The 144179-nt window shown below is 36.5% G+C and overlaps 1 protein-coding gene across 1 annotated transcript; it reads left to right on the top strand.

Annotated features, from left to right (window-relative positions):
• Positions 1-4447: 4447 nt before the first annotated feature.
• On the top strand, positions 4448-105108 carry LOC149799787 (multidrug and toxin extrusion protein 1-like). Its single transcript, XM_089959171.1, has 19 exons — positions 4448-4551; positions 8443-8562; positions 11034-11135; positions 13042-13110; positions 14594-14642; positions 21508-21607; positions 35218-35260; positions 39466-39510; positions 41911-42008; positions 50911-51008; positions 55477-55590; positions 60815-60882; positions 68144-68252; positions 73534-73609; positions 80128-80197; positions 85327-85459; positions 97593-97687; positions 98562-98610; positions 101191-105108. The coding sequence occupies exons 2-19, from the start codon at positions 8449-8451 to the stop codon at positions 101694-101696; spliced, it is 1938 nt and encodes a 645-aa protein (XP_089815297.1). The 5' UTR covers positions 4448-4551; positions 8443-8448; the 3' UTR covers positions 101697-105108.
• The last annotated feature ends 39071 nt before the right edge of the window (positions 105109-144179 follow it).

A 144179-nucleotide genomic window follows, 5' to 3' on the forward strand; every position in this document is an offset into this window, starting at 1 on the left:
GTTGTGCCCCTATTGGCGCTGAAGTCACATTGACTCTCTGGAGCATGTTCTTCTGCAATGGTGGGCACCAGTCTATTTAGCAACACTCTAGCAAGGATTTTGCATGCAATGGAGAGCAGAGTTATCCCACGGTAGTTTGAGCAGTCAGACTTTCCCCTCTTTTACAAGGTGATGATGACTGCATCTCGAAGTTGTTGTGGAAGTTTCCCTCGCTCCCAGCAGCAAACGAAGAACTCATGGAGTTTGGTGTGCAATGCTAGGCCTCCTCTCTTCCATATCTCTGGTGGGATACCATCTTTTTCTGCGGTCTTTATTGTCTTCAGGTGTTCTATGGCTTTTACAGTCTCTTGCAGTGTGGATGCCTCATCAAATTCCATCTTAGGTGGCTGTTGTGGGGTGGGATCAATAGCTGCCTCCTCGACTGTACGGCTAGTGCTGAAGAGGGTGTGGAAGTGCTCTTACCAGCGGTTCAGGATAGATTCCCTGTCAGTGAGTAGCTCTTGGCCATCTGCACTCCGTTGGTGGCTCTGTATTTGGAAGGAAGGACCATACAATGATTTCAGCGCTTCATAGAACCCTTTGTAGTCACCAGTGTCAGCGTACAGGTGGGTTCTTTCTGCAAGCTTTGTCCACCATTCATTTTTTATGTCAAATGACTGCACTGGATGGAGCTGCAGATAAGGCGGAAGGCTGGTTTCTTCTGTGGACAGGATGGTTGTGCGAGATGGGCTTGGTACGCTGATTTCTTTTTGGCAAGCAGTTCTTGGATTTCTTGGTTATTTTCATCAAACCAGTCTTTGTTTTTCTCACTGGTGTTTGCAACGATTTCTTCTGAGGTTTGTAGAATTTCAGCCTTGATGTGATTCAACATCTCTTCCGGATGTAGATCTGGCGGACAATTAAGTTCTTCAAGTCTAGACTGCAGACTCTCTTGAAAATCTGCCTTGACGTCTTCAGACAACGGTTTTTTTTTTATCTGGAGCTTCCTTTTCGCTGTACCTCCTTGTTGTTTGAAGTGGAAGTCGAGCTTGATTCGGACAAGACGATGGTCTGTGTGGAACTGTGCACTGGGCATCACTCTGGTATTAAGGACATCTTTTAAGTCCCTCTGGCGTACTATGATGTAATTGATTAGGTGCCCTGTTTTGATCTAGGATGCATCCAGGTTGTTTTCAGACTGTCTTTCTGCTGAAATACGGTGTTTATGATGGTGATCTGTAATTCTGTGCAAAATTCAAGAAGCAGGCGCCCATTGTCATTGCAGCCACCAACACCATGTTTCCCAAGGAAGGCTTTCCAGGCTTCTGAGTCTCGGCCCACTCTGTCATTGAAACCTTTGAAGATGATTATTTTGTCGCTCTCTGGGACGCTCTTCATAAGTCTTCTCAGGTCAGCGTAGGATTTATCCTTTTCAGAAGGATCTGCTTGGAGTGTTGGAGCACATACACTGAAAGTGTGGCGTGTTGTTGGTTCCTTAACGGGAGACGCATGGACATGATGCGGTCGTTGTGACCAGTGGGAAGGTTTGTTAACTTGGTGGCGATTGTGTCCTTGATCATGAAACCGACTCCTCAAAGTCGTTTTTCAGTTTTTGGTTTTCCTGACCAGTTCAGGGTGTATTCAGCGCCGAGTTCTCTCAAACTTGCCTCCTCTGAAAGGCGGACTTCGCTAAGTTCAGCAATGTCAACAGCAAGGCGAGAGAGTTCGTTTGCGATTAAGGCAGAGCGTCGTTCTGGTCTGTTGCTGTCGGTTGAGTCTAGCATTGTTCTGATGTTCCAGCCAGTTTTCGTCTTTTGCCACGATGTGAATCAGGTGGGGCATGCCTTGTTTTTTTTCTGTTAGAAGATGCCCGTTGGCTGCGGCAGGCCAGCTGGGGGTGGGGGGGGGTAAGGAGATGAGCTTTGGTTAAGCCACCTTTTCTATGCCCCTCTTCATGCGGAGCAAGCAGTGCTGTCCCTAGAAATGGCTGCTTGGTTACTCAACACCAGACGGTCAATGGCCTGAGTGGCCTGCAGGATTGGGACTGTGGATTCAGTGACATCTTTCACCTGCCGTTTTCGCCCCTTTCCCATCGTTGCAGGGCTTGATAGAGTCTAACGTAAACAGTAGACAGTAGACAGTTGCTTCATGCCTGCGCAATGGAGCATTTAGGTGGAGTGCAGTCTGCGCAAACTGTCCCCACCCTTTAAACCTGGGGTTCGTCTGCCATGGCTCAGCAAGCCAGGACGGTGACAGCGAGATGCGCAGGCTGTAGATTTTATATCGGAGTTTCCCTCTGCTAGGCAGATGGCCAACTATGACTGAAGAGATCTGCCTTCCCTGCTATTTCGATCCATAGCTGGTCGGCCACAGCCGCAATCCACTAATACATATGATGCGCCTTGGTCCCGAACACTTGACCGTTGATCTGTAGAGACCTTCCGCCCTAGCCGATGACTTTCCTTTAGAAGTTCATACGCCTAGTGATGCACTGTTAACATCACCCCCTCAACGTCGTTTGGAGGCAGACGTGAGAGATTTGGGAGATGGATGAGGATCAGTGTGTCCGTCCACTCAGAGAATTCAGCTGCCAGACAACAAAGGTACTACCTCTATCTAGAGCCCCCTATACCCCATTGACACTACTGTAATGCCATATATTACGGAGGGACCACATCGCGTTGTCCATATCCATCCCGTGCATCAAAAATTGAACTTTAGCTCATTTGCAAAGAACCACTTGATTGCATTCAAATTAGGTATGAGTTTATAGCAAGGAAGGCTAGGTAAAGTTTGATTTTAAGACTTAATGTGAAAATGTGGGTAAAAATAGCTTTTTGACTTAAAAGATTATCTTTACATCCAAAAATTTGCTTTCGTACAACATTTTTGTATGTTTATTGGCTTACAAAATCTATGTCAAGTTAATACTTCATCTTTTGTTTCCTTGAAAATTCATGATTATGGTCCACGGATGACCTTAGAATTTAACATTGCATCTTTAATTCTGTTTCTTAAGTTTACCATATTGGCATCGGCATGTTTGTTCTTTGTACATATTCCAAGTTTGCTTGTTTTGTTTTGTTTCTATAATTAAAAAAAAAAGAACTTCCAAGTGTCTCAAACATTCCATGATCTTTATTTGATAATGTCAGTAAATACAATTTATTGTACTTCTGTAAGTTTCAGATCTGCATCTTACATGATAATGTATTCTAAGCTAGATGTATATATATGAATTAAAGACTATGGGTGATAGAACCATAAATAGTGATACATACAAAGGTATGAAACATGTTATGGTTAATAAGATCTTCAGATTCAGCTTGATTTCATTATGCCTTTTTTTTTTTTTACAGTTATGTCAATTATTTGCAATAATTTTAAACTTTGTCTATTTTCCAGAGTATCCTCAGTGAACGCATATTTAGTACATTAGTCCCAATCTATTAGCCATTTGCTCCATCTTTAAACACTAACATAACTTTTAGAAGCAATTACTGCCATTTGGCTTCAATGGTTACCATTATATTCTTACATATAATGCAATATATGTTGAAAGTGTCACTCATTTTGATACATTAGAATAAAGTTTAATTGTGATCATCAGCATAGATGGAGGTCGGATCAAATTTTGGAACTCAGAGCCAACTGTCATATTTCTTATACTTTAAATTAATATTCACCTTAATCTTGAGGATGTATATGTACGTGTACATGAACCAAAGAATCCCGTTCAGGTCCTTGCTGACTTAGACGCAGTTTAATTAATTGCTAGCTTTTTGGTAATGGTAAAGGTGAGTATCGGAGAAAATTTCTCGCTGCATTGTTTATCTTTAATCCCTTATTTCTTGGAAAATAGTAGAAGTGCAGGCAAATGGTCACGTGGTTAAAAAGATAGATACAATTATTATATTTTGATTAATGTATTTTGTTTTTATGGGAATAGATGAGAATTTGCTTAAAGATATATTCTGGTCTTTAAATTAACGTATTTATGTATCTGCCAAATGGAAATTTTGATTGTTAGTGTAATCACATAGTAGTAAGCAGTCACTGCCTAATGTTTTGTATGACTTAATTGAGCATATACAGAAAATGTATACATAATCTTTAAGGTTTCAAGGAATACATAGTAACCAACGAAATAATTATTGGTCATAGACATTTTGTAGCTCTGTTTATCCCGCTATGCTACCAAGTTGAAATAAAGTAATATTCCCTATTTACGCATTATTAAATGTGTGACTCTTTCTGATGAGATAAGGAGAGTCATTGTTTGCGATGATTCACTATAATGTTGGGTACAATTATTTTTTAATAAATCGAATTCCTCGTTGAAAAGTTGTACGCGTTTCAGTCACTGCCACTGGTCAAGCTGATTCGCTGCATTTGACTGGCTAGTCATATGGTCGTTGGTAATCGGAACTCATCGTAATTTTCCTCCGTGTTCATATTGGTTCCGGACGAGAACAGGTTCTGGTAGGGCCTGTTTCTCATCGAGGGTATCGGTTACCGGATCCGTAATGATAAATAAATAAGGCGGAAGGTACACATACCGCTCAAGCAAAGGTAAGTATATTTGTGCTAGCAAGTGTAACATGCAAGTTTCAATTGATTTAAAAAAACTGGAGGCTTTGATTATTCTGTAGTTTTTACCAGTTCACACTCGGTTACAGTTCAATCCATGTCTTCAGTACATGTATTTCTTTTTGTCTTTTTAAATAGTAAATTCCATAACCAATCATCCGTAAAGGACACGGATAACCGGACCGGTTCTGGAATTGACTAAATCATAAAGTAAATTGTACAGGTCAGACCAAACACAACTGGTTTTAAAATTAGGCCATGCGTTTTTTTTTATATATAAAAAACCCAACCTTTTTTAAAATTATCTTTAAACAATTATATTGACTATGATTTTGTCTCTGTGTGTGTGTGTGTGTGTGCTAGGGACGGCAATGAGAAACATGGACGGTCGGCCGACGGGGAACATTTTTTGTTTAGCCTGATGTATGAGCATTTATTAATCTTACAATACATAATTATTTTAACAAAATTCTATTCAGTCATGATTATGATTGCTCTCCATCTTAATTGATATCAAGAAACTTTGGGTCCTATTATAATATTGCTGGAAACAATGATTTTTAAAAAATTTGATAGATAATCAAACTTTGCACACATTGTAATGCTGTTAGGAAGAAGCATACAAATGTTTATTTTACTAAAATGTGTCTGAAGTTGTATTTTTATGATATTTTTTGTTGTCTAGCAATGTCTGCTTAACAGTTTATTAATAATTTATTTTTGTGTCAAAAATTGGTACCGTGTTATTTTATTTGCATAGACATCTTAATAACCAATATTGGCCCATTGATAAAGATTATGTAGCTGTTGATAAAATGTTTTATTATTAAATTTGAGAAAAATATACTTTCTTGACTTTTTTATATATTACAATTGTAGCAGTTGTTTAACATTTTTTTACAGTTTGGGACAAATTAGCTAGAGACATGAAATTGTGATATGGAGAAATAATAACATGAATACACAGACTTTTACTGAAGAAACATTATAACTTACTGGGGCCTGTAATCAAACATTGTGAAAATTATGACAACAATATTTGAACTTAAATTGTTTCAAAATGCACACTATTAGTACTTAAAAATGCACTTAAAAAAAGCAAGGGAATGGTGTTAAAAATAGAGGGGCTCATATCTTTGCTTCTACATTGTACTATATATTATTATTATTATGTTGTATATGTAGGACACATTGTCAGCATGGACACCATTTACAGTATTTTTCTCATTTACACTGTTTGTATCTCATGTCATACTAAACATGTCTGAATCTTCAAAGATCTGGAATATACACAAGTCAGGTTAGATAATCCATGCTGGACTGATTACAAATATCATAGGAAAATTATCTGATACTAAAGTAAACAAGTTTGCTATTGCTATTGTATGTCAGAAACATGAATGATGGATGACAAAATGACTTAAATTAGCTGTCATTCTTGGCAAATACTATTTAAACTAGTGTAATAGTGTTTGCAAACAAATTATGACTAGTATTATCTAATAAAATTTACAATTTGAATCTAAATTTGAAAGTGACAAGGGTATACAGTACTTTAAATAGAACTACATACTATGGTACAGTGTATGTCTAGTATTTCTTACAAATATAATGGCTGCAAAAGTATGTCACTGTGTGTCATTTAGTCATTGATTTACATATTTTGAATTTTGATCAGTACTGTTGAATGAACTGTTCACTGCAGTGTGTGTACTCACTGGACATTTTGACGTAATATTCTGTAGATACAGTTAAAATGGTTTCCTTTCCAATGTGAATTGTCCTTTAAACCAGTGGCAGGATATGGTCACTTTTGTTTGGTATGGTCAGTTTTGGTTTTGTCAGTTTTGTTCCACTAAACAAAGACTTTCTTTATTCATTGTTAGGCATTTTTTATGCATGGTATTAACCAGCAGTGACCTGCTTTACAATAGCCTTAACTTTTTGGACAGTTATTTTGCTAAGATCATAAAATATGTTGAAATTAAATATAAGCACATAAGCAACTGTTTACATTCATTAGAAACATAAGTTGCATTTTGCAGTTTGAAAAAATGGCAAGTTGCATGGTTAATAGGCCTGACGCTATGTAATGAATGGCTTGGTATAATAAATAAAAAAACAGCATGGTGTGCAAGAAAATAGCATAAGATTGGAAAACAAAAGCATGGTATGGTGCTATTGTAAAATGACCTTGGGGAAACACTATTAAAATTAGATTGCTTTTAAAATCAGCTGATACTGTTCAGAGAGAAAGAGAGAGAGAGAGAGAGGGAGGATAATGAACTATATATAAACCATGAGCAGTTGATGAGTGTCTAACATCCAATAACCCAGGGTTCTCACAGACCCTGAAAGTTTGTGAAAGTTTGCGAAATTTAATGTAGCCATTTCATGGTTATTAAAGTTCATGCATAGGACATTTTTTTGAAGGGTTTATAAAAGTGTGAATTTTGAGGGTAATGGGAGTTCATTTTTTGTCATGGTTTATTTTTATTCCATTAAAATATTGAAAAGTATTGATTTAAAATATCTGAGATTGTCAACCTGTATGATATAACCCACCATTGGTTAGCAAAGGGAAGTAACTCATGAACCAGACATTTGTAGGCTCACAATGCGTTCAGTTCATTGTCAAACACGTTTTTCTGCAACTATTTTGGCACTTTCACCAATCTTGTTGGAATGTTTTAAATCTTGTGGACTTAATCACTCAAGCAATGCCTGGAATGTGCTCTTACAGGCTAAATGGCTTGAGAAGTACAGGTAAGACATAAAACTCTGGTTTCACAAAAAGATCATTGTTGAAATGAACATGAAGCATAGTGCTCTGTTTGTAAGAAAAACTTTGAAGTAACTGTAGTTAGTTATATTTATTTCACAAGTAATTATCTGGGATTATATGACTAATGAATGTGATAATGATAGTATAGTATTTTCTTCAGTTTTGAGTGTTTTGGAATTGTGTAATTGATGTACATTATGGTGTTGTTTATGACTTCCTTCATCTGAAGTCTAAATTTATAATTTGAAAAGCATTTAGTTTTAATTTTTTAATCAGTTTGCCAAGGATCCACTTATTTCTACATGCATGACTAATAGTGGGGAGAAAGGCTTGCAGAACATCTGAAACAGCAATTATGACATTTAAATAAATTTTGATAATGACTGTAGGAAAGTACAATTATTATCCACCTTTACTACATACAGGTATGTTCACCTGTAATAATTATTATGCTTTCTATTGACTTGCAATGAATGAAAGTCAAAAGTTTGTAAAAATGGTCTGTGAAAATTAATTAATTTTGTTTCTGAAAATATGAATGAACCCTGTCTCAGAAAAATGTATCCTGTAAAAATGTGACGTTAAAGGTAGTATATAGATAGGTGGCTGGAATTAGGTCCTCGTCCCTGTGGATCAACATTTGCAACATGATGTAGTTATCATTTTGTAAAAACTATTAGCAGTGAATTTTATTGTAATATACAATCACTGAGAAAGAACCAGTCTTCACGTTGTTAAATGAGACTGCCAGATTTTGGTACTAAGTCCTTAATGTCATGTCTACTGTCCTGGTAATTGAACTGAAAATTGCGCTGCAAAACTAAGAAATGTGAGTATTGTCTCTGTGATAGACATTCTTTCTAACTAGAGTCCAATTATGCCAGACTTACATCCCTTTATCATGTGAAAGATTTTTAAAATTTTATTAAAATATATTTTTGTTACCGTGAAGAGTCTTTAAAAATGAATATGGCAGTTTTTATTAATTTTATACATGGAAGTTATTAATAGTGCAAATGAATGAATTTGTTTTAAAATTAAACAATGCAATATTTTTCATGATGTCTCTTATATTTTAACTGATTTAGGTAAGGATGGATAATGCTGCAACTGACTCCAAAAATAAGTGCTATTCGTTCTTGAAACGAATTTTTCCAGCTGGATCCTGGGATGAATTCAAGGAGATATTAAAGATGTCATGGCCAATTGTAAGTTTGCTCAGAATACAATAATTTTACCAGTTATCTCCCCTTACATGAATTACCTCCCTGCTGATCAATGAGACTTCAAATTTGGATTATAAAACATTGCCTCCAGAAATTGATAAAGACTAGAAATCTTCCTAAAACATACAAACTGTTTTCTTATTAATCATATATTTTTGTTTTTAGGTCGAGTCCAACTACAAACTGCAGCGATCGTGATAATATTTTAGTGTTTTTGTTGATTTGTATCTACCTAAGCTTGACTTCATAAGGATAAGTGTAGACCCATATTTGACATTGCCTATTGTGATGAACTATCTGGTTGGAGTGGGGTGCTCCCAATATTTTATTTAAACTATTATTGAAGTCCCACCCAGGCTCTATTTTGTCAGAGGTTAAATTTAATGAAAGATAGACATAAAGCTCCAAGCCCCTAGTCAGCAATGCCGACAGTTTGATGGTTAAATATACAAAAAAGTTTGAAATTCAATGAATAACAATTTAAGAACAATTCAATAATCAAATGGCTCAAATTTCCAATTACACTCCTTCCTCTTGACACTTTAAGCCTATTGCATCACTTGATTAGCATTGTGAGATTGATTTCCACATGTCCTTCTATTTCTGCTCATCTGTTCTCTTCCTCCCTGACCTTTCTCCACATTCCTTCTCCTCATCGACTTTCTCTAGACTCCTTCTCCTCCTTTTCCTGTTTCTCCCCCACGACTACACTTCTGTTGACTTCAACTGTCTTGTCTACAGTCTCAGTTCTGTCTCCAATTCTTGAAGACTTGGGACCCAATTGAAGTAGAAGTTCTCTGTCCCCTAAAAAGCTCTCTTTTCAAAGCTTGTCTTTCCTTAAGAATCTACCTCTAAGTTTTGCTGCCAGATTACGAGTGGCTTCTTTCTTGGAGTAAACCCTATTGATCTGCAATCCTTACAGGCAAATTCTAAATTACTCTTCCGCTTTCAGAAGGTATCATTCGGGTCTGAATTGCAATCATGCCCTCTGTGTCAATTTTGATTAGATATCTCTATGGACCGATCCAATCAAACATAGCAGACAATGTCTCTCTCGCTGTCTGTCAATAGGGGATGGATAAGAACATGCCTGGTTCACCCCGTGGACTTTCCTTTTGATCCTTGAACTAACGTTTAACATATAGGTGTAATAACAGCAAGACTTCGTTAAGTGATGCAACCAGTCACCTTTGCCGAGTCAAGTTTCCAGTCTCTGGCTGGTCATGGTAACCTTGCATAACAGTTCAACACTAACCCCATGGCAGTCATTAGAGATCAAACACAAGGCTGTGGTAATATTCCCAAGACGGGTAGATTATAGCTTCTACATGACTTCATAGCTCGGGCTTAGCAAACATGACACCTATGGTGCTAACAGTTCAGGATCTGCTTGGATTCATAAATATAATGAATGTGAATGCTGAGCTACTGTCACATGTTCTGCTAGGCTAGATGAGATGTTGTTAGTTTGGATTCATAAATAGAACAAGAGTAGACCCTGATCTACACTTGCATCTTATGCCAGAAGATAAAAAACTACACCGTTAGCTTGAATAAGTAAGTACAAGCTGATTAGTATCTACACTTAGATTGTAAGCTTGGCTTCATAAGTGAGTGTAAACCCAAATCTACCATTTATGCAAGGTCAAGGTCATTAATAAATGTTGTATACTCCTGCTGTGCACTTTAAATGCTTTTTAAGATAGGGCAGTGAAACATGTCTACTTCCATTGTCTGCCCATAACTTTACAATTCTAACTTAAAAGGTCTTCGATTTCGTGATTGAACTTTTACAACCTCACCATTAATGTGGGTGAGTGGGACTAAAATGCACTGAATTACTACACCTCATTTTCATACATGTATGAATTAGCTTTCACAAGCTTACTCATCTCAGTAATCAAGGTGAGTGATATCAGGTCAACATGGGCCTCATGTTGTAATTTTACCATACATGCAGAGAATGGAGATTACTAAAGCATTGCAAATAAACTACTTTAAAATAGAAAACTGTTTTTCTTTTTTAAGTTGCATGAAATTATGACAAAATTTGGAAGCAATTATATCAGTAGATACTAACATTTTTATGGTATTTATTTTTTGCAGTATCCATCTAATACTTAAATTGCTAAAATTTCTAAACCACTAGCATAACACATTGCAAGGTATTTGCATACCTATCCTAATTCTTCCCTTTTTTTTCATCCTATTTCTTTGATGCTAAATGAAGGATATTTTCAGAAACGTTCTTTTCAGTCTGACAAAACTTAAAACCATGGCTTTATATTAAGTAGTTATATTGGTATACACTTTACTATGGGCAAGGACATATGCAAATTAGCATGTGCAATCTTCATAAAGTTAGTAGATCAGCGTATTTGTACAATCTTGAAAAAGTTATTAGATGAGTGTATTATATGCTAAGTTTTTATCCAGATTTCTGTATCTTATAGGTGAGCGCTTTGATTCTGAGTGAGAGCATTCTGATGGTCAGCCTGGCATTTTGTGGACATCTTGGAAAAGAAATACTGGACAGTGCTGCGTTGGCTGTCACTGTAAATATATGTATTTATTGTGCACATCTCCCTTAATAATCTGCATAAATCATTGTGCACATTTCCCTTAATAATCTGCATAAATCATTGTGCACATTTCCCTTAATAATCTGCATAACTCACTAGCCTGCATACAATGCACTTGTTTTATAATTCAAAAATAGCATTTAGTTTCCAGAAATTTAAATTTAGCATGATCATGAAATTACACAAGTTTTAATAAGAAATCACATATTTTGTTGGATTTCCTTCAAGAGCTATGTTCTCAGTACACTGTAAAAACCATATATGATGAAATAGCAATCAATGATAAATGGTGTTAAATGCTAACAGGTGGCAAAACTGAAAGAAATAAACAGCAATTAAAGATGTTTTGTTAGGTAAGTTTGTGTTTCAATCTTTTGTTTCAAAGTAATTTAGTAAAATATTGGTATGTTCTATTCAAACATGAAAAGAGTCAGTTGACATAACAGTTGCTTAATAGTTGGATTGTTTTATAACACTGTTTTGACCTTCACTTTGATACCCACAAACACTTTTGTCAGAACCTGTTTAGGTGCCAGCTGTGATTTTATGTACAACTTTGAGAGGTGTTTGTTGCATTATAACAGTCAATTAAAACTGACCTGCATTGTTTTATCACCATAATTATATCTTTAAAATAAAAAAGTTTAAGGGCATTACATCCTACCAGTAAAAGCTTGTGTGGCCACTTGTGAGTCAAAATCAATCAGTGTTTAATATATATATATATATATATATATATACACCACTCCCTCGATAACTCACGCCCTGATAACTCACAAACCCACTTATAACGTGGTGTCAGGCATGGATCCCGTTTTTTAAAACCGAAAATACCACAAATATGTATCCCTATTTGTTGAACTTGAAGAAAATCGTGATAAAAATTGGTGATGGAAACTTTGATGTATCACTCGTTTTATCTTTGAAAATGGTAGATATGACCTGGAAATTTTAATCAACACTATGAAATATCAAATTTAAAAATAGCTCATAGAATTTTTTACAATTTCTTTCCAAATGACATTCCAAGTACACTGCAAATAACAATACTTAAGGAAATTTCATATATATATGGATTTGACACATCAAATGTTAAGCAAACTTCTGGTAGAAAGTGCAGATTTTCCATGAAACAAAGACAGCAATATTTCATTAGGGAGGAACACTAATGAGCCCTGTATCAGTACTTGGATATGTGATTGGAATTTTCAGTTGAATGTTGGAATTTTTTACTCACTATTTGATGGTGGGATAGTGAATTGTCAGCACCTTAAAATATATTGGAGTTATACAGCCACATATCAATTGAATTTTTTTTAAAGCAATTACAAGTTGATAAACACACCTTTTATACACAGTTTTGCTTAAGATTTGAAACTGAAGGCTCATTGACTCTTGGAATGAAATTTCCATGATGAAAAATATTTAACCCATTAAATCCAAGTGCCATGTTTATGCATTGTGAGGTTGTACCCTACTTCCAAGCTCTGTAGCTTCAGTATCATTTATGAAACACCAGTGTGGGTGTTATTAAGGAAGAGTAGTGTGGTCCTTGACATAATAGTTATGGATCCCATTGTAGGGGTGTATTTTATTTTGTAATACTCGTTATAACACAGCATTGTTTACAATGCATCCCAGTATAAGGCAGTTTTGCCTATAACAGTCTTCATTAATGGCTCCGCTAATCATGCATTATAATGAGGGTCTACTGTATATTATATAAAGTAAATTAGGAAATTGCAATGATAAAATGTTATTAGTCAGTTAATGTCTCTTTTATTTATGACTTCCAGATTCATTGGATTTCTTTATTTCTAACATCAATGATAATCACAATTATTCCAGTTTCTTTAATGTTTTTAATTCTTGCTTACAGGTGATAAATATGAGTGGAATCGGAGTGATGAATGGCTTGGTATTGGCCTGTGATACTCTTTTTCCTCAGGTAACACAATGGATCATGTTGTTGGAAACATAAAGGTGGTGCATCTTATGCAGAATGGAACACAGGTGTGATGCTGTTGCCAATGAAATTCCAAGAACACACAATTCTCAGCAGAAGAGTGTACTCCAAAACTGAATATGCTGTCATCTTAAATATTTTGGGCTGTAAAAAGAAAAGAAAAGTAAAATTTGGGGGAGGTATAAAGAAGATGCTTTTGTTGAAAGAGTTTTGTTTAATTGGATTTGATGATATAGAACATTGAGAACAGTTTCAGTTTCTGAGTACCATGACACGACATGCTCTTGGCATTTTATTGGCATCTTGATGATGCAGATGTTACACCAGTTTTGTTTAATTGGATTTGATGATATAGAACATTGAGAACAGTTTCAGTTTCTGAGTACCATGACACGACATGCTCTTGGCATTTTATTGGCAACTTGATGATGCAGATGTTACACCAGTTCTAAGCTTGACCGATAAATCTATATGGATAAAGATTTTTCAAAACTCTGATGGTCAATATTGACATGAACTGTCAGATTTCAAAACAGACAACACATTATTCAAACATATTATTCAGTCTTTAAAGTTTGAATGTTGACAAGTTCAAACTGCCATCAACTTTGTAATATTATTTTGCCTGTAAAAAAAAAAAATTAAACGTGGATCAAGGAACCTCCCAATCATCCTGCTCCCCTCTTTTTTGTCATCATTCAGTGGTGTTACAACTCTATGGTCATAAACTAAGTAACAGAAAGAAACAAAACCAAGTTTTGTAAAACTTAACAAATAATTTAATTATCAAAGTTATAAATGAATCCAAAATAATCATGATAAAGTTCTATGAAAATCCAAATGAATGAAAAGTTTCGTATAAATTAAAAGACTGGAAATGTACTCTTACAGATGTTACTAATCAATTTATTTCAAAACTACCTATTCATGTGACCTAGCTGAACCAATGAGAAATTACTTCTTTCTTCTAGAACTGTCCAAACCCCATCAGCCAATGAGAAAGTAGCCCAAAATTATCAAGTCTTATTATTAAGATTATTACTAATTGTCAACACATACATAAGCATCTTTTTATAGATCTTATTTAATAGTTTTAGTTGCCCAGCAAAATTTAAAGTTTTTTTCCAGGCAGCTGGACAGTGGGGTTTTACAGCACTGCTTTGTTCACATGTGACTGGAAGGGTCTTTGAGAACTATCGATTATAGCTGATATCATTGATTTTGATGATAATGCCATATTTTTTTCAATAAGGCACTGATAACAGCTATATTTCTGCAGGAGTTTGAAACTGCAACTGCAGTAGCAAATGCAGCCTATTTTTAACTGTTGCTCACAACTACTAGGTCACAACATTTACATTTTGTTGGTGGGAGGGGAATGTAATATTTTTGTCTCTGGTGGTGCAACACACAGTCTGCACATTTTATAGTTGTTTACTTAATGAATTTTCTTTCTCCTTTTCAGACATATGGCAGTGTGAATAAGACAAAAGTCGGTGTCATTTTTCAGAGAAGTGAGCTATATATTTGTGGTGTAACTTTTGATTAGTATTCTATGACATACGTTCCACATAGTTATCACTTTTGCATCAATGTTTGTTTCCATATGACAGTCTATACCTAGATTAGGGTCAACATTAAGGTTTTTGTATGCCCGTCTGAAAATGGAAAAACATTATGGTGCTGTCCATCTATTACTTTTTCTTGTCCAGATTATTTGTGAGGGTTTGAGAGATTTTATGAAACTTGACCCAAATATGTGTCATGACTGATAGTGTATGGTATAACACAGACAGGCCCTCTGCCTCAGTGTCAAGGTCATGGTGAGAAAATTTGTACTGCTTGTAGTCTTGTTCTGAGTGTAACTTTTCAACTACTGATGATGTTTGAATGAAACTTGACTCAAGTATTCTTGGGGGCCCAGAGTGCCTGAATGGTCTAGTCTAAAGTGCTCACCATTCCGGATCACTGCTGTCTGCATGGGTTTGAGTCTCAGGCTCGGCTAACGTTGGTATTTGAGAAAGCTTGCCTGTCTAGTAGCTTCTCATGGGTCAGTGGTTCTTCCTCCACCGTTTATACTGGCTGCCATGTATCTTGTGCTGAAAAATGACATTAAACCCCACAACAACAACAACTCAAGCATTATCATGACTAGACAGTGTCTAATTATAAAAGAAAATTCCCAACCTCAAGGCCACAACAGGGGAACAATGTAAATATGTGACTTGTATTTTTGTTTGGACTTAAACATTTGAATGACTGAAGATATTTTAATGAAATTGGACCACACACAACACAAACACAAACATTGACTAATTGACTAAATTGTGTATCCTGTTGCATAGCAATGCTCCCTGTCTCAAGGGACAGTGTAATGCTGTGACTTGCATCCTTGACCTAAGTTTAACTTTGGAATCTCTGAAGATATTTTAGCCTTGTCTAGAGTCTAAGCCATGCCTCCTGTCTCAAGGTCAAGTTCGTGGCAAGGAAGAATATAAATCAGTTACCTCTTTCCATATATGGGTATAACTTTGAAACAAATGAAACCATTTTTGTTAAACTGCAGACAGTTAGATATCTTGACTTGACAGTTTCTCACATTTACAGACATACCCCAGTCCTCAGTCAAGATTAGAACAAATGATAATGTGAACCAGTAGCTTGTTTTCTTATGCAGCCTCTTGGTTTTTAATTCCTCAGATATTTTACCTAGGTCTACACCTTATCATACCATATTCATGTCCCAGTGTAATAAGTTGAGGTATTGTGTATGGATATATTAAGCTATGATTCAGGCATATCAAGGTCATGTAGGATGTATAAACCCATGATTCAGGCATGTCAAGGTCAGTGCTATCAATAAAGATATGATTCAGGTGTATTGTGTGTTAATTGTGGCATCCCTGTTTAGATTAAACTCATTACTCAATTTTGTTTTGATGGAGTCTCCTTTTGAAATATATACTGCCTTGATTGTTAAAATCAAGTGACCAAGTTGGCCTTGTACTAGTTGTTTCAAAGAACTCACAGTTTCTCTCTGAAACAGGGATAGTGTTGCCATAAGGAATACATTAGCAGTGAAGATACTTTGAAACCATGGACAGATATTAAGTATTTCATACAGGTTTAAATAGAAACCTTTGAATGGCAGAGGTGGTAATACTACTACTACTACTAATAATAATAATAATGCTTTATTTATAAAGGTGTGACTCATTAGTCAAGGACTATTCTCCCTTGAGGCCCTCTGAGGAGAGCATAACAATGTACATTATATGAAGATAGCAATAATTACTGTTTATTTCAACATGTTTAGTATTAAAATACTAAATTCCATTATCTATTAAAAGCACAATTACATGCTCATGATATCTCTTCTTAAATATGCTAATATTTTCAACAGATTTTACATGTAGTGGAAGCTTGTTCCACATAACTGTACCAGAGTATTGGAAGCTCTTTTTAACTTGTTCTGTTCTTGGTTTGGGTACTAGAAGGTTTCCACGTGATATTGATTTTAACTGGTGTCATGTTGAAAAGGGCCTAAATAAGTTCTGAAGATAATCTGGTGCAGTTCCGTGTAGACATTTATATAAAAGAACTGCCTTGTGAAAATCTATCCTGTCATATATTGCGAACCCTTTGAGTTCTGTAAATAATGCTTTTGAGGGATGATCAATAGATGCATCTAAAATTACGCATGCTGCTCGTTTCTGAAGTTTATAAATTCTGTCAACCTCAGATTTAGCACAGTTTCCCCATACATTTGAACAATAATGCATTGTTGGAAGAATATATGACTTGTGTAGATTTCGAATTTATCGTAGGTAAAAATTTCTTGATTCTGCTGAGTAGGGCAATTTTGGATGACAGTGTTTTACAAAACTTATCAATATGGTCATTCCATAATAAATTATTGTCTACGATCACACCTTTCATGTTTGACATTTTCTAATGGATGATTATTTATTGCAAGAGATAGTTCTGGATTCCCTGATTTGTGTAGCTTTTGTGACGTTCCTGAAATCATACTTTTTATTTTACCTTCATTAATTACCATCCTATTTTGTTGTGCCCAGTTTTGGATTCTAATAAGGTCTGAGTTTAATCTCATTTGGATAACTTAAGTATCAGAATTAGATCGATACAAGGTTGCATCATCTGCAAACAAATTTATATTTATGGATTCATTACTTAATGGTAGATCATTGATATAGATAAGGAAGAGGAGAGGGCCCAAAACTGAGCCTTGAGGGATCCCTGAATGAATTGTGCGAGTTTGAGAGCTATTATTGCCAATGCTTACTTGTTGAGACCTTTGGTTTTGGTATGATCTAAACCTGTTTAAAGAAGGATTGTCGAACCTGTAACAGTTCAACTTTTGCAGCAGAATTTCATGATCAACAAGATCAAAGGCTTTCTTGAAGTCAAGGAAAACAATCCCAGTCATATGTCCAATTTATCCATTTTCTTCAGCCAAAGTGGTAAATGTTAAACTTTGTTTTGCAGAGGAACATAAATCTTCAAAGTGATTGAAGTTGTGAGAATTTCTCAGAGTTTAAAATAGAAATGCTTGAGCAGCAAAGGTTGTAATTATGCACATGAACACAATACACCACTCCCTCGATAACTCACGCACATCGGGGTCCAGAAACATCGACCGCACTATAAGTGAGGCGCGAGTTATCGAGGGACCTATAAAATAAGCCCAAAACCAATAAAGTGATTGACGACACAACGGAGAAATAATGGGGGGGGGGGGAAGGCAGATTATACTGTTGAATACTCACTTTATAATCGTTCTGAGATTAATTGTTAATAAATATCTCTTCATAACGGTGTACTTTATTATTTCCTCATAGGACAACATTAATTTCAGGATAAATTACAGTATATTGAGGCGATCATCAAAAATATTATTCCACGTGGTTTCCGTTTGCTTAACATGTGTACCACTTCACCCATTGTGTACTACGTCACCAATTTTTATGTTGAATTGGATACATTCTAGTTTTATTGTTTGATCCAAATTAGACGTTTTTTCATATACAAAAGATCAACTCTTTTCGAGAAACAGTGTCGATCGAACGATAGATAGATAAATAGAGTTGAATGTGATAGAAGTAAAATGGAAAAAAACAAAAAAACAAGGGTTAATCAGTACTAACATATTTAATTGGTCTACAAATTTAAAACAACGTAAATTAGAACAAGTTAATACTTGCCGTTTGTGCCACGCTTGACAAATATCAATTCACTTTTTGAAAAAATCAAATATTTGTGTGTGTGTGTGTTACTCTTGGTTTCTCTGCCGCCGAGCAAAATCCCTCAGATTTCTCAACTGCATGAGCTTTACGTAGTCAACATTTTGGGTCTCCAGCCACCTTATGGCAATATCAAAATATTTGATTGCTTCCTGTGCAGAGGGGTGGGGGTGCAACATCTGCGTCTGCATCACTTTCAACACTTGTGTTACTCCAGTTAGAATCGTCTTCTGCAGCAAATTTGTTCGCTATAGAAATAATTATAGTTTCATCTGACATGTATTCGGCTGTGGGGCAATCCTTGTCAGCACAAATCCACTCCTCCATATCATCAAGAGAAACGCACATCTCAGGACCATAAGTCTGTACGAATTTCTCCCAAACAGTCTCGGCATTAATGACATTAGTTTCACTGAAACATTCGAAGTCACTATCATCGTCGTTGTCTCTGTTACTGTTTTGCTTTACGTCAAAGGCAGCTCCAAGACCCTTAATCCAGCACCCGAGGTCTCTTGTAATCGATTTTTTTTTAAAATGCAACAAACACTTCCCCAAGTTGTTGATCAAAACAAAGCCGGCATGTACATGTAATTAGGTTCTCACAGAAGTACTCACGGGTTTCGATGTGACGGTCGATTGACTCTTTTCATGTTTTCAATGAACAGAATATGTTGTGATTATAATGTTTACACTGAAACCGAATTAAAGGATTAGAACGTGACTTTCACACAGGAAGACGTTTAATTGGTGTTTATTTCATTCTCTGTTGCCACCTGTTAGCATTTACCAGAAGTTTTCATTGATTGCTATTTCACCAGACTGTTTATTTACAGTATACTGACAACTATTTATCATAAAAACTTACATAATATATGATATCTTTAAACAGAGGTCTTGCTAAGATTTTAAAACTGGGTCTTTCTGCCTCTGAATTCAATCACTAATCATCAGTACATTTTCTCACTCGGCTGCTAGTCAAAGCCTTTGAACTAGCCGCCTAACTGTTGCATCATGTTTTTTTTTTTTTTTTTAATGTACTCTTATAAAATGGCAACAGTACATCAAAGAGTCTTTCAGTCACTGAATTCTGTCATTGTAAATATCAGCACAATTAACTGATCAACACATTTTCCCACAAAGCAGGTGGCTAAAACAGGACCGGCAAATCTTTGAATTTTCCCGTGCACCTATTACATGCGTACGGAGGACTCCCGCCTCAGTGATTTTCTGCGTCCCAGATCAAAAATTGGCGTTCAAATACGCGTAATTAAGCGTTTTCGAGATCTCTGAAATTAATTCTTCTTTAGAACTTGCAAATTTCAAAATATGGATTATAATTTTACGGGCATTAATCACCATTTTCGATGATAAAACGAGCAATGTATCAAGGTTTAATTTATCAATTCTTATCGTAATTTTTTCATGTTCAGCATATTTTAAAGATATTTTAAATACATTTTCTCTGGAAAAAATCGGGAGCCAAGACAGACACCGCGTTATAAGCAGGATTGCGAGTTATCCGGGCGCAAGTTATCGAGGGAGCTGTGTATACTGAAGTTATTGTAAGCGGCTGTTTGTATTAAATGGAGTGCTGCACCAAACATAAATCACCATAAATTCATAAGTTTACATTTAATTGGACATTTGAGGCATGTTTGATTAGACTGACATGTGTTTCTCTTCTACCTTTCAGTACCTTGGCAAACTAAAATTGTTTTCTAAAGTTGAAGAGTAGCATCGTTATTCTGAGTTTAGTGCCTATTTCAGATTATTTCAGGTCTTGGGGTGCTGTATCAAGTATGTTTTACAAATGTTTCAGTTATGGGAGAATTATCAACAAATACATAACCGCCAAGCATTATGAATTTTGTGTTACCATTTCAATTTTCATAATGAATTACACCTTAGCTTTATTATATTTTTAGTTAAATTGATTATCAAAATGAAGTCAAATAAAGTAATTAAAGATGTGTTCGTTGTTTCTTTTTAACTAGTATCATAAACCCAAAACATGATTTGTTTGAGAAAATTGTTTTAAAGAAGGTAGCAGCTTAGTTCTTGCATATTTGAAAGAGCACATATCATACATGGACATTGCTTACACCCTTGCATAGTATTCTATTTATAGCATTTGTATGTGATGAATTTCCAAGTAAACAGACTGGGACCTTATTTTGCATACACTTTATTGTAATTATGACATGTAACACTTCGAGTACACTTTTCATACTAAGATTACTCTCTTGTTTCCAACTAATTGCACTAATGTACCTTTCTACTGCTCACTAAGATCCATCCTGTACCTGTCTAGTGGTTGGCAGATATGCAAGTACTGTACACTTAGATTCTATTTGTACCTCTCTTGAAGTTGGCAGGTATGCAGATATGATTTTTGTGCTGGAAGAAATTATTTCATTCTCTGCTGGTCGTTGAATGTTATGGTGATGAACATATTTATTAAAGTTAACATAGGTGATTCAAGATAATTTTTGTCAGTATTATAATTTAATCAAGCAGATGTGTTTTGTAATGTGTTGTACAAGCGATGCCCATAAACTTTGACTATTTCCTACAAATGGCACATTTAATATGAAAATCAGCCATACTTTAAATAACGGAGAAAGTAAAAGGTAATGCAATATCTTTAAGGCAGTTTTCAAATTAGATTATGTATGGTATCTATTTGCAAAAAGGGTTATTGCAGGGTTATTATCATTAAGTGTTTTGCATTTGAAATATCAGTTGGATTAGTTCTGCTTTTAATTTGAGTATTTAAGTTTAAAAATGTTTTACAAACAAACCAAGCTCACAAGAGGGCCTACTCTAATTCAATTGATTTCTACTTACTGTGTTCATAAATGTATGCTTGCATAATCAGACCTTTTGTATTTGAAATAGCTTGAGTCAAGAAAATTGGGGTAATTTTTTTGTAAAACAAATTGACACTTTACAATCTCGGTATTAGAATAGCAGATAATCTACTTAGCAGATAATCTGTCTGATTCATTTAGAATAACTCAACCATTTTAGCTATACATTTTGGATTAGATTTTTGATTGCCTTTTGTGCCAATTAGCATTGAAATATATCGGTTTGTGATTTAATTTTTTTGCAGGTGTGTTGATCCTCTTAATGTGTTGTTTTCCTTGTTTTGCTGTTTTCCTGAATACAGAGCACCTGCTGAAGTTGATAGGTCAGGACCCCATGATTGCCAAGTAAGTGAATTTCCCTTATCTTACATCCAATAAGTATTATGTAACAGTGGACCTTGTAATTTGGATTGCCAAGGACCATTACAATATGTAGCTTATTAAGAAATCATTGTCACATAAACCTGTCAAATTAATACTTTGAGCAAAACAGTTTGCCAAAAGTGAACATAGGTTATACTCACTGAGCATAATACTGACGTGATTTAATAGAAATGTGTTTCTGTAAGATACCTGTGATGCCATGTTTACCTGTTTTTTTTTAATGCATAATACCTATCAGAGTCTTTCCATATATGTATGTATTGGTGACTTATGGATGATAAACTGTGTAAGGTTATGGAGCTGAACTGTAGAGTGATATTGAGATCAAGATATGAGTGGAAAAATTTACTTTGGTGTATTTGTAATGTAGTGCAGTGAGAAAACTGTACTACGAAAAGAGAGCTGAATAACAGAATTTTAATTAGTTTCTATTAATCCTGGTAGTGCGGAAGCCATATATTTATGGATAACATCACCAGGTTGTGTATACGGGAAGCAAACGTCACCTAGCTCAGTGTGCAGATACAATATAATTATATGGTACAGGACAGTGATGACTATGGATGTCCAATCTAGGTCAGTCATTAATCGTGTGCTAATAATAACAGGGAGATAGCAAATGTAATTGTCTAAAAGATCACAGCTCTGCATCACTGAAACAGAACATATGTGAAACAAATATTCAGATAGACTTATTTGCCCAGGAAAGTCAGTGTTAACAGTGGACAGTGATGCAAACAATATGGTGGCTTTGAAGCAGTTGCAGTCTCACAGATGTCCCATACTGAGTTGGCACTGATAGTATATATGTATGGGATAGTCCAAATTAGAATAAAGTTTTTTAGGGCTTTGTGTGGAGGAATAAATAGCAATATGCAGAGTTTTCCAAATTTTGAGAATTTTCTGCAGGAATATACTGCGTGTTGATAGGAAAGTGCTCTGACACTATCGTGTGTTGATATATAATTGCTATGACATGGCCATCCCATTCAGTAACAACTTGAAAGTTAAATACACTAAATTGAACTTAAACTAGTAGCCCAGTTTATCAATGAGTCTGTCATGTGTAGAGCCTTTTCTTATATTGGGTGATACATTGTATCATCAAGAGTGAGAACTGTATGAGCTTGAAAGGGACCAAAAACTGTTACCATTCATTTTACGACGGGGAAGGGGGTGTTGAATGTCGACTCCGGCATATTCCTTCCTTGCCTATCATTTTTAAAAATAAAAATCACAATGTTTCTACTGCATTATAAAGTTCATTTTGCTGTGCTTCTCTATCTCTCTCTCTTTCTCTCTCAACAATCAAGTTGAAAAAGAAATGGACGACAGAGAGATTCACTTCTTAATTTAACCACTCTTATGACAGCAGTGTGAAATGTATGTGACTTTTGGAATCTAATAATCAAGACCTTCATCCAATATCTGAACTTTTGACCCAGTAGAAATCTTTTTTTTCCCTAGTCAGTTTGTTTTGTTTTGTTTTAACAGAGCTTGTTTCTGAGGTAGGCCAATGATCTTAAAAAGCTTGATCTTTGTTTTTCTTCCTCAAATGTTTGTAGAAGTTATGATATGTTAAGATTGTTGCTGAGAAATTTTATTTCAAATAGTTTTGGCAAGTTGCAATTATTAATTATCATTGAAAACTCACAACTCTTGCTCTATAATTTATAATCAATAAGTATTTGTTATTTTTTTGGTAATAATGACTTTGAGGCATCTCAAATGTACAGCTCCACTCAAAAGAATACCTGAGAACCAGTATCACTATAATACATGTGTACTGGACACAAGAGCTCCCCAGTGTTTCAAACCAAAGAAACTTGGTAGCACACTGGCATTTTTTGGCTGTTTCATTACCATATATAACTGAAAATTGGTATGGGTACAACTACAGTTAGGAAGGTGGGCCAAACACTGTTGGTCCCAAAAACAAACAAACAAACAAAACCTAGCTGAACATTATAAGATGTATTAAAAATTAGAATTTAAAACAACTGGAGTTGTAAAGAAAGTTTTTCAAAAACTATGCTGTCGTACATTAAAGAATGCATTAATTATAAAAGCTATTAAAGAAATCAAATTCAGTCTGCATGTTAATAGATAGTAAAGGAAAGTTATGATGTACATAAGATTTAGTAATGAAGCTGGCAAAAAGACAAGTTTATGTAGTCTGAGTCTAGAAATAACCCTAAATGTTGTTAGTTCCACGTGTGAAATCCTAACTTTTTAACTATTTTTTATTTTGAAAGAAAAAATTTCGATTTGTTTCATTTATATTTGATGTGATGAAATAAGAGTCCACTGCAGTTGATAACAAACTTGCAGATGGATTTTGTGTCAGTTACTACATTTGTCACATGTACAGAGAGATACTTGTATTCATTGCATAAACAGTATTATCTTCACCTTAAAACATGACAGATATAATTGTTCTACATTATGATAATTATTATTTTACTTTCATAATTAAAACAACTTGATAATATTGAGTTCTTTGAACAATTAATGCTGTATTTAACTGGATAAAAGATTCTGCCAACATTATTATTTTAAACAGTCTTTTAAACCTTTCAAACACTAACATTACTTTTTGGTTGCTATGGCAACCAAAGTAAGTTGATAACTTTATCATTTTCAGTATGATTAGTATTTGTTCCTTATCAATGAACTATAATAATGAATAAAATTATGTTTTATATGGAGAAAATTTGTGAATAATATCTACATAAATATTGCACCATCTAAATATTGTACCATAATGAAATGTAGAGACATGTTGGAAAGTAAAGTTTTAATTATCTGGCATAGGCCTAAAAGTAATGAACTGAGGATCTGTGATATGTAGAAAGAAATGAACTTTCCATGTACACATTCAGAATGACTATATTTGATGGAAAAGTATACACTATATTTGATTTTTTGTGTCAGAGATTACTTTTCCACCCATTTTCTCTATTTGGTTGCTATGGTAACCATGAAAACATCAATTTCACTGACATTTTTAGTGTCTAATCTTCAAGCATATATGCATCAGTTTTGACAATTTCACAGCAATCTGATTATAAATACTAGTTTTGTAGTTGTTATATGAATTTGGCCTAAAAAGTCTGTATTGTTCTGAAACATTTCAGCATACACAGAGAGGGCAGTTAGGACCAAATCAGCACTGGGTTTCAAGGTCATCCCAAAACAACACAGCACTACCAGAGTTAATCTTATTTCATTTCTCATTTTGTTATCATCACAAGAGATAGTGTTATTGAAAATGTATGAGTGTGTGCAGTATTAGTGTTATATGACAAAAAATGTAATATTATTTGTGTATTTTCCAGTTTGTCTTCATTCTTTGAGTGGTTATCACATGTCCCAAGTATTCAACCTCACCTGTTTTAAGTATTTGACTAAGTGTAGAGGAGATCATGACAATTATAACATTTCTGGAAAGAAAGTGCCTGTTTTAAGGGCCATGCTTCGATGTATGGGAGCCCTAAAGCAATTACTCTTTCCATCCAGTCATCTGTCAGTCCAACAGTATATGTATGGGAGCCCTAAAGTAATCACTCTTTCCATCCAGTCATCTGTCAGACCATCTGTTTATTCACACTTCTTTAAACCAGCATAGCTTTGCAACTCTTCCACATAATTGGATGCCATTTGATGAGTGGATTGCCTATTACATATAGATATCCTGTTTTAAGGTTTCATCTTTTAAGATCCAATTTGAATGGTGTTGGCTCTTTTTCTTTCATTATTGCCTCTTCACTACAATAGATCCCTGTAACCAGCATGGCTCAAAACTATTCAACATATTTTGATGTAATTATTGTCTCCTACCTGCAGATTTGCTTTTATTTTGGAATAAAGTTATAGTCCCTGACATACAGACACACCATTTAAAGGTTTTAACATTTAAGATACAGTTTTGATGGAGTTATGTTCGTTCTTGTCTACATATTACATCTTCACTATCACTGTACTCAGTATTGTTCAGAACCATTCAGCATCTGTGATGTAATTATTGTATCATGGGTTTTGTCATATCATCTCCTTTTTGGATAGAGTTATTGCCCCTTACAATTTATGTTGTCTCTTAACATGGAGAATACTTTGTAACTGGCTTAGGTCTGTAACCCCTATGCATAATTGGATGCCTTTTGGGAGGTGCATTGACTTTTACATGGAGATGTACTTTTCAGTGGACGCTCACCAGTTATTATGTACTTTTAAGAGAGTGATGTATGTAAGGTGAAGTTGTTTGCATTTAAAACATGCACAATGGAGAAAATGTTGGCATACCTCTATGCTACATTAATGTAATGTGGATAATATTTCTTTGGATATTGTACTTTTGGAAATTGTATATGATCTAAGCACACTGCTACCTAAAATCACTGATCTCTTGTGCTAAAAAATCACAATTAGTCTAAAGTACACTATGCATAGCAGCTATTAAAATAGGGAAAATGAATTTTGCCAGACTAGACAATACCAGCTTCTGAAAGTGCAATGAATGAATTACCAAATATATAAAATGTAAAAAAAGTAATTGGCTCTTTTTTTCAATACAATTTACCTCTGAATTTCAATAAGTGAAAATGGCCAAGTGGAGCTAGTACTTTTTTGAAAGGTGCACATCTGGAGTAAGGCCAAGCTGTATACTCTATAACCCATATTACACCCATCAATCATACACCAAAATAAAGGGAATTAAAGGTTCTTTGACTTACACCTAAGATGTACAAGGTCTTTTTTAAAGAGCCAGTATAACCAGTGAGGAAAGCTGGGGAAATTCTTTTTCTTTAAAATTCTAGCACCACCTCATTGGTTTCATCTTCAGGTGAAGTTTTGATGGGGTTATTGCCCTTTTTTTAAATTCAGTATTGAATCTTGAACACAACATATCCTTGCACCAGCATAACTCAGGAGCCATTCAGTCTAGTGTTTACACTACCTCATGACCTTATTAAGGCTGGAATGGGTTTGGTCCCTTTTGAAAAGAGTTATGGCCCTTGACAGTCAACTTTATATCTTCACTTGTGATGTAGCTTGTAACCAACAGAGCTTAAGAACCATTCCACATATTTTGACCACTGTATTGTACAATGCATGATCTCCAGCATTCAGTCAAGGATTTAAGGATATGTGACCAATGGCCCTCGTGATATTTTCTAAACGGGCCATAGAGATTTTAGGGGATGGTATTAAACAAGGTGGCTGTTTTTTAAAGCAGAGAAGTATGGTTTTGGTTTTTTATTTTGTATACCCTCTGCAGTTTCATATACGGAATGATCATGTAAATTAACTGAGCAAAACAATGTAAATTAACTGAGCAAAACAAATCCTTATATCATTTGATTTAAATCCATATGTGATCTTTCTAATGTGATGATTCATTGCATTTTCTTTACCCTGAGACAGTCAGAGATACAAAGTTTGATTTTCATGATGTTCTTGCCATAGATGTGAGCAAGCCATGATGCTTAATGTTGAATATTACTTGTTACTAGCTTGTGCAAGCTTGTTACTAGCTTGTTGCAAGCTTGTGCAAGCTTGTTACTAGCTTGTTGCAAGCTTGCAGAGATTTCTTGCTACAAGCATCTGGGCTTTCAAAAATCAGACATGATTGTGTTTACCCCCTTCCAAAAAAACCCCTGAAAATGTGAAGGGGGCGTCTGGGAGTCCGAAGGCCCCTGTCCAAAAATGCATTTTAGACTCAACAGCTCCTGGTGGACCATATTATCATAATATATTGCAAAGTTTTACTTCATTCCAATGAAGTAATCTGCATATTTAATGATTAAATAATGTAATCTTATAGTTGCAATGCAGTGGAAAACAAATCTGTTCCGCCAAAACATCAAGTTTAATTCCATTGTTCAAGTTTATTCATTCACTGCAAGCTTACCCAAGGCTGCAGAAGCTTTATGTGTTCCCCTAGCTGCAAGTGTCACGCCCCTATGAAATGATCATGAATAATGAATGAACTGGCATGAACTGTTCATGAACTTGGTTCAAGAACCATTCATGAAAGTTCATCAAAAGGTTCATGAATTATTCTAGAATGTGCGTGAACTGAAAACAGTCCACAAATTGGATCATCATCATTCATGAACAAGTGCATGAACATATTCATGAACTATGATGAACAAAGTTTCTCAGTGATTCATGACTTCATGAACAGTGCCTATAAAACAAAATATGATTACCTGACAAGTCACAAATGCCTATTTCATCCTGAATCATACAATAACCTTAGATGGGGGATGGGGTTAATACAGTATAAAATGCAACATATTATCTTAAAAACTGTATTTGATTTCAGATAAATTTAAACTGACAAGTGATATTCTTTTTTTTTTTTTACCCTTAGCAACACTTTTTGTATGTTCTGTAATTTTTCTTTGAAAAATGTTCAAGAGATATTGGGGCAGTTGCCTGCAATCTACTGTTGAAGCATATTTCATCGTCATGGGGCTGTCTTTCAGCTGGGGTTTCTCCTGACCAATCTTCTTCCAGAGATTGACCTGTCTGATAACTCTTTTGTGAAGATGTTCAGGGTCTATAATTTAATCAAATCCTGTCCATTGTCACTACTGAATGTCTCCTTCTGCAACTTAAGCTGTTCCATCCGATTACTGTTTGGATCTTTAACATTGTTGCAGCAGTCACAATTTAATGTCTCTTCCATCTTGAATCCTCCAGTTTTCAAATTTTCCTCCTTAACCTACAAACTTCATCCTCTAACAATTTTACTTTTCTGCTGTCTGGTCTGAAAAAAAGGTAGCACATTATCATTGTACCCCACTTTACTTATTGGAATAATATGATCCAACTCAAAAATGATTTAAACCTTACATATAATACTGAGCATTTATATTATTGCAGAATTTTGTCACTGTTATATTAATTGAATCTGTCTAGCCATAGGTATAGTCACAGGAGACGGATGTTTTATTCAGTAAAATATGACAATTTTTTTGACAACGTCGTTACACTAAATAACCGTATATATTACAGCTAACGGTTATTTCATGCTTTCAAATATGTTCGCCATTTTTTATTGATAAAACACCAGACTTGTGTGGTATAGGCCCTTAGTATGTCACTAATGCATCCACTCCGACTCCGCATGTTGCGTATAGCTGCTTCCGGTTTCATCACGTTGTTATTTGCACTTTTATTGTGAACAGTTTCACGCATTAACTATTTTCTTAAGGTTTTTTTTTTTAAAATTACCAAATTACATCAGATTATAGAAATAGTGATGTCATGTAAAAGAAAACGATCTCGAACATCTCAACTCCTATCGATATCGTACCACGTATGGTATCGAGAACTGGGGGGTGGGGGTGATAATGTTTAGTGATTTTCAAAACTTCGATGAGCAAGTTTAAATTAGGTCTGAACAAAATCGTATCATGAGCTTGGTTATAAATAATATGATGACATATATAAACCAATAAAATATCCATATAACTTCTACTGAAATAATCGCGAATGACCAAGAAAAAGATACTCACCGTAATTTTGGTCATCCAGGCTTGGTACGCTTTTCCACCTAATTTTGCTCTCACCAAATCATTTCCTTCATATTCTTCAAAATCGCTTCTCTGCACTTCTACTTACTTAAAAAAAATGATATTGAAAATATTCTCATCTGTCCATTCCATGGAGTCCACGGTTTTTGTTCGAGGTTTTTGCCTAACCATCTGCATGATCTTTGGTTTCTGAGGAAGCTTAACTGTTGAAATCGCGCGCGTATATTAACCAATCATATCGCATCTTTTTTCATAGTCATCCAATCAGGATAATCGTTGTTAACATATTTCGGTTTTTACTGCAAATTGGCAACCAGTGACTAAGTTAGTAGAATATGCAGTTTATAACAGTAATGGAGAGAAGAAAAAAAACGTTAGAACAAAGTCATTGAAAGCTTTTTAAAGCTAATACATTTTGTTGATGCTGGCCAGAAAATATTTTCCCATATTAATTCAGAAATACTCAGGTTAAGTACACAAGTATTGAATTAAAGATCTGTATGAACATTTGTACAGTATATCATTTTAAAAAAAGAAGAAAAAATTCACCTTTATTTAAATTTCACTAATATTGTGAGAAGTTTGTATGATACATTTTCATGAACATTTTATGAATATAATGATATAGATATTTAATATACATTTTTTTAAGAAATACCATGGTATTGCATCAAAGTACTTGATTTGTTCATGAACCATTAGTTCATGACATTTCAGGAACTTCAAAGATATTATAATAGTTCATAAAAATTCATCAGTGTGTTCATGAACTTCAAGTACATGATTCATCAAAATTCTTGAAGTTCATGAACTTAGTTGAGGAACTTTCATGAACACTTCGTGATTGTTCATCAAGTCATGAATTTGTTTTCATAGGGGCGTGACAGTGATGGTGTCTGCTACTTGGATACGTGGTCTCAAACTTTCACAAGCAATGGATATATATATATATATATATATATATATATATATATATATATATATATATATGAAGAAACTTGTTGCAAGCTAGTTTAAATTTACTTTCTGAAACATACAAGAAAGCTTGCGCAAGCTAGTTTTACTTTCTGAAGAAACAAGCTTGCGCAAGCTAATTTTACTTTCTGAAGAAAACAAGTAAGCTTGCGCAAGCTAGTTTTACTTTATGAAACAAACAAGAAAGCTTGTGCAAGCTAGTTTTAATTTCTGAAGCAAACAAGAAAGCTTGTACAAGCTTGTGCAAGCTTGCGGTTATATCCAGCTATCTTGCCTAAGCCTGCACTAACTTGTACAAGCTTGCGCAAGCATCCATGTTAGCTTATAAACATCAAACTAGCTTATCGCAAGCTTACCGCAAGCTTGCCACAAGCTTTCAGCAAGGATGCATTTTGGTTTGGGTCCATTTGTATATCTGTGTATCCACCTATCTGAGAAGTTGAATAGCAATGTTATGCAAAAATCACTTAAGGTTGAGAAATTAAATTTGACAGACATATTTGTATGCAGATTTAATTGCCCTCATTAAATTTACAGGCCAGCAAATTTTCGCTATTTTATGACTAATTGGGACTTGGATTTTCTATCATTAAACTTGTTATGAAAATGAAGTGAAAATCACTTGAGATGACAAATATAATTTGGTGTTGCAGAATTGTATGAGTATGTAGATACTGTTTAGATTTTCATGATAGTAAATTTTTTATTTTGTTTTTATGCTCCTTGAACTTCTCTGCAGTACTTCACAAACACAAATCCATATTTAGTACCATTGGTGTATAGGATGAAGAGACAGAAGTTCTTTTTAATGATTTGACAGGGTATTAGCACTTTCATTTATTTTGTTTTGGTGATTTTCCACAAAAGGTCATCAACATGTTTGCTAATCAGGTCTTGTGAAGACATGTTTCCAAGTGCTACACTGGCTAACATTTAATGTTGGATTTAATATGAAGTACATGTAACAGGCAAAATGGACTGCGTTGTCTAAGCAATGCATATCACAGAATGAAGTGTAACCAGTCTAACTAAATGATCAGTCAGTGTCATCTAAGTGATACTCATCACAAAATACAGTGTAACCAGTCTAACTGACTGATCAGTCTGTTCATCTAAATAATGCACATTCATACCTGCCATAACACAAGATGTCATGATCAAAACAGTTGTTTACTTTCAAGCACCCTGATATAGTCTTGTTTTCAAAAACATGATTTTCTGTAATCTATGAAGCAAAAATGCATGAAGAAAATATCTCATATGCCTGTAATATATAGCATGCATAAATTGTAAACATTCCTTCCTAGAGGTCATTTAAATCATCCTTGGGGCAGTTTATACAGTAGCTTTTCATAAAAGCAATTTAAAGGCAAGGAGGTCAGGCATAAACAACCACCCGTTCACTTATTAAGTTATTGGCTGACAATAACTAGGATGATGTTTTAAGTCCTTTGAAGACTGCTGTGGGAGAGCCCATCATGCTAATTTGCATAGGTAAAGTTCACAAAGTTTAACAACTAAATTCATTTTAAGTTATAGGTAATTCTAAGAGATGCTAGATTCATGTTTGAAAGCAAAAGTTATTACACATCATTTTATTCAGTAAGAAGGTTTAAATAATCTATGTTCTGAACAGTTGCAATGTTTCTTTGATGTCCAATTTTTCTCCATATATAAAATGCAAAGAATGATTATTTAATTCGTCTGAATAGTGTTCAGGTGTGATTTACTTTTTACGGTGATTCAGGGTACAAAAGGCTATCAGCAAAGCAATCAGAGCCCAGCGAAAATAAATTTCAGGAGTCATGGTTGATACAGTTTAACTCTGTCAAGCACAGCAGCAAGGGTTAGCAATTTTTGTGCACATAGTACAAACTAACATATAGACATAAATCATTATTGGGTGTATGATGTCCATCAAAATTGAAATAACAGCAACACCAGTATGTAACATATTTGACACACTGAACTGAACATTCAGATTAATCTTTATTATTATTATTATTATTATTATTGCTATTATTTTTATTATTAGTAGTAGTAGTAGTAGTAGTAGTATTATTATTATTCATTATCTTCATCTTGCTAAAATACTAACTGTAAATTGACCATTGCTTTAGAGGATGATTTTAGCCATGATGTTGTTTGATTGAAATACAATAATAAGCACATGCTTTTGTTGCACAGTTGATTTGTGTTGATAAAGCATTATCCCCCATACTGGACAGAGGTATTTATTATTGCTGTATTACCTGTAAAACCCCATTAAAAACTTTAAAATATTATGTTGTCCACTCCCTTCCCTCAGTTGTCAGTCAGTGTGATGTATAATTATCTTTCTATAAAGACAGTCCTATCTCATGGTCAACCTATTATCAGATATAGTTCTGACAATACAATATGTCATCCACTCCCTTCCCTCAGTTGACATTATCTTTCTATAAAGACAATCCTGTCTCATAGTCAAACTGTATCAGATACGTGATGTAATGTGATTTGGATTTTTTACGTAGCTTTAACAATTTTTCAGTCATATTGCTAAGATGTCTACAGTGTGGCAGTTTATAGTGATGTGTAGCACTGGTGCATCATGCTGCAGACATGTAGCATGATGTCCCACCCAGTCACATTATTCTGACACCAGGCCAACTAGTCCTAACACTAACCTCTTAATGCTGAGTGCCAAGTGAGGCAGCTGTTAGTGCCATTTTTGTAAGTCTTTGGTATGACTCGGTCGGGGATTGAACCCATGACCTGCCGCATCCGAGGCAGATGCTCTAACCACTAGCCCAATGGAGTGGTGTGTATCAGATACAGTTCTGACAATACAAACTTATAAAATCTAACTGCTTGTGATTGTTTTATTTGAGTCCTATGATTGTTTGCCATAATTTAAATTTATATAAAAATGGTTATTTCATTAGAGAGTGAAGTTTGACAATAATGGTTGCCTGTTAGCTCAAGGCAACTGGAACTTAAGCCAGGGCAAGCGAAAGCTGTAAAGGTTTGTCTTAATGTGATTTTCAAGTTTTACTGCTATACATGAGAAGAAATGTTTATAGAAACTATAACTCAAATGATAAGATAAAGTAAATTTTTTTTTCACAGCATATTCCTCTTGTATTCTTCAGGGTAATTTTCAAAATTACAAGACTTTTGTGGAAATATTTCATTCTTTTGTAATCCATGCTGCCACAAGTTGGTTTTGGTATTTCCAGTCTCATGGATGCTTGCATGTCATATTTGTAATTGTAAGTTGTCTAATATACTTACAACATTGCCATATTTAAACTGCAATTTAATTTAAGATATGTAAATCCAAACTACAAGATTTTGCAGTATTAGTGTGGAAATCCCATAATTATGCTAAACCTGACCTCAATTATAATACAAGTCACACGGGTCATGTAGGCATTCAACACCATTTCAGTAATGTGTGTCATTTTTTAGAATTTCATTCCACATACCATTAAGTGGCAAGCATTCACTTGATTTGGATTTGTATACATCCATATTTCTTTGGAAGGTCATTATTTAGATGCCCTGAGAGGTGCATATGGCAAAATCAATGGTAAAATATGTCACAATGAAAGCTAAATTGATAAACAAATTCTTATTACCCTAGACTGTGACAATTCCACTCAACATGCTCTTATTTTGACCCAAGTTTAGTACATGGCCTTGTAAAAACCCATAATGATAGATAATTTTCATCTGGAAGTTTCTTGGTGACAGTTAAGGTGCAGAGCATTCAATAATCAGATTGAATAGACTTTGGTTAAAGAAAATTAGTGTTAAATTTTAAAAGAACAATTTATATTTAATTTAAAATGAGTACCGGTAAATGAGTGTACATGAACCATGTGACTTGTACTATAATCTTATTTTATGTCATTCAGACAGACTGATGAATGAGACTGTTTACATGTGTTAAGCACATGAATGAAATGTTGGATGTGGGTTTTTTTTATGGCTTTTTATCATTCAAAGAGAGGGAAGATAGATGATAAGAATAAAAAGATAAGGTAGAAAATATACAAATGTAGAATATGAAACGTACAAGCATTACAAAAAACATTCCGCCAGAATGGAAAGAGTGGATATAGGTGGTACGATAATGAGCAGTATTCCTGTTTCTATTTTTATACTGAACGGCTATACAGATTTTATGATTTATTTCTTTGAGTAACTTTTCTCTTTGTGTTTGCTAGGTTTATACAAATACTTTTGGTTCAGCTTTTTTTAAAACTACAATCATCCATTTTGTTGTGGGGGGGGGGGATTCTGTTATTTTTAATCATAAACCATTTTATTTCTATGTTGAAGTTTATGTCAATTTTTAGAAAAGAATGTTTCTGGTATGACCAATGAGTTTTTTGTAATCACATTTGACTAACTTTGCATTACAATATGGCTATTATTAATTCAATAATAGATTAGCACATTTTACTACTTTTTTGTTCCTTCTCATTTTGACCAAGAAATTGTCTGTTTGGATAATGCATTGGTCTTTTGGTCAGAGCATGTATTTTCAAGGAGAACTATTTGTCATACTGCATAAGTGGTCTCCAAAAAGCCTTGGATTGAAAAAAATAAACAATAGTCAAAACAAATTCTGATAACCTTTTTATTTGATGAAATTCATAAAATCTGAATGAAATGATACCTTAAAAACACTAATCAGTGACAGATTAATTAATTAAAACACTAAGCAGTGACAGATTAATTAATTAAAACACTAAGCACTGACAGATTAATTATTTAAAACACTAAGCAGTGACAGATTAATTAATTAAAACACTACGCAGTGACAGATTAATTTATTAAAACACTAAGCACTGACAGATTAATTATTTAAAACACTAAGCAGTGACAGATTAATTAATTAAAACACTAAGCTCTGACAGATTAATTTAAATTAAAATGTTTATCAGTGACAGATTAATTAATTTGTCCTTATGAATCAATCAGATCAATATTGAAAATTGTCTTGAATTTCTCAAAATTTAACAAGTTATCCTAGACTAATACTTCTTACATTTTATCTTTCAGAAATTCTGGTCTCTGTACCAAAGTTTTTATATCCGGTCTTCCTGTAAGTTTGATTATGTTCATCATTTTTACTTTAGATAATTACTTTACCAAGGTGTAATCAATGTTGTGCCTTGAACTCTATACACCTTGAGCCAAATGTATTACCGCATAATATTCTATTCTGTATAAACATGGCATTACGATTAACAGTATTATTTGAACCTATGCTGGGACTCGTGTGTAGAGTACTATGTTATTCTGGGGTTTGCACTGAGACAAGGAAGTCTGAGTCAAATGGGGAGACAAATAATGTGATCCTATGATGGTGATTTCCTTGCCTCAGCACGAACACCAACATAGGTTATTTATCTCATCCAATTTTCCTCATTCAAATTGAAATAACTCTGAACTTGTACAAAATATTTAGCAGATTCAATGCATAGGGTATTCATCAGGTACTGTTATTGCCTTCTACAAATTAGCAAATACAAGATGACTTACAATTTGCCTCCCCTCTCACTAACTAAAGGCTGACTATTTTATCACATCAGTATACTCAGTGACTGATAACACATATCAATGTAAAGAAGACATTCCAGATTTCTTCCCCATGCATGAAATCAGTAATTTACTGATCATTTAATTACCACTTGAGTGGAAAGTTTTACTATTTCTTGACAACTTGTCTGCTTGTATTGAATATGAGGGCAACATTTCAATTATGTCATGAAATATGTTACATTTAATTCTGATTGGTTATTCAAGTCCATAGTAAAAATAACCACCAATCAGAACTAATTATAGCTTATTCACTGTGTGATACACCATAAGTATTTCCATCTAATCATTCATTAGGAAGAAGGTTTGAGTGTCTCTTTGTACCTTGAGACATGTAATCATCAACTGAATGGGCTACAAACATTAGTACAGAAGTGGCAAGAAGGCAGATTCCAAACTATATGAATAATTGTCACTTTGTTAATTTGTAGAAGGAGAGTGGCTGTTTTTAATAATTTCCTTTTTCACCCACAGAAACAAGTGTTTGTCTGTGGCAGTTGTTTCTCATTGTGCTTCCAGTGTAAAAGATTTGGTTGTTATTCACCTCCCATACTTGGTCTTGTTCTAGAAAAATTTTCTTTGCATAAGGAAATTTATGTTTTTAATATAACACCATAATGCCATCAAGGTCAAAGCAAAGACATGAAACTGGTAATGCAATGTTTAAAGCATTCATGCAGTGTATAACAGAAGGTTTCCTGACCAAATTGAGCTGCCTGGAAGGCCTAAAATTAATAAAAATCACTGACACCCAACATTAGTCTATTTTAAAGTACTTTTTTATCTTCTCAAGAATGAGAATGGCATATGAACAGATGACAAGTCTATCTTTGTATGTAATCTGCATGTTAGAAATAAAACTGATATGTCAGTATATATAGACTGGAACTTCCTTACTATTTGAAAAAATAAGATTACATGCATTTAAGTTCAGAATTTTATTTTTTCCCAAGGGAAATTATATTGTCTACCTGATTTTTGGCATGTTTTTAAATTATAAATTAGTTATGAGTTGAAGGTGTAGTCTAAGAATGTTCTGTAATTGAATGCTTGAGCCACATAATGGTCATTTATTGTGTCTAAGAATGTTTTGGAATTGAATGCTTGAGCCACATAATGGTCATTTATTGTGTCTAAGAATGTTTTGGAATTGAATGCTTGAGCCACATAATGGTCATTTATTGTGTCTTAGAATGTTCTGGAATTGAATGCTTGAGCCACATAATGGTCATTTATTGTGTCTAAGAATGTTTTGGAATTGAATGCTTGAGCCACATAATGGTCATTTATTGTGTCTTAGAATGTTCTGGAATTGAATGCTTGAGCCACATAATGGTCATTTATTGTGTCTAAGAATGTTTTGGAATTGAATGCTTGAGCCACATAATGGTCATTTATTGTGTCTAAGAATGTTTTGGAATTGAATGCTTGAGCCACATAATGGTCATTTATTGTGTCTTAGAATGTTCTGGAATTGAATGCTTGGGCCACATAATGGTCATTTATTGTGTCTAAGAATGTTTTGGAATTGAATGCTTGAGCCACATAATGGTCATTTATTGTGTCTAAGAATGTTTTGGAATTGAATGCTTGAGCCACATAATGGTCATTTATTGTGTCTTAGAATGTTCTGGAATTGAATGCTTGAGCCACATAATGGTCATTTATTGTGTCTAAGAATGTTTTGGAATTGAATGCTTGAGCCACATAATGGTCATTTATTGTGTCTAAGAATGTTTTGGAATTGAATGCTTGAGCCACATAATGGTCATTTATTGTGTCTTAGAATGTTCTGGAATTGAATGCTTGGGCCACATAATGGTCATTTATTGTGTCTAAGAATGTTTTGGAATTGAATGCTTGAGCCACATAATGGTCATTTATTGTGTCTAAGAATGTTTTGGAATTGAATGCTTGAGCCACATAATGGTCATTTATTGTGTCTAAGAATGTTCTGGAATTGAATGCTTGAGCCACATAATGGTCATTTATTGTGTCTAAGAATGTTTTGGAATTGAATGCTTGAGCCACATAATGGTCATTTATTGTGTCTAAGAATGTTCTGGAATTGAATGCTTGAGCCACATAATGGTCATTTATTGTGTCTTAGGTTTTTTGCATAAGTTTCTAATAAACAAAATTATTCATTCCTAGTTTAATGTCAGCCTAGTGTAATTACTTTTAGCTGTATTCAGATATAATTTGAGAGGAATTTAAATTGTTCATTGGAATTACAAAGTGCTCATTGACTTCAGACTAAAACACTTCTTTGCAATTATTGAAGAATAATGTGAGTCAAGCTGATGTTTTTGATATGCTCAGTTTGTTGAGTATCAATAAAACATCTGGTTTGGATGGTATTGGTCCATGAATTCTTAAAATTGCTGCATCAGTAAATAATAAAGCATAATGAATGGTACTTTTTAAGATATCTTGAAATGTGCAAAGGTTACACCTGTCTTTAAGAAAGGAGAAAAGGAGGATCCAGGGAATTACAGACCAATATCCTCTACCTGAATTATCAAAATTGTTTGAAAAGCAAGTAGCTTTGCAGGACTATGAAATTTTTTACTGGTACAGTTCTGTAGAACAAGTTTCCACCTCATTCATGTAAAATCTGCTGAAAATATTACCAAGATATAACAAGAAATATCATGAGTCTGTATGTGTTAATAAATAGATCATTGAAGTTAGAATTTTATTACTAAACATGTTAAAATAAACAGTAATCACTCTTATCTTTCATATAATGCACATTGTTTTACTCTTCTTAAGAGAGCCTATTTGAGAATAGTCCTTTACTAAATCAGTCACCATCTATAAATAAAGTATTATTATTATTATTATTATTATTATTCAAGGACATTTTGAATTATTTCATTGCGATTCATCAAGACTGTTGGTACATCAAACTATTTAAGACTGTTAGTACATCAGCACATTCTAGATTGGTATTCATTGGGAAAACTCAATACTTTTGGACTTATGATAGAACAGTTAGGATTATTTGGGATTTAATTCACAAGTTGCTTTTAAATTTTCACTTTGAAACTTAGAGAAATAAATTATTTTTTGATTTTACTAAATTGTTTGGTTTTTGCTTTTTCTATCACTTAGTTTAAGACCATAGAGTCATAAAAATACCCTGATATAAGTTCAGTTCTTAAAAGCAGTATGCTAATTATTGATACAGTATATCTCTTATTTATTGGAACATACTATAGGAAAAGGGTGAGTTGCATATAAAAAGGTGTGGTTTTATTTGTACAACATATCCAAAAATGCTTGGAACATGCCCCAGTGTAAGGTGAACTCGCATATAAGGCAGTGTCACTTCCATTGATTCAACTGTCCCATAATACTTCAAACATACTGCAGTACAATCCAGTACACTGCTATTGATATAACATATCCCATGTGTTAAGTGGAATCACATAAAGCTGTACAATACTATTGATATAACATATCCGATGTGTGACATGGAATCAGATGAAGCTGTACAATACTATTGATATAACATATCTCATGTGTAATGTGGAATCACTTAAAGCTGTACAATACTATTGATATAACATATCACATGTGTCAGGTGGAATCACATAAAGTAGTACGCTTTAATATAGTCCATGAGCAACTCTATAATTTGGAAGCAAATTAGTTAGATTCAGTGATGCTATGAAGTCTGTAATCATGCTTGTCTTTTTTCAGGCATTTGTTCTCTCTGAGGTGTTGACAAGGTATCTTCAGTGTCAGGTAATTGAAGTTTCATTATTAGTTAGTGACTTTTCATTTTTCCAATGTCTTTAGCTAAACATTGCAAAAAATGAATTTCCTTATTTTAGGTTTATGTTCTGATATGTGTTGAGATTGTCTGCTGTTGTATGGCTTATAACAGCAATAATGGTAAATCTGGGTCTATGCATTTGGACTGGACCTGTATATGAATATATACAGTATAAATAATTACATTTTCTTCATTGGAAGGATTTGTTTATGCATGTTCAGTTTAGACATTTTTACAGCATCATTGACCAACATTTTTATTAGATTAAAATAGACTATTTTACACATGGGTTCTAATTGTTCATCAGTCATTATTACCTGGCATTCAGAGTATTTATAAGATGATAGTGAACATTCCAGGAATTCAGAAGACAAAAAGTTTCCCACATTTGCAACAATTGCATTTTTAATGAAAAATCTGCAGAATACCTTCAGCCATTTAAAGTCAATGGTTAATTGGTACTGATGAAGTGATAATCTTCAAATTTGAACTGATACCCCATTCTTGTTATGAAATGAATCTCAGACAGAGGTGAGATGTGAAAGAGATCTGTAAAGGCACTCACCATAGACCACTCTTGGATACTAGGTCTTTAGGCTAGGCTAGTGGTGGTCTCAAAAGGGTTAATTTAGTCTTGGATACTAGCTCTTTAGCCCAGGCAAGTGATGATCCCAAAAGGGTTCAGTTTAAGTCTTGGATACTAGCTTTTTAGGCCAGGCTAGTGATGGAATTACAAAGGTTCAGTTAATCTTCGAAAGTTCTTTAGAACTTGCTAGGAATGGTCTTACAAGGGTATATTTAGTCTTGGATACCATCTCCTTAGGCCAGGTTAGAGACAGTCTCACAAGGGTATATTTAATATTGGATACTAGCTCTTTAGGGCAGGCTAAGGCCAATCTCACAAGAATGAGTCCTGGATACCAGCTCTTTAGGGCAGGCTAAGGCCAGTCTTGCAAGTGTATAGTTAGTCCTGGATACTAGCACTTTAGGTCAGGATAGAAAAAGTCTCACAACATGGGTATAGTTAGTCTTGGATACTAGTTCTTTAGGCCAGGCTAGGGATGATCTCACAAGGATATAATTAATTTTTGATACTAGCTGCCTAGGGCAGGCTAGTGATTTTCTTACAAGGATATGGTTAGTCTTGGATACTAGCTCCCTAGGGCAGGCTAGGGACAGTGTTTCAAGGGTATATTTAGTCTTGGATCTGCTTTCATTTCACTTTTGCATGTTAAGGTAGCCCAGGGCTGGCCTAGTTTAGGGCACATTTTGGATTTGAAACATAGTCAGTACAGAGTCCTATGATTGTCTAGAGTAGGCATGACTTGAAAATATTAAAAACTTATGATGTACCCTTGAAAAGTTAGGGAAGTGAAAATAAATTGTGCACGTGTTTTATGTTATATTTAAAAATATTTATGTTTATGAAGGTTACTATGACCAAAGGGATTGTAGTGTGAGAACAAGTTCAAAATGTGTAAGGTGAAATAGGCAGAATGAATTGAAATGACAGAATCAACAGTTACCATTATGAGGTTTCAAATTTGCGACAGGTGAGGAGGAGGAATTTGGAAATATGTCAACATCAGGGACAGTTGAAAAGATGAGGTTGTGGGAGTCAGGAAATCAATGACAGATCTGGGTAATTGGGTCATATTCTTCTTAAATGCTGGGTCATTTTGTTACTCTGTGGTCTGCAGAGCCTGTCCATCATTTAGTAAGGGTTAGCCAATCATATTCTGTATGTGTTGGAAGTGGGTGTTGGTATATGTTATAGTATATATACTATACAGATCATATATATATATACAATAAAGGTTGAAATAAAAGAAACTTTGTAGAGTGGAGAGATATATCAGGAAACCATGTAGCTTAAATGCTAAAACTCTAGTACTGAAAAATTGCAGAGGTTGATAGAACATTTGGTATGTGTATATATATATATATATATATATATATATATATATATATATATATATATATATATATATATATAAAGTAAATATCCAAAATGACTGAGAAATTTACATGCCACAGTTTCATGTCCCCTCCCTTCCCGCCCAAACCCAAAGGGTTTTTTGGACAAGAAGAGGTCTTCGGTCAGAGTTACTAGGATAGCTAGGTTGATGGTAGAAAAAAGTAACCTTAGACAAATTTTAGTTAAATGATTAAGGCAGCCTGAGGATTCCAAATTTACAAGTGTCATGGTATCTTTGGAGTGCCGCAGTTGAAGGCACCCAGAGAAGGACAGCATTGGAATATGTGCAAATTTGAAAAGAGTTTAAAGAATTATTGTAAGGTATGGTAGACTAGTTAAAAATGTGTGACAGTATAACATTAATGCTATTGTAGTTTTAATTTCCTCACAGAGTATTGTGTTACCAAGCCTCATTATAGGTCTGCTTGCCAATATTGTGAATGTTGTTGCCCATGCCATACTCATTATTGGAATGAATCTTGGAATCATGTGAGTAATTTTAGCTTGTTGTAAGTAGTTTCTGCCTGCTATGTTGCCATGCATTGTAGTACTATCCTTAGCTGCTAACAGACTGTCCAGAACAGATTTCCTGATTCTGTACATCTCACATCATACTGCTATCCATGCTTACTAGCATTCACATATATGAAAATTTGGGCAAAATATTATTTTCTACACTTGCGTTGTGGCGTTGTGTTGGGTAAGGACAGCTACATTGAGGAATTAGTGGGTAGAGCAAACAAACAACGCTTTGGCTACATATTTAATGGCTCCTTTTTCCTACACCAGATTCAAATTCTTAAAGCTCCCTCTAACCATTTCTGCCTTTAAATATATATATATATATATATATATATATATATATATATATATATATATATATATATATATACTCACTTTCACCCCTGCCTCAAAATATAAAATGTTAAATAAATGTACTTTAGGTGTAAGGGCTGTCAAAGATTGTCAGAGTTCAAGTATTAAATATCTGTTTCCTTTAAAACTATGTACAAGGTACTGAGCTAGTTGGAGCCACTTACTCTACTACCTTGTCTCTAATATCATTATCATTTATAAAATCTAAAACTAATTACAAGTCCTTTAAATAATTATTTAATTAATTTAAATAAACACAAGCGTCTGTTGTTCTCACTACAAAGACCATAGATCTAGACTTGTTAAAACAAATGATTAATGTCCATAAGTTCCAGGGGTGAGTGTGCTCAAAGATTCTGCTTGTATTTTTATATCGCAGAAGCAGAACATTTTCTTGAAATGTGGATTCATCATGACTATGTACAAGACTTGAAACAGTTAAATTATATCAGCTGTCCCAACTACACTAGTTTCCTTTGTTATAATGACAACTGGTTACTAAATTTACGTGCTTAAGACTCCGGTTCAACAGCGAAGAACATAGACTCCAATCTGTCAAGTAATGCACTGCCAGATTAGGTTGTATGTTATTTGTTTTACTGTTTACTTCTAACAAAAATTTGAAAGACCCAGATCTGCTAGCATATTATGTGATAGCACATCTAGGTCTATGCTGTTTGCAGTTGGTTCTGTCATTTGGGTGAGTATATACCTTATTTTAACACATATACCCTGCCAACTTGTATATCCTGCCCATGCATATACCTATGGAAATTCACTAATCATGTAACAAATATTTAGTATACACTGTCCGTGCATATACCCAACAGAACCCCTAACATAATCTCACATGAAGTGACCACATGTGCCTAGAGGTACATCACAATGCACCACTCTCTGGTATAAAGCATAGACATGGTACTGTAATGACAAAGTTTTTTAATGAAATAAAATTCTTTTGTTCAGAATTTTAATTGGTGTTATTTTTAATTATGTGAAAACACTGAGCTATAGAAGCTCATGCATTGATTTATTCCTTTTAAATATTATTTCAGTTTGTTCGTGTTTCAATAGAAGTTGCTAGAATTAACTTTCTGGCATCCATAGTTTTATGTCTGTTTTCATTCTGTTTAACATAAACTATTAAAACTCATTATGACAGAAAAAAATAATGTAATATCTATAAATTTAAAAATAAACAGATCACTACTGTTTGTGTGAACACTGATATAGCCTGCCTCTCGAGATACCCTGCATTTTTCATACATGGTATGTAAAATCCTATATAACCCACAGGAAATATGTATGAAAATGTGGTTGTATGTTACATACAAATACCCACCCATCTTGTAATCTTTAATTCCAGGAAGTGTTATTTCTGGCTTTCGTACTATTGGAGACCTAGGCATGAAAATATCATTGACTTCTGGGGAAAAAATGAAAAAGGTGTTTTATTCTGATATAGAAGTTAAAGTGCCTATTAGCAGATTGGTTTCTTATTAAACTTACGTTTCTTGTCTGTAAAGAAGAAATTCTTTAAACATGCAATTAACAGCCAATTTTGGCAATAATATACTAATATATCTTATATACAGTTTTAGTTGTTTTGCATTTGGCCTAAGGTTAATAGAAATTGAAAGTGCAATAACTTGGCAATCATCAAGAACAAATTAAAATGGGATTGTATATTATTGCAAAGATTTTATTTTATATTTTAATGACCAGTAAGAAAAGATCTTATCACATTGCCAGCTCATTTATACCACCTGTTTTGTCAGTAATTAATTTCATTGTAATGCCCTTTTGTTGGTAACTCCTTACACTGCAAACCTCATTAGAATTCCTTTTTGCCAGTAACAAGTGAAGACCGTGAAGACTGTACTCATTTATTTGGGTGTCCATTTATCAGATGTCATTGATATGGTGTTTATAAGCACATACATACATACATACATACATACATACATACATACATACATAAATACATACATATACACACACATACATACATGCACACACACACATTCATACATACATACATACATACACACACACACACCTACCTACCTACATACCTACATACATACATACATACAACATACATACACACACACACACACATACATACATACATACATACATACATATATACATACATACATACATACATATACACACATACATACATACACACATGCACACACACACACATTCATACATACATACACACACACATACATACATACATACATACATACACACACAGACAACATACATACATACACACACACATACATACATACATACATACATACATACATACATACATACATACATACATACATACATACTATATACATACATACATACACATGCACATACATACATACATACATACATACATACATACATGGGGCCCCGAGTGGCCGAGTGGTCTAAAAAGCTCTCCGTTACGGATCACTGCCATCTCACCTCTGCCTGCGTGGGTTCGAGTCTCGGATTCAGTCGATGTTGGTATGTGAGAAAGCTTGCCAGTAGCTTCTCGTGGGTCGGTGGTTCTTTCCGGGTTTTCCCGGGTTCTTCCTCCACCATTAATATAGGCCGCCATGTATAGCCTATCGTGTGCTGAAAAATGGCGTTAAACACTACAACAACAACAACAACAACAACAACATACATACATACATACATACCATTTGAAATGATCACAATGTTATTATTATATTTATAACATGATGAATAATACAGCATTTATTTACTAATATTGCAGAGTAGTGAAATAACTTGATTTGATTTGTATGCCTTGGATATTGTACTTAAGTGTTACAAGATGTCATCTGTGATGTAATGAGGTGTTATCATATGTCAGTAATGTAGATAATTTATGGGTACATCAGCTTATATAACTAACTAGTCATATGATAATTTTGCAATGATTGCTAGGTTATAAAACAGTCTCATTGTTCATTCAAGGCATATATCATATTCCATGAAGTTATTGTGGCATATGCCATTGGCAGACAATTCATCATTTAGCATCAAAATAAGGGCACTATCATAATGGCAGTACTGGCAATGGCCAGAAAAACCAAAGGCAATACAAACTTTAAGATGGCAATTTAATCTTCATAAAAGCATTCTGGTGCAGTTTGTTGTACACATTGTCTCAAAATCTTAATTAGCCCTTTGTGGGATTTGTAAAGTCTATTCATTCGGGGATACAGTTGTGGCACTTGACAATTAACTACATTAGCTTCACATGGGATGCTGCTTGTAACATGCATAGCACTGTTTTTACATGTTTCTATGCAATTTGACATTAAATTGTCTCATGGATTTAGATGTATCTTTCATGGGTTTGTATCTCATCAACTTCAGTTTCAAGAGAGTTATGGCCTTTGTCAGTAACTATGTATGTTTAAATGCAGTGTTGATTATATTGACGAATTCTAGAAGGGTTCAAGTATAAGCATGCTTTATCATCATTTGGGGGAATCATGGACCCTGAATACCCGTCTTCTTCTGACTTTGGTTTTCCCCAAATTTCCTCTGTTAAAGGCTCTGTTTGAGCAAATTGTAGTAAGTACACCAGCACATTAGGGTCTAACTTGTTTGATCATTTGATTACTCACAACAAACTGCATAGAGCCAGGTCTGCTGGTGCATAATGTAATGGCAGATTTGGGTCTGTGCATTTTGCAGTTGGACTGGACTTGTAAATGTACAGACTGTTCAGATGTGTTACTGCCCACTAATAATTGTTGGTGCTCAAAGTTTTATTTAAATTTAAGGTAAGAACAGATGCAATGAGGAATAGATGAACAGACAAGCAGACAGACATGCAAAAAAATGTGATGCCCAAGTATGAATTCTTCTAAACAGAATACCTCTGTTTTATTGTCAGTAGTCTAAGTCTCTGATGTTGCCCTTATTATGACATTTTTGACTTAACTGTCATGTGAACCAATTGAATTTCATCACCCTTGCATACACATGTGAAGTTGCTGTACAGTGTTGACAGTGACAGTGACAGCTAATGGAAATTTGGCCAAGCAGAACACAGCAAAATGAGAAGTCATGGCATGAAATGTTTTTATGTTTGTAAGAAATTAAAAAAATAGCTTTATTAGCCTATATAGCCAAGTAAGGGGCTTCTGACTTGCACTTATGACTTTTCAGGAAAAAAAATCACTTGACTTATTTCAACTAAGCATTCTAGCATCAAACCTTTAAAGTTTATATAAATGATAAAAAAGTTTGAAATGTGGCCCAATTTACTTACAAAGTAGAATGGAACGAATGGATAGCCAATAGTGGTTACAGAGTATGGGGGAAGGTGTGCTCAGTTCTTTGTACTCTAATGATAATCCAAGCAGCAGTGTTTTGAACTTTCTGAAATTTCTGTAGTAGATACCGAGACAAACCAGATAGATGTGAATGGTGTTGATGTGTCTCAGCTGCATGTTTGTAGCCTTGGTTATGTTCATAAGATACTGGTGTAATGAGAGAGTACTGTCAAGTGTGACATCTTGATTTCATACTGACTGTGTGAATTTAATGTCAGTATTGCTTATACTTTTCGTTTTCAGTAAAGGATATGAATGAGAAAGTCATTGTGCAGTGATCATGATGGCTTCAGTTTTTATCATTTTTAATTTTTTAGCTTGTTACCTGTCATCCATAACTTCACATAGGAAATGCACATCTCTATGCCTTGGATATTAGCTTCACCTTCAGTTGGGCAGCTAGATTTGTCTGTTTGAGTGTTGTCAGCACACATTTGGTGAGACACCAGATGTCGATTTATGACAATTGAGAGTGGATGATTCAGTATAGAATGAAGAGAACAAGGCTGAGAACAACCTTGTTTAACACCAAAACATAGATCAACTGGGCTGGAATGTTTTCCATTTATCGACACAAATTGCGTCCTGCTGACTAAGTAGGACTTGAACCATAGTAAGGTTGTATTGTGAATATGATATACATGCTGGAGACTGAAGTAATATAACATGGTCTGTTGTGTCAAATGCTGTAGACAAGGTGGGTGGGTGAAGACTAATCTTTCCAATATATAAAGCAGAGAAAGGTCATTAAATTCTCTCAAAGGGATAGTTTCAGTACTGTGGTCAAGGCAATATGCAGACTGTACATTACTAAAAAGACTATTAGATAAAAGATGAGATACAAGCTGGGATATAACAAATCCATATAGATAGGTTTAATGCTGTTAAAGGTTGCCATTCATATAAAACTGTCAATGGAAGAGTTTTGGTGTATATAGGTTTCCAGGACAAAGTGAAAGTTGAAATCTGAAAGAATAATCAGGTTTTCACCTATCAAATTTCCATCCTCCAGGAGGTTAGGAAACTGCACTAAAAAGATAGATTCAATTAGCTTGCTTTTTTAGGAGGGAGATACAGGCAGAAAAAATGGAGAAACCTTTTTCCATTGTGACTGTGGTTTGGACCAGATCAGACATTGTGTGCATTCTGGCACCTGTATCTTAACATTTCTACAAATGAAGTAACTGGTGTCAGGACAGATCATCCTTAGATATTTCATCCACAATACTTAATCATTTAATGCAATTTGTCCTCATTTATAATTTTCACAAATTCGGGCATAATTTTGTATATACTGTTTATGATGTTTGTGTGTGTGTCTGTGTGTGTATGTGTATCTTTGTGTGCATATTTGTGACACTTGTAAGGTGATTTGTTAGTTGAATACTTCATGTTTTAGGTCTGCAAAAAGCTAAAGTTTCTTTGACCCTCCTGTATATCAGGGTGTGCTATGCTAATCAAATCTGTCTGGAAGGGGATCCAGACTTCATCTTTGATCAAGTCCATAGAATACTGGTTGATATTATGAATCATTTTATATGAGGAATACTAGAAAAATTTTCATGAAATGTCTGTTGCTATCCTCAGTAGCTGTCATGCACCATTTTCTCCATAACAAGAAATTCATATTCTGTCACACAGTTATGTCTGTTTGCAAAGTCTATAACATGAAAATGGAATGCTCTATTACAAGCATTCTGTTTTTTGTCTCAATAATTGTACAACTTTAGAAGTTTATTGGTTTTTGAAGTACAGTTTCTAAGATGACAAGGTAACAGAAAATTGATTATACTTGGGCAGGATTTATGTGGAGAGTGAAAATGGACTTCACTAAGGGCTACTTCAATTGTGCAGCTTGTGAAATTTCATTAAAGGATGGCTGCAACTGAACAGGTTTCAAATTTGCAGCATGATAATAGGGAGTTGTCATTTGCACTAAACCAGCACCCACAGTTGACAGAATATTGGACTTGGGCACTGAACATGTATCAGATTTATGGCTTGATCAAATGAGTTTTCAGCTGGGAAAATAAAGTGGGTACTGCCTTTACACATTATGGCTTTAAGTCAAACATGCACTGGCAGATCACTTGTGAATTATCACTTAAAAGGTAGATCTTGCTAATGAAAGTTTATAAAAATCAAATCAGAACTTAAGTTGCCAAAGGAACCAGTGTTTACAGCAGACACAAAATATATATTAATACAAATACAGGTTGTTCAGACTTGCACCAATTTGGAAGCAATTAGGTATGCATATTCTTTATAATCCTGTTGTCACCCATCAGCTACAATTCAGAAATATCTCCATTAGTAAACAACATTAATAAACACATATTTGCAATGTATATTATTTAAGTTTGTATTTAGAATTATTAAAATCTAAATTTAGATACATTTATTGTAGAATGAATACTGGATTAACAAAAGTCCATACCATATGTGCATTTCTGGATTTGTCTTATAAATTCCAGCATGAATTTAATTTTTTCAGTAAAAAAATGTCAAATTGTATATTATATGTATGTATTGGATTCTACGTATGTATGTATGTAGGTAGGTAGGTAGGTAGGTATGCATATATGTAGGTACATATGTTTGTAGGTATGTACATAGGTATGTATGTAGGTATTTAGGTAGGTAGGTAGGTTCTGGATGACATATTAAGAATAACTGACTCTCTTAAGAGGAAAATATATTGCAGTATGCATTTTCCATAGTTTATTTAAACATGAGATTGTAAAGTATTTTAATATTGATGATCTTGATATGCAGTGTAGTAATTTGTTGAAATGGGGATGAATTTTCCATGGAGAAGATTGTTGTGGATGAATTGTCCTACAACTGAATCTGCCATCAAATATAATATACAATTACTAAAAGTAGCAAAATCTTAAACTGACCTTTTTGAAAACTGCTGAGCAGAATTCAACCAAATTCTGCATATTTGTGGTATTAATACCTTTCTAACTGCATAATGTATGTTAATGTGCTGTCAATTATGGCTGCCATTGTTAATAATGGAACCATTCTTAACTTGTTTTGTTTTTCTCAAACAAAAATCACTGCTGAATTTGTCTCAGTAAAACAGATTCATATTGACAGGGCTTGTCAGATTTATACACTTGATTTTTGTTCTGTCATTAAATATGGCTACTGCTTGTAACTTAGAATAGAAAACCTTGAAATGATTTCTCTAAACTGTTAACTTTATAATGGGATATGATGAAATCTGCCAGAATGTATTCACTATTAGTTGTTTCTAAATTTTGTACAAATAATGCCAATTCATCATAAAATCAGGCTAATGTTACTGAATATAGTGAAACTTTTAAACAACTTCTAAAAAACCACTCAGCAGAAGTAAGGTAAATTGATCATGGGCCTGACAAGCCCAGGCTTTGTACTTCAATAGCACCAATAAAAGGCTTATGCCCACCATGTCGTCAGGTATGATTGAAGGTAAAATAGATCAAGTTTTGATGCATTAGTTATCTCCCTTCATGCTATAATCAGGATATGGCATGAAGTGAATATACCCAAAGATTGATGTGCACTGAGATGAACTTAATTTGAAGTCACACATGGATATTTGAGCTACTAGATAATCATGCAGATAGCTCTATTACAACAAAAAAAAATATGTAAGGATGTGGATTGGTGTGTGATTAAAATTTTGGTTTTTCTAATCAATCATTCTTTTTGCTTAAATATGACAGTTACAAAAAGATTTTGAAAAAGGGTAAATTGATATAGAGTCAATACAGTTATACATTGAATTTCGTTACGAGTCAGAATGTTTTGTTTAAATAATAAGGAAAGGTAACTCCATCACTGTTAAACAAAAAACGTTTTGATCAAGATCACAATTCCTGAATATTTAAAGGTAATACATGCTGCAGAGGGCATAAAAGGGATACAGAAAATGTGAATTTTGATCATCTTTGACATCTGTTAAAGTCATATTGTTACAACTGATGATTCATTATCATATTTGGCTGCCAATACTAATAAATGAAGAAAAATCTTAAAGAGACTTTTCACTAAAACAAAATATGTTGTCCTTCCAACCCATTTTATAGACCATTGCATTTTGACTAGTTGGCCAAAGAAAACCAGATGAACTATGTTGTTCCCATTTAACATTTTATATATTTTTACTTGGACAGGGGTGCTTCAGTAGCTGTCTGCATATCTGTGTGGAGTGTGGTGATTTTCCACGTAATCTACATAATTGGGTGGAAGGTATACAAATTCACTTGGACCGGTGAGTAGCTTGAAATACTGTAAACCATTTATTCAGATGCCATTTATTTTAATAAAGTCACTAATTGATTCTAACCTTGGTAGCTCATTTGGTCACATGTTCGATATCCAAACAGGTCAGCCCAAGTCAGCTGCCTTGGTGTGTCTTTGGGAGAGACACTTCGCTCTCATTTTCTCAGCTTAATGTAGCCAATAAAGGTAATGTTAAAGCCAACAATAACAATATTGTCTGCAAAATTTAATAACATGAATAATTCATTTTCTTATTATACAAAAGATATTTGTGAAATTAAACTATGTCAGAACATAAGGAATTTGTAGCATGAATCAAAGTAAACTGACGGTATTTTGCCATAAATTCCACCACCATCATTTATGATGTGTTTATTGAATTACTTGGTTTTCACCCTTTAGGTCATTTGACCCTAATGACAATGGGATCCTTCAAAAGTAGCATTTTAATAGTATGAATACATTATCTGTCACTATTGTCTTGCTTACTTTACCATGAGGGAATTATCCACATGCAAATTAGAAAATGCCATACTGTCTTCCTTTAGATGGGAAGCTCTGGAAGACTAGACCAGAAACAAATCACACACTCAATCTGACTCCTACATTATTGACTCATGTGCAGCAATTGTCCTCTTTTTTATTTTCTTTCTTGGATGCCATTGTTCACATTGGATATGTGCAATTTCACTTGTGGAAAACTTGCCTTTAATTTATGGCATTCAGATCTGTTGTTCGTATTATTTTAGTGATTGTAAATTGAGTGTTTTTAGGAGCTACATTGTTAGATTTGTGATTGCTCTTATGCTGTTGTATTTTGCGGGGCTTGAAACATTTTATGCCTATCCCCTTTTTAGGTGAATGGGTACGTAATTGCTGTTCATAATAGCATCAGAATTATATTGCCCCATATTATCAATATAAATTACTTTGCATGTTTCTGGAATTTTAGGTAAGTATTGTATTCACCTTCATGTTTGGAATTCTTGTGGCCTCCTATCATCATATTTGTATTGAATTATCTAATATGATGATACACTGAATCATATGGTTGACCTATAAGATTATCTTGGGTTGTCTTACAATTTGTCATTAGCATAAGTAATGCATTTATTGCTTTCCATTTTAGTAACTTTCCCATTTCAGTGATAACAAATGTCAGTGAGTGTGGACATAGAAAGGTCTCATGGTGCACATGCCACCTGCATTTTGTGTATAAATTGTGGACACATGGATGGGTGTCAGTTTTGCTGTGTATGAGCCAGTGAGGTTTGGAACCTTGCTGAGAGCCAGGACACGTACATGTGGAGGAAGAAAGGTCCTTCTTCCTCCTTGTGTCCTTTATCCCACGATGGTATGGGATCCTTCTTTTGGGTTTTTGGGACTCGGATTAAGACTTCTTGATTCCAGTAGGGTATGTGACCCTTCTCTAAGTCTTGCACCAGAGTAGGAGTTCTTGATCCCAGTAAAGGATGGGATCTTTCTTCCTCCAGTATTTCAATGACTCATTGCACAAGAGCCTCCAATAGCCCCTCTTGCAAGATCCATGGTGACCCAGTTTGGACATGCTCCATACCTAGAGAAATTGGAGCTAATGCCATCTCAGGATTCTGTTTTGCTGGGATGAACTTCACCAGTCCGGGGTGAGTTTATGTTACACTGAACAAGATAGACAGAATCTGGGCTCTTGTGGTGACTCTTCAAGTCAAGACCTCATCACCTTGCCTTTGCCTATCACTTCTGGAGACCTTGAACTCTGCAGCAAGTCTGGTTTACTTAGCACCCTGTATAGTTTCTCCATTTGGTGAGCTGGAGACCACATAAGGATCTCAGCTCATAGTTCTATGGAACCATATTTCCATCACCACTTGAGTCCAGGAATGGCAGTTGGGTCTAGTTTTTCAGTGGAATCCCAATGCATGTTTTTTGACTGGGGCAGTCACTTGTAGCCAGAAGGCTGATTGTCCTGAGTAGAAGCAGTTTTAAATAAGAGTGGTATTCTTAGCCCTGCAGGGGGGTGTCAACCAAATGAGTTGTTGTGTTACAGTTTCCTCCAACAGCTACTGAGACTGCAGTAGGCTGGCATATCTCAGGTGACCAGGAGGTGTATATGCACATTCTCTTTGCATGCCATTTTTAGAACCTCCTTAGCTGTGCAGCCTCAGAGGGTATTATTGTCAATGCTGGCCATATTCCATGCAGAAAAGTATTTTGGAAGACAATCTGTCCAGGAGAGGCAAGGTTGTCATGAATTTGTCTCAGCACCTGAGTCTGTATCAGAGTCCCTGTTTAAACTGTAGGGGAGACCCTTTCTGCTATTAAGGGTTATAGAGCAGCCATGTAGTAAAACAAACATAGAACAACTACTGTTTCACATGTACTTAAGGATGTTTGGTGCACATGTACTGTCAGAGCAGTTTTGTCAAGTACCAGTACATGTATTCTAAAATTCAATCCTGTATGGTAGATGGACATTACCTGTAGGTGTATATCATGCAAATGAGCAAAATGAAGCCAGTTGCCTCCACTATAGTGATGGAATGATGCAAGCAGTCTGTACTGAATTGATATCAATTTGCTAAGCTAGATAGACAAATATGTGCATTTAAGCTCGACTATTCCATTAGACAAGAGTCTACATTAGCTACATTCTAATATGTTATTGGTATAGTGATGCATATCTTAAGAAGTCAACTTGGCACATTTGATTGCTGTATAGTGATGGAATAATAGCAGGTGTAGACTGTGTATGTACTTTTTAACTGACATTTATGTCTCCAGGAGATTTGAACCAGTCTGACTCTTTGTAGTAAATTTAAACTCTAATTGATCTATCAGACAAACTCCTGTCAGCATAGCAATCTAATGAAATATATTGAAGGCAAGTATCTGCAGTCACTAGGTTGACTTGCAGACCATTGTAACTGCATGTTGTAATTAGGTTGACCAAATTCCAACCAGTACTGTGCAATTTTGCCATTTGATTGATTATTGCATTTTACAAATAAGAGATTATTGCCAAATTGTTGGTACTTATATTCATAGAGTTTCTTAATCTAAGAAAATAAAATTAAATTGCCATTCTCTGTCAACAGCCAATATATTATGGTCCACCTGCATGGAAGCATTTCAGAAGGGTATACTAGTCTATAAATCCTTACATGGTTTGGCTCCTAATTATGTTAAATGTAATTTTAAATTCACTTAAAATGTACATATGTATGAACTAAGATCCATCTCAAACAACAAGTTATACTTACCTAAACCAAATTTAGAGTTTTATTAGAAGAGTTTTGCTTTTCTGGAGCCAAACTATGGAATTCCATACCACTTAATACAAAATCAGCTGACACATGCCAAGCTTTTTAAAAGCTTCTTAGTCAACATCTACAGAAACAGTCATTTGTATGATTTTCTTTAATTCAGTACTACTACTTTTTACAGCATTGTTATCATATACTCATCTATAATGTATTACACATGTTTGCTACTACTATTTGTATGAATCCTGTATGTACTCATTCTTGAAGCCTTGTACATATTTTATTGTAGCAGTAGATAAATTGCCAAATTTTTAACAGGATTTGTTGTCTATGGACACCTCATCTTGTAAAAATTGTGCATTACATATATATATATTTGTACAAATGTCATGATTGTAGAAGGCCTCATAGATGATTGGTCAGTTGACCAAATGAGCTTCGTTAAATAAAGTCATTATTATTATTAGTATTTGTATTATTATTATATTGTATGACATATTAATAATATTTCCAGTGGTAATGCTCAGAGCTCCAAAATGAATTATGTTTCATGACCCATAAATGTTTCATGCGGAGTTAATGAGCTAGGAAATTTTATGATAATGTCCCGACTGTATGTTATTTGTAAGTTGACAGGCTGCAGACACTGTAGAGCTTGACCTGCCATGCAGTAGCACAATAGCAGATCATAGACTGTGTTGCGTGCTCTACTGATTACTCCTAGAAAAGTGCATTGACCCAGATCTACCAGCACATTATGTGATGGCAAATCCAGGTCTGTGCAGTTTCCAGTTGGACTCAATATGTGGGCATATACAATACCACGAAACAAAATCATGGGCTTTTTGAAGGAATGCAGTTTATGTATTAAATGTTGCTCTTTTAGTTGAAGGATTTCATACTTTTTACCAATCTTTTTTTAAAAGAATTTTAGCTTGTTTGCCATTTATGTTTTGTCTTGTAGCACTTCAAGTTTGCATCTTTTTGGAAGGGTTTATATCACAAAAGTGTTTTTTTTTTTTTAAAATGTGTATCTTTACATTTTTAGAACTACCTTTTAATCAGCACCAAATATCCAGTATTGTGTTGATGTGCCAATAAACCCTACCTACCTTCTTACCTACCTAACTACCTACCTACATTAACAGTACCAGTCTCATCTGAGACACTTATTTACTTTTTTTTTCTCTTGAGGATTCTCATGGGAGTGTCTTGAAGATTGGGGGCAGTTTTTTGGCTTGGCTGTACCAGGATTGGCAATGAGGTGTTTAGAATGGTGGAGTTATGAAACATTTGTATTTATAACAGGTTGGGTATGATTTTAATTTTTTTTTAAAAATAACTTTTAATATCTTATTCTCTTTGTTTGCACATTAAGCCTGATTTATTACACACTACATAGATGTAGTTTGTATTTGTACATTATACATGAGTTATTACACACTACATGTGTGTGGTTTGCATTTCCACATTAGGCATGAGTTATTACACACTACATATGTGTGGTTTGCATTTGCACATTAAGCATGAGTTATTACACACTACATATATGTGGTTTGCATTTGCACATTAGGCATGAGTTATTACACACTACATATGTGTGGTTTGCATTTGCACATTAGGCATGAGTTATTACTACATATATGTAGTTTGTATTTGTACATTAGACATGAGTTATTATACACAACATATGTGTGGTTTGCATTTACACATTAGACATGAGTTATTACACACTACATATATGTGGTTTGCATTCGCACATTAGACATGAGTTATTACACACTACATATATGTGGTTTGTATTTGCACATTAGGCATGAGTTATTACACACTGCATATATGTGGTTTGAATTTGCACATTAGGCTTGAGTTATTACACACTACATATATGTGGTTTGTATTAGTATATTAGACATGAGTTATTACACACTACAAATATGTGGTTTGTATTTGTACTTTAGACATGAGTTACTAATCAACAAATATAAAGTTTGGATTTGTACATTAGACATGAGTTATTACAAACTACAAATGTGTGGTTTGTGTTTGTACATTCAACATGAGTTATTGCACACTAAAAATATGTGGTTTGTATTTGTACATAATCATGAGTTATTTCACACTACAAACACACCTCTCCCCTAGATAACTCGTGCACATCAGGGTCCAAAAACATTGACAACACTATTAGCAATGGCGCGAGTTACTGAGGAACCTCCAAAAAATCCACTAAACATCCAGTGAACCACAGGGTTTGGGTGGGGGGAAACTGGGCTTTTTAATGACTGAATCCTTGTTTTATAATTACATCAAGAATAACTGTCAATACAGCACTTTTTCTGATGAAGTTGTTCATTATTTTGTATAAATTACATTTATTTTCAAAATGTACTACATCTGACAGATTGATAACATGATTCCAACTGGTTTCAACAACCAACACGGTATCCCAAAACATTCATGTATTACATCACAGCTCTTTGTTTTGTTGATTAGTCTGGTTCCCAGAGTGGCGTAGAATAGTATTTTGCAAAACAAGGAGTCTACAAAGCAGGGAACCAGACTAACTACTGATACACTACCAAACAAACTTCCATTTTATTAAAAAAATCACAATATTTCGTGAGACAATTGTCTACATTCAAACTCAATTTTTAAATTGTCCAATTAGTAAAACATTGATGTTGTGATTTCATTGCAAGTAACAGTGAAACTTCTTATCATCCTTGAGGATATCTCTATGTGCGAATGTAGGAATTCTCTGAAACTTGTTTTCCACACAGTGGTCCGTTTCTGTGAAACAAAGTTCTTTATTTTATGAAGTACTCATTTTGCTTGGTTGCCTTGCTATCTTTAATCACAGTTATGAATTGAGTAGGTTAATTTAAGGTAGTTTAATTAGATTATGTACACAATAGCATTTATAACATTGTTCTTTTTATCAAATGAAATGAGTTACCCGACATATGACCGGGGCTGCTGGTTCTTAAGCATGTAGGATTTATATGCCTTTTTTGTTTATTCCACCTACTTTATTTGATTCAAAAGATGTTATTAACATGATAATAGAAAATGAGGCCTGCTTTTTATTTAGTGCAACAATTCGACAAATGCTTCCACTAGTCCAGTATCAAAACATGGTGAGCACTTAATTAGGTTCTCAGAATTGCTTGTGGACATAGCTGTTACAGTAGATTGACACATTTTACATTTAATTACAAGAGAACACATTGCATTTATAATGATTACACTTAAAAAGAACTAAAAGATAGAACTAGAACACAAATTTCAATTGATAAAAAATTACTTAATTGGTATTTATTTATTATAGTACTGCCTCCACTAGGCACAAGTGACATTTTCATTGATCAAAATTTCCTTGAATATCATTAACTATGGTGTACTAAGAATGTCGTTTGGAAAGAAAATGAGGAATCTTTTATGACTTATTTTTAAATTTGATATTTCATAATGTTGGTTAAAACTTCCAGGTCCTGTGTACTGTTTTTGATGATAAAATGAGCGATATATCAAACTTTCTGTTAACAATTTTGATTGTAATTTTCTTCATGTAAAACAAATAGAGATCAATTTTTGGGGCATTTTCTGGTTTTAAAAATGGGATCCATGGCTGACCCCGTGTTATAAGCAGGTTTGTGAGTTATCAGGTCACGAGTTATCGAGGGAGTGGTGTATGTGGTTTGGATTTGTACACTAGACACGAGTTGTTACACACTACAAATATGTGGTTTATATTTGTACATTAGATGCAAGTTACTACACTACAAATATGTGGTTTTTAGTTGCTTATACATTAGGCATGAGTTACTACACTAAATATATGTACTGGTTTTTTTTTTTTATGTATATTAGCCATGAGTTATTACACTAAAAATGTGTGGTTTGTAATTGTTTGTACATAAGACATGAGTTCCTCTACTACAAAATGTGTAGTTTGTTGTTGTTTGTACATAATATGTACATGTTACTACACAACAAATACCATACTGTAATGCAGTTGGAGAAGAAAGCAGTATTGGGAGTAAAATGTCTCTTCAAAAATACCTGAAAGCAGATAATATGTACACACCCTACCAGCAGTTTGCATCCATAAAGGAGTATGCACATTCCCTGATGAATAGACAGGATTTGGTGCATGTTTCTCTATCCAAGGGAAGACAACTTTTGCCTGACTGCTACCTTGGCAAGCAGATGACATTTTAGCATTTCTGTTTCTAGTTTATGCCTAGGAGGGCTGGACTTATCAGGAAGTGGAGGTATTCTTTAGGTTTTAGTATTAGTAGTACTGAAACATAGTTTACTTCAAAACTTGGCAACTGTAGCATGCAGTGAAATGTTTTTAAAAAAACATTCATTGTGTGTGTGTGATTTGGATTTTTACATAGCTTTAGCAAGTATTCAGTCATATCGCTGCAATGTCTACAGTATGACAGTTTTATAGTGATATCTAGCACTGGTTTTGAATAAACAACTGTTTTGTGTGTGTGTGTGTGTGTGTGTGTGTGTGTGTGATTTCGATTTTTAACATAGCCTTAAAAAAATCGTCATATCACTATGATGTCTGCAGTGTGGCAGTTTATAGTGATGTCTAGCATTGGAGCATCATGCCGCTGACATGAAGCATGATGTCCTACCCAGTCACATTATTCTGACACCAGGCCAACACTATCCTCTTAATGCTGAGTGCCTAGCGAGGCAGCTGTTAGTACCAGTTTTATACGTCTTTGGTATGACTTGGTCAGGGTTCAAACCAACATTTGAGGTGGATGCTCTAACCACTAGGTCACAGGAGTGGTCAGAGTTGAACATTCTATATCAAAATCCCCATTACAGCTTAAAAAATTATACTAGGATGAAAATCCCCTTTGCAGACTAAAAAGGCAAGACTTAGAAGGAATTTCTGGAGTATCCACTATTCCCATTGTTGATACAAAACAGTTTTGTGATGGAATAGGATTTGATTACCTATTGTTCCATTTCAGTCTACACAGCTTTCCACATTTGATCATTTGTAAAATAAATGGCTTTAACCTACAAAATACACTGCTGATGTTGCATCCTTTTTTGTTAATTTCTAAAAGATCCTTTCGTAACCAAGCTTTAAAAAAAGTGATTACCTGAGATCGAGAGAGAGAGATTGAGATTGAGATCGAGAAAGAGATCAATTGGTACCTTCCTTTCCTAACAAAATAAAGCTGAATTTATTTGTGACAGTTTAATCTGTGCGAACTTAGGCCCAGATTTGAAAAAAATGGAAACATTATTGTTCATAGTGTTTTGGCAACATTGTATTCCCATCCCTTCAGTTATGATGCTTCAGGTACCCACAAATGCAGAAATTTAGTTTTTTTTTTAAATATTTAGATCAAAGCATTGTATTGTATAAAGAAAATCAACACGTTTTGATTTAAAATTCTTTTTTATTCAATACATCTTAATTAGATTAGGTTTGGATTGTTTGCAATGCTATACCAATAAGCATAAACCAGTATGCCACACTTATGAGTTGTTATTGATATTGTCCCTTTTATCTTTTGATACAAGTTGAGTTAAATAGGTATGGTACATTGAGTACTACATTAAGTAGAATCCAAATGCAAACAGTAAAGACTCAGATCTGCTGTTGATAATGTACTGGCAGATTTGGGTCTATGCATTTTGTTAGGAGTAATTAGTTGAACAAACAACATAGACCCTGATCTGCTGGCACATTATGCAATGGCCAGTCAGGGTTTGTGTTGTTTGCAGTTGGACTTATAAGCAAATATATACAGTACCTCTCAGGCATAGTCAATTAGATATGACAACAAAAAATATCAGTTGCACTAAATCTTTACATTACATAAATTAGTTTGTAGACACTCCACTCCAGTGGCCTAGGTGGTTAGAGCATCCACCTCAGATGTGAGAGGTCACGGGTTTTGAACCTGGCTGAGTCATACCAACTAGCAGTTGCCTTGCTTGGCGCTCAGAATTTATAGGTTAGTGTTAGGACTGGTCAGCCTGGTGTCAGGATAATATGACTGGATGGGATGGGTGGGACATGATACTGCATGCAGACATTGTAGTGATATGACTGGAAGATTGTTAAAGCTATATTAAAAATCCAAAACACGCATACACATATTTTGTAGAAAATAAAGAAAACTGATGGACTAGAGCATTGAAGGATATATGTATGTTAGATGGAAATTGATCACAATACGATGATTTTTTTAAAAACCTATAAATATCAGCTATATTGAGAGATAATTCAGCATAAGCTTGCGTTATTAATACACCATAAGTACAGGAAATTTAATATCAACAGTCACTGTTTTCATTGTAGGCGATTTAAAGGTTAGAACTTTCAGGTACACAGAGAAGTGCATTTAAACATTTTTAGCTATATTTTCATTTCCCCATTTTCCCCAGGTGAAAATTTAATGACAGTTGTGTACAACTGTGGCCACTGAAGAATGAAAATGAAAAAAAGTATAAAGTTATTAACAACACCCCATATATTTCCTAGGTCTCCTTGGAGTTATTCAGTTGGCAGGACAGACAGTTACCATGAACATATCATATATAACACTCATGGTAAGTGTTCACATCAGTTAAGCAATATACTAATTATTAATTCTTTTAGTCATTGATAATAATAGAGTTTGTTCACATCATTTAAGCTATATGTTGATTATCCATTCTGTCATTAATAAAAATGGAGTTTGTTCAGATCAGTTAAGCTATAAACAAATTATCCATTCTTTCAGTCATTAATAATAATGGAGTTTGTTTACATTTTTTAAGCTATATATTGATTATCCATTCTATCAGTTATTGGTAATAATAGAGTTTTTCAAATCAATGACTTTGTATGCTAATTATCCATTCTTTCAGTCATTAACAGTAATGGAGTTTGTTCACATCAAAGACTTTATATGTTGATGATCCATTCTTTCAGTAATTAATAATGATTGAGTTTGGTTCACATCATTTACACTGTAAGCTAATTATCCATTCTTTCAGTAATTAATAATGATTGAGTTTGGTTCACATCATTTACACTGAAAGCTAATTATCCATTCTTTCAGTAATTAATAATGATTGAGTTTGGTTCACATCATTTACACTGAAAGCTAATTATCCATTCTTTCAGTAATTAATAATGATTGAGTTTGGTTCACATCATTTACACTGTAAGCTAATTATCCATTCTTTCAGTCATTATGTTAGTTATCTATTTTTCAATCATTCATAATAATGGAGTTTGTTCACTTAAATTATTCCATATGTTAATTATCCATTCTTTCAATAATTAACAATAATGGAGTTTTTCCTGCCTTACAAATGATTCTTGTGTAATTAGGAGTTATACAGGTAGATATGACCTGAAAAGCAGCATTGGAAGTTAACTAAAAGAACCTGCTTGAAACTTCCTTATACTGTTCCTAAATTAATGATATAAGCCCTGTTGGGATGGGGGTTGTTCAGAAAGCACCTAATTAAATTTATGTAGTTGGGTTAAAAATTTGTTTTAGTTTAGATGGATATCATTATTCACAGAGTGTTCAGTATGTTTGTTTCATAACATAGAATGTGTATTGTGAGGTAAATAAGCAAAAACCAATTCAGAGCTTTATTAAATCAATAAATAAATCAAGTCAATCAATTGTTAATTAACGCTGTAGCAATCTTTCACTCTGAGTTTTAAATAATAAAATGGTCATTAATATGTCAGCAGGTTCATGAAAGGTAAAGTAGTAGCAGATTTATGAAAGATAAAGTAGTAACAGATTCATGACATAATAGCAGCAGACTCATATATAAAGTAGTTGCAGATTTATGACAGATAAAGTAGTAGCAGATTTATGACAGATAAAATAGTTACAGATTTATGACATAAATTAGTAGCAGATTTATGACAGATAAAATAGCAGCAGACTCATTACGTATAAAATAGTTGCAGGTTCATGACAGGTAAAGTAGTAGCAGATTCATGATAGATCAAATAGTTGTAGATTTATGACAGACAAAGTAGTAGCAGATTTTTCACAGATAATATAGCAGCAGACTCATTACATATAAAATACTTAACAGATTTCGGACAGATAAAGTATTAGCAGATTTATGACAGATAAAATAGCAGCAGAATCATTACCTATAAAATAGTTGCAGGTTCATAACAGGTAAACTAGTAGCAGATTCATGACAGATTAAATAGTTGCAGATTTATGACATAAAATAGTAGCAGATTCATGACAGATAAAATAGCACCAGACTCATTACATATAAAATAGTTGCAGGTACATGACAGATAAAATAGCAGCAGATCTATGACAGATAAAATAGCAGCAGACTCATTACCTATAAGATAGTTGCAGGTTCATGACAGGTAAAGTAGTAGCAGATTAATGACATAAAATAATTGAAGATTTATGACAGATAAAGCAGTAGCAAAGTTTTGACAGATAAAATAGTTGCAGATTTATGACAGATAAAGTAGTAGCAGATTTAAGACAGATAAAATAACAGATTTATGACAGATAAAGCAGTAGCGAATTTATGATTGATAAAATAGCAGCAGACTCATTGCATATAAAATAGTTACATATTTATGACAGAAAAGTAGTAGCAAATTTATGACCAATAAAATAGCAGCAGACTCATTACCTATAAAATAGTTGCAGATTCATGACAGGTAAAGTAGTACAGATTTGTATCAGATAAAAAAGTAGCAGATTTATGACAGATAAAATAGCAGCAGACTCATTACATATAGCTGCAGGTTCATGACAGGTAAAGTAGTAGCAGATTTATGACAGATAAAATAGCAGCAGACTCATTACATATAAAATAGCTGCAGGTTCATGACAGGTAAAGTAGTAGCAGATTCATTACATATAAAATAGTTGCAGATTTATGACAACTAAAGTAGCAGCAGATTTATCACAGATAAAATAGCAACAGACTTATTACGTATAAAATAGTTGCAGATTTATGTCAGATAAAGTTATTGTAGTAGCAGATTTATGACATATAAAATAGTTACAGATTTATGACATAAAGTAGTAGCAGACTCATTACACATAAAATAACTGCAGGTTCATGACAGGTAAGGTAGTAGCAGATTTATCACAGATAAAATAGCAACAGACTCATTACATTTAAAATAGTTGCAGATTTATATCAGATAAAAAAGTAACAGATTTATGACAGATAAAATAGCAGCAGACTCATTACATATAACATAGCTGCAGGTTCATGACAGGTAAGGTAGTAGCAGGTTTACGAAAGATAACATAGCAGCAGACTCATTACATATAAAATAGTTGCAGGTTCATGACAGACAAAGTAGTTTCAGATTTAGGACAGATAAAATAGCAGCAGACTCATTACATATAAAATAGCTGCAGGTTCATGGCAGGTAAGGTAGTAGCAGATTTACGACAGATAACATAGCAGCAGACTCATTACATATAAAATAGCTGCAGGTTCATGACAGACAAAGTAGTTTATGATTTATGACAGATAAAATAGCAGCAGACTCATTACATATAAAATAGCTTCAGGTTCATGACAGGTAAGGTAGTAGCAGATTTATGACAGATAACATAGCAGCAGACTCATTACATATAAAATAGCTGCAGGTTCATGACAGGTAAGGTAGTAGCAGATTTATGACAGATAACATAGCAGCAGACTCATTACATATAAAATAGCTGCAGGTTCATGACAGACAAAGTAGTTTATGATTTATGACAGATAAAATAGCAGCAGACTCATTACATATAAAATAGCTGCAGGTTCATGACAGGTAAGGTAGTAGCAGATTTATGACAGATAACATAGCAGCAGACTCATTACATATAAAATAGCTGCAGGTTCATGACAGGTAAGGTAGTAGCAGATTTATGACAGATAACATAGCAGCAGACTCATTACATATAAAATAGCTACAGGTTCATGACAGGTAAGGTAGTAGCAGATTTATGACAGATAACATAGCAGCAGACTCATTACATATAAAATAGTTGCAGGTTCATGACAGACAAAGTAGTTTCAGATTATGAAAGGTAAAGTAGTAGCAGATTCTTGACAGATAGAATAGCAGCAGACTCATTACATATAAAATAGTTGCAGATTAATGTCAGATAAAGTAGTAGATAAACTCTCATACATACATACATACATGCATGCATGCATGGATGCATGCATGCATACGTACATACATACATACATACATACATACATAGCCATATATTTTAAGGGACATTTAATACTGTAGAAACAAATGATATAAAATGACTAAATTGGTGACACTACCAATGGGTTTAATTTACTGTACCCTTTCATGCATCCCCCAAAAAATGTAAAAATCTTCTTACATAAATAACATAATTTTAGGAAATTGTATTCATTGATTATCAGGTAATTATGGGATTATGTATGTGCAAACATTGGAACATTAGAAATATATGACAATGCTTGTCAGCACTAACATGATGATGCAGATGAGCGATAAGATTCATCTATATGTTAAGTAGTGTTTACATTTTTTATATTGATTCTTGGCTCATATGCCTCTACCCACATATTGTTAGATACCATATGTTGGACTTGTTTATATATTTTCACTGAACAATGCATGCCAAATAACCCATTTAAAATCATTTTTAATATTGCACAAACACATGATATGTTAGACATTACAGTCATAATGGTAGATATGTCCATTCTTTGTACCATTGCAATGAGGTGTGTTCCAAACCACATGCTGACTTTGAAAAAGTCTTTTGGTAGTTTGACTTTTTATCATAAGCCCCGCCCACCATAAGTTGCATTGGAAACTCTTTACTAGTTACAGACTTAGTGCCTGTAATAAAAATAAGATAACTTTGAAAATGATGGCTAAATCAGATTAATACTTTTGGAGTTATCAAAGGTTAATGTTCATGTTAGACAGGAAAATTCTAAGTAGGTTTAATTAACATGGTGAGACATATGGAGGTGCTGAGTAAGGTTGATTAACATGGTAAAGAGATAGGGAGGTGCTAGGTTAGGTTAATTGACATGGTAAAGAGATAGGAAGTGTTAAGTAAGGATGAATGACGATAAAATTCATATGAAGGTGCTGAGTAACGTTAATTAACAAGGTAAAGAGATAGGGAGGTGCTAAGTTAGGTTGATTAATATAGTAAAGAGATAAGAAATTGCTAATTAAGGTTAATTAACATGGTAAAGATATACAAAAGGGCTAAGTGAGGTTAATTAACATGGTAAAGAGATAGAGAAGTGCTAAATAAGGTTGATTGACATGGTAAAGTGATAGGACAGGGCTGAGTAAGGTTAGTTAACATGGTAAAGAGATATGAAGGAAAGGTTAATTAACATGGTAAAGAAATAAGGCAGTGCTAAGTAAGGATGAATAACATGGTAACAAGATAGGATAGTACTGAATAAGGTTAATTAACATTGTAAAGAAATAGGGCGGTGCTAAGTAAGGATGAATGACATGGTAACAAGATAGGATAGTACTGAATAAGGTTAATTAACATTGTAAAGAAATAGGGCGGTGCTAAGTAAGGATGAATGACATGGTAACAAGATAGGATAGTACTGAATAAGGTTAATTAACATGGTAAAGAAATAGGGCGGTGCTAAGTAAGGATGAATGACATGGTAACAAGATAGGATAGTACTGAATAAGGTTAATTAACATGGTAAAGAAATAGGGCGGTGCTAAGTAAGGATGAATAACATGGTAACAAGATAGGATAGTACTGAATAAGGTTAATTTACATGGTAAAGAAATAGGGCGGTGCTAAGTAAGGATGAATAACATGGTAACAAGATAGGATAGTACCGAATAAAGTTAATTTACATGGTAAAGAAATAGGGCGGTGCTAAGTAAGGATGAATAACATGGTAACAAGATAGGATAGTACTGAATAAGGTTAATTAACATGGTAAAGAGATAGGAAGGAAAGGTTAATTAACATGGTAGGAAGAGAAGAATGTGATAAGTAATATTAACTTAAATGGTGAAAACATAGGAAGGTGCTAAGTAAGATTGATTGATTGATGGAAAAGAGAAGGTGGTGCTAAGTATGGTTAATTGACATGACAAAAGAGATAGGGAGGTTCTATGTAAAGTTGACTGACATTGTAAAGATATAGGGAAGTGCTAAGTAAAGAGTATTGAATCTGTGGTAAAGAGATAGGCAGGTGCTAAGTAAAGTTGATTGACATGGTAAAGAGATAGGTGGGTGCTAAGTAAAATAGATTAACATGGTACAAGGTGGGTGCTAAGTAAAGTTTATTGACATGGTAAAGTGATAGATACCGATTGATATTGTAAAGAGACAGGTAGGTAATGTAAGGTCAATTTATATGGTAAAGGGAAAGGGATGTGCCAAGTAAGATTGACATGGTAAAGAGTTAGGGAGGTGCTAAGTATGGCAATAGACATGGCGGGACTACATTTCTCCCTCATTGTAGCACACCCTGATAACTTACAATTAGTATAATGTGGAGGCAGGTGTGTACCCCATTTTTTTCTTATAGAAAAGGCAACAAATAGGATCATTTTGCCTTACATTTAAAAATGAGAATTACAGTTGGTAATGAAAGCTGGATATATCGCTTATTTCTAAATGGCTTTAATTCACCAGTTTTAGCAAGAGAGATATATTTTGTGAAATTGTCTTTCATAAAAATATTTTCTCATTAATGAATTAATGTAAATCAGTAAAAATAGTGGAAAATGCCAACTGGTGGCAACACTAAGAAATAAGTACCAGCTGATGTCTTAGTAATTTTAAAAAAATTTAGTTTGATTGTAACCACTGTAAATATGACATGCCCTCTTATTTATACATGAAAAGAGTCCAGTGAGCATGATGCACAGGGAATTTGAGGACATGGTTTGGACTTGTAGATGTGGTTTGGACTTGTAGACATGGTTTGGACTTGTAGACATCGTTTGGACTTGTAGACATGGTTTGGACTTGCAAAATGGAATTCATAATTTTCATGTTTTTATTTATTACTGTTGTGGAAGTTAGCAGTCTTTTATTGTACCATATTGGGTATCATTTTAATATTTCCCATATAACTAGATTGTGCTGATGTGCCTTTAAGCCCTGTGGCTGCATACATACATACAGACTGAGATACATATAGCTTTAAGACGTTTTCTGGTTCCTTCCAACATAAACCCTTGTGTTATTATCAGTTGGGACATTGAGATTAACTAAATATTGTGTAACTGAGATATCCAGAGATTTGATAATCCAACAAAATCACTGTCTTGTGATAAATCCAGATAACTTCAGTTGATTGCATGTTTACACTAGTTCATCATAATAATATGGTTGACGGGTACATTAAAAGTGTACCCCATTATAGGCATGGTCATATTTTACCGAGGTATGTTACAGGCAATGTATCATTGTCGGGTATGGTTGAAGCTCAATCCACAACAATGGGTTAGGTTGCCTGCAAAGAAACTCAGTCATTGGTTCATAACTATTTGCCATGAGCTAAGCTCTAGTCACATCTGGATTTATGCACTCTGTTAGGAATAACCGTAGTAGAAATAACATCGACCCTGATGTGGTAGCCCATTATGCAGTGGTTGATCAGGGTCTGTGTTATTTGCCATTAGACTCAACTTTTATGTGAGTGTAAATGATTGTGGTAATTATGATATGAGCCAGTATAATGGGTCCATACTGACCTTACCATTAGGGGTGGTTGTATACTGGAAGTGAGGGTACACTATAAAATCATTACATTTACTGTAGTATTAATTTTGAAGAATGCATCAGATTTAACAATTTTTGTTTTAATGTTGAAGGTTCCATATGGTGTGTCTATAGCTGCCTCTATAAGAGTTGGTAACAGTCTGGGTGCAAATCAACCAGCCATGGCTGCATTGTCAGCAAGAACGTCCTTGATTATTGGTGGTCAGTAGTTCATAGCTCTCTTCAGCTAAAGAAAGTAAACAATTATGTCCAGATTTAACACCTTGAAACTTCTCAAAGCTAACTCTTCTGTAACCTGGCTTTCTGTGATGATGGCCATGTATTTTGTCTGTAGATGAGTACTTATTTTGTCTGTAGATGAGAACTTATTTTGTGTTTACTTATTTTGTCTGTAGATGAGTACTTATTTTGTGTGTACTTATTTTGTCTGTAGATGAGTACTTATTTTGTCTTTAGATGAGTACTTATTTTGTCTGTAGATGACTACTTATTTTGTCTGTAGGTGGCCACTTATGTTGTTTGTAGATGGCCACTTATTTTGTTTGTAGATGGCCACATATTTGTCTGTATATGACCATGTATTTTGTCTGTAGATGGCCACTTAGTTTTGTTCCCATAAAGCCAGTCTGATACTAATATATGTACAGGCAGCAACTTTATTGTCTTTGTTGTTAACATTGAATAAGGTTTTGATTCAAGTTTTTCTGTATAATCACAAGTTCAGTACCCATGGGGAGATAGCGCTTATAGATGGACTTTAGAATTGAAGATCAGTATCCTTTCATATCAGTGTATCCTGATCATTGCTGTTATTCTCAGGCAAGGTCCAGGTCATTTAGTAATCATTTTAATTTTGTATTAAAGATTTTCTCCATGCTCATTAGTTTCATGTTCTGATAGGGCTGGTTATCATACTTGGGCTGTAGAATTAGGTGTGTGTGATTAGGATTTTTAACGTAGCTTTAACAATTTTTCAGGCATATTGCTACGATGTCTGCAGTGTGGCAGTTTATAGTGATGTCTAGCACTGGGGCATCATGCTGCAGACAAGTAGCATGATGTCCCACCCAGTCACATTATCCTGACACCAGGCCGACCAGTCCTAACACTAACCTCTTAATGCTGAGCATCTAGCGAGGCAGCTGTTAGTACCATTTTTGTAAGTCTTTGATATGACTCGGCCAGGGTTCAAACCCACGACCTCCCACTTCCGAGGCGGGTGCTCTAAACACTATGCCACCGGAGCGGTCAATAGTAGAATTAGGTAGATGTACCATTTCATATCTATGAACTTGAAGGCTCATTATGGTGCCTAAACACGGTCAAGGTCGTATGAAAATATTGCTTTCCTTTAAATATGTATGGTCAGAAGTTACAAACCTTGATAGGGCATGTTATCATATTGGATTGCAGAATTTGGGAGATCAACCCTTCTATATACATGCACCCCAATACCTCACTATAGTCAAGGCTATTTGAAAATCTTCGTTAATGTTTTGGTTACAGTTTTTGGTATGGTAATACATCTTCGACATTGGAAGGGATAGAAGTCATACTTGAGCTGTTAAATCAGTAAGCATAGCCCTTTCATTATTCATGCACTCCAACCCTCCCTCTGACCCTCAGGCCCAATCAAGATAAAGGCCATATGAAAGTGAAAATAAACAGGTATCCTTTTCAGGTAGGGGAAATGTACAATTCTTTGGAATTTCTTGCTTTTACTTTATGGCAACCTCAGGGGCTTGAATAAATATAAGGATTATAAGATTTTGACCATATTTTAAAGTTTTTGCCCACTCACAGGTAATAAAGAGGAATAAAGTAATTATGCATGTTGACCATATAAAATAATCCTGTAAGTTTTGCAAACAGTTTGCAAGCAAATAGAGGAAACACTTTTTTGTTCATGTATGTGTCTCATAGCATAAAATTATGTGCCTAGAATAGGACTTTTCATGCCTCACAATTATCTAGAGCAGTGTTTAAAAAAAATTATGTTCCTTATTTACACAAATAAATTATTGTTATTCTTACATTATTGCATGAATAAATGATTGTTATTCTTACATTATTGCATGAATAAATGATTGTTATTCTTACATTATTGCATGAATAAATGATTGTTATTCTTACATTACTGCATGAATGATAATAAAGACTTTATTTATTTATTTTGAGAAGTTAACTCATTTAGTTACAAAACTAATCTACCTTGAGGCCTTCTATCTGTCATGTGCAATATATTCAGTATATACAACATGATGTGAAGAATCTGGCTTGACACTAAATAATTAAGTAATTTTAAAATTCGAATTATCAAGCCTGGAACACATGCACAGGCATCTGTGAAAACATAAACATATATAAAACATAAAATACCATCCTGCATTGGAAAATTCAGCTATAAAAATGGTGCAAAATTACAGAAAAGCAGATGGTATTTTTTGTACTAGAACTGTTCAATTTTATAAAGATTTCATCCATTTAAGACATTGATTATGAAAAGAAGAAATGCTGGGAGCCTGCCTTATGTCACTGGGAATGTTGTTCCATACCAGTGGACCAGTATATTGAAAATCTTTTTTAAACAATTCCTTCTTTGGCCTTGGTATATTGTAATTTTTAATTCTTATGGACCTTAAATTTGGAGTACAATCAGCATCTCTTTGGTGAAAGATATTGCATAGATAGATAGGAATGTCTTTTCTGGATACTTTATACATCAATTTGGCCTTTCTAATAAATATTCTTTCATGTATTGTTAAAACCTTTATATTATTCATTGCATCCTGAATATTGCCTATACATTGATCTAGAATTAAATGGCAAGCCCTCTTTTGGAGTCTTAAAAGTGTTGTTATGTTTGAATTAGAGGTATTACCCCAAATTACATAACAATAGTCCAGATATGGCTGAATATAACTTTTATAAAAGATAACCTTATACTGAAGAGGAATGTATGATTTGATTTTCCTCAGTAGCCAAGAATAAGAATTAACCTTTTTTGAAACATGTTTAATGTGAATAGACCAAGCCAATTGTTATGTACGAATACACCAAGAATTCTATCTTGATAGGTAATATTAAGGCTCACATTGTCAAATAGAACCTGGAGTTTGTTGCTATCTAGCCTTGCTCATGTTTGTTGTGTTTTAACTAGTAGGGCTTTCAGTTTTTTCTGTATTTATGATCATACTGTTTTCCTTGCACCATACTTGAAGTCTGTTAAGAGCATCTTGTAAATTATTTTCAAGTACTGTTTTGTTTTTACCCATCTCAGACAGTGCAGTATAATCTGCATAGAGGTCTGTGGAATAAATTGAAGTTCTAATCTTAAGAGGTAAATCGTTGATAAATAGAATGAATAACAGAGGTCCAAGGATAGAGCCCTGTGGTACTCCACAATTAATATTTTTATTTTCAGAAAGTTGACCATTTGAAGATACTTTTTGCACTTGATCGGTTGAGTAAGAAGTAAACCAGTTTAGGGAGTTTTCACTGCTTTGATAGATTTTTAGTTTTTCAAGCAAAATTTCATGGTCTACAAGATCAAAAGCTTTACAAAAATCAACTGTAATAGTGCCTACCATTTCTCCTTGATCTAATGCTTTCAGCCATTTATCAATCAAAGATACAAGTGTTGTTACACATGAGTGATTCTGGCAAAAGCCAGACTGATTATCATAAATAAGATCATAAGTATTCAAATAGTTGAGAAAAGAATCATGTACATGTTTTTCTAGTAATTTGGAGAGACATGGAAGGATAGAGATGGGTCTAGTTATTTACATCATCTTTTGTTCCTGCTTAATGCAGTGGTATAACCTTGGCAGTTTTTCATGTTTGTGGAAATTTATTAGACCTAATACTTTCATTGCAAATGAAAGCTATACTCTCTACAATTGCAGGTGCAGCTATCTTTAGTAGCCTTGCTTCAATCATATCAAGTCCTGTAGCTTTAGAATCATCCATTTTTTTTAGTATATTTCGATCAAATTCTGGACTCATTCCAGGAATTTCAAACTTTATGTTGTTTGATAGTTTTTTTAGCACAGATGATCAGATGAAGTTCTGAATTCTTTAAGGTTTTTTTAGCAATTTGAACAAAAAAGTTGTTAAAAATATTTGAGATGTCAGTTGAACAAAAAAGTTGTTAAAAATATTTGAGATGTCAGTTGGATTATCAGTAAATTGCCCTCATGATTGAGGGATAAAATTTCAGTTTTACTCTTACATTTGCCTGCACCAAACCCTGTAAACACTTTTCAGATAGTTTTCACATTATTTTGGTTTTCATCCAGCAGTTTTTTGTAGTGCTCTTGTTTGGCTTGATGTATCATTTTATTAAATTTATTCCTCCAAACTCTATATTCAATTTGATTTCCTACTGATTTTAGTTGGTCTGTTTGCTTTATTGCTTCTAAAATTTCTGAGGAGATCCAGCCTGGCTGGTGGTCTATCTTTATCCTGTGTGTTTTTAAAGTGGCATGTTTGTTTGCTATACTGATATGCCCAAATTGGTGTTATTCTTACATTACTGTATTAATATATTATCGTGATTCTTACATTACTGCTGAATAAATTATTGTCATTCTTACATTACTGCATGAATAAATTATTGTTATTCTTACATTATTGCATGAATAAATTATTGTTATTCTTACATTACTGCATGAATAAATTGTTGTACAGATAATGAAATAACTATGCCAATATTTTGCTTGTAAAAGGAGGAATTTTTTTTTTGTACATAGTTATGTCTGAAAGCATAATTATATGCCTAATCAAACAAGAATAGGATTTCTAATTCCTCACAAAAAGTCCAAGAATTCAGATTGTCATGGTCTCTAATATCTTTGCTTGATCCACAGATTTTGTTGTAAGATATATACCTGCTTATAAGACAAGTCCAGCTACAAACAATGTGGACCAAGATCTGCCAATGCACTGTCAGATCTGGGTTTATGCAGTTTGTCAGAAGTAATCAGTAGAATAAACAACATAGACCCTGATGTGATAGTACATTATGTGATGACAGACCAGGGTTTGTGTAGTTGGATCAAAGCAATAAGTCAGTATGTATGATATAATTTTGAGAGTTTATCTTCTTGATTGACTTTAAAAACCTTACTAGCTTACGAACGAAACATCCAGTTTTCTTCTGTCATTTATGGTAAGTCAGAGTTATTAAGAAGTTTTGTCTCAACAAGATTTATGGTTAAGCATGATGGCAAGTTGATTTTTATATTTTTAACGCCAAGAAAGGAGCTGATTTTACTTTAGTTCTATCTTAACCCAACTGCCACTGAAGAAAGTTTCATGTTGATAACAAATGCAAATAATGGACATTCCAGCATTTGGATGAACATGGATGTCTCTCAGTTCTTGTTCATTGTTATATTATTCTGTTGGAAACTTATTTCACATTAGGGTGTACTCAATGCTCTTTTGGATCAGCTCATGTACTTATTTATCTTTACAGGATTTTTTGCAGTAACTGTATCAGTAGTTATTCTGGCCCTGAAAGGAGTCCTTCCACTAGTATTCTCTAATGACAGGTACTACAGTAATCTACCACAATAATTACCTTTATCAGTAGTTATTCTGGCCCTGAAACGAGTCCTTCCACTAGCATTCACTAATGACAGGTAATACAATAATCTACCACAATGATTACCTTTGTCAGTAGTTATTCTGGCCCTGAAACGAGTCCTTCCACTAGCATTCACTAATGACAGGTAATACAATAATCTACCACAGTAATTACCTTTATCAGTAGTTATTCTGGCCCTGAAAGGAGTCCTTCCACTAGCATTCTCTAATGACAAGTACTACAATAATCTACCACAATAATTACCTTTATCAGTAGTTATTCTGGCCCTGATACGAGTCCTTCCACTAGCATTTACTAATGACAGGTAATACAATAATCTACCACAGTAATTACCATTATCAGTAGTTATTCTGGCCCTGAAAGGGGTCCTTCCACTAGCATTCTCTAATGACAGGTAATACAATAATCTACCACAATAATTACCTATATCAGTAGTTATTCTGGCCCTGAAAGGAGTCCTTCCACTAGTATTTTCTAATGATAGGTAATACAATAATCTACCACAATAATTACCTTTATCAGTAATTATTCTGGCCCTGAAAGGAGTCCTTCCACTAGTATTTTCTAATGACAAGTAATACAATAATCTACCACAATAATTACCTTTATCAGTAGTAATTATTCTGGCCATGAAAGGAGTCCTTCCACTAGTATTTTCTAATGACAGGTAATACAATAATCTACCACAATAATTACCTTTATCAGTAGTAATTATTCTGGCCCTGAAAGGAGTCCTTCCACTAGTATTTTCTAATGACAGGTAATACAATAATCTACCACAGTAATTACCATTATCAGTAGTTATTCTGGCCCTGAAAGGGGTCCTTCCACTAGCATTCTCTAATGACAGGTAATACAATAATCTACCACAATAATTACCTTTACTTGCGATTCCAACCATCATAAATCATTCACCACACTGTGGTGTAACACCAAGCAGCATCACATAGCAATGCCACTCAGTATTGCAAAGTTGCTTATGCTGTATGATTAGTAGAATCATGACTAGTGTTAATGTGATATGAAATTTATGCAACTTACTGAAAAATACAATCCAGTCACCGAAAGTACCTTACGACATGTAATATAAACTTGTTTAATAACTTTTTGTATCAGATGAACACTTTTGTAAGGTCCTGTGTTATACACATTGATTAAAGACAGAGACATCCCTTAAGAGGGTCAGAATTCTTTGGCAGATATAAGGGTTTGTTGGGTTTTTGTGCATAAATAACAAAAATGAATGTTGGACTTCCTTATTACATGAGTATAATATACTGTATCTTAACTTTTTTGTCATTTGTGAGTTGAAACGTGTTGGAAACAAGATTTTGCTTCAATGGTTGAAAAGCAGCAATAGATATGCAGGACTCATTTGAAGAACTTTTATGACATTAGATGTTTTGTTCACAGTGAGATCTATGTTGTAAACCAGAATTTACCAGTTATAGAGTGGTACCACTTGCTCAATTTCATGTTTTTATTGAAGGAAAATATTGTATGAAGTTAAAAGTATGGCAAAATCATCTAGCATCATTGAGTGCACTTGTTGTGGGAATGATTTTGTTTCATTCCACGATGAATTTTGACTTGGGCAGACTGTTGCACATATACAGGAATGTTTCACTTGATGTCTTGATCATTTTCTAGCACTTGACTATTCTTGCACATTAAAAAACTGCACTGTAAAGTCTAATTTGATCATTTTCTAGCACTTGACTGTACTTGCACATTAAACTGCACTGTAAAGTCTAATTTGATCATTTTCTAGCACTTGACTGTACTTGCACATTAAACTGCAATGTAAAGTCTAATTTGATCATTTTCTAGCACTTGACTGTCCTTGCACATTAAACTGCACTGTAAAGTCTAATTTGATCATTTTCTAGCACTTGACTGTACTTGCACATTAAACTGCAATGTAAAGTCTAATTTGATCATTTTCTAGCACTTGACTGTACTTGCACATTAAACTGCAACATAAAGTCTAACTTGATCATTTTCTAGCACTTGACTGTACTTGCACATTAAACTGCAATGTAAAGTCTAGTTTGATAATTTTCTAGCACTTGACTGTACTTGCACATTAAACTGCAACATAAAGTCTAATTTGATCATTTTCTAGCACTAGTAAAGCTAACATGGTTTAATTGACTTTTCACAGCCTGTTATTACTTTCCTTCTTTGTTTCACTAAAATTATTAATTGCTTATGTGAAGCAGTACTTTGCTCTTTATTGCATACTTTTCTTCATATGCTTTGAAAATGCAATGTTGAACTAATTAGGTAATGGTTGCTAATACCTGAAAGACATATTGCAGAAATGGTGGAGGTCACCTAAAAACTTTGTAGATTATCTAGTTGATCTAAAATGAAATTGGTACCTATCTTTACATCCAATATTGCCACCATGGCAGCAATTTTGATAATCTTATTATTGCTCAAAATTTTTATCATTCAGCAGTTAAAAAGAAGAAACAGTTTTTTCTTGAATTTCTGGAAATTCTTTGTGGCCAGTAGAGTGTCAATCTCTAAAGGATTTTTTATGCTCAAGTTAGGCCTATTATTTGATGTTTTTATTTTCAAGTTAGGCCTATTATTTGATTTGTTATGCTCAAGTTAGGCACATTATTTGTGGTATTTCTGATCTTTACATTTATTTCAGTTATCTGGCTCACACTTACAACATTTAGAGACTTTTTCATGAAACTTTATCAAAATATATATCATAACTTGACGTGTCATTTACTATAATCATGACTCCTGTGTCAATGTCAAGGTCATGACATGGAAAAATGGAATTCTGTGATATCTATTCTTGTCTAAAGGATAACCAGAGAAGATATTTCAGTGAAATTTTAATAGTCAGTAGTCATACCCCCCTTACTCAGAGCCACAACAAGAGAAAATATAAATTAGTAACCTCTGCCCTTGAACTGGAATAACTTTTGAATCACTATATTTTAATAACACTTTAGACTGTTACATTTCTTGACTTGAGAGTGTCAGGTGTATTCACAGTCATTCATTTGAAAGATGAATAGAGAATATTTATGAAGCAGTCATTCCTCCAGGTGAAGATTATATTAATCGATAATATCAGATCATCATCATCAGATCATTGGCGACTCAGTCTCGAAAGACCATGTGAATAGCACCGTTGGGGTGTTGTCTGTCTCTATTGGCATCGTCTGCTGTGGTTGTGCAGGCCTATACGTGAGTGACAGTCCCTATTGCAGTTGGTGCAGACATACTGGGAAGTCTGCGTCACTGTGGTTGCTGCCACGTTCTTCTTTCTCTTATGTTTCTCTGCCGCCAACTGGCCTCTCCTCGCATCAGTGACTGATATGCCATTGTTTACCATCAGTCTCCAGGTGCCTCGGTCCTCGGCCAGCTCTTCCCAGCCATCGGGTGAAATGTTGCATGCCTTCATGTCCCTCTTGCACACATCTTTGAAATGGAGTGAGGGGCATCCGACTCTTCTCATGCCAGTGGCCAGCTGTCCATATAGGATGTCCTTTGGCAGCCTTCCATCCTCCATGCGTTGGATGTGTCCCAGCCATTGAAGGTGGCATTTAATCAGCAGGGAGTACATGCTGGGGGTACTTGCACGCTGCAGGATCTCGCTGTGTGGAACACGGTCTTGCCAGCTGATTTTCAGGATGCATTTTAGGCACCGTATATGGAAGGAGTTGAGCCGGCATTCTTGCCTCATGTAGGTACTCCAGGTCTCACTTCCATATAGAAAGGTGCTGAGAATACAGGCCTGGTAGGCTCGGACCTTGATGTGCTCTGTCAGCGCATTGTTTTCCCACACCCTCTTCGTTAATTGAGCCATGATGGTGTTTGCCTTTCCAAGCCTTCTGTCCAGCTCCATATCAGTCGAGAGTGTTGCTGATGGTTGACCCTAGGTAGGTAAAGTTGTTGACTGCTTCCAGGGTGACACCATTGATTTTGATGGAAGGGGCAATGGTGGTATCTTGCACGCTGACATTTGTTTTTTCCAAGCTGATGGTGAGACCAAACTGCATGCAGGCATCATCAGAATGGTCTCCCAGTCTCTGGAGGGCTTCCTTGGTGTGGGCCACAAGAGCTGCGTCATCTGCAAAAAGCATCTCTCTGATGAGCACAGCTCTCACTTTGGTCTTTGAGCGCAGTCGTGCCAGGTTGAACAGCCTCCCGTCAGACCTGGTGTGTAGATATATGTCATTCGTGGACATGTCGAAGGCGTAGGACAGGAGCAGGGAGAAGAAGATCCCAAAAAGTGTTGGTGCCAGCATGCAGCCCTGCTTCATGCTGTTGTTAATTGGGAAGGAGGTTGAGGAGGATCCATCGTACAGGACTGTTCCCTTCATATCTGCATGGAAAGAGATTATCATGCTGAGGAATTTTGGGGGGCAACCGATCTTACTCAGAAGTTCAAAAAGGCCCTTCCTGCTGACCAAGTCAAAGGCCTTGGTGAGGTCGATGAACATCATGTAGAGTGGTTGACCTTGCTCTCTGCTCTTCTCTTGGAGTTGTCGTAGGGAGAAGATCATGTCTGTCATCGACCTGCCTACTCTGAAGCCACACTGTGATTCCGAGTACACACGGTCTGCCAGCAACTGCAGCCTGTTGAGTATGATGCGGGCGTACACTTTACCAACGATACTCAAGAGCGAGATCCCTCTGTAATTATTACAGTCACTGCGGTCGCCCTTGTTTTTGTAAAGGGTCACAATTGTGGCATTGCGCATGTCTTTGGGGGACTACCCCTTCCTCCCAGCAGAGGCAAAGTAGCTCGTGCAGTGGTTTAATCAATGTTGGTTTTCCACATCTGATAGCTTCGGGCGGGATGCTGTCACTACCTGGTGCTTTGTCGTTTGGAAGGGAGTCGATTGCTTTGCTGAGCTCCTCTAAGGTTGGCACTTTGTCGAGCTCTTCCATGGTGGGCAGATTCTTTATGCTGCTGAGGGCTGCATCGGTGACTGACATTTCTTGGGAGTATAGCTCTGAGTAGTGCTCCACCCATCTAGCCATCTGTTGCCCATGGTCTGTGATCTTCTCTCCCATCAGAGATTTCAGGGGAGCGACCCCTTTCACTGTTGAGCCTAGAGCCTTCTTGATGCCACTGTACATACCTTGGATGTGTCCGGACTCGGCACTGCGCTGGATCCCTTCACACAGTTGTTGCCAGTACTCGTTCGCACACTGTCTAGCGATGCGTTGGGTGTTACTTCGGGCACTTCTGAGAGCAGCAAGTGCCCGTTCATTAGGGCATTTTTTGTAAGCTATGAAGGCTTTTTGTTTCTCCTCGATTTGTGGTTCCATTCTTGATAGGTGTGTGTTGAACCAGTCCTGGCTGGGTCGTTCCTTCTTGCCAAACGTTGACATAGCTGTACTGTAGATGGCACCCTTCATGGCGTTCCACTTGGTTGTAGCATCGTACTCAGGCAGGTCCTGGAGAGCCTTGTCCAGAGCAGACACATACTCCTCTACCTTGGCAGGGACTGACATCTGCGCAGTGTTTATGCGAGGACATCCTTTTGGTTTTGAGCGGTGTAGTGTATGTGACTGTAGTCACACTCTGCTACTCACGAGGGCATGGTCGGAGTCATAGTCTGCACTGTGGTAGGTTCTGGTGGAGAGGACGCTGTTAAGGGCAGAGTGCCTGGTGATGACCAAGTCGAGTTGGTGCCAGTGATGAGATCTGGGGTGTTTCCATGACACTTTGTGTTGTGGCTTACACTTGAAGAAGGTGTTCCTCAGTAGCGAGACTGGAGTGTCCTCTCCAGGGCGCAAGCCTGGGCGTGGAGTATGGAGATCCTGGGCTGCCCAGACGTCAGGATCCCCCTCTCGTCCTTGCTGGTGGGGTCCAAAGGAATGCTGAGCATGACATTTGGCACCAGTTTGGATGCAGGAGCTGCTGGAAGGAGGTCGTAGTCAACCCCCAGCCGCCTTAGGGGCTCCACTCCGGATTTTCTGTCTGGGTTTACTCCCGTAGCCTTTCCTTCTCCCAAAGATATCCACAAGGTAGTGGAGCCATAATCCAGTGGATGGGACTTGGTGGGTTTTGAATCAGAGTTTCCTTCTCCTAGATGAACTGCCTGACAAGGCTAACGAGCTTCATCTGCCTGGGTTTGGAGTCAGAGTTTCCCGTCTCTTAGACTGGTTGCCTGCCAAGGCTAACGAGCCCAGTCTGCTCACCCAGTTATACCGCTGGGCACTCGGTCGCGCCACACAGCAGGCTCTGTTAAAATAATATGGATAATATAAGGTAAACATATTACATAACATTTTTGTAAATATGCAAGTCTTTTAGTGTTGGTATATGCTGAGACTTTCACATATATTGATTGCATTAATAAAAAAGAAATTTTTCTATGTGTACAGATTCCATCCTAACATAATTGTAATCTCTAATTTAGAAACCATAGAAATTGAATAAAAATACATTTTTATATATTGTTCCTATTTTTTCAGTGATGTGGTGATGCTGGCTAGCAATCTGCTTATGCTTCTTAGCTTGGAACACTTGACAGATGCTATGCAGGTAAATTCTAGGCATGTGACTTTGCAAAATCATGGCAGAGTGCATCATCATCTTGTAAGATGAATAGAGAATTAGAAAACATTTAGCAACATCTGGCTACAAATGAAAATTCAAAGTCATAAATTGCTAGTTTTGTTTCCTTCAGTTTTGGCCATTGTATCTACTCATTGATACAAAATACAGTCCAGTGTATCTACTCATGGATACATAATACATTCCAATGTATTTACTCGTTGATATTTAATACAGTCCAATGCATCTACTCACTGATACATAATACAGTCCAATGTATCTACTTAATGATACTAAAGTCCAATGTATCAACTCATTGATACATAATACATTCCAATATATCTACTCATTGATATGTAATACAGTCCAATGTATCAACTCATTGATACATAATACAGTCCAATGTATCTATTCATTGATACGTAATACAGTCCAATGCATCTACTCATTGATACATAATACATTCCAATATATCTACTCATTGATACGTAATACAGTCCAATGTATCTACTTATTGATACATACTAAAGTCCAGTGTATCAACTCATTGATACCTAATACATTCCAATATATCTACTCATTGATACGTAATACAGTCCATTGCATCTACTCATTGATACATAATACAGTCCAATGTATCTACTTATCGATACATACTAAATTCCAATGTATCTACTCATTGATATCTAATGCAGTCCATTGTATCTACTCATTGGTACATAATATAGTCCAATATATCATTGATATGTAATACAGTCCAATGTATGTACTCATTGATATGTAATACAGTCCAATGTATCTACTCTTTGATACATAATACAGTTTCAAAACGTGGTAGATACTCTAACATTATTTCTCTGCACTCTTAGACACAGTTGCCTGTAAGCTTCTTTGCCAGTTTTTCACATGTACAGTTTTTACTAGTGATGACAACCTGTGGTTTGCTGTAAAATATTACTTTATTCCATTATGTTTCAACTTCATTGCATCTCATTTCCCTGCAAAACATAAAGCAGATGTCAAGTCTGTATTAAGTGAATCAAATGAGAAAGATTTCAGTCACTTTTTCAACAGTAGAGGTTGCAGGTGGTAACATAAGTGGCTTAAATGTTAATGTTTTAAGATAAGGATGATTGGAGTATTTATCCTTTGCATGATTTGAATTTAGATTTTTAACGTAGCTTTAACAATTTTTCAGTCATATCGCTACAATGTATGCAGTGTGGTAGTTTATAGTGATGTCTAGCACTGGGGTATCATGCCACACACATGTAGCATTGATGTCCCACCCAGTCACATTATCTGGACACCAGGCCGACCAGTCCTAACACTAAGCTCTTAATGCTGAGCACCTAGCAAGGCAGCTGTTTGTACCATTTTTATAAGTCTTTGACTCTGCCAGGGTTCGAAGCCCGTGACCAACTGCATCAGAGGCGGACACACTATTTGATGTTACCATTAGTCCACCGGAGCAGTTTATATTTACCTTTTGTAAAAATTTATATGTTTGAAATAGGTTTGTGTCCAAGCAAATCAGAATCACAAAGAATTTCTTGTGCTTTTGTAATTGAATATGTCTCCAAATTGAGGTCATTAAAAAGAAAAGAATGCGAAAAAGTACCCAGTTATTACTTGCTCATCAATAATAGCTAAATGAGAATTTAAAACTTCTTGAAATGTCTACAGATTAAATATCATTGGCTTCTCTTATCCAATACACACAGAAAAATTATGTTAATGGATAATTCTTAACAGTATGACCTAATTATTGAGGTCACTTCACTTGCCCACAACATAAATAAAACCTGTACATCTGATTTACAGTGGGTCATAAATTGCACAAGACTTCTGAAAATCTCAGGTACATGTAATTTTCATTTCATTCACAGGACTGTTTTTGGAATTTTAATACTGTGCAAGCATTTTTGTTTTAATTATTAAATAAGACTTAAGTAAAAAACTAACCTAGAGTTGGTAGCTCTACAATATGCACAGTGTATATACTTGTTTACAGCTCTACTCCAACTGCAAGCAGAATAGACCCTGATTTCCTGTCACATCATGTTTTGTCAGATCAGTATCTATGTTGTTTGTTGTACTGATTACTCCTAACAGAGTAGACCAAGATCAAGCTAACTTATTCTTAATTGGACAACATCACTTTTTGTGGTCATTGTACTGACTTTTCTTGGGACCTCAAAACACCCTTTTTGAGTCTCACCCCCCACCCCCGAGTGCAGTCTGGAAATAAGTTAGTTATATTATTTGGTTGGCAGGAGTGGATGGAAGGTGTAGATGGCTTAAGCTGCCTGTTTTAAGACAGAATGTAATATAACTTGAATAACCATAAATATTTGCATCTTATCTGAAAGTTCCAAATTGATCATCATCGGAGTTTCTAACATGGATGTAAGTTTTAGTCAAAAGCAGAAGAGCTTTGGAGTTTGGTCTGGTTAGATGTGATGCCCTTCTCTACATGAGGCATTTTTGTTATTTATGCTATAGGACATATCACATGATGCAGATTGACATAGATATTGTTATTTATGCTATAGGACATATCACATAATGCAGATTGACACAGATATTGTTATTTATGCTATAGGACATATCACATGATGCAGATTGACAGATATTGTTATTTATGCTATAGGACATATCACATGATGCAGATTGACATAGATATTGTTATTTATGCTATAGGACATATCACATAATGCAGATTGACACAGATATTGTTATTTATGCTATAGCACATATCGCATGATGCAGATTGACACAGATATTGTTATTTATGCTATAGGACATATAATCGCATGATGCAGATTGACATAGATATTGTTATTTATGCTATAGGACACATCGCATGATGCAAATTGACACAGATATTGTTATTTATGCTATAGGACATATCGCATGATGCAGATTGACACAGATATTATTTATGCTATAGGACATATCACATGATGCAGATTGACACAGATATTGTTATTTATGCTATAGGACATATCACATGATGCAGATTGACACAGATATTGTTATTTATGCTATAGGACATATCACATGATGCAGATTGACACAGATATTATTATTTATGCTGTAGGACATATCACATGATGCAGATTGACATAGATATTGTTATTTATGCTATAGGACATATCACATGATGCAGATTGACACAGATATTGTTATTTATGCTATAGGACATATCACATGATGCAGATTGACACAGATATTGTTATTTATGCTATAGGACATATCACATGATGCAGATTGACACAGATATTGTTATTTATGCTGTAGGTATAGGACATGTCACATGATGCAGAATGACAGATATTGTTATTTATGCTATAGGACATATCACATGATGCAGATTGACACAGATATTGTTATTTATGCTATAGGACATATCACATGATGTAGATTGACATAGATATTGTTATTTATGCTATAGGACATATCACATAATGCAGATTGACACAGATATTGTTATTTATGCTGTATGACATATCACATGATGCAGATTGACACAGATATTGTTATTTATGCTGTAGGACATATAATCGCATGATGCAGATTGACATAGATATTGTTATTTATGCTATAGGACACATCGCATGATGCAGATTGACACAGATATTGTTATTTATGCTATAGGACATATCGCATGATGCAGATTGACACAGATATTATTTATGCTATAGGACATATCACATGATGCAGATTGACACAGATATTGTTATTTAATATGCTATAGGACATATCACATGATGCAGATTGACACAGATATTGTTATTTATGCTATAGGACATATCACATGATGCAGATTGACACAGATATTGTTATTTATGCTGTAGGACATATCACATGATGCAGATTGACACAGATATTGTTATTTATGCTGTATGACATATCACATGATGCAGATTGACACAGATATTGTTATTTATGCTGTAGGACATATCACATGATGCAGATTGACACAGATATTGTTATTTATGCTATAGGACATATCGCATGATGCAGATTGACATATATATTGTTATTTATGCTATAGGACATATCGCATGATGCAGATTGACGTAGATATTGTTATTTATGCTATAGGACATATCACATGATGCAGATTGACACAGATATTGTTGTTTATGCTATAGGACATATCACATGATGCAGATTGACACAGATATTGTTGTTTATGCTATAGGACATATCACATGATGCAGATTGACACAGATATTGTTATTTATGCTATAGGACATATCACATGATGCAGATTGACACAGATATTGTTATTTCTGCTATAGGACATATCACATAATGCAGATTGACACAGATATTGTTATTTCTGCTATAGGACACATCACATGCAGATTGACACAGATATTGTTATTTATGCTATAGGACATATCACATGCAGATTGACATATTGTTATTTATGCTATAGGACATATCACATGATGCAGATTGACACAGATATTGTTATTTATGCTATAGGACATATCACATGATGCAGATTGACATAGATATTGTTATTTATGCTGTAGGTATAGGACATGTCACATGATGCAGAATGACAGATATTGTTATTTATGCTATAGGACATATCACATGATGCAGATTGACACAGATATTGTTATTTATGCTATAGGACATATCACATGATGCAGATTGACACAGATATTGTTATTTCTGCAATAGGACATATCACATGCAGATTGACATATTGTTATTTATGTTATAGAACATATCACATGCAGATTGACATAGATATTATTCATTAATTGAAAGTTGTAAAAGGGTCATAATTATACAAGCTATGTTATTGAGTCTTAAAGGCAGAATGCTGGAGTAACATTGTATTCACCTTTCTCATCCTAAGACTTTTTACATGTCATAGGACATCATTAATATGTTGTCAGTCAACATAAAATCTTGATCATTAGTTTGATAAGGCTTCAGAATTGTAAAATTTATGTTACTGAGTTTAATTGATATGGGAGCTATAAGAGCAAAATAATATGACAGGTGAGAGAGTTTTCAGTCCCAGTGTGTACAAATCTCAGTGTGTACAAATCCACAGTTAAGAACAATAATTTTTTTGTATATTTCAGTATGTTACAGGTGGCATTTTATGTGGCTGTGGACATCAGGTGTATGGAGCTGTTATGAATTTCATTGGATGCTATGCCATTGCCCTACCTGTTGGTATTTTTCTAATCCTTAGGACATACCTGATGGCAGCAGGTAAAATTAGTTGAACTCAACTGTTGTTTTCTTCTTCTTGTATCAGAGTGAGACATAGGTACCATATTTGTTTCTCCATGAATTCTTACAAATAATTATTATTTTTATCTTGAGTATTTATGTGAACATTTAGAACATAGCAATCTCGTTTCTGTCCTTCTGTCAGTCCTTCCACTTTTCTGTCATTCTTTTATAGCTGCTTTTTAACTTGAAAGCCATTTGAGATAAAGGGATGAAATTTGGTATACAGTGCAACCCTGCTAATGCGCCCTGCTATTATGCGAATTCGCATATAACATGGTCGTGGTGTGGCACCCAAATTTCATATATTCATTTGAACATGAAAAAATATTTTATGTTCAAACTACATAAAATAGTGTATAAAAAATGTATTATCATTATGGGGAAGAGATCGCATATGAATTCGAATTTAATATGATCTTGGCATGGTTCCTGAAATTTTAAGTACATGTTTGTGTATTTTTCTTGTACTGGGAAAGAATATTTTTTTAAGTACAAGAAATAGTGTGTAAAACGTTTGTTATCATTTTGGGGAAGAGTTCACATATGAATTTTAATATAATACGATTGAACTGCATGCCATGACGGCTTGATAGTAAATGGTGTTGATACCCTATTCATCATATACATTATAATATGTAACACTGAGTCGTTCTTTGAAAAAAGTAAAATACAGTGTGACCCTGCTATAACATGGCAGTTGGGAGCCATAAAACCCGACCGCGTTATATACCGAACCGTGTTACATGCAACCAAGTCAGCTGAAGAAAATGTACTCCCCCAAAAATTGGGGGGGGGTAATAAATGCGGGTGGTAAAATACATGCTTCATCGGCACAGTTACTATCTTAAATTGATGCCTATTAAATGAGAAATATACCTGTAGTGAAAACAGAAGAGATAATATAATAGTTTACTTTATTTAGAGAACCATGAATTGGTACATATACTTGAATCCTGTTTATATATAAATGTCTAATGTATAGCATGAATAGCGTATCAATGCTGTTTACTCACCTGCGAATCTCATCATATACATTGAATCCACAATACAAGTGATTCCATCAAAAATATGCACACACACAGCTTTAAAATATGCAGTAATATTGTAACAGGTCATATTGGTCTGAATTCAGTGGAGAAAACATAGCACAATCACATAACGAATAAAAAAACGCATTTACTTTATGTTCCAAGTTGGTGAAAGTTAGTTTGCATTTTAAGCCACTGTTGGTAAGCATAAACTTTTTCCCAACAAAAAGGAAACTTTCACAGCACAGTTAATGTGTTCCAGTCATGTTGGAAAATTCAAAAATCCATCAGATTCCATCACTTTTATTTAAGTTTGGAACTGACTTCCTTTGAAGAAAAATTCTTTGCTGTTATTGAAAGATTGTACTCAGCTTTCTTTGATGAAGGGTGCATGCACTATTGAAGTCACTGCTAAAGGACAGCTTTGGAGAACCAAACGAATGCCCATTTCTTATTGTGGCAGCAACATCAAATAATTTGTATTGCATGACTGAGACGTATTTTTTCCATTTGCTGTGTATGTTGTTTTCATAGCAGTCAGTGCTTCAAAGGTAATCTGTTTCCTTTGAAATTTCAGCAAACTATTTTATCTGGGTACATTTTTAAAAAGGAATTGGCCGTCGTTTAGACTATTCTAGTTACTGTCCCTCCATGCCTACTGAATAAACCAATAAGTAAGATGTATTTTTTTTTTTTTACATTTGTGGTAGCAGCATGATGCTGCCTTCCACGCATGCATCTGAAAATTAACAAAGGGTCAACGGACGATAGAGACGCAGGTGTTCTGATGACAGGGATTATTACAGAAAACGTGAGTGTTCTGAAGGATTTAGATCTGAGTGAAAAGAAGAGGAATTTTACTTCCCATCCAATACAAATGTCAGTCTTTGTAAATATATTAATTACTAGTGAGCGGCCAAAAATCGGATGAAAGATAGATTGCAAGACAATGCAACGTCTGGTTGATTTCTGTTACCAGAAATGTCAACAACAAACAAGTGGATATTTCAAAACATACATAACTCATGCTAGATGTCAAGATAAGCGGATTATGATGTAGCAATGCACTGTTTAGATGGTTTGTCAGTATGGACAAAGAATTTGTTTATGTAACAATAGATAAATTTCAGTGCATTTTATATCCATTTTGCGGCTTCCTTTCATGGGGCCTCTGAATTTCTGCACTCCAAACCATTGGTCATATATAAAAGTTCAAACAGCCAACAATGTCGCCCATAAATAAAAAGCCACATGGTATGTTTTGCAGCCAATAAGGAAAAACAATCCAAGTTTGCGACATTGGCGAAGACCTACACAATCCCAGAATAAGCTTTTTATGCGTTTTTTTTTCTTTCTTACTTTTAAGAAGAAAATACTTTCTCATGTACGAGAAAAATGTATATTAAATTTCAAGAGTCAAGCCACGATCATCTTGTATTATTCATATGCGATCTCTTCCCCAAAATGATAGCGACTTTTTATGTTTTTTTCATACTTTTTAAGAATTTTTTTTTGTGCACAAGAAAAATACATGTATGTGAAATTTCGCCATGACCGTGTTATATCCGATTTCGCTATAGTGGGGTCACACTGTACTGTAAAACACTGCATTAACACAACCCCGATATTAACGCAATCCAATATTTTGGAAACCAGTTATTGCATTATAGCAAGGTTCCACTGTATATCATTGCTAGAAGGTGTAATTGAATTCTTCATATGCATCAGTGTAGGATAACCCTAACCATCCACCTTTATCTGCTACTAAGAGAAACCTCCGTATGATAAATAGAACCAAATTAATGCACGACATCCAAGCTAACCTGACAACTTGCTTACCTCCTACTGCAGAACAACTCGATAACTGTCTGCGTTCATTACTTGACAAACATGCCCCAGCTACCAAGTGCAGAATATCAATTAAAAAGTGTTCTCCATGGTATAGCAGTGTTAGGGACCAGCTTCGCACTGCTAAAAGAGACCACTGTAAAGCTGAGAGGCTCTGGCTTTCCACCAGACTCACTATTCATAAGCAAATCTATGAAGTCGCTAAGAAGAATGTCACAAATGAGTCCATGCAGCGAAATCAGCCCACTACACTACTAAGATCATGGAAAGTTCCAGCTGCAAAGAGCTCTTTGAGATTACTAACAAGCTAATGTCAAGGAACAAATCAACGCCATTTCCAACTCCCTTCTCTCCAGTCGACCTTCCGGACATGTTTGCAAATTTTTTCCATGACAAAGTACAAACCATTAGAGATAAGCTTGACACCACAATTTCAATTGACTCATCGTCACCATACAGTTGGGATACAGAATTTGAGTGGCAACCATTAGCAGCATTTGAACCTGTCTCTATGGATTTCATATGTACAATCATGATGAAGAGTGCACCAAAGTCATGTGAACTTGATCCAATTACAACATCACTGCTGTTTGAGTGCTTAGATCCAGTATTGCCTTCACTAACTGATGTTATTAATACCACTCTCTCATCTGGGAAATTCCCATAATTTTTCAAAACTGCCATTGTAAAGCCTCTGCTGAAGAAACCAACACTAGAGCATAATGATTTAAAGAAATACCGCCCAGTTTCTAATCTCCCATTCATTTAAAAAATCTTAGAAAATGTTGTTCTATCCCAGCTTGTATCACATCTAAGTTCAAACAGTCTTTTTAGCAATGTACAATCTGCATATCACCCTTGCCACAGTACTGAAACTACTCTTCTAAAAGTAGTTAATGACATTCTCTCTGCATTGGATAGCGGAAAGATTACAGTCCTCACCCTCCTTGATTTGTCTGCAGCATTTGACATAATAGACCATGATTTATTACTTCACCATCTCCAGCATGTATTTGGCATTCATGATACAGCCTTACTGTGGTTCAAGTCCTACATGGTCAACAGGACACAAATTGTGTCTGCAAATGGAATACACTCCAGACCAGTTGATCTATGTTGTGGTGTTCCACAGGGGTCTGTTCTTGGACCTGTTCTCTTCATTCTGTACACTCAGTCGCTCTCAAGTATCATAGATCATCATCCAGTGTCTCATCAATTGTATGCTGATGACACGCAAATATACAAATCTAGCCACTGTCCCAACTGAAGTTGATGCTACCATCCTAGGTGTAGAGAGGTGCATTTCTGATCTGAAATCATGGATGACTTGTAACAAGCTGCAGATGAATGATGATAAAACTGAGGCCATTCTGATCACAACACAATGACTTTCTCATTCACATCCTTTACCTAAAACAATAAATATCAGCAACGCCAACATTAAATTCACACAGTCAGTATGAAACCCAAGTGTTACTCTGGATAGTACTCTCATATTGCACCAACATGTCATGAACATATGCAAGGCTGCATATCTTGAGCTGAGACGCATCAGCTCAATTTGAAAATATCTTTCAGTTCATGCCACTAAAACACTTGTGTGTTCATTAGTACTTTCAAGACTGGACTATTATAACTCAATTCTGTCTGGTTCATCTCAATATCTACTCCAGAAACTTCAAAAAGTTCAAAACACAGCTGCTCGGATCATACTTAGAGTACCACAATCAGAGCACACCTCCCCACTGCTCTGTACCCTACACTGGCTATCCATTCAATCCAGAATCAAACACAAAATTTGTTCTCTGTGCTACATTTCACTGTCGGACTCTAGTCCAACATACCTATCTGACCTCACCCATGTGTACACACCAGCAAGATACTTACGCTCCTCTTCTGACAATCGTATACTCATTATTCCAAGTATGAAAACAAAGTCATATGGACATCGTTCTTTTGCATACCAGGGCCCAGCAACGTGGAATGAATTGAACTTGGACACAAAGACAGTGATCACATTCAAGAGGGCTCTCAAAACTCACTTATTTCAACAGCAAGAACAAACTTAAAGACCTAATAATGTTTCCTACCTGAAATATTCTCAGCATGTTTTTTATTTTATTTTTTAATGTTTTTCTAATTTCATGTTGTTTGTTTTTGTAATAATATTATTATGTTTCTTATCTTATAGGTGTTGTCTAAAGTTGTAAAGCGCTTAGAGCTTCTAAAGATTAGGCGCTATACAAAGTCCTCATTATTATTATTATTATTATTATTATTATATAAATTCCATTGGTGTAGGATGTAATTCCATTAGTGTAGGATGTAAATTCCATTTGTGTAGGATGTAAATTCATCAGTGTAGGATGTTAATTCCAGTATCAGTGTAGGGTGTAAATTCCATCAGTGTAGGGTTTAAATTCCATTCATGTAGGATGTAATTCCATCAGTGTAGGATTGTAAATTCCATCAGTGAAAGATGTAAATTCCATTGTAGGATATATTTCCATTATTGTAGGAGTCATAAATTCCATCAGTGTAGGATGTAAATTCCATTGGTGTAGGATGTTTATTCCATCGGTGTAGGATGTAAATTCCATCAGTGTAGGATGTAAATTCCATCAGTGTAGGATGTAATTCCATTAGTGTAGGATATTAATTCCATCAGTGTAGGATGTAATTCCATCAGTGTAGGATGTAAATTTCATCAGTGTGGGATGTAAATCCTGTCGGTGTAGGATTTAAATTCAATCAGCTTAGGATTTAAATTCAGTCAGTATAGAATGTAAATTCCATCTGAAGATCAGGTATTACATCTGACATGCATTTGCAAAGTATCACACTACATGCTTATCCTCAGGGTGGAGTTTTCCTATCCTACACTGATGTGTTTTGAAGGGTTATTTTTTTTCTCACTTTTCTGAACAAAATGTGAGAATTAAAGCCAAATGGCTTATTGTGTATACTAATTCAGCATTAACACAGTGAAACTCCCATTTCTTTAACTTAAGATAAAGTACGAAAGGTAAGATTTACACTGAACAATTCCATGAAAACCTTATGTGATGTATAAAGTTCCAAGAAAATGTTAAAGACCATCAGGTAATGGCTACACAAGAATAGTGGTCAATATCATCAGTGTATTGGCTACAATGCATTAAAAAAAACTGGTCAAGACTTTCCAAGTAATGGCTACAAAGCATTCCAAGAACAGTGGTCGAGACCATCCAGGTAATGGCAATACATAAAGTCTATGTCGTGTGCCAAAGATACCATTAACAGTATATAAAAATTGACTCTTTTCCCGAAAATTAAAAGACGGTCAAAATAAATATAAATAATGATATAGCCCTATTCAGCTTTGATATGGACTTGATTAGCCTTTTGCAAAGACAATAATGAGAAGATTCATTTAAAAAAAAAAAAATGACAATTACATTACAACAGCATTTTTGACTTGAAACCGGGCTTCAGAATCTGTACCTATTGTTAGGTCAATCAGCAGAAAACATCCAGACTTTGGGATTTTAACTTCAACCAGTGCATGTTTTAGGATGTAACTGTGTTACAGTTATTGTTTATTTTGATTATAATTATGAAAGAATGTTTAAGTAATGATACAAATCAGATAATGTTTTTGTCAGTTTATGTACACTATGACTGCAATAGAAGGTCATGTGATGAAAAACAGCTGTCATGTGATGAAAGATAAAAGATATAGCCCATCATTTTCTAGGCTAGAAATTGTGATCACACTCCTGTAGGAATGTAAGAAAGTCTATGTAATGGCAGTGTTGCATTAGGATGTTTTGCATAATTTACATTATTTGTTGAAGACAAGTGCAAAATCTTTTGGGGGCCCCGAGTGGCTGAGTGGTCTAAAGCGCTCTCCATTACGGATCACTGCCATCTCACCTCTATCTGCGTAGGTTCGAGTCTCAGATTTGGCCAATGTGGGCATATGAGAAAGCTTGCCAGTAGCTTCTCGTGGGTTGGTGGTTCTTTCCGCGGTTTTCCCGGGTTCTTCCTCCACCATTAATACTGGCCGCCATGTATAGCCTATCATGTGCTGAAAAATGGCGTTAATCCCTACAACAACAACAGCAAAATCTTTTCTACTGTGGGCCATTTGTACCATAAATGGTGCAAAAAGTCATTCCAAATGCAGTTTAGGTTTTGAAATCAAATGATATTACCTACCAGCCGATCATTCCAATTTAATCAGATTCATTCTGATATTTCATCCATAAATCTTACTTCTGAATTTCAAACCAGAAATTTGAAAATTTAAATACTTAATGGCCATTGGAAAATCTGTAATAAAATGAGCATTGTGTAAAGCAGTTCTTATTTTTATTGGCACAGCCTTATTTCCTGTTGAAATCCTACTTCAAAATGTATTCACTTCATGACCTTGCTTTAAAAGAGATCATGTAACTTCTGTTTCTCTTTCACATGTACAGGGATTGCAATTAGTATTTTCCTGATTTACACTCTAATACTCATGTCTTAATTTACACTCTGATACTCATGTCTTGATTTACATTCAGATACTCATGTCTTGATTTACACTTGGGTACTCATGTCTTGATTTACACTCTGATACTCATATCCTGATTTACACTTGGGTACTCATGTCTTGATTTAGACTCTGATACTCATGTCTTGATTTACACTCAGATACTCATGTCTTGATTTATACTGGGATACTCATGTCTTGATTCACACTTGGATACTCATGTCTTGATTTACACTCTAATACTCAGGTCTTGATTTACACTCAGATACTCATGTCTTGATTTACACTCGGATACTCATGTCTTGATTTACTCTCATATACTTATGTCTTGATTTACACTCGGATACTCATGTTTTAATTTACACTTGGGTACTCATGTTTTAATTTTCACTAATACTCATATCTTGATTTATACTCGGATACTCATGTTTTAATTTACACTTGGGTACTCATGTTTTAATTTTCACTAATACTCATATCTTGATTTACCCTCGGATACTCATGTCTTGATTTACATTCTGATACTCATGCCTTGATTTGCACTTGGATACTCATGTGTTGATTACATTCTGATACTCATGTCTTGATTTACATTCTGATACTCATGTCTTGATTTATACTCGGATACTCATGTCTTGATTCATATTCTGATACTCATGTCTTGGTTTACACTGATACTCAGGTCTTGATTTACACTTGGGTACTCATATCTTGATTTACACTCTGATACTCATGCCTTGATTTACATTCTAATACTCATGTCTTGATTTACATTCTGATACTCATGTCTTGATTTACACTCGGATACTCATGTCTAATTGATTCATATTCTGATACTCATGTCTTTATTTACACTCTGATATCTTAATTTACACTCTGATACTCATGTCAGAGGCAAATAATGATTCTGTTGAGCAAAATGTGTGTCACTGTTAAGGTAAACAAGAAAGAGTGTGACAAGAACACTTTGAATTTCTGAATATCATAGGCAGTTTTCAGTTAGGACAGAGTTTAGTCTTTTTGTAAGGTTTTGTAGGATGGATATGGTCATTTGTTGTAGAGGAGTAGAAACTTATTCTATGGAAAGGCAGTTAAAAGCAGTGAGAAAATTATATTTGTCAGCATTCCAAATGCTAAAATTCTGTTTCAAAAGTTGGTAGATATGATATTATCCTTGAGAAGACTGAGTTTAATTTAAGAGCAGAAATAACATTTTCTAGTCATAACATACTTTCATTGCATTGTTTGATCACTATCCATCAAAACTCTGTCATTTATCAGACAGTGGTCTTGCTTATGTGTGACAACTCATTACCAAGTCAAGATTATGATTGACAAAAGACTAAACTGTCATTGATTGTTTGACATTTTGAATTTTATCATATGTTACTTTGAACATGTATTGAAAAAGATTTTAGGTGTTTAATGATGGCAACTAACGAGATATATAGAATTTTGCCTCTGTCAGAATGCTGTCTCCCACTGGCACTCGATGTTACGTACAAGATCAAAGGTCTTGGTGGATGTTGAGAGTTTCTGTACTTCAAAATTTTACCACATAATCATCAAAGATTATAGAAATTACTGGATATCTCTTGGATAAAATGTATGACCCCAGTAACTTGAAGGTGCTATTTTTGGCAAGTCATTTGCTTGTAGCGCTCTAACCACATTGGTACAAATTACAGACCACTGTTTAGCATTTGGACCTACATTGCCATGACAAGGATATTTCTGCCATCAACATGTCTGCTCCATTCTGTTATAAAGTGGACAGACAAGTGTTTAATTTCACATCTGAGTTGGTCATGAACATCATGTCAACTTCCTCCCTACTTGACCTGCTGTCACTGGCAAATGTACACCTTGCCGAGAAGGTCAGAAGTGATCATACCTTGGAAATCAGTATAATATATTGGAAAGGTAGTCAACAGAGCTGCTCACATGATGGTGAATGCTCGAATGGCCACTTGTAACCTCAGTTTCATAAAAAGAGGTGCTCTCCTGCAATTTTCTCTTAAAACCCACTATGTGGCAACCTCACATTCCCTCCTATTCAGTTCCCAACTTATGCTTGGAGGTTGAATTGAGGAGATTAGAAAGAAGACAGCACATGAGTTTTCCCCTTCAGCTCTCCATGTGGGCCCTTATCTCTGTGATCCCATCTGGAGGCATTCCAGTAATGGAATGATTTGCAACAGAAAAATTGCAGAGGCATTTCTAAGCAACAATGGCAACCCTTTCATGGTCAGTTGAGTCATAGGCAGCCATATGCACCTAAGTTCTGCAAGCAAGCTGGAAGTAGGGGAGAGGAAACATGGTTTCTGCTTCCAAAGCTTCCCACCAGATGTAGTGACTTGCTGCCCCTCTCACTTACTGGCAGCCCTTTTGTGGGTGCCAGACTCCTTCTGTTCCATCAGGCTTGAATCAAGCTTTTTCCAACAAATCTTTGGACAATCTGAGTTATTTCATAGATGCTCCAGTCTCATTCATCTGTCATCCTGGTTTTTTATAGAGATTCAAAGCTATCCTACAAAGGTGGACATTTTCCAACAGGAGATGGAGCTTTAGTTTGTATAGTAGGCAGTGGAGGTAGTCCGAAAACCATACTCCTCAGGTTTATATTCTTGACTTTTTCTGGTTAGAAAAAGCCATTGGAAAATTGAAGCCTGTCATGGACTTGAGCTGACTCAATTTATTGCTGCCATAAAGTTTAATATGGAGACAACATGATATGTTTGTTATAATGTGTAATGCCTTGAATACATGATCAGTCTTGACCTAGTGTGTGTTTCCATATAAACATCCATATGACATCTTTTAAATACTTTTGGCTGAACTACCATGGGGTAGAATACCAATTCCATGGTCTCCCATTTGTGTCCTGGACTCTCGCAGTATCAGGTATGACTCAAAGATTTTGGGTCAAAAAATGTGAGTAATTTTCACAACCCAGGTCTTCAAATATAATGTGTCAATTTATGACATAGTAGAGTCAGTTGGTATCTTTCATTTGTATGACATGGTCTCAGAAAGGAGTGAACCAGATCTTATGAGGCCACTGGTAGCTGCCCATGAAGTTAAAATGACAGCACAACCTCAGCCTGGGGCATGACCATGCAACTTTGTCTGGAATCGATGGATAATTTTAGAATGTAAGACAATAACCAGATGCAGGATCCCAAAGGAATGGCCCTTGAATGTATATAAACATATAGTCCTTGGTTTTGCTGACCCCATATTAGGAGGAGATCATCCTAATGTATCACAATCATCATACTCTTACATGGTAAGTAGAGGTTGTTAATGTAATTGGTTAATGTATATGATGGAGAAAAGAAATTATTTATCAAATTATTTCTCCAAAAATTCGTACCCAATCTCTCCTCACCTCCTTTCCTGCAAATGTGAGGACCCTGTTTATAGGTTTTACTCAAGCATAAACTGGTTATATTTGGGATATGGGTAATTAATGGGAGTTAATCTGTAAGAGTTATTTCCCTTGATTTATGTATTTGATATATGGAAAGGTGTTTTTGCCCTTGAGGGAGGGCTGGATTCAGAGGTAGCAGAGGGTAATCAATAACATAATTTACTAAAACAAATCTCCTTGCATGAAACAAAATCATCCTGACAACAATAATAGTGATTGGTGAGATATTGGACCCATGTATTTGATTTCCAGTAGTGAAATGGAAGTGCTAGTTGGTAATGTACAAAAGAAATTTGTTCATACATTTTGTGAACAAATGGGATTGTTAGAATACATTGAAACTACTAGTGTGATGACTTGCAAACTTTGTAAAGAATCAGATTGTAAAAATATATTTGCACAGAATTGTACAAATCACATAATTTCAGCACTTACAAGGCACTTACATCATCTCATCATCTCAATGCACTAAAATATCTTAGTATTCATTTTGAACAGACTGATGTCATTTGCCAGAAGACGGTCTATTTTGTCTGACATAGTGTTTACTGTATACGCTTGCATGTAAGTTGACAGAGAAGGGACAGATCATCAGATCTGAGAGAAAGCCAATGGGTTAAAGGGGGTGTTTTTTTGTTTTCCCCCTCCATGTCAAAGTCACTGTGATGAAAAGAAGAAAAATCATTTTTGCATGACTTTAATTCTAAACCATGTATTTTGACAAAAGTTCTTTGAGGGCTTGTGGGTAAAGTATGGAAGAGGCATGTTGATTTGGGGATCAAAAGATAAAAGGTCAGAGCCATTGTGGCTCAAAGAAAAACAGGTTCAGAGAAATATATTTGTTCTATGGTAAGCTCCTTGACCACATTTTGTACATGGCTTGAACCTAGGGTACTAAAGAAGCCCATGGATTCTAGGGTCTAAAGGCCAGATGTCAGTCTCATGGTCATGATAAGACTAATAAGAAAATAATAGTTTCTTCACTGTAAGTTTAATTCAAGACCATATACCCTGATCAAAGGTCCAGGCCATTACAGTGATCTTCACATTCAGCCATGTCCTGTTTTTGCTTACATAGAGGGCTATTGAACAGAGGTGGTGGACATATGAAATGCCATTCACTGTGCTCTTGTTGTATTTGTCCTTCTTGATTTCATTTTCTTGCATGACATTACAACATGTGCTTTTTAGAATTACTAATGTAAAGCATTCTGTAAAATTTATGGTAAAAAGAAATTAAAAAATCACAAGTTTAATTGTGTATATATTTATTTTCAACAGGTGCTTGGTGGGGCATGTTGATTGGTACCTTATTTCAGACAATCGCCTTTCTGCTGAAGATTCTATTGATGGATTGGAAAAAGGAAGCACAGAAGGTACTTGCTTATTGAGTCTGACTGCAAACAGGATAGATCCTAATCTATTGTTGCATCATGCATGAGTAGATTAGGGTTTATGTTTATCATTAGGTTTTTTTATCATTGTAATATAATGTTAGATAGTAATGTTCTAAATAATTTTATGCTTTGATTGATCTTAATTTTCTATAAATTTATAATTATAATCATGCTGTAATATTATTTTAATTATAATTTGTGCCTTTAAGTAATCTAGCTCATTACATTATCATCCTGATATGAGCGTTATGATTGGAATGTTTTTTTTTCTCTCTGGTTTCTCATTGAATATGACCTTGTTAAAAATGTATGCTATGTCCACTGTCTGAAAGAGATATGAACTTCAGAGGTCCATGTGCTATGTGTACTGTTTCAAAGAATATTAAAATTGACCTTTCCATGTCACATACATACCTTTTGCAAAGCAGATGTCCATCAATAAATGACAGCAAATATATCTCATCAGAAATGTAATGTTTGTCTTTAATCTAGTAATAATTTTCACAACTAAACAATTAGGACTACCTTTTGTTCCCTCAAAAAGGATGGTATGAAGGATTCTTCCAAAAAACCTAAAGGGAGGAAAGTATGTTATCACTGAGTTAGCTGTGTAAAATAAATTTATTATTATTATTATTATTGATAAAATGTTAATCATGATCCATATCTCAGACCAGTTCTAAAATTTGTATGCCTGATAGAAATGTTACCCATGTCCCTCTGTCTTGTTGGGATGATTTGCATACAGGTCATTTTTCAGTTACTGTGCTGGGGCATTTGTTTTCCATGAACTAACTTCTAATTATTATTTCAGTCGATTTTTATATTAAGTTTAAATATTGACCTATTCTAGGCTCAGGACCGAGCTGGAGTGGAGCATTCAGAACCGGAATATCTCAGTGGTAAGCTGCCTTTGTCACTGCATTGAATATTTTTTTAAATAAAAGGTCATCTTTTTTATTTTCCGTCTGTTAGAGTGTTAATATTTTGTCACTGTATTGAATTGCTTGGGAACTATATTTTCTAACCTAAATGATGATCTATTTTTGCAAGATCTTTCCATCTATCAACGTGTTAATATTTTGTAGCCCGATGGGTTTAAACCTGGGATTGCTAGCCTGGTGTTCTGTTACTGGAGTTATCCAAGTCTGCCAGGATTCTCCCTTATTTCTTGTCACTCCCTATGCAGGTTGCATATTGACTAATAGAGCCCAATGTAACAGGCAAAATACTATCTAGACTGAGGTTTTAACCGAGGACCACCCTAACACAAGCCAGACACTCCATCATTTGTGTAATCTGAGCAGACACTTCTGACCTGTTCCACATTACATCCATATTTTCTACTCCTGCAACTGAACAATTACTTACTGTTCCTCCTGCCCACCAATGGCACTCCTGTGGGTGCCAGACTCCTTCCATTTCTCCAGACTGGATCAACCTCTTTCTAGCCAGTGATGGGTGATGCAAAACGTTTCAGAAGGCCTTCAGATTTAATTAATCTATCCCCCTCCACTGTCATTTGCCCTCTTCATGACAGAGGCCCCAGCCAGGACCATAAGGGTAGACATTTTACAGAAGGAGGTGTGTGCTGTTTGATCATGGAGAGGATCTATGTGCTAGAAGACACTCCACTTTAAAGGATTACACAGGAAACTGGTGCTTTTTAACTGACTTTTGTCAGGACAAAAACATCACAACCCTCTCAGCCTCCATCCCTTGTTGATTAAATTCTTTCTTTCATCCTTGAGAAGAAGTTTATACCTGCAGCTATTTAGGGCTGTTGTTCTATGATTTTCACCATATTTAGACATCATGGAAGAGAGGTAATAATAAGGATCTTTGCAATCTGTTATTTAATGTTAGCCTACCCTGATCCCACTTACTCACCTTGTTTTTTTAAATAGAGCTTCTCCTGGGTTTTGAGGTCTAAATTTGCCCATGGCTTTCTCTTCACTGAAACTGTTATCATATAAGACTTGCTTCCTGATAGCTTCAGTGTGCAGGTGATTTAATTCATACACTATCCTAATTACATGCAGTTTCATTTTATTGAGCTCATTAGCACTGATTACACATCCTGATTTTGTCTCTAACAACAGGTTCACATCAAAGACAATCAAAAGGTAATCATATGGCCAGTCTCTTGGATCAATCCGTCTCGAGAGGCAGGTCCTTTTCCATGCACTCAGGTGCTATACAGAATGTCTGGGGTGCTTATTGGAGACACTTCCTACTTGTTAAGGCAGAGAGGAAGACATAACCACACAAGCACTGGCCCGATGCCTAAGGTGGATAATCAGATTGATGCACTCATAGCTCTCTCAGGATCAGGAATGTCTGAAGATCTTTGCTGAGGCCTTTGAACCTAGGGCAAGTTTTCAATGAGCCATGCATTCAAATGTAATGTTAACATTTGGGAAATAGTTGAGTCATTTAGGTGGTGTGCCCAGTCTTTTTTATCCAGCTTCTGTTTATGGGATATGGAGTTGAATCCATTGGGTCACTGGTAACAGCCATCTGTGACAACATAACCTCTTTTGCAGGCATGATGTTATAGCTTTCACACTTTTTAATGGAGAAACTTTCGTAGGTTATACAGTATCCATGTGTGAGACCTCATGAGAGATACCCAGAACAAATACGTGTATAAGCATTTATTCTTTGGTTGTGCTGTCTTCATGTTAAGAGAAAGTTCATCCTTTCTCTAGAGAAGTGATCTTGCTCCTTCAGGGTCACAGATGTGAGTAGAGGTTGGATACTCATTCAGTTCCTCTTCCTCTGTCTCATAATGTTAATGTGGTTGGGTAATGTCTTTGACAGAGAATGGAATATTTGTATATTATAGATCCCTATTACCCTTCCCTGTAAATGCAAGAATCCAGTTATTGCTGTAAGATGGAAAGTCAATTTTCATCATTGACGGATGGCTGTATTCAGTAGGTAGCAGCATTTTGTTTCCTAATGTTAATGTGATCAGGTAAATATAACAATAATTTACTTCAAATTTTTCATCTTGATTTTTCCATTTTAAGAGACTCTATTTCTCTTGAAAATTACTAGTACATTTTAGCAAATAAATGTAACTACATTGGCTTGCATGACATACTAATATTTGTAACTGTATGGTAATTGAGTTGACTTACAAAGGTTAACAAAAGCTGTTTTTGATTACCTTATTCCATTTCAAATGTTTTCATAATCTGACAAAATGATTTTTAACATTATTATTACCATATATACTCACATAAAAGTTAAGTCCATCTGCAAACAACAGACAACATACATCCTTATCTGCCTTTGCATAATGCACCAGCAGATCAGGTCAGTGTCTGTGTTGTTTGTTCTACTGATTACTCCTAGCAAACTGCACAGACTCAGACCTGCTGGCCTATTATGCAGTGGCTGATCTGGATCTGTGCAGTTTGCAGATAGATTTGGCTTATAAGTGAGTATAGAGGGTATATATATGTCAATTTCAGCTCGAGAGTTTGAAAGCAATGTTGAAGGTTCCTCCCAGGAATTGGAAAAATCTTCAGTACTACAGAAAATGGACAACCAGGATGTTGATAGAGAGAGAGAACTGCTGATAGGAAAGACCAAGTTAACAAGGAAACAAATTGTTTTGCGTAGATCTGTTACATTTATAATTTTTTTACTCTCATTTATTGCTGGAATTTTATCTGACCAGTTTCTAGCAGGACATACAGATAATATTACCTGCATACTTGTAAATGGAACTGGTCTAAATTCAACTTTTATTTCAACAGAATTACAAATTTCAGACAAATTGAATCTATCCTCTAGTGATGTCTTGTTTTTGAACATGACAAGTGTCTATGAAGACACCCACAACTGGAATACAACATTTCTATACTGCAATGGAAAGATTTACAATACTACAAATACTATCAACTGGCCCTGGACTCAGAGGATGGATTTGCTGACTGGTCTGGTACAACCGGTTGCCACAAAGGCTTATGGGTAATTTGGATTCATAAAATTTGTTTTGGCCATGAGAACAATCCTATGACAGCATTTTTGTTTTACCCACACCTTTATACAGGGGCTGAAACATGTTTGCTCAATTCAAGGCAAATATCTTCAGGTTTTTATATAAGTTTTTGTTTGTTGTTTTAAAATCTAGAGAGTGAATTAAATATGCAGTAATTGTAGCCAAACTCTTATTTATATATGTTCTCATTTCCAGTATATGTATTGTCAGATTATCACTGAGCTATAGTAATTGACTGGTACATTCTGTTGAATGAAGCATCTAATTAATATACAAGCCTGTGACATACACTGCCTATATAAGAATGTCCTTAGTTGCTGTTTAAGATTATCATCCACAGTTTGACATTAATATGTTTTAATTAATATTTTTAATTAATATTGTTTTTAATACTATCAGAAAATCAGGATAATTTATAGTGTATGTAGTTATTCTTTTGCAAACAGACATTAACTGATAGTCATGATAGACATATATTTGTTTCAGTTGTGGTTTAAAGTTCCTTTGTGAAATTGTTTTACTAGGGAAAAACCACAGACCTAGTAGTTACCAAAACAAAAATAAATTAATAAAACAGGTATGCATAAACATTGAATCTTATACCATTTAATCAAATGTTGAAACTCATTTGAATGCATCCAGTGCACATCATGGGGCAGACTCATTAAGATGGTTGGCATATAGAATTCACAGTATTGACGGCTTATTGATATCATAAAATGTCTTTTAAAAAGAATACACTGTATGTATTTGCCTTATCTAACATATATATTTTGAATACATTTTTTTTAAATCTTGGTTTATTACACTGCAAAATTTGTGTTACATTTTCCATTATGTTCTCTTGATATTTGGAGATGTTTTTTCCTCATTATAGTTGCAAATTAAAATAATACTTTTCTGATTCAATAAATGAAATTAGTCTTATATATTGGTAACTAAAAGATGTTTTTTTACATGCATAGAGATTTTTGCAATGACAGCTTTGTAAACCAGTTCCTAACGATGAGCATGGCCATTTATTCAACCAAAAATATTTCTTTGATCCTAGCAATAGCATCATTGTTCCTTCTGGTATTGACAGCAGAGCCAAATCCGACAAGTTTACTTTTGTAATTAAGCATTGGAAATGATGAAAACGCTTCATGAATAGCCTCTAAAATCCCATCAGTATTAGCTCGTGAATTAGTATTTGTCTGTCATACCCAAAACTGAAGCGTATATTTGCCCACCCATGGCAGTTCTGACAAAAACAACTTCTTGTTCATGGAACCCTTTATCAGTGGAACCATCGGTCATAATACTAATAACTGGTGTTGATTTAATCTTTTTGTTCAAGTTTATTTCTTGCATACTGTGCAGTCAATTCTAAAAACACTTGTGCCTCTTCATCATTGAGATATTACAAGCAAAACTGACATTCTTCAAACAACTTTTTCATTTAGCATCATGACAATTTTACTTGCATTTGACTGGGCTTTTGGTTTTGGTAGTTCTCAACTCTTGCTCAAACATTCCTGATGGATTTGTGATTTGGTTTCAAGGTATACTATTGTTTCCAGCCATAAATTAGAATAACCCACTGCAAATGAGCTTTTTTTGTCATCCATTTTTGAATGCTCTCTGCAAATGCTACAAAACATAGCATTTACTTTGGGGTTAAAGTTAAGCCATGGGTGACCATATTTTCACTTCTCCAGAAATGTTTGTTTCCTACTTTATCATACTATTTGTCATGTTTGCCTGTCAACGTTATTGCCGGTCTTCATCGTTTTTGCTGGATTTTCTACACCTTGTAAAAAATCTCAACATTATTCTCTTCTACATTTTTTTATAACCATGATCCTGGTCAGTGCAATAAAATTGTTTTCCCTGTGATTTGTAATGCTTAATTTAAAGCACCTTCTTGAGCTGGATTTACATATATTGTGAGTTACAACAAGTTCCATAACTAAATATAACAAGTTATTTGCCCACATGTCTATTTTGGAGGTCATTGAAAAATACAAGAAAACAAACTATAGAATTAATTACATGCATTCAAATTTTTTAATGATGCAGATTTATGTTGAAAAATAATTTTTAGTCAATGAGATAAAACTATTAATCATGGATGTGAATGAGCAAGTTTCCACTGCCGATCCATGTTTGCACAAACACATCTTTTCCCTCAAATACACCTGTAATAGATTCTCTTTGGTACATAGTCATACTTTCAGTGTTAAACTTAATAAGCTATTCTTTTGAAATAAATTGCCGCCACCTATTTTGACAGATGCACAATGCACTGCTGTCATGTTATTGGTAAGTCGGCATCGCATACTAAGGGAGGGAACTCATGAAATCCAATAGATGATGCTAGGACAACAATGAAATATCTGATTGACCTGCCAAGGTGTAGATATGTTAACCTTGGCTAGTGAAGATGTAGTTACATGATTTCCAATTATTAGCATAAGAAAATTTACAATATTACAGTGGATATATTTTGTTCATATGGCACAATATCCGGGAGTTCAAAATAATTTGTACAAGTTAGATGAAGTCATAATATTTATAGATTATATTGTTTGTGTTGTTGAATATTGTGGAGAAGATCAATGTACAGCAGGGTATTCTTTCAGAGCAATTATGTACTTTCGGCAAGATTTCAGTATCCAAGAGCACAAACATTTTTATTTTCTTTATCATGTACCCTATTTGTCAAGTGATTGATTATAATTGAAATTGTTTTCTCCAAAGTTGATATAAATAAAGCTTAGGAAAAAAAACTTGCAACAATTAATGATGCGTAAATACATTGAATTGTGTGAAGTACTTTTGCATCATGATAGACCTACTGTAATCGACAAACCGAACTATTTGGTCCTTGCATGTGCAGGGGCCAGCTGCTTAGTGATTAGCATGCCAGACTCACAGCCAAAAGGATGTGGCTCTTCAGTATTATAATTGGATCAGCCTAAGTTCACTGTTGATGTTGCCTTAGGCAAGACACCATGCAACACTAAATAACCTACTTGTGTTGCTGTACCATAAAACACCAAACCTTACAATTGCACATAACAGTATCCAGTATAAACCCAACAGTGTCCAATAAGAGGAAAACATACTGGATCATTTTATACATATGCATAGGAAGTCATGTGAGGGATAAATAAAAAATGTTGGCTGACATCATGATTTCATACGTCCTAATTGACATCATATACCACCTCATGATGATGGGTATTGGGAAGAATCATTTTATTTAGTTACCAATATGCTCACTTAGAAGTTGAGTCCAACTGCAAACACACAATGCGCCAATAGATCAGGGTTATCTTGCTTATTCTACTGCATACTCTGCATAAACCAAGATCTGCTGGTAAATTATGCAATGGCAGATCTAGTTCTGTGCAGTTTGCAGTTGGACTTGTCAGTAGTGAAGAGGGACACTATAGGGTCTATGGGATTTACCATTAAAAACACCCCTGGGACACTATAGGGTCTATGTAAATTTAACATGGACAAAACCTCTGGGACACTATAGGGTCTATGGGAATTAACATGGACAAAAACCCCTGGGACTGTATAGGGTCTATGTAAATTTAACATGGACAAAAACCCCTGGGCCTGTATAGGGTCTATGTAAATTTAACATGGAGAAAAAACCCCGGGCCTGTATAGGGTCTATGAGGAATTAGCATTACAGACCTTCTTGGGCCGGTATAGGGTCTATGTAAATTTAACATTAACACCCTGGGCATGTATAGGGTCTATGTAAATTTAACATGGACAAAAAAAACCTGGGTCTGTATAGGGTCTGTGTAAAATTGAAACAGGGAGGGGTTTCTATTTTTTTTTAAAAAAAAAATCAAAAAATGAAATATAAAAAGGGGTAGGCAATTGAAAGTCGATCTCTTTTTGAGAAATGTGGGTGGCCTTGAAAAGGGCCTTTGGTTTTCATCTTCTTCTAATTTCTTCTATTTCTCCACCAGTTTCTTATTTTCTGTCCTACACTTTTTCTCTTCTTTTCTTTCTTTTCTTCCTCCTTTTTCTCTTCTTTCTGCTTCTCCTCCTCTTCTTTCTTCCTCTTCTCATTTTCTTCTTCTTCAATTTTTTCGTTCCATTCTCTCATCCTTATCCTTTCCTCTTCATCCTCCTTCTCCTCCTTTATTTCTTTCATCAGAGCATTGATCATGTCCTTTACTTTTCTTAAATTGTTGATCTCCATCTTCACTCGATGGGGACTATAAGAATAGTCATCCTTGTTTAGCCTCACTAACATTTGCTCCATCATACCCAAATTGTCCAGGACGTCTTGCAATGTTTTCATTTTATCAAGTTGGTTTGAAGCCATCTTCTTTTTTATTCTCTGTAGAATGGTTTGAACGACGAATACTGTGGGTTCTTATACGAAAAGCGCGGACGTGATGGAAAACATCCCCCTAAAGCCCAAAAGTTATATTACCTAGATCATCACTTAAAACGTGCGGACGTGAAGGAAAACATCCCCTACTTTTCTCATTTCATATGATCTACTATCCACATAAGTGAAGCAGCAATTAACAAACCCCAAATCTACTATCCACACATGCAAAGCATTAAAATTAAACCCAACTCTACTATTCACCCACGCAAAGCATTAAAATTAAAAAACCAAATCTACTATCCACACAAACGTACATAACACTTACAAACATACAATTATATACACAAACACATACACTCACACTATAAAAAAAGAGTCAGTGTTTATATTCACACTACTCTACATACACACATTGGTAAATCGATTGCTATTTCTTTTTTAGATTATTGGGTAGCCCTGAAAAGGGCTGTTTGTTTTTGAACTCCAGTGACACCTGGTTAATGATGGCACCTTCCAGGCCTGGCACCACACACACATCTTCTTCCCCAGTCTCCTTTCACTCTTTTTGGGGGGAGAGCAGAGGCGGGATAAGTGGCTTCAGAACCCCAATCTTCTGTCTCTGGGATTCTGAAATTTCCTCTCTCCTTTTCTTCCTCTTCTTTGTTTCTTCTCTCCTCCTCTTCATTGTTTCTTCTCTCCTCCTCTTTCATCCTTCCCTCTTCTACGATGGCCTCTGCAGCCAGCTCATTCACTATACGCCTGGCATATTCCAGGTGTACATGAAGTTCAAGCAGTTTAGCTAGTCTGGTGTTCATTCTGGTGGTGTTGATCAATCAACAAGGGTAGATAGACTGCCGAACGATTTTTAATTTATACTGCAAGCGCGGACGTGATGGAAAACATCCCCCTAAAACAAAATTGATCTTACCTAGATCATGACCAAACAACGCGCTGACCTAAAAGAAACCCTCACTCACTTTTTATACTACCCATCACTATTCTAAAAAATTTTATTAAATAATGTACTATCCACATACGCAAAGCAATCCAATCAAACCCCAAATCTACTCTCCCCACACGTCAAACAGCAAAAAAAAAAAAATATAAAAAAATGATCATAATCTACTATCCACAGAAACGTACGTGAGTGCTTACAAACACACAATCATGTACACAAACACATACACTCACACCACAAAAGAGTCAGTGTTTATATTCACACTACTCTACCTACACACATTGGCAGATGGATTACTATTTCTTTTCTAGAGTATTGGGTAGCCCTGAAAAGGGCTGGGTTTTTTTTGTTTGCTATGGCAATCATTTAGTTTCTAAGAATGCGATGTCCTCTGACGATAGACTTTCTGGCGATAGGTCTGCTTCTTCGGAAAGAGAAGAAGAATTCTTTGGTGTCGATACGACAATCGACAAAGCCTCTGTCAGGTTCAGGTTGCTGCTGCTGTTGCTGCTCTCTCTGCTGTTTCTGAAGTCTGTACTTCTCTGTCCATTTTTCTTTCTCCCTGTTCACTTCTTCTCTGAAGAGCTCTTCTATCAGGTCTTCAGTGACTTTTAACATTCTCACATTCTCTATCTCTTCTGGCTTCGGTATCAGACTGTGTCTGACCCTGTGCAAATTCACGTAGGCTTCGTTTAGCTTAGCTAGTTTGGAGCACATCGGAGGAGGATGAGTCGGCAATGGATGGTTAGACTGGAAACTACCCCGGTTCTTAAAGTCAAAGCGCGGACGTGAAGGAAAACATCCCTTCACGGTTTTCGAGCCGGAACGTTCAATGAGTGCCATGAGAGGGATAGTAAGAAGACAAAGAGCATGAATCAAAATTCTTATAGCCAAACAAAAGACAAAGGCATTTTTTTCAAAACACAACATTTTTTATTCAAAATCACCTATCACTAACAAACAACTATAACATTTTTAACAATAATCCAACAATATAACATAAAACATTTTGTTTCAAATGAGAAACATTTTTTTTTCCAACTCGCACATTATTTTGGACAAGGCTGACAACGTTGTGAATGAAATTGTGATTTCCACTGTTGGAAGTCATTAGGCCATTGATGGACACTACGTTTCCTAGCTTGAGACAAAAGATAAGCATAATGGTCACAAAACCATTGATCTACTTTCACATCGTTTCTAGAAGAAGAACGAGGATCAAAATGAGTCACTAAATGTTCTAAGGAATAGCCAGGCTGCGATGATGCAGAAAATACACAATATTGTCCACACACCAAGGAATCTGTGCCTTGTAATTTCACATTATTGAATCGGGTGGTCCGATCATTTCTTCTCATAAAGTCAATGATATTGTCTTCCAAAGGGGGCAATCCATACGAATCGAAATATTCCACACATCCTTCTTGAGGAAAGTAGACGGCTACCCAGTGGGTTCCTGGGAGATGACTGTCGTCCGTGTTGATCACATTAGCTAGATGGTCTTGAGGTTTGCGATGAGGAAGTTCATCTTTAGCACAGACGACAGGATTCCAAGAAGCCGTGTACGAACTGTGGTTCAAAAGGTAATAAAGTTCCCAGGTATCCATATTTTGTGTGTTTTTTTTCTTCTTAACAGGTAATAATAAGTCGTCAATTCGATCCTGACTTTTTGCTTGAAAATGTCTGACAAATAACCGTTTCTTTGCTTCGTCTCCCCACTCTGATTCAGGAGAGCTTCGATACGATGGATCTCTTGAGTGGTTAATGGTGGACAAGAATGTTCACGCAAGTCTTTATACCACTGATGCAACACGACTTCGTCCGAGATGAGACTCCAAGCTTCGTCCAGATAATCGTTCGTTTTTTCTTCTTGACTCGGCATTAGGCATTTATCGTGTTGAATTTGATTGGGATGATCGTTTTGACATCCATAGCAATCTTTCTTGATCAATTCCGTCATTTTTTCGACCAAGTGTTTGGCAAAACAGGAGATTAAATGGGCTTCTTGTTCTGGCCATCTTGACTTCATCATGATAACTTCTTCGTCTTTGTCTTGAGATTCTTCTTCCCCGGTCTCCTCACATTCCATCTTCAAAGTTTCTCCACTAGGCAAAGAGGGATAACAGTCTTCCATGGCTTCTAATAGTCTAGAATGACATCTCTCAAACTGTTGATTTCTATGGTATTGTCAAATTCTGCATACAGGATGACTTCACTGTGTGATCTGGAGGTGGATTTGCAAACTGAAGTTCCACACGAATCTGACCCGATTTTATAGGGTGGAAATGTCCCTCGTCGCTGCCTTGGTCTGGAGTGAAATCAAAACCCCACAAAGCATAGCCTCCTGCATAATCGTCGTACGAAATACTGTGACTGGTGTTGGTTCCTAACTGTCCGGTGGCTTCGTACAAGGACAAGTACGATCTCAAATAATTCTTCGCGACACCAAAGTTGGGCTCAAAGGGTCGGGTACACAAGGTCTTGCCGTCGCGACTGACTTCGATCTTGGACACATTGTAATGTTGAAACTCAAAAGGATTTTGATCGTGGGTTCCGTTGAAGGCTGAATTCCTGACGATACCAACAATCAAACGTTTGGGTAACTGTCCTTGGAACAGATGATCTTCGATCATGGATCGCTGTCCAGCGGGAATGGTGAACGTTTTCACTTCTACGCGTCGTATCGGATACTTGGCGGTCGTTCTGCTCAACGTCTGACTGACGTCGTTTCCCACTTTAGGTAACACTTCCACACGACGCACGTAAAGTCGGGCTTCTTGAATGATAGTTTTGTATTCATTGGCATGGGCCATCAAATGGAAAGCGGCACTGCTACGATTCAGTCTCAGACGGATATCCACCCCGTTCAGCAAATACTTTTCTTGTAACCACATGTCCAAATGCAAACGATCCATCAGTTCTAAACTTCTCCCTTGCAGAATTTTCTTACGACGGTCGTTAAACCCCACATTGTGAGGATTGTCATCTTCTGTCAGGACTGTGCCGCTAAACGTGCCTACACCTGCCGTGTCAGGTTTCCATACCACGCAAGCATCCAGATGAGTATTCTTGGCTTCTTTTCCATACGTCAAGAGATTTTCCAGGTAGGCACGATATGGGTAAGTATCCATGCTGCTGCTGACCAGTTTGTTATTCAAGTACAAGTCCACTTCGCTGAACAAGGAATGCATGAAATTGTTGACAGGAGCTACTCTAGCATCGCCTCCTGGATTGGTGTTGTCCGTTTTGATCACTTTCACTTCCAAATACAGGTAACTGCTATTCAGATCGATGTAATCTTCGGGTTGTCCTTTGATTTCAAACTCGATGGGAGCGGAATCCGTCAAAGAGGAGACGGGATGAAATTCCACCCACTGGGATTCTTGCATGGTCACTATGGTGGGGGGCATGGCAAACAGATCCAGTTCCGAGTTGGAACAGGTGCAAGACTCTCGGTGCATCATTTTTTTTTCTCTTTCTCAATAATCGAAAACATCTAAGTCTCGAACGGTTCTTCTTTTCTTTGTCTTTCTAGCTTTAGACGTGTGAAGTCTGGTGAAAGGGTGTTTTCTTCGTCGTCTCTTTCTGCCTTGTCCTTGCTGAATGCTTGACTCGGTAGCGTGCAGGGCATTTATAGGTGTGTCTCGTCGACCCAAAAGGTCTTTGCCCGTTTGCAGCAAGACATTTTTGCCTACCCTCATGAAGGCTTCTTTAGGATTTTGTTTGTCGATGATGACATTTTAGAGAAATTCTTTGCCGTGTGTCAGTGCCCCATCTTTCACGGCGTGCAATCCGCGTGTCACCATCGGTTTCAACACCGGGGCCACCGAACGAAAGGCCGATTTTAACATATCTCCTAAACCGTGTCCTCGCTGTCGAGCAACCCCTCGGTACACTGGATACATGACTTACGAATCGTGAGAGAACCATTTTCGAAAATGGAGTTTCACCGTGACTTTACCTTTGGTGAATGGAATATTTTGTCCCAGATCTCCTTTTATAGCAATGTTGACCGTGTCCAAATACGACTTGCTGGCAGGCAGATAGTGAGGATGTACAAATTCGCGGTGAACGTGGTGTTTCCACCTTCCTCGTCAGCGGTCGTGACAGGATCCACTTTGAAAGGAATGACACGCAGTAACGGCACAGAGGTGTGTCCCACCACGTTGTACTCCACCACATCGGAGTACACAAACATCAAATTCAGTCCTTGGTTCAGTTCTACCGGGGCACGAAATAACTTGCTAAAAGACTCGTTGTCGTAAATGATTGGTAATTCGTTTTTCTTGAGCATAGCCTTTCTCATGTCCATGTCTCCGCCCAACATGTCAAACAATTCAGGACAAAATAAAATGGACACGATTTTACCCCCGTCAAATTTCATCAAGAAGCGACGAGCTGCTTTGTGGTATTCCATGGTGACACTTTTTTTGACACTTTCCAAAGCTTTCAGTAACACGACATTAAACCTGGAGGCTATGGTGCTCACCAAATGTTGACCACTAAAATAATAGCCTGGAAGAACGAACAAGTGATAGGTGGTGTACTTTTGATTTTTTGTGCCAGGGGTTTTCTTGTCATATTTGCCATAGGTATCCAAGTACTGTTGCAATTGTTCGTCATGAACTTCCACATAAAAAAAAATTTGATTGGGAAGGACATTGAGGACTTGGGTCGGGTGAATGATTTCTACTAAAGCCACTTCCCAATGGGCTTCGTGATCTAATGGGATGGACTAAGGTAATTTGGCTGTGTAACAGCACAACGTGTTCTTGGGAAACACCTCCATGGAACTGTCACTGGGTAAGGTTAAGTAAAATTGGTTTTGGTGACTCATAATTCCAGAGTTCTGTGGCTGTCCGAGGGGTTACTGGACGTCAGAGGCGTGTCTCCGCCCAAAATAGGGTTGTTGTTGTTATTGGAGTGGTGACTGACACTGGCACTGGACACAAGGTTCCCCTGGTTCCCGTTGGAAGAGAATATCAGGGAGGGATTGGGAAGCAGGTAACCGATGCAACTGCTCAATAAAATGGTCCACAATTGTTTGTCTCCTTGTTGCAAACTCAAATTGGCGATGGCTGCCCCGATGACACAATACACCACGAAGATTTGGCAGAAAAAGACGATTTGCGTTTTAGGCACACGTTCTCCACACCACACCCACAAGGGTTGTTTTTGTAAATCTTGCAGAGAACTAGGTGAAGGAGTGGTCGACGTAGCTGCGTCTGTGTGAAAGGGCATGATGGTCACTTCTTTTTATAGTCGATGACTTGCGAAGCGTCGATCCAAGAATCAAAACTGGGTGGATATCCTTTCCAACGTACTTTGACTTCTTTGACACGTCGTTTGCCCACTTTACGGGTTCTGCGTTCGAGAATGCTTTCGATGTCGTACACGTCTTCTTTTTTGGTGACACGTTGTAACTCGGGTAAGTAAAACGTTCCTTTGAGCACTTCTCCGTTCATGTCTTCCAATTTATAGACGGCAGGATGACGGCCATGCACTCATCCAGTGACACGAAACAATTCGGTCGTCCAGTTAGGTAAGTAACCTTTGTCGAAAGTGCGTTTGGTTTTGCCAATGCGTACCCAATCTCCTACGGTCAACACTCCACTTTTCTTGGAGGCAGCCCTCGTCGGGGACGTACCAAACAGGCGCTCAAACACCAGCACTTCGTTCTCGGGAGTCACTTCTTGCGGGGCACGTCCGATGCTTCGATGGTAAGATTGGTTGTACGCTTGCACCAGGTGCGGTAAGATGTCGATGTACTTCAGAGTGTGGTGATACGTAAAATATTTCCACATACGTTCTTTCAAAGTGCGTTGAAAACGTTCCACGATGCTGGCTTTGGTTTCGGGATTCTCGGTGGTAAAAAATGAATGTCACGTTTCTTTAATTCTTTTTGGAAAGCTTGGTTCAGAAATTCGGTGCCTTTGTCCGTTTGCCATCGAAGAGGGTGACGACCGCTTTGTTTCAACACTCGTTGCAGGGCTCGCACTAACTCGCTGCTCGATTTGGAAGTCAAGGGCACGACCCAGGCAAATTTGGAAAAGACGTCGATGACACAAAACAAATATTTGTAGCCACGATTGTAGCTGGCCAAATGAGAGACATCGGCTAAATCGGCTTGCCATTGATGATCGATGCCTTCCACTCGGGTGCGACTTCTGGCAAACTTGCGTCGAATGGGTTTGTGTAAAGTGTAGGTAGCTTGTTCTTGTAACCGTCGTTGCACTTTTACAATTTTTGAACTCTGCGTACCCTGCAGGATGCGAGGGATCGTAGTAAATGCTGGCTAACACTTTTTCCATTTTGTGTTTGTGTGTTAATAAGGCACCCACTCTTGGAAGATGCTACTCTTTTTCTCTTGGGGTACTTTCTTGGATTGCAATGCTTTGCGTGTGCGACCAGCAATAGGTGTCGCAGAGGAGGATGTCGGAACAGGGGATATCGGTTCTTGTTTCACTTCTGTCTTCACTTGTGTCTTCACTTTCTTTTTCTCTTGTGATGAAGAAGGGGTGGTCATCATCTTTTTAATCCATCCAATTCTGGAGGTAGGTGGTGTTGTTAACTTGCGTACTTTTTCTGGTCGAGTTTGAAACCCTTCTTCTTCTTCTTTTTCTGTCTTGGCCACTGGTAGTGGTGGTGGTGGTACTGGTGATGGTGCTGGACTTTTCATCAAGGTCTTAAAATCTTTCAGAGTGGGTAGAGCTGTTTCGTCTAAAGCTTTCTGGTGAAAGAGTTGTAGTCGTTGCAAGAGTTGACCGTACTTTTGCGATTTTTCTGTTTCGGACAAATCTTGGCGATCCATCAAGGACTGCAATTCATGTTGTAACTGGGACATTTCGCTCAAATGGGGACTAGGAGGTAAATGCGGGGTGCGTTGTTCTTGCCAACGATGGTATTCCATCCATCGTTTTTAAGGCACTAAAGATAGTTTTCGTCCTTCCATGGGGTTGTCAAGGGTCGATTCTGAGATCTTAGGACTTCCGAGGGCCTTTTTATCTTGCTCCCATCAGTCCTCCCAACATGGTTCCCAAGACTCCTTTCAGCATGGGGCCTAACAAGAGGGGTAAAATGCTTCCACGTTGGACCAACATCTTCTTTTGACAAAGGGGATTTTCTTTTGAACCATTTGGCGAAGAACGTGACGATGTTTGCCTAAGCATTGTTTCTGGTGGTTGGACAAAGGGATCGTGCCTTTCAAGACGTTCAAACAACATTCGCACACGGTATCGATGACCTCTTTTTCTTTCTTTGGGGTTGTTTAGAAGAGGGATGTTTTTTGGAATGTGACATCTTTGAATCTTCAGGAGCACTAAAACACTGATACCCCGACTTGGTCACACACCTTTTTTTATACTGGAACGCGTCGCCACTGATTGTCTTTACGTCGTATCAACTTCAGGACAGGAACTACACGTCGTGCAGGGGTACGTAACGGACTAAATCGAGCCAGTTCTTGCTTGGACAAATCCAGTAAACTTTGTGACATGCCCGATCTTTCTTGGACATTGATTTTGGGAGAAGGTACTTTGTGAGCAGCAGCCACTGCCACTAAATTGGAGGGTCCTGCTACTGGGGAAGTTCTTGGGGTCATCAACGGAGAAGTTCTTGGTGTGATCAACGTCTCCAAGTTCTCTCCAGTCCTTGGTGTCATCAACGGAGAAGTGGATGAACTTGAGGCTGCCGAAGACGCGGTCACCGCCGTGGCAGGTCGTGGTTTGCGAGTGTAAGGTTGCGTCCTGGCCGAAGTGCCTCTCTTGCGACTAGTTTTCTTCTGTGGACTTTTCTCTTTCTGGGGACTTTTTCTCTGTTTCTTTTTCTGGGGGCTTCTTTTGTTTTTCCGGGGTGGTGTCTGGTAAGAGGAGGGTCCCGCCACTGGAGAAGTTCTCCTTGGGGACCTGGTCTTTTTCTTCTTCTTGGAGCTTCGTTTGACTTTTTTCTTGGGGAGAACTTTGGGGGCATAAGGATCCCATCTTAAGATAGAGCGAATGATGACCCCTCCTAGAGTACCGCTCCCTCCAGGTTTTCAAAATGATTTGCTTTTTGGTTTGAGTGTCGATGCGGGGATCGGCCAGTTGGGTCAAAGCGACTTTGTTTCGATCAAAAAAGCGTTTGGTTCGATGAAGAATCTGAATGATCCCTTGGAGTAATTGACGTGCCGTCACCGTGAACCATCGTAAGACTTCTTTGAGACTAGCTTCTAAGACACGAGCTCGTGTTTGTGGATTTTTTTCTCGACTGATGCCATACAAGGCACGAATCAATTTGACGGGAAGATGCGACTGAAGGGATGTCATGTTCAAAATGTGTGTGAGACAGACGAAAAGGATCTGAGGTTTTTAAAGATTTTTTTGTGGAATGAAGTTAAGTCGAGGACGGAGACGTGTACAGGACAGGCCCTCCGTCTTGGCACCAGTGGTGAAACAAGTGGGTACGAAATCGCAAATCATCGGTGGTCGTAGGTTTCAAATCGACAAGTAAATAGGCGTGTGGAGTTTGAGTGGCATTGTCATACGCCTGAGTAAGCCAAGGTGTCCCTAGCTGTTTGGCTAAGACTTGCACTTGCGATTTATCTCTAGGGCTTTTAAACAAGACCACGTAATGCGCATTGAGACTGATGGTGCGATGGGCTTTACTTTGTTGAAACAAATTTTGATTGATGTAAACGACACTGGCATTACGATGATGCCCTTTGCGCGTGAACCACAGTTTAATTTCTTCTTCGTCTTCTCCTAACTTGTCGTCAAAAATGACCAAATGGGTTTGACGGGAGTCGGAGACGATGCCGTCGTCTTCTTTAGGAATGCCTTCCACAAACACGATGGAATCGCCTTGCCTTTCTCGCAAGAGGCTGTACGCCGATTGCCACTCTTTGTAACACCACACGATGCGTTGAGGTGGTCGATCGATCAAATGATGTTTATGTTCGATCAAACGTTTGACGAATTCGGTTTTGCCTGAACCACTAGGTCCAGCAATGAGCATGTTAAAGGGATGGCGAAGATACAAAGCCTCCCAACTGGCACGATCTAAGTGTTCGTCGATGACTTTGACAGTGGAGGAAGAGGATGCAGAGACAGCAGAGGTAGCCATAGTGTGAGGAATGTCACTTGTGACAGGAAAACAAACAAGACGAGAGTTTATATACTTTTTTTCAGGACTCGTTTATTGAATGTTTTAAACATGAATACGAAAGACAAAAATACATAAAAGCCAAAGGCTTAAGTACAAAGATAAAAGGCACATGATACCATCAACGTGGAATAAAAACAAGTCTGTACAACATGTTTTGGGTAATGTTCTGACCAGTTCTATAGGGGGTAAGGTCACACAAGTGTCCTCCCCAAAGGGTCTTTCAGGGATGTCCACGACAGTCCTGTCCTGGGTGACGGGTTCTTCTGGTACTGTCACTAACACAGGTTGAAAAGTCGCAAGGCTCACAATCGCATTCCACTTCAGAAGCCCCACACTTGAATTGTACCTTTCTAAACTTGTTTTGTGTTTCTCTGAAAGTATTCATCTTGTTCACTTGGTCTTGGTAGTCACAATGAACTATCGATCTTGCCAAGGGTTCCTTTTTATATACAGACCAATACCGACGTGTCCATACGGTAAGGTGAAATGATTGGGAAGTCGCACTCGCTTCTGCTACACGATTTGATAGACTTTTTCCAAGGGTCGACTGACGATGTGGTGAATGGGTAAACGTACAATCTTGTTGGGTTGATAGGTGGTCACTTTAAAGTGTTCATCTTCTCCAGATTGCAAGGCTTGTTTCAATACCCCAAAGTTGACCACACGACTGGTACGATAATTCAGAGTTAATCCTTTCACTTTACACTTCGTGTGCACTTCTCCTTGTGGGTCTCGGTATTCGTAGCCGTAATTTTTGGGACCGCCACTGACGAAACTTAGAATCTTGTCGTCGGGATGCTCGTCTGTCCAGGCTCCTAAACGGTCTCCTTCGATGTCAGGGTGCTGTTGACTCGGGTGATGGATGTAAATGCAACTGTCCGTGTCAAAGTACAGGACGCGTTCCCCTAACAGTTCTAAAGCTTCGTACAATTTTAAGCGAGCAGGAGCTGTCACGTAAGCCGCAATGATGACATTTCCAAAAGGGTCGTCTTGTACAAAGTCCAGATCTTCTTCGTAATTGACCAAGATCAAATCCTCGCGAACGACGTCCACGTGTTTCATGAATTTGGTTTTGTCGTGAATCATCTGAAAGTAGCGGGAAGGTTCTGTCAAATACTCCGTCTTGGGTAAACACGTACGTTGTGCCATATTACCCCACAAGCAATTTCACATCACTTTGGCAAACGATCGCCTGCCTTCGCTTTTCTCGATGTGATCTAAAGTAATGCCTTCTTGTTCAAGTATTTCTCTTTGAATGTCTTTTGGTCTTCGGGAGTGTGACACCAGGAGGGATAGCCACTGGCTTCTTGTTTCAGTTTCAAAAAGGCATCCACGTAGTCTGCGAAAATGCCTTTCTGCGTGGGGTCACCCTTGTGGTATTGTTGTGTCTTGGGAAAGTGACAAATTTCGTACACTTCTAACAGTTGATATCCCATGTCCAGAGCTTTGAACAATTCTACGCTGACCCACGTCCCCGTCAAGGCGCGTTCTTCCTGGGTGTACTGGCAAGGTTGATCTTGGTTGCACGTTTCGGCACAAGTACGTCACAAAGGAAACATCAGGTTGCCTTGACAATGGTGAGGTAACACGGGATGGTACAAGTCCGTGGGAGGCAAAACTTTGCATTTGATCAAGCCTTCGTATTGTCGAATGTTTTTCAGGTCGATGTGTTCCGTGAACAATTGTGGGTCCCCTGCAGGAAAGCGACAATATTTGCACACGTAGGGATACAGCGAACACACGTCCAAGTATTTGATTTCTTCTCCTTTCTCTTCGTCGGCTTGGTACAGCAAACAGGTGGCATTGGTCCTGCCTCCGTACAAACTATCCCTCGGGTTCAGCGGGTCCATGAACTGGTAACTTTCCACGAGGCGTTTAAACTCGGGATCGGTTTTCAAACGGTGATCGTACTCGTGTTCCCACATTTCCACCACTTGGTATCCTTCCTGTTCTAACTTTAGGCGTCGCTGACAAGTGGCCTGGTACAAGTCTTCCATGGTTCGTTGTAAAAACTGATTTTTAGTGCCACGGTCAGGGTAACAGACGGGACATCTGTGAAATAAGCAACCGTTAAACTCGTACACGATCTTGGGGTTTTCTAAGTCCCAACCATCGACCGAATGCGTTCTGATGCTCTTTTCGCCTCCACCGTTGCGGGCATGCTGAATCCATTTGTCGTCCTTGTCGCACAAGTAATGTAACCAAGGTAGGGCTTTGACCGAGTATTGACGTTTGACATAGTTGGTCGTTTGAGGACTGATGACGGCCACAGTGTTTTCAGGCATGAATCGTTGCCGGTACACTAAGGAACACGCTTTGGCAATGGTGCAAGCTTCTTTCAAAGGATCGACCCCTCCGTGTTCCATGAACAGTTCTCGAAATTTTCCACAGCAACGTCGTAAAATGTCCACGTCGGAACGACAATACTTTAACATTTCTTCCTGAAAGTCGAAAGGGTCGGAGGCGTGAGCCAGGTACCAAGCGTAGAAAGCTTCTCGTTGTTCGGTACGCATGTTGTCGGGGTCGTAATAGTGAGCCTCAGGCAAATGGGGTAGAACGGCGTGTTGATTGGCTTCGGTATTGAAAAAGTGTGGCTTCGGTATTGAAAAAGTACCCTTTAGCCATTTCTGTCATTCCAAACATTTTAGGCATTCGGCTCAAAGGCATGGTCAAGTAACTCATCGAATCTTTAAACTGTACTTGTCCCACTTGCATGAAAATGATTTTGGCTCCGTTCAAAGTCACTTTTGGACGCTCGGTGCCTTGTTCCTTATAGTATCTCAAAAGAAACTGTCCATCGTATCCGGAGAAATTGTGAGCCATCACCGTGGCATGACGATGACAATCTACGTAACGTTCGATGTCCTCTTGGCTCCACGTCTTGTCGATGGGGTCTAAGACCCATTGGGCAAAATAGGCTAGCGTGTTCGGTCCCCGAAAGATGTTTTCACGTCCTCCAGGAATCTTGCTGCAGTGAGGGCAATGACTGAAGATAATTTCTTGAATGCATTTCTCGCACGCTCGATGAGCCACGCAGAAATTAGGAACGTGATTGCCAGTCTCCTGCATGCATTCGAAATCGAAAAAGATGAAATTGCCTTTCTTCTTGTGACCGTCCTCTTTCTCTGGTGGGGGTTGGTATTTTTGCACGTAGCATTGGTGTTCCAAGTCCACGATGTGGTGACAAATGTGACATTTTTTCTTTCCTGAACATACGTGTGCCTTGGCATTATTGGTACTTATGCCTTGTCCACACGTAGGGCACAATCTCAGCAGTTGACAAGCACATTTCTGCTGTGAACCTTGTGTCTTCAGATGTTGTTGGTAACAGGCAGGGCTGACAAACGTGCGCAGACAAGCAGGACAATGCAATGGTTTTTGCCCTTCGCTCAGACAGGGTGGAGAGGCCAAACATCCTGAGCATTTCGATCCGCAATGTTTGTGTTGCTCTCGATTATTATAACCATGGTCACATTTCTCACAGTAATATTTGTATCCCAGGAATCCGGTGATACTGGTAATGGTATCGAAATGGTCATCGTGATGATAGACGTGAATGTATTTTCCATCCTTAAAGTCTTTTCCTCGAAACAACAGAGGTCCGCGTACTTCTTTAGGGTACACTTTCAAGGTGTAGAATGGAGCTAGGGCATCTTGCAATTTCTGCATTTCAGGAATGCCGCAGGGTGTGTCTTTGGACAGGCCAGCTTGTTGTAACAGGAGTTCTGCTTCACTTCGTTGTTTGGCTCGGTGCGATTTTCGAATGTTCTCCCACGCTCTTTTCCATTCTGTCGTGTCGTTCTTGTTGGCATAGGTTCGTCCCACCACGATGGCCCTGGCTAAACACATCTGGTCTTGAGGGTTGTGAATTCGGACGAGACTCTTTTTGGTGCTGCGAAGGTCGTTCACCAATAAGACTTTTTTGCGGCCAGTCCCTTGAGGAGGAGAGACGTGGGTCATGTCCAGTGTGGCTTTTCCATCGGTGATGTCAAACTGGTCATTGCATTGTTGTACGTGTTGAATTTTGTCCATGACTTTGGAAGCAGTCAATTCTGCAGGGCTGCTAAACTCGATCCAAACAGGGGATTTCAAACCGTCGTGTTGTATGGAAAGTCTCAAGCGATCGTCTTCTTTGGGTTGACATTGTCGCTTGAGTGTGGTGAGCAAAGAATCCCACACCCCGGTGATGAACCCTTCTGCTGTCTCTAACGGTACTTCAGCCTTGAAATCTTTAAACTTCACCGTGTATTTGTAAGCCGTGGTTCTAAATTTTCTAGAGGAGCGCTTTTCCGTCTCTCGAATGGAATAGTACTTTTCAGGGTTGACTGAGGGTGGTGAACTTTGTTTAGAGGGTTCGGATTCTGGTTCACTCATGTCCTCTTCAAAATCACTGGCATGAATTTGTGCCAAGACTTCAGCCCTGGTACGAGGCGATAGATCACGTTTCTGCCTCTTACGTTCTTCTTCTTTCTTCTCAAATGAATTGGATCGTTTCATCTTGAGTGAAAAACGTCAAATGACTCAAGTTTAAACACCATGGACTAATTTATAGTCATGGCAGACCAACGTATATAAAAGGGTGTTTGTCTTGTCCTTTCACTATTCATTTCACTCTCAAACCGAGCACAACGATGGAAGAGACTACCCAGATGGAACGTTTCATCAGAGCTTTGCGAGGGGTCATTAGAAAATTCTCTTCAGACCAGCCGACGGACTACTCTCCTTCTTTTCGAGATAAAAGTGAAGATACTTGCTATATCTGTCAAAAGAAAGGGCATTGGTCTTCAGAGTGTCCAGACCGTCAAAAAACAAAAACAGGGGTTAAAAGAGACAAAAGTCAAGATACCTGTTATTATTGTCAAGGAAAAGGACATTGGTCTCCAGATTGCCCAAAAAAGAAACAAGAGGAGTCAGAAGAAGAGAGGAATTCTTCAGAGGAAGAAGAGGAGGAAGATAGCAGACAGGTGAAGAAAAAGAAACAGGAGAAGTAAAGAAGAAGGGAAGAAAGTGAGGAGGAAGAGGAGGAAAAGACTGTGACGGTGAAGAAATTGAAAAAACAGAGACTAAACAGTGAGACAGAAGAAGTGAATGTACTTTTTAAAGTGCTCTGTTGTGAATTGTGAATTGGATTGTAACTATTGATAAAAGAATACATTAATTATATAAGGTGTCTTTGAGTTTTGATTTTAAATAAGAAGCTACACTCACGCAATCATATACACGTACTATAGGGGTAAAAAATTTTTTTTTTTTTTTGAGTTATTGGCAATTGAAAGTCTATCTCTTTTCGAGAGAAGTGGGTGGCCCTGAAAAGGGCCTTTGGGTTTTGGTGTAGGGGTGAGTTTAAGCAATCAACTTTAACTGCCTTAAGCCTTTGCCACGGCCGAGGCCTACTTCTGATGATGATGATTGGGTTGAAATCACTAAGGGTGGTACGATAGGCTTAGTCACAGGGTTGGTGTGTTAAGCTCAGGAAGGTCGTATTCTCTTCGGTCGTGATAAAGAAGTCTGATACATTTGTTTCAGACTTCTTAACTCCGCTAAAATGTCTAACAGTACCGTGACCGTTTGATTTTCACCCTCTTGTTTCTTTGCTGCTGCTTCTTCTTCTTGTTGTTGTTTTTTTTTCTTACCTCTTCTTGCTGTTGTTGCTGTAGGAGAAAAGCTTGTTCTGCCTCCTTTTGTCGTTGTATAAATTTCTCCAATTCTTCTTTCTGTCTCTGTCTAAAATTCTCCACGTGTGGTAATGAAGGTTCCGGAACAAATTCTTGCGAGGTAAGAAAATCCACAAAATCCCAATGTACCTCTTCTGAAAGTAAGTCCGGGTTCCCTTGGGTGGTCTCCACTGCTAGTGCACCCCAATGGATCGTTTTCTGAGTTTCCGTCGTGTTGAATCACTGTCGCATAGAATGACTGCACACAGGCGTTAGCGAATCTATATAGACCACGTGACGTCACAGACTGTTGTCTTCGGATTGGATGCGAGCTGACTGAATTTTGTAACGCGTGTTTGGATTGGTGAATGAGCTCAATCCGTTTCAATCCTTCCTCTACCTATAAATAAGCGCAGTTCACTGCATTGATTTACCTGTTCTTGTCGCCTCAGCATGTGGACTGACGTTGAATCTTCCACCCTTGTGTCAACGATGATGTTCAGGACGGACATACCGATGTATGTCCGATCCGAATGGATGGTTGTGCATAGGACCGTCAGCAACCTATGGATACGTAGGATTTACGTGGAGAGGCAAGGATGTCTCAAAAGAGTCCTGATTTACGGTCCTACAGTGAGACGAAGCCTAAGGACAAGAAGAAGTCACAGATGCCCTTCATGTTAAGGGCATATATAAACCCAATGGCCCTTTTCAGGGCCACCCACATTTTCTCGAAAAGAGATCGACTTTCAATTGCCTACCCCTTTTTATATTTCATTTTTTGATTTTTTTTTATTAAAAAAAATAGAAACCCCTCCCTGTTTCAATTTTACATAGACCCTATACAGACACAGGGTTTTTTTGTCCATGTTAAATTTACATAGACCCTATACAGGCCCAGGGTGTTAATGTTAAATTTACAATGACCCTATACCGGCCCAAGAAGGTCTGTAATGCTAATTCCTCATAGACCCTATACAGGCCCAGGGTTTTTTTTCTCCATGTTAAATTTACATAGACCCTATACAGGTCCAGGGGTTTTTGTCCATGTTAAATTTACGTAGACCCTATACAGTCCCAGAGGTTTTTGTCCATGTTAATTCCCATAGACCCTATAGTGTCCCAGAGGTTTTGTCCATGTTAAATTTACATAGACCCTATAGTGTCCCAGGGGTGTTTTTAATGGTAAGTCCCATAGACCCTATAGTGTCCCACTTCACTACTCTTGTCTTATAAGCAAGAATATTATGTACATCATATGTTAAGATCAATCAGACAAAAACTTTGTATAATAATTTCATGTAAAGTTCAGTATCTTAGCAATAAAAACTACATCGGGAAAAAGCTGGGTTGGAAATCTAAATCAGTCAGTCTACCTGTATGACACTCTTTCATCTTGCTAATCTGCTATCAAAGGAATTTTGTAGATAAATACATGTGAAAATATTTGTCAAATAGATTAACTGGATTTCAAAGGATTTCATTGCACTCTTGTGCATTTCAGAATTATAGTACTATTCAAAGAATGAATCCTGTGCTATGTTTTGCTGTGAAAGTACTGAAAGTGCAGCTAAATGTTATAAAATCAATTTCTGTGTATTGTGCATACATGATCCAAGGGAGGTAAAATGAGGATTGAAAGATTAGGGCATTGTAAAATGGTGGTTGAAAACACATTTTTAAAGCGGTTTTAGCTTAATTTTGGAAAACATACTGTCATTACTTACTGATTAAACTGAGGAAAATGCCTGAAAGTGAAACATGTTATCAGTGACGCATGTATAGTGTCATAATTATAGAGCTTTTGCATTTTATTCAATTTTGGGTTTTGATAATTGCCACAGCCTCTATCCCCCGTGACTTGGGAAGCCAGCTATATACCATATGCAACCCTTAGATTATTAATCCACGAAAGTGATGTAGCGCAGACACATTCTTGATGCTGTATATGGTATAATTATACAGCAATGTCAAGCGGTTACTAAGCAACAGTGCTGAATCAATCAATACTCTCAATATATACATAAGCTAATGCAATACAGGTGAACAAGTTATAACTCAGTGCAGATATATTCAATATAGCTCATCTTGTGTGCCAGAACATTCTGAGAGAATATGCTTTTATTGATTTAATTTAGCAAGGTAATATTTTTGCTGTGCCTAAATTGAAAGCAATATTAACACAAGCCATCAATCTGCACCAAGTTATAACAAAATCTGTTTTGCTAATATGGAAAAATACCTGGAATATTTCTATTGAGCATGCTAGAAAAATCCAGTGGAAATATAAAATACTATTTTATGACTATATGTGCTTACAATTACACAGGATCATGTGTGGATATCATAATAATGGTATAAAATAGTAATTAAAATAGCATATTTGTAAATATTAGCTGATTAGGAGAGTATACACTCACATGTTTTTCAACAAAAAAAATTCAACCTGAAATACCTGGTTTTGTATTTACTTTATTAACACAGACAATGGCTGTGAAATCTAAACCGTCATGCTGTGAAACATATCATTGCTGGTTTGATCCAATTTTATGACAAAAAAATCTTTGGTAAGTAAACTACTGAGACTGAGCTGGTGAAATATGAAACATGAAAGTCAATTTGATGACATAATGTTGACGTCAATTATGGACACGTGGCATGCATAATCTTTGAATCGTATCTGAAACTGATATGGACTGCACATCTTAGTTTGACCATTAAACTTCATATGGAACAGCTTACACTTAGTCTCATGCCAATAATTTCAAAGAACTAATTCAAAAAACTCAGCTTGGACGGAGAAATCTCCTTTTATATTAAAGAATTACTGTGGTATATAATGGCAAAAAAATCAGATTTCCTCTCAAAACATTTTCAAAGAATTTATGGAGGTCTCTAATCTGTCAAATAACTGGGATATCATCCATGTGGCAGAAAACTTTAACTGGTGTATCGTTTGAATGCATGATTTATGAAAAGCTCAAAAGAGGCCATTTTCATATTCAGAGACAAAACACACTGATTAATTGATTAACTTGGGAATGATCTAAGAAATGGAACAGAATAAACTAGGCCTATTTGCAGAAGAAGATTATTTTTATTTTATTTTATGGTGGCAAAAACACAAGTCTCTGACATAGACTAGATCACTTACTGATTCTAAAGCATTTGAATCATGATGATTTTAGTGAATGTTCTAAGTCTGTTGGTGAAGATATCCCAACTGAAATCAATTAAACAAGTGTTTTTGAGTATAAATATAAGAATGGAATCGAAACTCACCAATATATCTATAAAATTTGGTGTAACAACGCTGAAGATGAGGAATGCAAAAGCAAAAACAATTTTAAGAAGCTATTACTATAAGCAATGAAGCAAAAACTACTGAAGAAATTTAACAATGCTCCAAGACATTTGATGTTATTGCATACAAAAGGTAACAAGTCTAGTTGTACTCGAGTTGGCATAATGAGTTAATTTGTGCTGATACTAAAATGGAATTTATCTTATTTGCGTTTGCAGATGAAATTAGGACTTCTTTTTAATATTTTATGTTGATTCCAAAAAGAACAAGTCTTTTGATTTGAGAAAGCCTGATATAAAGCTTTAATTTACCATAAAGTCACATAATGCAAGGTTATCTATCCGCATAGTCTCAATATCGGTGTACCATTTGATGCAGAGGAGGAGATAAAACAGCGGCTTATGTTATCTTTACTTAATTACTACAAAATCTGGTTGAAGGTTGAAAAAATGGGAGAAGATTGTGAGTCCAATGGTGTGGATATTCCAATTTGCTAATCTCTCTCTCTCTCTCTCTCTCTCTCTCTCTCTCTCTCTCTCTCTATATATATATATATATATATATATATATATATATATATATATATATATATATATATATATATGGCAGAACATGCAACAGTGAATAGTGTAAACCACATTTGCTCGTATTATTATACTGGCCCGGGTGCTCAACCATATCTTAAGTGTGACATCAGAGTCGAATCGCGTAATCAACTTTGCTGGTCATGTAGACCTGCTAGTGAATATTACCAGGCACGTAAGCACAGATTGACACAGGTACCTGTGATTGAAAGATACAGAATTAACCAAACTAACATATAAATAAATTAAATAATAGCTAGGGTTAAACCAGTTTCACTTACTGATCATGACAGAGTACAAAAATAACGCGTTATTGACAGACTTCTTAATTAGAGAAGTGTTTTGTCTAATGGTTTTAACTCAAGTAACCTAAATTGTACTATCAAATTCACAGTAATCTTGAAACTGTCCAGAGGTATTCTGAATGAAGTTTCTAAATTGTTTATATGCTAACGTGCTAGCACCACCGACAGAATTATTAAAATATTCAAGTCCTTGAATAAATTCACACAATCCGATAGATATTTACTGTTTAAATTATATGTTTTCCGCTCTTCTATTCCAACGAACAATGATAAATAAATCACAATTTTCTCTGTTTCTTACAATGCTGGCATAAACTGTTGATAGACATGCGTGGTGCGTGTATTCGCTTATATGCAAACCTATATGCAAACCAAATCAATAAAATCTGAATCACTGAAAGATTATCGAACAACTTAAATCATTATATTATAAAATAACTTAATAGTAATAACCTGACCTCCTCATTTTATTGACAATTACGGCGTGCATGATACCTCTATGGAACAAATGCACTTCTCGTTTCACGTGATATTTTTATGACCTCGATTCAGACTAAATGCGTGTGACATACTTTACCGAAATAGTTGTTGGCTTAACCTAGGCAATCATTCCTGATCTATGAATGAGAATTACACACGTATTTTACATATTCTTTACTATAACACCAGCAAGCCACCGAATTAAATAATTTTAAATATTAATGACATAAACCCAAATGACTATTTAAAAAAATAATATATTAAAAATTTAATAGATGGTACAGATATCCGTAACATAATTCTTTCCTTGAGCTAAAACAAATCGCACTAGGGCATGGAATGTGAGTAAAAAGCGGTATGCAAAAAGCTGATATAATTTAAATTCTGAGGCTGATAGTTGCACTGAATCAACGTGCTCCACCACCGCCACTAATCCACACCAGATGCTAATGCAACAGCAACAGTACGACAACTAAAACAATTTGCGCGTGAGCGTAACATACGAATACCAAGAGGAGCATCAAACTCTGACACAATATTAGACGCGTTTAAACAAAACCATCATCGTATTGAGGATGAACGGAAACGTATTGTATTTGCTATTAGTACTAAAGCTGATGAGTATATCCGTGCAACAGCACAGAAATCACCAGTACCTGAATTTAAATTTCTTGCGCGTAGTGGTGAATTAGAAAAAAACGTGGCAATTATCGCATCCACATACCAACCAGGTAAAGATGCTCGACAACTGTTAACAAATATGATTCCTGGAATCATATCGGTGTTACAACACTTTGGCCACTCTGGAAAAAAAGCAGATATTGTTCTTTATGCTCGTGTGTTATGCCACTTGACAAGGATTTTAAACAACTACCCCGTGGATTCAGAGCGGTGCCCGCACAATCCTGAACCGCAGAGATACCAACGCCATCAATGACGAAATTTATAAAACTTTGAATGTGTCATTTAAGAATATCTCCAAAGATTGATCTGTAATATTTATTAATTACAGAGTCATCAGCAGATATTCGAGGTGGACATGATTTTCCCTGAACGTGATTTTGTTCCCCCATAGAATTTAATCCCTAGCGTATGCACAACATAAAGTAGCTGGTGGTGTACATCAGCTCTAATCCAGTGTAAAATATGTGTTTATTTTGCCGTCCATAATATATGAGTTATTAAATTAAAGCTAAGAATACACTACTTGTTCCTGAAAATTGAACGAGACTCGAAGGAAACGTCTGTGCCTTGCCATCTAATATATTATCAACTTCTCGTGCTATGGTTCGAAGTGGTTGTAAAGATAGTGTTGGTAAGTTTTCCTTTGAAGCAGTTGATCAGATGGGCTATTGTAGCCTCCAAAAATGGAACATAGGGTTCCAAGTTGTGTTTATTTGATCTTACGATTTTTTTTTGTTTATTACAAAAGTGTCATGCTAAATGACAGTAGATAATGTTATAACGAATGAAAGAGTTACAAAATAAAAGTAGCTTTGCAGTTTTCGGTGTAACAGGTAGCGTGAACTTAGATTGCAGACTTTACTACACCGTAAGCCTCCATCATTCAAATGAAAGGATTACGTGGCAGGCAAACAAATCTCTTAGATCCATTAGTATTGTCCCGCACACTCATTTTCATCAAATGTGTGAAGTCAATCCAACTGGAGACGAAGTAAAGTAATGTGACAGTGTGTCACACATAGTATGGTTGAAAAGCAGAACAAAATGGAATGAAAACCAAAATCAAGATTTTTTTTTGTCACGAAGATCGTAAAAATAAATTCACAAAAACTTCGCGATAAAATTCTGCATTATTCACGACAAAAAAAGATTAAACATCTTCACGAATGTACAAAACGTCCTATTTTCCACGAAAAATTAAATCTTCATGAAGAATTGTGCTCTTTTGCAAAATGGTGCATAAAGTTTCTTTTCTAGAAACATTCTTCACTTGATCTGCATAACTTCCAAGAAAGAAAGTAACTTTCCTTCCTGACAATACAAAAGAACAAAAAATCAGCATCATTGAAAAGTGGATGATAAAATCTTAGTGGAAAAGATACCCTTTTTGTAATAAAGAGGTATATCTCATGCAAAAGGTGCATTGTAAGTCTTCATAATGTATGTAATTGTTTCACGTAAATTTCAAATTCTCATTGGAAAAAGTTGATTTCTTTATATATAAAAATTGCAGTTTTTTTATATGTAGGATGTGATTTGTAGTATTATAAATCTTCATGACAATTTTGATATATCATGAAGAAAGGGTAATTACCAGAACAAATTTTCATCAGAAAAAATCACTCCATTTGCGACATATTCGGTCTTAACATCATATTGTAGGTTGTAAAGTCATCACACTTTAATTTGTGAAGATCATGAGATTAGTTAGCCTACAAATCTTTAAGTGATTAGTTCCTTTCAAAATGGACTTTTTCGTAACCTCCACTCCACTCTTGATAAGTTCCCTCTTTTCTCCATAACGTGAATGATATGAATGACTGCTGATAATAGGGTGTTGTCACCAATAAAGGCTTTTGCAAATAATTATCTTTCTACTATAGAGTTCAGTCGTTACAACTGTTGTTATCGTTATCAGTTTATTTTATTATTCCAAAATGTATTAAATATTTGTTCTGACAAAATCACCGATCAAAACCATGAGAGTTTTATTTACCTGTCAAACTAATTTTTAAAAGTAGGATAGCTCTTTGTTGGATTTCCAGTAGCATATCCTATCCCCTGCACTTATTTAATTGGCCTACTTAATAGGTCTCTACCACTGAGGCGGAGCAATATTACAATTATTACGCTTCAAATTATTTTGTTGGTGCTTCTTGATCTCATTCAAGTTTATTTATTTATTCGGTACAGATATTTAACACTCTATTAGTAAAATTCGATTTTGATTTTTTATATGAAATTTGTAATGGCATCGACACATCCCAATAGGATTAAAAGACCAGATATGGTCATCCTCACTGCCAAACTCTGTTGATTCTGTCAAGGCTGTATATTATTACATCATGGCTTAAATCGTATAAAGATTTTGCGAGGAAAACAAAATTGTAATTTTGGGTAATGACAACTGCTATGCGTAAGCAAACAGATATTCTACTCTGATTTCAGTAAAACCTTAAACAAAGTAAACCAGTACAAACTTTACGAGAGCCACTTGAATGAAATTATAACCATCAGTCAAACGGATTCACGGTTGCTCTGAAGCGCGGCGAATCATCCGAAGTATCTGCGACTTTTGGGGTTCCTCAGACACCAGCCCTTGCTTTATATTATTTATCGTTTATAGCAATCTTTCTGCCTTGTAATATAACTTCGCAATTCAGACTATTCCAGTGGCACTGACGTATACTTGACTATAAACACTGAATCAGACTATGACTGTTCCAAAGATTGAAATAGTCTCCAGTGTTGGGAACAGCGGTCGGGTATGGATAATCATCCAGGAAAATAACAAATCTGCCATGTTACTTCAATAAGAAACCCTATAAAAAACAAATAGTTCAGTCTTCGTCAAGTTTTGAAACTTATCACTCATGCTAAATAAAGGGGTGTTCGTGTTTCGAATAATGTCTCCTGGAATTCACAAGTTGATAAAATTACTGACTCTGCAAATCACATAATAGGCAATAGGCTTCATTTCTTTGAATATCAAAAGCAAAAACAAAAAAAAAGCAACAACAAAAAAAAGTATATAAAAGAATAATTATTTAAAAAATGGTAACACCAACACTCGAATGGTCAAGTATTTGGCACAACTATCCTAAAAGAAGCATTAAGAATACTAAACAAATTTAGGGCAATGCCACACATCCGTTCTCAAGGACTGTTCGTATCATAAATGTGTTCCGTACCCTGAATACGATTTGGCTGGTGGTCAGATGTACGTCAGTTTCTGTTTTTCAGAAGTGTATATGACGTTGTGTCAAGACCAATACCTTCATACATGCAGTTAAAAACAAACGTTCTAGACACAACCATTCCATAACTTTGTGGTTATGTTATACTACTTAAAATGTAAATAAGTAGTCTTTCTGTTCAATGTTATTCCCTAACTGAAAATATTGCAAAATCAACATACCAGAAATTAAGTTGTCGTGCGAAAACTAATTATTTCCGCATCAAACTATTTTGTATCACTGCTGTTACAGATTTGTAATGCTCTATAATCTTGTTTTATATCTTTTAAAATATTAGCAATTTCATGGAAATCAAGAGTGAAAATCAACGGATGGCGTGTTTTGCAATTCCATGAATACTTTAAATAAATAATTCATCTCTAATTATAACCGAACACAACACACATTTTAATCATATATTCGCAAAGGCTGATGTTAGAACAGGCATTAATAATTGTTTACCACATGATGTGTGTGTGTGTGTGTGTGATTTGGATATTTGACATATTTTTTTCTTTTTTAAATTCAGTCATATCGCTTCGATGTCAGCAGTGTGGCAGTTTATAGCGATGTCTAGCACTGGGGCATCATGCCGCAGACATGTAGCATGACCTCCCACCCAGTCACATTAACCTGACACCAGGCCGACCAGTCCTAACACAAACCTCTTAATGCTGAGCGTCTAGTGAGGCAGCTGTTAGTACCTTTTTTGTAAGTCTTTGGCATGACTCGGCCGGGGATCGAACCCACAACCTCCCACTTCTGAGGCGGACGCTCTAACCACCAGGCCACCAGAGTGGTTGAGTGCGCAATTATGTAAAGTAAGTTTGAGTGACATTATGTAAAGCAGTTTTCCTGGCTTCAGTAATTATTTCATAATTCCCAATATTATCAAATATCTTATGAGGAACAGTCCTGCATATATTTTCTGATTTACAGTATTTCAAGTTCCAAACCTTCCAATCTGAACTTCATTTTGTATATTTTTACATTACCCCAAATTCATAACTTGTTTTACATTTTTAATAACATGTTTATATTTTGGCAATAATTAAAGAATGTGCCATGATTATTTTACATATCTCTTGGATTAAATGAAAATACAATGATACCATCTGCATAAAGTCAAACAAATTGTTTCAAATATCTTGGAAAATAAATTATTGGTTAAATTTTACAAAACATGTTGGTTTTTGCTCTTCTCTTTTCCATAGTTTACTACTATAGAGTCGTAATAATATACAATTATATATTTACAAAAGATGTATATTCTTTTATTAAAATTTCATACAGTTTTATACTATGCCTTAGCATTAAGGCCATTTGGATACAAAGTATCTAACCTGTGAATCCAGTAACTTTCTGTAATCAGTATATTCATTTTTCCATGTGCAATATCGATTGTCATGACAGGAAAACACGCAAAGAGTGATTATTTGCATTCAAATGTATTGAAACATTAGAGGAGAACTGACTATCTGTACATAATTTTCATGACAGCAACGTTTATTGATTGTCTAAGAAACTGTTCAAGTGTTTGACATATTTTACGTATTACATTTTTGGGGGCACAGGTTACCAAATAAATTCCATCAGTTGATATGCAGCCAGTGTTAACAAAAACACATCTTTTGTATTGGAGATATTAAAATAGGTACTATATATATTATTGTATGTATGGCCGTTTGACTATACAAGACAAAAATCACTAATTCAGTTTTTTTTTTGTTTGACCAGTATTTATTCAAGAAAACGTTTTCATGTATCATTTACAGCAATATAATCAATATGTGGATTCAATAGAAAGTTGCACGCTTGTTGAAAACTTTCTCCCTATTACAGAGTAAATTCAACAATCAATAATTGTCTACCGATTTAAACTAAATAAATCATTTATAAATATAAAAATATACATCTAGTATACATTTCTAGTAAATGTAATTGCTTTAATGACCATTTAATGGTCAAAAAGATGGAATTTACTTGTGTGCTTGTGACCTGTGTGTTAACTTAAAAATCGTTTTGGTCATTTCATGAGGGTTTGCACTGCCATAAATATTTGCGTATTCATTTCATCGGATTGCCGGTTAATAAAATGTTTTAATTTTAAGTCGGGTCGGTAATGTGAAGAGAATACAATGTTTCAGAATTGTATAACTTTTACATTCCAACAAAACGTAACTGTTTCTACTTGTCCGCAGGCGCAGTACCTATTATTAGAAAGATAATTTATGAACAAATCATTATTTAAGTTATTTAAGATCTCAATCACGTATGCAGAACTTGGTCCACCTGATCATCAACAAAATAATACGAAGGAATTTTATATTCAGCAAGGTTTTAAATTTTGAATAGATGGGTTAATAATTAATTCAATCGGCAACCTGTTGCACTGTTAAATTGTGAAAGGCAGAAAAGATTTTTGATAAAATTATAAAATTTCTTTGGGCACAAAGGAGATCGAATAGTATTGGATCCAGTGGTGCATGCATCATTGTTAACAACACGAGTCTGAATTATATACTGTTAGTAATTTGGAGCAAAACCATGCTACATTCTGAATAAATGATTTGATTTAAGCTTATGGCATCTATGATGCAGGCTATCCCACCAGGTTTCCTTATATAATAATGCCCAAGCCACACTCTTGGTAGCACCTGTTACTATTTCCATAGACTCCAAATTTATTTTTTCAGTGATTCTTTTTCTTTTACAGTGCAATTATCCCAGACACAACCAGCATATTCAAACATGGGAAGTATGAAAGATGTATACATTCTTTCCAAGGACAAGCGAGCCAATCTATGCTTCACATTTGCATAATATTTACTTTCTCACGAGCCTTTACAGACAAATGCTTATCATGAGTTAGCCATGTGGCATCACACGACAATGTAATACCTAAGTGCTTATGTGGGAATACTTCTTCCTTTATCTTTACATGACATCTGAAGTTTGGGATGGTTAGTTGAATTTCGCTTTCATGTTTGCAGTTTCTTGAATAGCCCGATCCGGCCTTAATATCTTGAAAAAATATCTGTATCGCGATTTCTTCACCGCCTTCTTTTGTTTTACAAATCTATGCATTCCTCACATTTGTTCCAATTTAATTTGAGAGCCATATTTTCTTTTTCTCTTAGATACACACTTACCACGAGATTGTAAGAGAATGTAAAACGCTATGCACGGTACTATTATTCGGTATTCGGGCAAAGTTTAATGGAGAGGGAGGGACAAGTCAAGACTAGGAGATACTTTTTCTTCAGCTAACATAATAATTTATAAACTTTACTTTGTCTCAGATGTTTATGTCCTGTTCATAATGATACAAATTAAACAGTACTCAATCCAGACTTCAAAGAGTGAATCATTAGGGTGAATATGAGTAGTGAAGTGGGGCACCCTAGCCTCAATGGAAATTAGCATTACAGAGACCCCTGGGCAAACCTAGCCTCAATGGAAATTTAACATGGAGAAAAATCGTGGGCAAACCTAGCCTCAAGGGGAATTTAACATGGGAAAAAATCGTGGGCCACTCTAGCCTCAAGGGGAATTTAACATGGGAAAAAATCGTGGGCCACTCTAGCCTCAAGGGGAATTGAACATGGGGGAATAAAGTGTGGGTCTATCTAGGGACAAGGAGGGGGGGAATTGAACATGGGATTTTTTTTTTTTTTTTTTTTAAATTTTTTAAAAAAAAAAAGGGGGTAGGCAATTGAAAGTCATTCTTTTTTCGAGAAATATGGGTGGCCCTGAAAAGGGCCTTTGGGTTTATGTTAATGTATCCATTAACATAAAGGGCATCTGCGGCATCTTCTTGTCCTCAAGCTGCGTCTTACTCGAGGGCCATAAATCAGTGTCCTCTTGAGGCAACCTTCTCTTTCTACGTACACTCTTCGTATCCACAGACTGGTGTCTGACTTGTCGACAACGGTCCACTTGGACCGGACATACATGAGCATGTCTGTCCTAAACATCATGGAAGACACAAGGGTGGATGATTCGACTGTGGTCCACATCTTGAAGCGACGAGAACAGGTGAATCAATGCAGTGAACTGCGCTTATTTATAGGTAAAGGAAGGATTGAAACGGATTGAGTTCATTCACCAATCCGAACACGCGTTACAAAATTCAGTCAGCCCGCATCCAATCCGAAGAGAGCGGTCTGTGACGTCACGTGGTCTATATAGATTCGCTAGCGCTTGTGTACAGTCAATCTATGCGACAGTGATTCAACATGACGGAAACTCAGAAAACGATCCATTGGGGTGCACCAGCAGGGGAGACTGCCCAAGGGAACTCGGACTTACTTTCAGAAGAGGAGAATTGGGATTTTGTGGATTTTCTTACCTCGCAAGAATTTGTTTCGGAACCTTCGTTACCTTCTTCATTACCGCAAGTGGAGAATTTTAGACAGAGACAGAAAGAAGAATTGGAGAAATTTATACAACGACAAAAGGAAGCGGAACAAGCTTTTCTCCTACAGCAGCAGCAAGAAGAAGAGGTAAGAAAAAAACAACAGTAACAACAGCAAGAAGAAGTAGCAGCAAAGAAACAAGAGGGTGAAAATCAAACGGTTACGGTACTGTTTGACATTTTAGCGGAGTTAAGAAGTCTGAAACAAATGTATCAGACTTCTTTATTACGACCGAAGAGAATACGACCTTCCCGAGCTAAATACGTCAACCCTGTGACTAAGCCTACCGTACCACCCTTAGTGATTTCAACCCAATCATCATCATCAACAGTACGCAGTCCAGAAGTAGGCCTTGGCCGTGGCAAAGGCTTAAGGCAGTTAAAGTTGATTGCTTGAACTCACCCCTACACCAAAATAAAAAGGCCCTTTTCAGGGCCACCCACATTTCTCGAAAAGAAATACAATTTCAATTTGCCAATAACTCAAAAAAAACCAACCCATTTTACCCCCTATAGTACGTGTCTTTGTATGAGTGCGTGAGTGTAGCTTCTTATTTTAAAATCAAAGCTCAAAGACACTTACCTTATATAATTAATTTATTCTTTTATCCATTGTTACAATCCAATTCACAATTCACAACACAACACTTTAATAAAAAGTTCATTGACTTCTTCTGTCTCCTTGTTTAGTCTCTCTGTTTTTTAAATTTCTTCACCGTCACTCTCTTTTCCTCTTCTTCCTCCTCACTTTCTTCCCTTCTTCTTTTCTTCTCCTGTTTCTTTTTCTTCACCTGTCTGCTTTCTTCCTCTGAAAAATCCCTCTCTTCTTCTGAAGAATTCCTCTTTTCTTCTGACTCCTCTTGTTTCTTTTTTGGGCAATCTGGAGACCAATGTCCTTTTTCTTTACAATAATAACAGGTATCTTGACTTTTGTCTTTTTTAGCCCCTTTTTTTCTTTTTTGACGGTCTGGACACTCTGAAGACCAATGCCCTTTCTTCTGACAGATATAGCAAGTATCTTGACTTTTATCTCGAAAGGAAGGAGAGTAGTCCGTGGGCTGGTCTGAAGAGAATTTTCTAATGACCCCTAGCAAAGCTCTGATGAAACGTTCGATTTGGCTAGTCTCTTCCATCGTTGTGCTCGGCTTGAGAGTGAAATGAATAGTGAAAGGACAAGACACACACCCTTTTATATACGCTGGTCTGCCATGACTATAAATTAGTCTATGGTGTTTAAACTTGAGTCATTTGACGTTTTGCACTCAAGATGAAACGATCCTATTCATTCGAGAAGAAAGAAGAAGAAGAAGAAGAAAGTAAGAGGCAGAAACGTGATCTATCGCCTCGTACCAGGGCTGAAATCTTGGCACAAATTCATGCCAGTGATTTTGAAGAGGACATGAGTGAACCAGAATCCGAACCCTCTAAACCAAGTTCACCACCCTTAGTCAACCCTGAAAAATGCTATTCCATTCGAGAGACGGAAAAGCGCTCCTCTAGAAAATTTAGAACCACGGCTTACAAATACACAGTGAAGTTTAAAGATTTCAAGGCTGAAGTGCCGTTAGAGAAAGCAGAAGTGTTTATCACTGGAGTGTGGGATTCTTTGCTCACCGCACTAAAGCGACAATGTCAACCCAAAGAAGACGATCGCTTGAGACTTTCCATACAACACGACAGCTTGAAATCCCCTGTTTGGATCGAGTTTAGCACCCCAGCAGAATTGACCGCTTCCAAAGTCATGGACAAGATTCAACACGTGCAACAATCTAATGACCAGTTTGACATCACCGATGGAAAAGCCACACTGGACATGACCCACGTCTCTCCTCCTCAAGGGACTGGACGCAAAAAGGTCCTATTGGTGGACGACCTTCGCAACACCAAAACAAGTCTCGTCCGAATTCACAACCCTCAAGACCAGATGTGTTTAGCCCGAGCCATCGTGGTGGGACGAACCTATGCCAACAAGAACGACACGGCAGAATGGAAAAGAGCCTGGAAAACTATTCGACAATAGGACCGAGCCAAACAACGAAACGAAGCAGAACTCCTGTTACAACAAGCCGGACTGTCCAAAGACACACCCTCTGGCATTAATGAGATGCAAAAATTGCAAGATGCCCTAGCTCCACGATACACCTTGAAAGTGCACCCTCAAGAAATGCGCGGACCTCTGTTGTTTCGAGGCCAAGATTTTAAGGACGGAAAATACATTCATGTTTATTATCACGATGACCATTTCGATACTATTACCAGTATCACTGCATTCCTGGGATACTGTTATTACTGTGAGAAATGTGACTATGGCCATAATAATCGAGAGCAACACAAGCATTGTGGATGGAAATGCCCAGGATGTTTGGCCTCTCCACCCTGTCTGAGCGAAGGACCAGTGCCTTGTTCAACTTGTCTGCGCACGTTTGTCAGCCCTACCTGTTACCAACAACATTTGAAAACACAAGGTTCACAGAAGAAATGTGCTTGTCAACTGCTGAGATTGTGCCCTACCTGTGGACAAGGCATACTTACCAATAATGCCAAGGCACACGTATGTCGAGGAAAGAAAAAATGTCACATTTGTCACCACATCGTGGACTTGGAACACCAATGCTACGTGCAAAAATACCAACCCCAACCAGAGAAAGAGGACGGTCACAAGAAGAAAGGCAATTTCATCTTTTTCGATTTCGAATGCATGCAAGAGACCGGCATTCACATTCCTAATTTCTGCGTGGCTCATCGAGCGTGCGAGAAGTGCATTCAAGAACCTATCTTCAGTCATTGCCCTCACTGCAGCAAAATTCCTGGAGGACGTGAAAAAATCTTTCGGGGACCGAACACGTTAGCCGATTTTGCACAATGGGTCTTAGGCCCCATCGACAAGACGTGGAGCCAAGAGGACATCGAACGTTACGGAGATTGTCATCGTCATGCCACGGTGATGGCTCACAATTTCTCAGGATACGATGGACAGTTTCTTTTGAGGTACTATACGGAACAAGGCACCGAGCGTCCTAAAGTGACTTTGAACGGAGCCAAAATCATTTTCATGCAAGTGGGACAAGTACAGTTTAAAGATTCGATGAGCTACTTGGCCATGCCTTTGAGTCGAATGCCTAAAACGTTTGGAATGACAGAAATGGCTAAAGGATACTTCCCACACTTTTTCAATACCGAAGCCAATCAACACGCCGTTCTACCCCATTTACCTGAGGCTCACTATTACGACCCCGACAACAAGCGTACCGAACAACGAGAAGCTTTCTACGCTTGGTACCAGGCTCACGCCTCGGACCCTTTCGACTTTCAGGAAGAAATGCTAAAGCATTGTCGTTCCGACGTGGACATTTTACGGCGTTGCTGTGGAAAATTTCGAGAACTGTTCATGGAACACGGAGGGGTCGATCCTTTGAAAGAAGCTTGCACCATTGCCAAAGCGTGTTCCTTAGTGTATCGACAACGATTCATGCCTGAAAACACTGTGGCTGTCATCAGCCCTCAAACGACCAACTTTGTCAAACGTCAATACTCGGTCAAAGCCCTACCTTGGTTACATTACTTGTGCGACAAGGAAGACAAGTGGATTCAGCATGCCCGCAACGGAGGGGGTGAAAAGAGCATCGGAACGTATTCGGTCGATGGCTGGGACTTAGAAAACCCCAAGATCGTGTACGAGTCTAACGGTTGCTTATTTCACGGATGTTCCGTCTGTTACCCTGACCGTAGCACTAAAAATCAGTTTTTACAACGAACCATGGAAGACTTGTACCAGGACACATGTCAGCGGCGCCTAAAGTTGGAACAGCAAGGATACCAAGTGGTGGAAATGTGGGAACACGAGTACGATCACCGTATGAAAACCGATCCCGAGTTTAAACGCCTCGTGGAAAGTTACCAGTTCATGGACCCACTGAACCCGAGAGATAGTTTGTACGGAGGAAGGACCAATGCCACCTGTTTGCTGTACCAAACCGACGAAGAGAAAGGAGAAGAAATCAAATACTTGGACGTGTGTTCGCTGTATCCCTACGTGTGCAAATATTGTCGCTTTCCTGTAGGGCACCCACAATTGCTGACGGAACACATCGACCTGAAAAACATTCGACAATACGAAGGCTTGATCAAGTGTAAAGTTTTGCCTCCCACGAACCTATACCATCCCGTCTTACCTCACCATTGTCAAGGCAAACTGATGTTTCCATTGTGCCGTACTTGTGCCGAAACGTGCAACCAAGACCCGCCTTGCCATCACACCCAGGAAGAACGTGCCTTGACGGGAACCTGGGTCAGCGTAGAATTGTTCAAAGCTCTGGACATGGGATACCAACTGTTAGAAGTGTATGAAATTTGCCACTTTCCCAAGACACAACAATACCACAAGAGTGATCCCAGTCAGAAAGGCATTTTCGCCGACTACGTGGATGCCTTTTTGAAACTGAAACAAGAAGCCAGCGGCTATCCGTCCTGGTGTCACACTCCCGAAGACCAAATACAATTCAAAGAGAAATACTATGAACAAGAAGGCATCTCTTTAGACCACATCGAGAAAAACGAAGGCAGGCGATCGTTTGCCAAAGTGATGTTAAATTGCTTGTGGGGTAAAATGGCACAACGACCATGTTTACCCAAGACGGAATATTTGACAGAACCTTCCCGCTACTTCCAGATGATTCACGACAAAACCAAATACATGAAACACGTGGACGTCGTTCGAGAGGATTTGATCTTGGTCAGTTACGAAGAAGATCTGGACTTTGTACAAGACGACCCTTTTGGAAATGTCATCATTGCGGCTTACGTGACAGCCCATGCTCGCTTAAAATTGTACGAAGCTTTAGAACTGTTAGGAGAACGCGTCCTGTACTTTGACACGGACAGTTGCATTTACATCCATCACCCGAGTCAACAGCACCCTAACATCGAAGGAGACCGTTTAGGAGCCTGGACAGACGAGCATCCCGACGACAAGATTCTAAGTTTCGTCAGTGGCGGTCCCAAACATTACGGCTACGAATACCGGGACAAACAAGGAAAAGTGCACACGACGTGCAAAGTGAAAGGACTGACTCTGAATTATCGTACCAGTCGTGTGGTCAACTTTGGGGTATTGAAAGAAGCCTTGCAATCGGGAAAGGATGGAAACTTTAAAGTGACCACTCACCAACCGAACAAGATTGTACGTTTACCCACTCATCACATCGTCAGTCGACCCTTGGAAAAAGTCTATCAAATCGTGTACCAGAAGCGAGTGAGACTTCCCAATCATTTCACCTTACCGTACGGTCACATCGGTATTGGTCTGTATATAAAAAGGAACCCTAGGCAAGATCGATAGTTCATTGGGACTACCAAGACCGAGCGAACAAGATGAATACTTTCAGAGAAACACAAAACAAGTTGTTTAGAAAGGCACAATTCAAGTGTGAGGCTTCTGAAGTGGAATGCGATTGTGAGCCTTGCGATGGGTACGATGCCGTACGTTGTGACCTTAGCGATGCCGTAAAGCATCGTGGGAACTTTAGTGTCACTACCCCTATCATGGAAAGGGATGCTGTGCGTGTCCAACCTGAGGGATGCGAAAGCGATGCCACTCGTTCTCTTGAACATTTTACTGGGTTTCGTTTTAAAGGGGAATGTTCACCTTCACGTCTACCCCCCTACGGATGTCATCCAGCCCTGAGCAAACTCCTGTTCATGTCACCCAACCATCATCGAAACGAACCTGTGAAAGACGAATATTCGTTTCCTGTGCGTTTGTCGGAATACTGCGACTTTGAAAATCGTCTTCAATCGTTCAAAGGGAAATGGCCTAAGTATATGGGAGGACCGACCCCCGAAGAATTAGCCAGAGCCGGATTTTTCTACTTGGGCGAAGGAGATAAAGTCAAGTGCTTCAGTTGCGGTGTGTCACTTCACCCCTGGGAACCGCAAGATTCGGCCTACGTAGAACATGCTCGATGGTCACCGAATTGTCATTACTTACCCTTAGTGGGACCGAGACATTGAAGTAACTTACCATAATCTGTTCATGGATACTTTACAAGAGAACATTCGTGCCTTGCCTGTGGAGTTGAGAGAACGCATTTAGCGAGAGTTGGTGAAAATACAAGTGAAACGTAAAGAACAATTGCATCCGTTACGTCACCGGTGTTTGAACCACTGGTACCTGAATGCTATACAAGGACTGATTGAGTTGAAAGTGTTCCATTGGACAGACATTGATCAACGACCCCCTGGTTTGAAAAAGGAATGGTTTGGTATTGACGATTCTATCTACTACATTGTAAACGTACTGCATCGAATTACAGTGGAAGAGTTAACGAATTACCAACATCTTGTACACAATGTCAACTTGGTGAAAGAGGAAACTTCTGAACGAATTGTAACGTGTAAATTAGTAACTAAACGATTTAGATTCGACAATGAATTGAAACCATGTCTGTGCAAACAGTACATGTCTTGTGTCAGACCAAAGAGGATTTAGTATGACCTATTCATGGATACTTTGCTAGAGAACATTCGTGCTTTGCCTGTGGAGTTGAGAGAACGCATTTACCGAGAACTGATCAAAATACAAGTGAAACGCAAGCTCAAAGTTATTGAACCGTTTTTAAATTATGCTCTGTTCCAAAGTATAAGAAGACTGATTATGAGTGGATATTACATCAGGCACAAAGGTAAACGAGGCTATTGGCCACCATCCAAGGATTCCAAAAACAGTGTATATACTTATGGATACTTTACAAGAGAACATTTTGGGCTTGCCTGAGGAGTTGAGAGAAAGGATTTACCGAGAGCTGGTGAAAATACAAGTCAAACGTAAAGAACAATTGCATCCGTTACGTCACCAGATCTTTAACCACTGGTACCTGAATGGTATAAAAGAACTGATTCGTCAGAAATTGTTTCAGTGGTCAGACCTTGTTAGTGAGTTAGTGAATGAACGAAATGTTCATCATTTTGGTTACTTCGTGATTCACCTAGAGCAACGCATTGAGGAAGACGAGTTAAAGGATTGCCAACATATGTCACATGGAATCTACTTAGTGGAAGAGAAAACTTCTAATCGAAGTTTGAACTGTAGGTTACAGTATTCTAGATTTCCTACTGGAGAACGAAGATGTCTGGGTAGAATGTACGTGTATTGCTTCCGAAAAAAAGAGAGAACAAAAACAGGAATCCATGCCACGGCTTATGTCACAAGTGATTGAACAGATTCCGTGGAAGGAACTCAATGACCATATTCAAACCGTGGATCATTACCATCGATTATTACAAGAACTGTATCCATTCAATTGGGGTCGACAAGTGGTGTGTGTCTTAGTGACTTGTTTTCTGGGATTTCGTTTACCAGCCGATTCTTTGTGGATTCTTTACGATCAGTACTTACCACATCCTCCATGGCCTTAGATGGTCACGAAAAACTCCTTTTGTTCAAAGCCTTGCGTTTTCATCTGGATACTTCTCGACCTCAACAGGAAAAAAAGATTCGTCAACTTTTAGCTACCCAAGACGTGTATGACGATGTGTATGTAGCTTGTGACTTACATCCCCATTGGACAGATGTCCGTGCCTGGAAACAATGGGAATTTGAGGCTTGGACCCAAGAGGTGGCCCAGTATGCACGAGAGTTGTTCAAGGAAAAAAGTTACTTTTCAACCCGTGTTAGTGACGGTGCCAGAAGAACCCGTCACCCAGGACGGGACTGTCGTGGACAGGCCTGAAAGACCCTTTCGGGAGGACACTTGTGTGACCTTACCCCCTACTATAGAACTCGTTAGAACATTACCCAAAACATGTTGTTGTACAGACACTTGTTTTTATTCCACGTTAATGGTTATCATGTGCCTTTTATTCTTGTACTTAAGCCTTTGGCTTTTATGTATTTTTGTCTTTCGTATTCATGTTTGAAAACATTCAATAAACGTGTTCTGAAAAAAGTATATAAACTCTTGTCTTGTTTGTTTTCGTGTCACAAGTGACATTTCTCACACTATGGCTACCTCTGTTGTCTCTGCTCCCTCTTCCTCTACTGTCAAAGTCATCGACGAACACTTAGATCGTGCCAGTTGGGAGGCTTTGTATCTTCGCCATCCCTTTAACATGCTCATTGCTGGAGCTAGCGGTTCAGGCAGAACCGAATTCGTCAAACGTTTGATCGAACTTAAACATCATTTGATCGATCGGCCACCTCAACGGATCGTGTGGTGTTACAAAGAGTGGCAATCGGCGTACAGCCTCTTGCGAGAAAGTCAAGGCGATTCCATCGTGTTTGTGGAAGGCATTCCTATAGAAGACGACGGCATCGTCTCTGACTCCCGTCATTTTCGACGACATGTTAGGAGAAGACGAAGAAGAAATTAAACTGTGGTTCACGCGCAAAGGGCATCACCGTAATGCCAGTGTCGTTTACATCACCCAAAATTTGTTTCAACAAAGTAAAGTCCATCGCACCATCAGTCTCAATGCGCATTACGTGGTCTTGTTTAAAAGCCCTCGAGATAAATCGCAAGTGCAAGTCTTAGCCAAACAGTTAGGAACGCCTTGGCTGACTCAGGCGTACGACGATGCCATTCAAACGCCACACGCGTATTTACTCGTCGATTTGAAACCGACAACCCCCGAGGATTTGCGATTTCGTACCCACTTGTTTCACCACTGGTGCCAAGACGGAGGGCCTGTCCTGTACACGTCTCCCTCCTCGCCTTAATTTCACTCCACATAAAAAAATCTATAAAAACCTGAGACCCTTTTTCGTCTGTCTCACACAGTGTGAACATGACGTCCCTTCAGTCGCATCTTCCCGTCAAATTGATTCGTGCCTTGTATGGCATCAGTCGAGAAAAAAATCCACAAATACGAGCTCGTGTCTTAGAAGATAGTCTCAAAGAAGTCTTACGATGGTTCACGGTGACGGCACGTCAAATACTCCAAGGAATCATTCAGATTCCTCATCAAACCAAACGCTTTTTCGATCGAAACAAAGTCGCTTTGGTCCAACTGGCCGATCCCCGCATCGACACTGAAACCAAAAAACAAATCATTTTGAAACCTGGAGGGAGCGGTACTCTAGGAGGGGTCATCATTCGCTCTCTCTTAAGATGGGATCCTAATGCCCCCAAAGTTATACCCAAGAAAAAAGTCCAACGAAGCCACAAGAAGAAAAAGAAAAAGACCAGGTCCCCAAGGAGAACTTCTCCAGTGGCGGGACCCTCCTCTTATCAGACACCACCCCAGAAAAAGAAAAGAAGCCCCCAGAAAAAGAAACAGAGAAAAAGTCCCCAGAAAAAGAAAAGTCCACAAAAGAAAACTAGTCGCAAGAGAGGCACTTCGGCCAGG

This window comes from Sinohyriopsis cumingii, chromosome 5 (assembly GCF_028554795.1).
Source record: "Sinohyriopsis cumingii isolate HCF-2022 chromosome 5, ASM2855479v2, whole genome shotgun sequence".
Classification (NCBI taxonomy): Eukaryota; Metazoa; Mollusca; class Bivalvia; order Unionida; family Unionidae; genus Sinohyriopsis; species Sinohyriopsis cumingii.

Coding starts and splice junctions, on each gene's coding strand:
- LOC149799787 (XM_089959171.1), top strand. CDS start 8,449: ATGGATAATGCTGCAACTGACTCCAAAAATAAGTGCTATTCGTTCTTG. Junction 11,136..13,041: donor GTGCTGCGTTGGCTGTCACT/GTAAATATATGT, acceptor TCTTGCTTACAG/GTGATAAATATGAGTGGAAT. Junction 98,611..101,190: donor AGAACCGGAATATCTCAGTG/GTAAGCTGCCTT, acceptor TGTCAATTTCAG/CTCGAGAGTTTGAAAGCAAT.